Source organism: Sinohyriopsis cumingii, unplaced genomic scaffold (genome assembly GCF_028554795.1).
Source record: "Sinohyriopsis cumingii isolate HCF-2022 unplaced genomic scaffold, ASM2855479v2 utg003461l, whole genome shotgun sequence".
NCBI classification, from domain to species: Eukaryota; Metazoa; Mollusca; class Bivalvia; order Unionida; family Unionidae; genus Sinohyriopsis; species Sinohyriopsis cumingii.
Window position 1 is genome coordinate 1 of NW_028316493.1, and position 133,309 is coordinate 133,309.

The 133,309-nt window shown below is 35.1% G+C and overlaps 3 protein-coding genes and 1 pseudogene across 9 annotated transcripts; 2 read left to right on the forward strand and 2 right to left on the reverse strand.

The window, feature by feature from the left end:
- Positions 1-579: 579 nt before the first annotated feature.
- Positions 580-52,677, reverse strand: LOC149769615 (general transcription factor 3C polypeptide 5-like). Its single transcript, XM_089949811.1, has 7 exons — positions 52,459-52,677; positions 48,964-49,168; positions 42,118-42,384; positions 37,299-37,432; positions 14,344-14,551; positions 7,495-7,667; positions 580-810 (listed from the first exon to the last, which is right to left on the reverse strand). Exons 1-7 carry the CDS (start codon positions 52,609-52,611, stop codon positions 595-597), a joined length of 1,356 nt encoding a protein of 451 aa, XP_089805937.1. The 5' UTR covers positions 52,612-52,677; the 3' UTR covers positions 580-594.
- Positions 52,678-52,838: 161 nt separating this feature from the next.
- Positions 52,839-100,118, forward strand: LOC149769616 (putative RNA polymerase II subunit B1 CTD phosphatase RPAP2). 6 transcript variants are annotated; one of them, XM_089949808.1, is made up of 11 exons: positions 52,840-53,009; positions 55,865-55,941; positions 61,695-62,066; positions 65,008-65,106; positions 65,886-65,951; positions 68,395-68,522; positions 70,461-71,907; positions 73,577-73,680; positions 94,264-94,344; positions 99,026-99,094; positions 99,553-100,118. In XM_089949808.1, exons 3-11 carry the CDS (start codon positions 61,947-61,949, stop codon positions 99,704-99,706), a joined length of 2,268 nt encoding a protein of 755 aa, XP_089805934.1. In that variant the 5' UTR covers positions 52,840-53,009; positions 55,865-55,941; positions 61,695-61,946; the 3' UTR covers positions 99,707-100,118. The 6 variants fall into 6 exon arrangements, with proteins under 6 accessions (XP_089805936.1, XP_089805934.1, XP_089805932.1 ...); XM_089949810.1 differs by lacking the exon at positions 55,865-55,941 and having other exon boundaries at positions 52,839-52,922; XM_089949806.1 differs by lacking the exon at positions 55,865-55,941 and having other exon boundaries at positions 52,840-53,016.
- A 1,606-nt stretch (positions 100,119-101,724) lies between these two features.
- Positions 101,725-109,750, reverse strand: LOC149769617 (uncharacterized; annotated as a pseudogene). Its single transcript, XR_016419114.1, has 2 exons — positions 108,753-109,750; positions 101,725-107,857 (listed from the first exon to the last, which is right to left on the reverse strand). The product of XR_016419114.1 is annotated as an uncharacterized LOC149769617 (transcript).
- Positions 109,751-109,911: 161 nt separating this feature from the next.
- On the forward strand, positions 109,912-111,259 carry LOC149769618 (uncharacterized). The gene has a single exon (XM_089949812.1). It carries the CDS (start codon positions 110,525-110,527, stop codon positions 111,041-111,043), a length of 519 nt encoding a protein of 172 aa, XP_089805938.1. The 5' UTR covers positions 109,912-110,524; the 3' UTR covers positions 111,044-111,259.
- Positions 111,260-133,309: the final 22,050 nt, after the last annotated feature.

Below are 133,309 nucleotides of genomic sequence, written 5' to 3' on the forward strand. Positions count from 1 at the left end.
TCAATGTGATTGTAAAACGAGGATTCAGTCATTAAACAGCCCTGTTCCCTAATGCCACCCCCCCACCCCCCGGTTTTTTCGATGTCAAAGTGATTTTTTTTTCAATTGTTGGAGGTCCCTCAGTAACTCGCGCCTCGCTTACAGTGCAGTCTATGTTTGTGGACCCCGTTGTGCGCGAGTTATCAAGGGAGAGGTGTACATAATATCTGAAAATGCTTTCTGTCAAGTTTGGTGGCAGGCTGGCACCATTTACATAAATTTGTTAAGCCTTAATATCGTAATGCTTTCGGAGTGAGTTAAAACTGCTCCTGTTGTTTCTGAGAAGATGGAAATAGAAAATACTGATGGAATGCACAATGCATAATCATGGGAAGAATTATTAAACTGAGACATAAATTCTGTCAAATTTGAAACTGTGTCCTAGATTTGATGACTCAATGATTTTGGCCAAGTTCTTTGCTTAAATCAGTTTAGCAAGTAGTTCATATATGAAAAACTGGGAATCCATATATGACAAGCAGCAAATTAGAGTTTACGCACAGAAATCTGGATCCATAATTTCAAGATATCTATTTCCAATCAAATATTATCCACTCATGACTGAAAAATCAAAAAGTTATTGAAATGTGCAAATACAATTTCCTCACACAATGTGCTAACATTTTCTGATGGGTAAAAAAATCTAATACATACCTTTCCATTATTCTTCCTGATGAGTGCCTGAACTTCATCCAAGAGAACATTACGAGCCTGATAGTAAATCAATCGATAGGGTGGAAGCTTTCCTGGTTTAAACGTGTACAACAGCTCCTTTAAGGCAGAAAAAGTAAATGAAAATTATAAAAAATACAATAAACGATATGATTTGCACCCAACATGTAATACAATTTTTTCCAGGTAGCATGTGTTTGCCACAAAACGAGTGACATTTAAAAAGTAAATTTGTTAGTAAATTATGTTTCTCCTAGGCTAATTACCCAATCACAGTAATGTTAGGAAGATCCTTTGCTAGCTCTTGAATCCAGTAATAAAAAAACAATGAAAGTTTATCTTTCCCATCTATGTGCCTCATAAATTAAGAGAAAAAACTCTTCCCAACCATTATCCTTACCCCCCATCACTAAGCAGCTACAGATGTGTTTACCTGTTTTTCCTTTAGTGATAATCTTGATGAAACATAATTTAGTATTAAAAAAATCCTTCTCTTCTGAATACATTTCATACTGTGTTAGAAGAATAGGTAACAGGAGAAGAGAATGCTGAGCATCTTGACAGTCACCTAAGGTTTTTATTGTTTTTTCACAAAATAAAATCAACTGGAGAATCTAGTGAAAGTACTATTCTGGTTCTGTGGTAAGGTTGTGTTGACTTCAAATTGGTCTGTTGATGGACTTGGCTGCAGCCAGTGAACCTACCAGATTCAATTCTTGTCTCTGAACAGCTAAATCATATAGATAGAAGCCTGAGAAGGTTAACTGTGCATGCCAGATCATGTATATTGAAGCCTGAGAAGGTTAACTGTGCATGCCAGATCATGTAGATTGAAGCCTGAGAAGGTTAACTGTGCATACCAGGTCATGTAGACTGAAGCCTGACAAGGTTAACTGTGCATGCCAGATCATGTAGATAGAAGCCTGAGACAGTTAACTGTGCATGCCAGATCACGTAGATTGAAGCCTGAGAAGGTTAACCGTGCATACTAGATCATGCAGAAAGAAGCCTGCGAAGGTTAACTGTGCATGCCAGATCATGTAGATTGAAGCCTGAGAAGGTTAACTGTGCATGCCAGATCATGTAGATTGAAGCCTTAGACGGTTAACTGTGCATGCAAGATTATGTAAACAGAAGCCTGAGAAGGTTAACTGTGCATGCCAAATCATGTAGATTGAAGCCTGAGAAGGTTAACTGAGCATGCCAGATCATGGAGATTAAATCCTGAGAAGGTTAAATGTGCATGACAGATCATGTAGATTGAAGCCTGAGAAGGTTAACTGTGCATGCCAGGTCATGTAGACTGAAGCCTGACAAGGTTAACTGTGCATGCCAGATCATGTAGATTGAAGCCTGAGATGGTTAAATGTGCATGCCAGATCATGTAGCTAGAAGCCTGACAAGGTTAACTGTGCATGCCAGATCATGTAGACTGAAGCCTGAGACAGTTAACTGTACATGCTAGATCATGCAGATTGAAGCCTGACAAGGTTAACTGTGCATGCCAGGACATGTAGACTGAAGCCTGAGAAGGTTAACTGTGCATGCCAGATCATGTAGATTGAAGCTTGAGAAGGTTAACTGTGCATGCCAGATCATACAGACTGAAGCCTGAGCAGGTTAACTGTGCATGCCAAATCATGTAGATTGAAGCCTGAGAAGGTTAACTGTGCATGCCAGATCATGTAGATTGAAGCCTGAGAAGGTTAACTGTGCATGCCAGATCATGTAGATTGAAGCCTTAGACGGTTAACTGTGCATGCAAGATTATGTAAACAGAAGCCTGAGAAGGTTAACTGTGCATGCCAAATCATGTAGATTGAAGCCTGAGAAGGTTAACTGAGCATGCCAGATCATGGAGATTAAATCCTGAGAAGGTTAAATGTGCATGACAGATCATGTAGATTGAAGCCTGAGAAGGTTAACTGTGCATGCCAGGTCATGTAGACTGAAGCCTGACAAGGTTAACTGTGCATGCCAGATCATGTAGATTGAAGCCTGAGATGGTTAAATGTGCATGCCAGATCATGTAGCTAGAAGCCTGACAAGGTTAACTGTGCATGCCAGATCATGTAGACTGAAGCCTGAGACAGTTAACTGTACATGCTAGATCATGCAGATTGAAGCCTGACAAGGTTAACTGTGCATGCCAGGACATGTAGACTGAAGCCTGAGAAGGTTAACTGTGCATGCCAGATCATGTAGATTGAAGCTTGAGAAGGTTAACTGTGCATGCCAGATCATACAGACTGAAGCCTGAGCAGGTTAACTGTGCATGCCAAATCATGTAGATTGAAGCCTGAGAAGGTTAACTGTGCATGCCAGATCATGTAGATTGAAGCCTGAGCAGGTTAACTGTGCATGCCAGATCATGTAGATTGAAGCTTGAGATGGTTAAATGTGCATGCCAGATCATGTAGACTGAAGCCTGAGAAGGTTAACTGTGCATGCCAGGTCATGTAGACTAAAGCCTGACAAGGTTAACTGTGCATGCCAGATCATGTAGACTGAAGCCTGAGACAGTTAACTGTACATGCTAGATCATGTAGATTGAAGCCTGAGAAGGTTAACTGTGCATGCCAGATCATGTATATTGAAGCCTGAGAAGGTTAACTGTGCATGCCAGATCATGTAGATTGAAGCCTGAGCAGGTTAACTGTGCATGCCAGATCATGTAGATTGAAGCCTGAGAAGGTTAACTGTGCATACCAGGTCATGTAGACTAAAGCCTGAGAAGGTTAACTGTGCATGCCAGATCATGTAGATAGAAGCCTGAGACAGTTAACTGTGCATGCCAGATCATGTAGATTGAAACCTGAGAAGGTTAACTGTGCATGCCAGATCATGTAGATAGAAGCCTGAAAAGGTTAACTGTGCATGCAAGATTATGTAAACAGAAGCCTGAGAAGGTTAATTGTACATGCCAGATCATGTAGACTAAAGCCTGTGAAGGTTAACTGTGCATGCCAAATCATGTAGATTGAAGCCTGAGAAGGTTAACTGAGCATGCCAGATCATGTAGATTGAAGCCTGAGAAGGTTAACTGTGCATGCCAGGTCATGTAGATTGAAGCCTGACAAGGTTAACTGTGCATGCCAGATCATGTAGATTGAAGCCTGAGATGGTTAAATGTGCATGCCAGATCAAGTAGCTAGAAGCCTGACAAGGTTAACTGTGCATGATCTTAAGCGAATCAGTGTATTTTCTGCACAAGTGGCACGACATATAATGGCTCATAGCAGGACTTCCTCTAAAAAAAAGACAGCCAACTATTACAATCTGTTTAGACACTAGCTTATATGGTTCGAGAGTCCATCTTCAAAATGACCAGTGGCAAAGTTGGGTTAGCAGAATTGTCTCCACGTTTAGAAATGAATGCCATAGTAAATGTATTTCATTTCTGGAAGAATTTAACCAGGAAAGTGCCACTGTTGGTCTTGCCAGTATGAACTGCCAGTAAGTGCATTGGCCATTAGGCTGGATGGATGACCAAGCAACAGACTGGGCAGACAACTCAAATCTCAGCAGGATGGCTAGCTCAGTAACTGCCTGGTTTGTCCATCCAGTGAAATGGATGGATCAGCTAACCAGATCCCCATATAGCTCTGCATACCAATGTATAGTCAGCAAGTTTTGCCAAAGTGATGGACTTTCTGTCACTGACCATAAAATCTGGCCAGCTGGGAAGCTGGGCAACAGCCAGAATGGCACTATATGCCCTGGACTGTTGGCAATGCAATCATCCAAGTCCACAACAAAAATAGCCCATCTGCCCAGACTTACAAGTACTTGGACCATACTCGAAGATGGAGTTGGGGAGGGGGCTTACTTCCATTGGCCAACCAAGATAAGACAGGACATTCTCCTTGTAACTCCAAGCCACTACTGGAGGTTATATCACTTTACTTCACCTGATACTTGACCCATCTTTACCGACTATTTGGTGAAACCATGGAAAAAATTCCTAATGAACACTTTGAAAAGACACTTCGGTTAGAAGTCGATGGACACTTTGTGCTAGTGTAAAACATCTTGTGTATAGCTGACTTTGGCACACAAGATTGTGATAGTTTAATCTGAAATGATAAGGATGACAAATAAACCCATAAAACAACAATGGAAATAAATAGTCTGAAAGTGTTCATGTAGTTCCATTGAAAAGTTGTTCAACCCTCATTCTTGTCATTATATTTTGACAGTTTTCTTGTCTCTGGGTTTAACACCATTTTGCAGCATATGATTAGCTATACATGGTGTCCACTATATTTGGTGGTAGAAGAACCAGGGAAAACTCAGGGAAGAACCACTGATCCATGTGAGGCTACTGGCAAGCTTTCTCACATACCCATACTGGCCAAGCCAAGACTCAAACCCACATGGATAGTGGCGAGATGTCAGTGATCTATAATAGCTAGCAACTCAAACCAATTTTTTGCTGCCAATTTGTAATTTGTTACTAATGATTTTTCATTTTAAATCCATCAAAACCTCAGATCAAAAGGTAACTGAACATACATAAGGTAATACAACATATCACAAAACACACAATGTCTTTATATCTCAAATTTAGGCTGTCAGAATATTTGGTACATTGTGAGGTATTTGTTTTAAAAACATATAAGAAGGTACTCTGTTTACTCAAGTACTTCATATGAAAATGATAAAAATGTTTAGATTCCATTGATGGGTGACAAGCCCAGAAATGACTTTATTGATGGATGGTCAATAATCCACTAGGTTAACTGAGGTTATATTGTGAGATGTATTATATATGCAAATCATATCATTAAAGCAAAGAACTGGTAAACAACAATAGCCACCTAACAGTGGTCAGATGAAATAAAGGAAAGGGTTGCAAATAGTTTCTTCCCTTTGTATACATGGAATATAGACTAGAAAGTTAAATTTTCATCTTTCCATGATCACTTGATTCAAGAGATAGTGAATCATCTTCCAAACCCTCATTCTAGTCATTATATTCAAAACAGGTTTCTCGTCTCTAACCACAGGACAAAACATCTGGTTTGGTTTGGTTTGTGGGTTTAACATCTTTTTTCAGCACATGATAGGTTATACAACACAGCCAGCATATTTAATGGAGGAAGAACACAGAAAAAACCCTAAGAAGAATTAACAGAATCAACAACCCATGGGAAGCTACTGGCAAGCTTTCTCACATACACACGCAAGCAGAGACTTGAGCCCAGGTGAAGAGAGGTGAGATGTAAGTGATCTGTAATGGCAAGCACTTAAAACCACCCAGTCACCCATGGCCCCAATGAAAAATTTGGTCTTCTTGCCCTCTCTTGTTAACCACCATCAATTAATCAAAGTTGTCATTCTTCAATTTTATCTGACAACAAATTCTGGGTAACAGCTTCTATAGTAGGTACCAGATAATAATTTCTGGCTGGCAATTTGTTACTTTTTGCTACTGAATCCATTCAAACTTTAGGCTGACTGGTAAATAAGCATATTCCAAGGGTAATAAAAAATATAATTCAGTAAACATACAAAATGTCATGTTCCTCAAATTTAGGGTGGTTCTATTTAAGTATATCTGGTACTCAAGGAATGCAGTTTTTTAGTTGTATTTTTTTGTGCAAAACAGGGTACTCTGATTAAGTGTTCATGTAAAAATGATACTAATTTCTAACTTGAATCTATGAGTGACTAGTCCAAAATGGAAATTGTCTTCCTTGGTCCCAATTATGCTTTACTGTAATAGCTCTTAGTTAATCAATACAAAGTTTGGAAATTTCATTTAAAACTTAAAGGACACAAAATAATTGCTATAAGCTCCATAAATATATTTAAACATACAATTTACTTAATTTTGGTTCTTAATTACTTATTTACATTATTATCTTTCAAATAAAAAAAAGTACAGACTGCTTCAGGTAAAGCTATATATTACTGTGCCACAGTCATCTTGAATTCCTTCTTTTTCCTTGAATTTGTGACAATTTGTGTATGCAAAAACATCTGGAAAAACTGAAACAAGCCAAATGACACTGTTAACAATGTTTACAGCCTGATAGGGCAGGATCTGCAAGTCTTCACGATTTCCTAGAACATATTATGAGCAGTTCAAATGTATTCTTGTATTCTTGAAGAACCACAAAATCTTGTCATTAAATTATCTCAATTCATAATATTTTTTAGGGTGATACAATTTTAATTGTTTTCATTCTTTTATTTTTTAACTTATAATTCTATCATTATATAGCTCAACAACAACCAGCAAAGGAAAATAACTCTGACATTTGTTACTTACTTGCGTCAACCAGATCTGACAGTCCTAATAGAATTCTCATGCCTGAATGAAAATATTAACAACAGTGTCTTACATCATGAAGAAGGGAGAGTGAGTGTGTTTGGAACATCAATATTTTGATCTTCTAGCCCAGGAAAGAGTATGCATATAAAGCAGTACAAAAATCAGACACACTGTTATATTTGTAAAATAAAATTGTGCAAGTGGCATAAATATTTAGTTTGGTACAAAGAGAATCTTTCAGTGTTTTTAATGCAATTACATGGTGACATTTCTGAATAGTATATTAATCTTATATCATTCATTACCTTGCATATCAATATCGGCATTTAACTGATTTGTGGTGGGTTTATTTGTACTGCCCTTGGAATTATGAACTCTATACAACCCCCAATGCCTCATAACCAATGGAACCATTCAGCTGCACACAGCATGATACCAAGAATTAAACTCAAGTGCACTGAGCCATACAAGGAAAATGTTTTTAAATACTGGATTTTCCTTACTTTGTCAAAATCTGGATCATCCGGAAATTCAAGGACTGTATCATCTTGTGGATCTTGCTCAAGAGATGACAGATTGATCTTAGCAACTTGGGACTGGTTTCTCTGCACTTCATTCCATAAGGACGTACTCAGAACTCCTCTCTTTGTAGAAATGGACATCTTAATTAAGGAATCTGAAAGAAAAGCAAGTCAAATTGACTTTTTGATAAATCAACAAGCATACAATGATACAGATTATTTTACAAAGAATAACTTTCACCATATCCTAATGTACTAACTGAATGTCCATTTTAAAATAATGAACTCTTTTCAATTTATGGACTATTCATACTCTGTTGAAAAATGTATGACTGTCAAGAGGTGTAGAAATCAATACTCTGTACATTTAAGTTGTGTTCCAAGTACATCCATTACTTTCCAACTTTTCTACCAAATCTGATTTATTCATCATTACAAAGCTGAAGTCTCCTCCTGAAAACTAAGACATACATCAGAATGTCAATCCAATAAACACAAGCTTAACATCCAGATTCAACAAGTATTCCAATAAACAAGGAGTCCTGCCACAGAACAGAATAACAGCAGGTTGGTTTTTATCAGCATTTTCCACACTTTATTTCGCTATAACATTCTGAGGAAATGGATGCAAAGTGCTTTACCCAATGACATGCTGAGGCAGCTCACCTGGGCTATAATACTAATCTTCAGTGTCACATAATAGAAGGTTAGTGCTTAACTCATTCAGCCCTGGAGTTTTTTCGTTTTCTCCTAAAATGCGAGTAGGAAACACATTTTGGGGGCTATTCTGAATACATTCTAATACATCAACTTTCAACAGATTTTCCATTAGCCTAATGCCTAGTTGTATTAGAAACATCATTTTCCATTGGTTATTTTGCTCACGCATGAGCAGAAGGGTAAAAGTTGGATTCTTTTATAATGTTTTTTTGCTTAATGGACCCATAATTTTCGTAAGGAGACCACTCTTTATTCCAAATGCCCACCTTATCCTAGTTTTTGCAAAGGTTCACCTGTCTCAGGGCAGTTCAGACCAGTCTGCCTTAGATTTGATGCCAAAAGAACTAAAATCCGGACCAAAAAAACAGATTCCGGCCACAAGCGAATTTTGGGTGAAAAAAAAAGGGAAAAAAAATGTAGGTTTTTCCCCTCTGTATCTTGTAGTGCAACTAGAATGTCCAGAGTATTTGGAATCATTGTAGAGCTATATATGTCTGCTTTTTGTAACACCACCCACTTTGGTGTATCTTAAATGACCTTGATGCTGCAAAGCTTGGAAGTAGGGTACAGCCTCATCACGCCTACAGGCGGGATTGGGGCTGAATGAGTTAACCAAGTTTTTGGAAATTTCTCAGAAACTGTCAAAGAATGGCTACATACTGATGCACAAATGACGAAACAGATAAGTAACATTCAGATTTTGGTGATGTCACCAAATATCACCCATTAACCCATTCAGCCCCAAAGGTTTTTGTCGTTTTTGCCTGAAATGTGAGTAGGAAACACATTTTGGGGGCTATTTCTGAATACATGTACATCCTAATAAATCAACTTCCAACAGATTTTCCATTAGCCTAATGCCTACTTGTATTAGAAACATTGTTTTCCATTGGTTATTTTGCTCGCGCATGAGCAGAAGGTAAAAGTTGTGGGATTGGGGCTGAATGAGTTAACCAAATTTTTGGAAATCTGACATGGTTAAGTCTTCTGCAGCTTAAGAAATAATGAAAAAAATTGTATTATATTAAAATGTGAAGAATAAAAACTTATTGGCAAAATAACTTTTATATTTCTTTTTTCATTTCAATATTTTCCCAAGTGAAAATATAAGATTTTCCATCCTGCATTGCAACACTTGATTGTGTGCCTACATAAATTATACCTGCAGCAACAAAAACAAGCACTTTCTGAGCTAAATAAAACATAACATTTCAGACATCGAAATTAATTTTCTACTAAGATATATGAATCAATGCCATTCACAATGAACGTGGACAAGGAAAAAAGAGAAATCAATTTTTTTTATTTGTTATTTCCAGAGGAACTGTACTCGAACATTGCAAATGAAACCAATGCATATGCCCAAAAATACATATTGGTATCACCAAATAAAACATGGTATCCAACAACAACAGACATGATAAAAGCTCTGATTGGAGCTCGTGTTGTTATGGGAGTCATTCCAGCACCAGCCCAAGATATGTACTGGTATAAGGACAAACTTTTCCATCCTTCCTGCACTGAACTGAAATTTAGTCATACAAGATTCGAAAACCTACAGAAATATTTTCATGTGACTGACACCACCAACAATCCACCTCAAAGAACACCTCGGCATGACAAACTGGCCCATATTCATCCAATATTGGAGCATATTCACAACACATGCACTAGAGAATACAACCCACATCGTGAGGTGTCCATTGATGAAGCAATGATGGGATTTTCAGGATGACTGGGCTTTACGCGGTATATTCCTTTAAAACTGACCATCAAAGTATGGGTTTGAGTGGATCCCCGTAATGGATATGTTGGGGACTTTCAGGTTTATATCGGAAGGGCTGACAACAATCCAGAATTGTTTTCGATTTGATGGAACCTTTGTTTCATCTTGGATACTATGTCTACACCGACAGTTTGTTTTACATCTCCAGGCCTATTTCTTGAGCTTTGACAAAAAGGTATGTATGGCTGCGGAACAGTTCGATCAAATCGAAAGGGTCTTCCATCTGGATTACACAAAATAAAGCTGAAGGACAGGGTCAAAGCATAATCAAACGGAAAGGAGACATGAGAGTTACAGTTTGGCGTGACAACAAGAATATCACTATACTGTGTACCAACTGTGATGGCAAGGCCACATCTGTTAGCTGGAAGTAGAAAGATGGTTCAAATTAAGGATATTCCATGTCCACTCCCAGTTCAACTGTACAACATGTACATGAATAGAGTAGGCCATGTGGATCAAATGCGAGCAACTTACAACACTGGTAGAAAGTCCTTAAAATGGCGGTAGCATGTTTTTTTTCTCCATTTTTGACATTTCAATAGACAAGTCATATTTGCTAATGAAAGAATCGGGGAACCATACTATCATCACCAAAAACAACAGGGAAAGAGCTAGAACCCAGATGGAGTTTAGAATTAATCTTGCATATCAAATACCTGGAGGAATTGTAGGTAAAAGGAATAGAGAAGTAAAAGTTCAACCCCTGATTCAGCAAGGTCAACATTGGCCAGTGGTCATGCCAAAGAAAAAACCTGCAAAATGTGTTCACTGAACAAAGTTCGATCTGAACCAACAACTGGATGTGAACAATGCCAAGTAAATTTATGTGCAAAATGTTTCAATCCACATCACATATTAAATTTTCCTGGTTTATTTCAATGAAATTAAGGGCTGATGACATGATATTTCTAAAAATGTTGCACATAATTTTGTAAATAGTGTACAAATAAGTTGTGAAAGACTTTGACAAATAGGAAAAAAAAAATCACTGTGTAGACAAAATAATTTGGAATAATTGGTGAAAATTTTGTGGATTTTTACTGGATATAAGAAGAGAAATTAAGGTAAGAGTGAATGCATCTGCATGATGTTTACAAAATTTTCCAATCAGATAAAAACTCTCTGAGGCACAAGCAGCTAGACACACAGGTCTATGGCTAAATTAGTTAAGATAATCTAAACTTGACAAAATTTGATTTGCAAGTTGTGCAAAAAAATATGTGTTCAATAGATAGGAAAAAAGTATACATAAAATCGAATGAAAGCATTTTTGTTTTGAATTACGATTTTTCTTGGCAAGTCTTGCCATATTATTTCAAAAGAACAACATATAGATAAAATTGTTTTTGTATTATAATATAGATTGAAAGGGTCAATCATGCTGCATATAAGTACATTTAGATGAAAGTATTTTCTGAAAAATGTGTAAATAAAACATAAAAGTTAGAGGGGAGATTTGGACATGCTTTATATTCATTTATGGTTTTAGATGGGATTCATACAAACTAAATAAGTTCATTGAGGTGCCAGCATCTAGTATTTCTTCTGAGAGAATTTTCAGCCAAGCTGACAAGCTTTAAATAAAATGCAGTCTGTATGTACATAAGGAAAAGATATGGTGGACCATCTTTGCTAGCCAAAGTTCCAATATTTTAACTCTATCTATACCTTGGTAGATTGATCTGATATTTTGTGCTTTGGGTCTGTGAATTTCGATAGATGCGGTACAAGCCACTGCATCCAATCTAAATCAAGTTGTTCATATCTGAGCACTGCTCCTACACAATCTCTGGAATGTACTCATAAATAAGCAATATTCCACTGCTGGTCCATGTTTATACAAATACATCCTTTAACTCAAATACACCTGTAATAGCTTCTCTCTGGTAAGTAGTCTTACTTTCAACATTAAACTTACATGGTGTCTTTTTGAAGTCAATTGTCCCCACCATTTTTGGTCAATGTATAATACACCATTGTTACATTCAACTGGTTAGTTATCATAACATACTAAGGTAGACAACTCATGAAATCCAACAGATGTCACTATGACACTGCAAATAAATATTTGATCAATTTACCAAGGTGTAGAAGGGTTAAATACTGGAACCTTGGCTAGCAAAGATGGCTGTAGCCAAAAGTCCATGTAAGAAGCTCTTCTGATCTGACAATTGTGGTAATAAAACTGTACTCTACTAAGAAATGTATTACCTGTCTCAAGCTGTTTGAGACTTGTATATTTGATTATTATGATTGGTATTAGGTTGATGGAAATGTTCACAACTTTAGTATGACTCAAGGTGATATCAGCTACCAGTGATCCATAGTTATTTGTGTATTGTTTGACCTTATACTTAGTGTAATACTTGCTTATAAGTCGAGTCCAACTGCAGACTGCACAGATCCAGATCTGCTGTCGTATAATGTTCCAGCAAATCTGGGGCTGTACAGTTTGTTAAGAGTAATCACTAGAACAAAAACATACACCCAGGTCTGCAGATACATTATGATATGGCGTATCACAATCATTGTTGTTTGTAGTTTGACTCCACTTATAACCAAGTATATATGGTACATACAGCATGTATAATGATGACGGTAATCTTATTTAAAAATATGCTTCGCATTATAAAGCAAGTGACCAACTATTTCTATCAGCCTTAGATGCCCAGTTAACAAAGAATCCTTTCATATACAACATTAGATGGTTACAATCCAAAATGAGGCCGAGAACAAATAAAAACATAGAATATGCAAACTACCCAACATGGTAATCAAAAACTTCAGGAAGACTGGGTTTCTAACCTTTTCTAATGGACCTTTTTAAATTTCTTTATATTTATGTTGGTAAATTAATGTTTTTCAATGAAATGCTTTGGAAATTCAAATACATTTCAAAAGCCAATTAGCGTTTCCAAGCGTTTTTTCAGTACTCTTTGGACTGACCTCAAATTCAAGCAACTTTCTAGTACTCTTTGGAGCTGACCTGAATTCAAGCAGCTTTCTGTACTCTTTGGAGCTGACCTCAAATTCTAACACTTCTAAACACAACAATCTAAGTACCTTTCAAGGTTGAGAAAACTCTGACTTTTTCAAAAGCTTTAACTAAATACCTTGTGTCCACAAGGCTGCCAAATTAATGCATTAGTTGGAAGGTGATACTGGCTGATGCAGAAAACACAAATGAGAAAACCTCCAATGGCTGTATGGTTGGAGCACGAAAGTTTCTTTAGTTGCAATCAAGTAACGCACTTGACAATACATCTACACATCATATTTAATTAATCTGCAGTCTTTAGTTCCCCAAAAATGAAGCAAGTTTAAATGAAGGTAACTGCAATGTGAAATATACCTTATGGTGACTGATTTCACAAGTGGTGCATCTATATGCCAAGTATAAAACTGAGCTAATAGCAAACGTCAAGCATGAAATACAGGTCCCACCTAGCCAATTTTCACTAAATGGTGTATTACTGTCTGTCTATCTATCTATCTATCTATCTATCTATATATATATATATATATATATATATAATATATATATATATATATATATATATATATATATATATATATTTATACACACATACATACATACATATATATATATATCAGCATTACTGTGCAGAGGAAGTCAATTTTCTTCCTTCAATCAGTTATCTTGACCTTTGATGTTCTGCCCCCGAATCAGTACACTTCTTCATTGCCCCGTGTACAAGCCATTCATAAATTTGGTCCATTAATGTGATGCAGAAAAATATTTTGTGCCAAAGCTATTTTTATTTTTAGTCTTAGAAACCTTGACCCAAATCTTTTAACCATAAAATTGTTTGTCTTAATCCTTACCCCCAAGTACAACCTATCTGAAAAGTGGTGATTTTGAGTTATTGAGCAGAAATGAAATTGGTAACAGGTAGGCATATGGATTGACAGGCAGACAAAATCACAACATCATATGATCTGCCTTATGGTGGGCATATGAAATTAATAAAATCCCCCAAAATGCAACATCACATTTTATTTATGTTTCACTTGTTTAAAAAGGTTTTACAGCTGGAACATTGTCATAGGAAACATGCCAGGTAATAAAGGTTGCCTCCATCAGCTGCCTCCTTCCACATGCAGGAGGGATCATTATGCCGATTCTAAATCCCCAAAACCATATGGAGATCTTTAAGATGCATTTGCATGCCATGTTACATAACTCTGCAAGAGACAGTGTCAGAAAACTCTCACTGCACACCCACACCTTGATGTCAGATGGATAGAAAGACTGACAGAATTGCTTTGCAAGTAAGATAAAAAGTAGAACAAACCCTTACTTTGTTTGACACGATAGTCTATAGTTTGGTATATCTTAGCAGATGGGTCTTTGGATGGATCATATCCAATCTTCACCCATTGACACCTCCATGGTCCATCCAGGTAGTAATAGGCAACAATGGGCAAAATGTATTTCAGCCTATCGGGTCGGAAACTGACCCTCAATTTTAACATGACCTTCAACCAACATGGATGCTCTTTAAATAGCTGCAAGAAAAGGGAAACTATTCCAGAGTCAGTCAAAATAACAATTCGATATTTTTAATTTCCATTTACTTCTGTTCATTGACAAATCAGAGATAAGCTTTTACATGCAATGCATCAAAATGGAAGAATTCTATTTTTTAAAAATCAATTTTTCGCTTAGCTCCTCATCTGTAGCTCCTTATCATTCAACATTTACAAATGATACCTAACTATAAGCTTCTGATGTTGTGTTGCAGGGAATGTGACATCTTACCTACAAACTGTGTTATAATAAGGTAGATCTATGTTTATACAGGTGAGATAGGAATAGTTGGCATGTAGCAAAACAGTGGTCACCCAGTATAAAGTGCCTCAATATAATGTTGCCCCTTAAATAATAATAATAATATTAATAATAATAATAATGAGGACTTTGTATAGCGCCTAATCTTTAGAAGCTCTAAGCACTTTACAACATTAGACAATACCTATAAGATAAAAAACATATAATATTATTACAAAAACAAACACCATGAAATTAGAAAAACATTAAAAAATAAAAAACATGCTGACAATATTTCAGGTAGGAAACATTATTAGGTCTTTAAGTTTGTTCTTGCAGTCGAAATAAGTGAGTTTTGAGAGCCCTCTTGAATGTGATCACTGTGTCTTTGTGTCTAAGTTCAGTGGGCAATTCATTCCACGTTGCTGGGCCCTGGTATGCAAAAGAATGCTGTCCATATGACTTTGTTTTCATAGTGGGAATAATGAGTATACGATTGTCAGAAGAGGAGCGTAAGCTTCTTGCTGGTGAGTACACATGGGTGAGATCAGATAGGTATGTTGGACTAGAGTCCAACAGCGAAACGTAGCACAGAGAACAAATTTTGTGTTTGATTCTGGATCGAATGGATAGCCAGTGTAGGGTACAGAGCAATGGGGAGGTGTGCTTTGATCGTGGTACTCTAAGTATGATCCGAGCAGCTGTGTTTTGAACTTTTTGAAGTTTCTGGAGCAGATATTGAGATGAACCAGACAGAATTGAGTTACAATAGTCCAGTCTTGAAAGTACTAATGAACACACAAGTGTTTTAGTGGCATCAACTGAAAGATATTTCTGAATTGAGCTGATGCGTCTCAGCTCAAGATATGCAGCCTTGCATATGTTCATGACATGTTGGTGCATTGTGAGAGTAACACCTAGGTTTCGTACTGACTGTGTGAACTTAATGTTGGCATTGGTGATATTTATTGTTTGAGGTAAAGGATGTGAATGAAAAAGTCTTTGTGTTGTGACCAGAATGGCCTCAGTTTTATCATCATTCATCTGCAGCTTGTTACATGTCATCCATGATTTCACATCAGAAATGCACCTCTCTACATGGGATTGATCACTGATCCTTTTTAGGAGATATGTGTGTGTGTGTGTGTGATTTGGACTTTTAACATAAGCAGCAGAGGCGGCAAATAGACCACTTGCTAGAAGGTCTTTTTTTGAAAACTAAGGCTTCCTATAAAAACAAAAGTCAATAACGTCAAACTGTCATTTACACATCTGGACACTTATACGAGGTCACACCTCCTCTGCTGCTGTCTTTTTATCCAAAATTTTATCAAGGCCTATACGATATCGCGATCGAGGATCATGTAAATTTATTGTTATAAATCTGTGTGGGGTAATTTGTGCTTTTGAGAAGTTTATAACTTTAATTATGTCCATACCTCCTGAACACCAAGTCTGATAAATATTTCTTAAAGTATGTGTATCAACTCTGTTAAATACAATTAAAATATTGCAGTTATCTCTGATCACTTTTGGTATTTGTGTATATCGTTGAGTGACATAAATTGTATCAGTATTTTTATGTCTGCCTCAAGAAAATATTCTAGTCTGATTTGATGGCTTGTCCAGTATTACATCATCATATATAACTAATTTATTAATAAATCCATCTAGTTCATCAACACTCGGCGCTTCATCAATATAGGTTATAAAATTAATAATGTCATCGCCATCTTCATTTAACAATTTTGCATTTTCATTAAAATCTTTAAGTAAATCATAGCATCTCTGATCATCAACTGATGGTGCAACTAAATATAATTTATAACACTTTAACCATCTCATTATCAAATTAAGCAGTAATTGTGTCTTTCCACTTCCAGATGGACCTATTATAATCATTCTGATAGAATTCGGTAATGCTGAAATATGTTTTACTGGCTCTTGTTTTCGTGCTGCTGATAAATCAATTACATCTATATTATAAATATACATGAATCTATATTGTTTACATTGTTGAGTTAAAACTCCAACCACTGATTCAGTCACTGTTACAACAAACAACAAAAAAATAGCATATGGTGGAAGATGTGCAATATGTAACAGAATTTTTTTTTTGTTTTTAGCCAGAAATCAACTTAAACTGTTTTCTGTCTAGTAACGGGATCATACACTGACGGTGCAGACGATAGCTTTAATGTCTCATATCTTCTGCAATAAATATCTCTGATTTCAACATCAGTGGATTCAGAATAATCAAGTATATTTTCTTGTTTCATTCTCCATTCGCCCCATGATATAAAACGAATCCGTAGCATCTCTGACAGCAAACTTAGAAACTCTGTTTATCATCGATAATAGATTTAAAGAAAAATAAGCCAACATCGAAGATCTTAAATGAGTAAATTGTGGTCATATAACTCACAATTGCACCTACTTTAGTTCTGTCCGATAAGTTAGCATTAGTTCAACTTATAAACGTATTTTTTTCCGTTGTATCAGCAATTATAAAATCTAACTCAGCATTGTCTATAATCAATCTTGTACAATGTCGGTTATGATCATATGATCGTCCTTGGGTAAATTTACCGATTATTTTTTTGCCATGATCTGAAGCAATTTTATTTTCATAATCAGTTGTATAAGGATTTTCATCATCAGAATATATCTTTTGTTGTGGTAACCAAACTTATTTCTGCGGACGATATAATTACTTCACTTACTGACAAAAATATCAGTAATTTTATGTCGAGCATATATCGTAATAATACTGTTGGTGCCCACATTTTTTCTGAAAAATGTCTACCAAACCAAACATAACAAATAGGATGAAGACCTTTAGCAAGCTTGAATGACTCTATACAAGTGAATCAAGTCAGGTCAAAATCTGGCAATGGTCCATTTATCGATACTCTGGTCATTTCATGTGTCAGATGACCGAAATTTTTCTCTCTAGCAAAATGAGCCGCAACTGAAGGAAGAGTAAAAGAGTAAAACAATCATTGAGTAATTGTTCAGTATCATCGGTATATTTTAATGTAAGATTTTTCATGTTTGTATGAGGAGACTCTGTTCGATAAATCTCACCATTAGGCCATACAAATTGATCAAATTTACTTTTTTCTTCAATGCAGCTACTTCCATCTGGTCTAATCAATTCATCATCGTTTTCAGAACTCTGAAATAACTATAATGATACAGGATTGTTTTTACTTATTTCTTTAATAAAATAAAATATATCTCCTTGGTAAAATTTAACAGTTTGATTTCGTGGAAATATTGTTAATGTATTAGTTAGCGCATGCACAATATGATCAATAATATCAATCAAAGTTCCTTTTGATTTATATTTTGATTCGTACAAAATATCTCCGGTTATCGTTTTTACTGATATTGGAAATTTTAGGTTTTTTTCCTAGCTCAGCGACGTCTTTGATAGATGCTCCAATGTCTTCAACTATTTCTCCCAATCATTTATTTTACGTCTTTTATCTGTTAGACCATTTCCACGAGTCCAAACAGTAAAATGTTCCGTTACTCTTTTGGCTACACAAGTTATATTTTAAAATTTCATCGGTTTTAGATTATCAACGCTGGGTTTTTCATTTATCGGATAAATTCCATTAATAACTGCTGTTACAGGATATGCTCTTTCATAATACGGTTTGTCAATACCAGTCAACATTCCTGGTTTGGAATTTTTATTCAGTATGGCAATTTTTTCATCATGAAGGACAGGATCATATTTGTCACGGATGATCCAATTGTCTGTTTCTGCTAGTACAATAAATTTTACTTTAAAAAGATATTTTCAATTGTCGAGATAATTAATGATTGTTGCCACTCGTTTGTCGTTCATCATAGCATCGACACCATCGGTGATTTTGAATACTGACTATATGTGAGATGCGCCATCCTGGCGAAATTCCTTCTTGGCATCATGAATTTTATTAATCAAGGTTTTGTTCTTCAGATCAACTAGAGTTTTTATCATTAAGTCAGGGGATGTCCTATCAAGATTAAATTTATGTTTAGAAGGCTTGATCTTAGATAATCTCTCAAATTCATTCATATTATAATTAAGACAAATATTTAAATTGAAATATTATATATATATATATATATATATATATATATATATATATATATATATATACATACAGTAGTCCCCCTCTTGAACGGTCCCCCTGATCAGCGGCCACCCGCTCCTTATGGCCAGAATCCGTTGGCACCGATTATTTTGTGTTCAAAAGTACCCCTCGCGAAAGGCCACCCGGCTAACGCAACCAGCATATTAGTGCAATAATACAAAATTTACCCCTCACAAGTGGCCGCATTTTATTTTGATATGTATCCAGAACCAGTATTTTATTCATAACGTGTGTTAAGTAATCCGATTTCTGTTTCCCGATGTCAGGTTTTCATTACTGAAAGAAGTGTTGACTAAAGTAAATGTACCACTAAGGTTAATATTATATCATTTACGCCTCACAAGAAGCCACATTTATTCCATAAAGCCAAGAAAGACTCAAATTTTAATCCATACAAAAGGGTAAGTACATGTAATCCAATTAGCCATACTGCTGTGTTATCATAAGATGTCCGGTTTAGTCACTTCGATAATTGTTAAGATTACAATTATTGAACAGTAGTGACAGCTGAGAAGTGGCAGCAATGATTACAATACACAAGTCAGCAGGAAAATGGTTTGATAGCCTTTATGGCTTCCCTTAGTAAAATGTTCACTTTGATAATTAGTGGCTAATACTACTGACAATAATTGTCAAAATTACAAATCCTAATGGCCGCGAAGTCAAAACTGCGTGATGTTAATGATACATATCGAAGCCGTTTTGGCTTCTCTCACTTAGTGTAAAGAAATGTATAAAAACAATAGGGTACCAGACTGCGACTAACAAATCATGTGACAAGATCACTTCCTTTAAAAACACACGGCAATTTGTTTAGATGCATAAAAAATTGTTTTATCAGTATTGTAGTTGGCAACATGAATAACTTACTGCAGAAAGATCAACATGTCATCGAGGAAAAGAAAAGTTCTCAGTTTAGAAGAGAAAGTGAAAGTAATTCAACTGACCGAGAAAACTATAATGTCAGAAAGACACAGATAAGCAATATCGTAAAAGATAAGGAAACAATTCTGCAGAAGTGGGAAGGTGAAAAGGACGGAGAAAGGATGATTGTTTGAGCCAGGAGATGTTTGTATCCTGATTTGAATGACAAGAAAAAGCAACAATTTTGTCAGTTGAATTGGGATATGACGACTTTACCGCAAGTTATGGATGCACAGATTTTTCAAGTGCGACACAATATTAAGTGTTCTGTCCTTAGTGGAGAATCAGCTGATGTTAATAATGAAGTTGTCAAAGATTGGAACAAAAGACTAAATGATACGTGCAGGGGATATGACAGCAAGGATATTTTCAATTGTGACGAGACTGGTTTGCTTTTTAGACTGTTACCAACAGAGTGACAGATGATGTGATCTGTAACATAATTATAAAGACAGTTTTAAAACTATATCAATGGTTATTGATAACATTCTTTTGAAAATGATGAAACAGTTTGTTTTTCATTTATTTCACAACATGCATGTGATATTTTAATGAAAATATTAAATGTTTTAGAATTAAATGTACTTGTGACTTTCTTCATATGTATTTACTATTCACATTTGTCATCCCCCTCTAGAAAGGCCACCCTCATTATAAGGCCACTTCTCCGCTGCAGTAGGGGTGGCCTTATAAGAAGGGGACTACTGTATATAATGATTCAAACAAAAGACAAATGCAGATGGCTAATGATAGGTTCTACGACTCCTTGTAACAAAGCTTGTGTGAACGAATTCTGCGGACATTTGCAAAGCATTTGTAACGGAAGTCTAGGACCAAAACCGTGTTTGAAATGCAGTGTTGGAGTCAGAGGAAAAACACAGTTGTGTACACAATGTGGTGGTAAAGATACAGAGAAATAAAAAGATACTATGATAACAAAAATAATGACAGTGACAGGGTTATAAAATGTATAGAAGATTATCTAATAAGATTCTCAAAGTAATAGTTTAGACAATTACTATTTAAACAAATAAAATTATATATAAATGGAGTAAAAAGACTTTCAAGACAAGAATTTATTAGATATCCTATTATAAACGAATTACGAAGCACCTTGTGATGGTGTAATTAGGCACTGTCAACGAAAGAGACCAGTCGGTCATGTCATTAATACTGGTTATCTCATTTTCCATGCTGTGAAAAAAGATAACTCTTCCATAGGTTCATATTTGAATGTTATTACGGAGTAGTCGAAGACGGTCTTGTGATCGATCATATCAACGGTACAAAAATTTATGATAATTTATCTAATCTGACAGCTATCACATAAAGCCAGAATTCTGCATGTGGTAGGACTGGCAAACATTCAAAAATTGTGTGTGTGTGTGATTTGGATTTTTAACATGGCTTTTAACAATTTTTCAGTCATATCACTACAATGTCTGCAGTGTGGCAGTTTATAGTGATGTTTAGCTCTGGGGCATAATGCCGCAGACACGTAGCATGATGTCCCACTCAGTCACATTATCCTGACACCAGGCCAACCAGTCCTAACACTGACCTCTTAATTCTGAGTGCCAAGCAAGGCAGCTGTTAGTACCATTTTGTAAGTCTTTGGTATGACTCAGCCGGGGTTTGAACCGACGACCTCCCGCTTCTGAGGCAGACCCTTTAACCACTAGGCCACTGGAGCGGTTTCAAAAATTGCAAGATCAGTTGTATCTACAAATGTTGATACTGGTGAAGAGATAATATTTCAATAAATGAATGCAACTGCCAAATATTTTAATATTAATTCATGTGCGGTACAGTACATCAAAGGTAATGTAACCAAATCGGCATTTTCAGAAAAATATAAACAAAAAATTATTTTCCATTATTGTTAGAGATAACTGTCAAGCTAAGATATCTCTGGTAGAATAATTAAGTAGTTATCTCAATTATATTTACTAACTTTTTAAAAATTTTATTTAAAGTCTTTGTTACCGTATTCATCAATAAAATATGCCAACACTAAATTGTTATGTATTTACTGGAGACTGTGTCATTATTATTGTTCTGATGGCATTTTCAAGTACCTCCCCTCCTTGTTATCTATGAAAACCCTCACATGTTGGTACATTATATTATATACTTCTTCATTAATTGTAAAATCGTATAGATCTGACTTACAGATTTAAATTCAGAAATTCTCCATGTAGGTCAGTTATGTGTCCAGATTGGTCAGTAAGTTTGAAATTTATTCTTGACGATAACGGATTATGACAACGTAGTTAAACAGGATTGATTGGTTCTTGTACGATTAATTATCTAGGAGGTACTTGCAGAGTAAAAGTATATAAAATATATCCTTGTTGAGCTTGATTTGATTTTTCAAGATCTATTGGAAAGCTGCCATCAATTACATCACATGCAAGATTGACTACAATTGCTGAGGTTATATTAATGATTCCTGGTGAAATATGACAACCATCACCGTAAGGATTATTAATAGATTTGAGAATAGTTGGAGGAGGGGCTGTTTTTCTCCATGATTCGAGTAATTTTGGAAAGTTTTCGTTGATAAGATCGTTGAATGATTTCATCAGTTCATCAGTTCTAAATTCTGGTATTATAAACGTTGGTAATTGTTCTTCTCTGATCGCATAGTGTCTTAGAAACAACTGTTTAAGGGTTATTGTAATGGGTTTTCCATGGTAATCAACAAATTCACTGCCGAGGCGATTCATATTCCAAATGACAGTTTTGTTCATATAATCGAAATCTGATATAACCTGATTCAGATGTTGTATTGTTGTAAAAATCTGTTGTTTTATATCATCATTATAGTGTTGTGTAATGCCAGAAAATAAATTTTGTAATTGATTAAATGATCGTCTAAACTCAACGTTAATAGGATTGAAAAATGATTTGATAAATTGTTCATGGACAATCGGATTTAATTTATCATTATGTGTATATAAATCACCTATTATTTCAGGAAACTTACTCCTCTCATAATAGAAATAGAAATACATGTACTTCCACTGATATTTTCTCCGATATTCTAGTTCCGTTATGTATTTCTTTTCGTCGGTGGAAAATCAGCCTGTGCTGGTTCTTGTGGTCCATGATTTCAGGCCATCGTAAAACAAATCTGATTGATGATTGATAAATGTCTACAATGTAATCAGAAGAATATATCTCTATTGCAGACAATAATGTTGGTTCGTGGACTGTTATAGCTATTTTCGCTTCTCTTCCAGTTACTGATTTGATTCTCTGTTGAAATTCATCATTGATTTGTTCGACCTGATAACTCTATTTAGGAAAAGAAACAACTAAGCAATTGGGGGTTCCATCATCCTTATTTTTATTTACAAATACAAGTGAATTATTTGCCTGTAATCCACCAAATGATTTTCATCTGATATTTGGCCAACTATAATATACTTGTAATTGTGCTACTGTGATTTCTTTCACTGAAATTGCAGTTGGAAAGTTAACAGTGAATTCTAGATTAATTTAATTTACTGATATCATCGTTGCTTTTGTTGGAGTCATATTCGTTACGATTTGTTGTAGTAGCTCGCTTGGTGATGTCATTGTTATTTAAATCCTGATTTTCTAAATCAATCACTGTCATTGTTTCATTGTAATCATCTCCATGAACTCAAAATCTGATATTTTTCCATCACTAAGGCTCGTTGATAATAACGAAGATAATCTGGAGTATGCTAACGTCGCTGTATGTAATTTTACTATATAATCATGCAATTTTGCGTTTGTGCAAGTACATATTTTTTTGCAATGATACTGAGAACATAGGCAATCATTGTTGTAGCTGAAACACAAATTTTTATAACTACTGGTGCCATCATTGTTATTGTTGATAATAACATGCCGGTTCCAGCAATAACAGATGATGCTGAATAAAAAATTATATAAACAATAACTACATGTCTGCAATATTTGTTTAATTTTACTGTATACTGTTCGACGGTATCTTTTAATTTTGTTTGCCGTTCACGTGTTTGATTGTACCTAAATTTCTGAATGTCGATTGAACTGCTCCTTATATTTTACTTAGCAACCAATTGAGGTGTTTCAGCCACAAATTCCAAACAGCACCAAGATGTTGCAGTTAATTTTTTATCAGCGGCTTCCAGAATAAATGTTTCTTCATCTCCCTTATTTAATATGATAGACACAACTCCAGAAAACTTAACGGTTGAATGCCGCCAGGGATATGTAGCAAATATCTCAAATTTTGCAGCACTGAACACAGTCTATACACATCAGTGGCATCTGAGTATGTTTGAGAGTTTCATTTTGCTGTGACCATGTTGAGGATACTGTGTATACTATGTTGGTAATCTGCCGGTGGGGGATTTTAATCAGATTTATTTTTTAAACAGTCTCAGGAATCCCACTTATGACATATTCTAGTTTTTTTCTAATCGTTTCAATTATAATCTTAATATCAACGAGTTTTACGTCAACAGTCAACAAAGCACCAAAGAAATCATCTGCGATTTCATTAAGTTTTTGAAAGTTTCTACAAAGTCTTGTAAACACACTTACGTGAGTGTCATACTCAACTCGTAGCATGGATAATTTAGTATCTACTGTATTATAATTATTGTCTCCATATTTTTTTGTTGTGGCATCTTCATCAGATGTTGGATCGCTTAAAACAACTACTTTATTTCCGTTCATGCTAAGTTCACCTGTCATTGTGTCACCGGTGTTCTTCAAACGATTAGCAACGCTTTTTGCAATTTCATTTCTAATAGTTGTAAATGATATATTTGAGTCTCTGATTTTTCCGCCATCAGTAAATACTGGAATGTTATCCGTAGTAGCACCAAGAACTCTATGAACTATATCATTCCATTTGATGTTACTCGTTTTTAAAACACCGTATTTATCCTGAAAAATAACAACTTCATCTTGGTCAACTCCAGTAAGGTTCATAATATCAGCAAGTTCATCTTTGGTCGCGTAATTTGACAAATCAATGTCATCTGTTTTTCTTGCCCTTGATAGAAGGTCTTCCGTAAATATCAACCATTATACTTTAAGATCTGTTTAAAACGACGCAATTACTTGTATAATCATGCACAACTTTATGACGTACATTGGAAGACTTTGATATAGCGTCAAGTACATTAATTACTTCACGACCACATATTGGCAGATCTGTCATTGTTTGTGTTGGTAATATTGAATACCAGACTGGAGTTTTTATTGTGTTTATATATTTTTAAAAATCAACTGGTGGAAGAAGCCCATACAAATCGAAATAAAAGATTCCATGTGAATCAATTGCGTATGCCACCCAATGAATACCGGGCCCTGAATTATCATCAAGATTAATAATACCCGTTTCAAAATTGTTTGGTTGTTTTGGTAATTGGTCACACATAAAAACACCTCTACAAAATTTTATATTTAATTTTTTAGCAGCATCAAGTAAATCAAAATTTGCCATTGGATGAATTAACGAAGTGTTCCTGGAGGTCTCAGACCTTTCCCGTATCGATAATGGGTTCCCAGTCATCTTAGACCCCTTCCCTTTTTTTATATCCTTGTCCTGTTGCTTTCTTTAATGCCATTCCAGTGGCGGTTCCAACAGCACCTAACTCGGCTGCTTTTGCAACGGCAAAAGCAGCAGCGGCCATTAATGCTGGTATAGCTGCAAGAAGTGGAAATACAACAACAACTTTAACCATATCTTTAATAGTGCTTGGAGAAAGATGAAGTTGAACTCCTGTTTTTGATTCTAAGGCCTTATTAAAATGTTTAAGTTGAGTCTTTGTTAATGATAATTTGTTTGAACAGCCATTAGCAATCTGATCTTTTTTAGTGATATTTTTGTTCTGCATTTACTCGCAAGTTTTGATTGCAAATTTTTCTCATGAACGGAAGTCAGAGTGATTCTAAAGTGACTATATACCATTTTTATAATATGATGAGCGATTTAATTACATGTTTTCTACTGCAGTATCAATAACTCACATTCTTCCACCAGCACCTTCAAGTAACATTGCTTTGTCGCTGAGTATAACTGCAATTGCTCTGTAATTAGCACCACCAAGGGGGGTTATACGAGTTCAATAGTAAATATCAACAACAGATTGTCTAGATAAATCAAGATGTTCCAACGAAAAGTAATAGATCAGACACAGAGTTATAAAATCCCGCTGAGACATTTGTAGACCAGTACAGTGTGACCCCGCTATGGCACGCTCCATTATAACACAAATTCGGATATAAAATGGTCATGGTGTGGCTCCCGAAATTTCATATACAAGTATTTTTCTATACACAAAAGAAATTCTTTCTTAAAAGTACGAAAAACTGTAAAAACTTTATTATCATTTTGGGGAAGAGATCGCGTATGAATAATACAAGATGATCGTGGTGTGGCTCTTGAAATTTTGTATGTATTTTTCTTGTTCATGAAAAAGTAGTTTTTTCTTCTTAAAAGTAAGAAAAATAACGCATAAAAAGTTTATTCTGGGATCGCGTAAGTCTTCGCCAATGTCGCAGGCTTGGATGGTTTTTCCTTATTGGTGGCAAAACATAACATGTGGCAATTTTTTTGTTATTGGTGATGTTGCTGGCTGTTTAAACTTTTGTATACAACCATTGGTTTGCAGTGCAGAAGTTCAGAGGACCCATGGAAGGAAGCTGCAAATTGGATATAAAATGCACTGAAATTTATCTATTGTTACATAAACAAATTCTTTGTCCGTATTGACAAACCATCTAAACAGAGCATTGTTATATTATAATCCGCTTATCATGACATCTAGCATGGGTACTGTATGTTGTGAAGTATCCACTTTTTTGTTGTTGACATTTCTGTTAACGGAGATCAACTGGACGAGATATTATCTCGTAATCTTTCTTTCATCTGATTTTCAACCGCTCACTAGTAATTAATATATTTCCAAAGACTGACAATATTATGTGGATGGTGAGTAAAATTCCTCTTCTTTTCACTGAGAATTAAATCATTCAGAACACTCACATTTTCTTTAATAATCCCTGTCATCAAACCAGAACACCTGTGTCTCTATAGTCAGTTGATCCTTTGTTAATTTTCAAACACATGCGTGGAATGCAGCATAACGATGCTACCACAAATGTAAAAAAAAAATTAAAAATAAAAACTAGTTTACTTATTGGTTTATTCAATAGGCATCGAGGGACAGTAACTAGAGTAGTCCAAATGACAGCCAATTGCTTTTTAAAAATGTACCCAGCTAAAATAGTTTGCTGAAATTTCAAAGGAAAAAGATTACCTTTAAAGCCACTATTGTTATGAAAACATACTCAGCAAATGGAAGAAAAATCTGTCTCAATCATGTAATACAATTATTTGATGTTGCTGCCACAATAAGAAATGGGCATTTGTTTGGTTCTCCAAAGCTGTCCTTTAGCGGTGACTTCAATAGTGTATGCACACTTCATCAAAGAAAGCAGACGATAATCTTTCAATAAAAACAAAGAGCTTTTCATCAAAGGAAGTCAGTACCAAACTTAAATAAAAGTGATGGAATCTGATAGATTTTTGCATTTTCCAACATGTTTGGAACACGTTAACTGTGCCGTGAACGTTTTCTTTTTGTAGGGAAAAAGTTAATGCTTACGAACATTGCCAACGGCAGCTGAAAATGCAAACTAACTTTTACCGACTTGGGACATACTGAAAAGTAAATGTGCTTCATCATTGGTTACGTGATTGTGCTATATTTTTCCACTGAATTAAGACCAATATGCCCTGTGACAAAATTATTGAATATTTTAAAGCTGTGTGCATGCATGTTTTTGATGGAATCACTTTTATTATAGATTCAATGTATATGATGAGGTTCGCAGGTGAGTACACAGTGTTGATATTATTCATGCTATACATTAGACATGTATATATAAACAGTATTCATGTATATGTAGCAATTCGAGGTTCTCTAAATAAAGCAAACTATTATATATGTCTTCTCTGTTTTCACTACAGGTGTATTTCTCATTTAATATGCATCAATTTAAGATGGTAACTGTGCCGATGAAGCACGCAATTTTTTGGGGGGTACATGCATAATTTTCTTCAGCTAACTGACCTGGTTGCTTATAACACGGTTCGGTCTATAATGTGGTCAGGTTCTATGGCTCCCAACTACTGTGTTATAGCGGGGTCACATTGTATCTATATTTTGATCACGTCCCATAAATGTCATCAAACGATGATACCCACGTGTGTCATGATTGTGTTCAAAATTCGATAACATGTCTTCAGATGGTTCTTGATGTCCATTTATCCGTAAAGAAACTTCACTAACTGCTAGTGTGTCAAATATCATATGACTATCTTCTTGTGAATCTAGTCGATTAGTATATTGTAATGCGATAAATATATGCCTTGGCGCAGAAACTCCTTGTTGTGATGCTATCTGCCCTGTAAATAACCCAACAATATTACTTTGAACACTATCTGTTGTCATTGTCAACCATGATAACAATGATTTACCACCTGAATCCATAAAAGAAATTAATTTTTGTTCTTCAGCAACTGATGAAGTCATTACTGGCATCCATGATGAAAGTTTTTTAATCTTACCATACAATTGTGAGCAGCAGCACGATACCAGATTGCATGATTGTCATTGGCTTTTCTTACAAGTACAACTATATGTTTAGCTCCAAAAATAACCTTTCTAACATTTCTGCAAAATCCAAAGATCTGAGATAGTTGAATTGTGCATGAAAAAGCTTCTTCATCATTTAACATTGATCTACGTGTTGTGAATCCTAATTTGAAATGTTTGTTCATCAATGCAACTTCAGTTCCAGCTGCATTCAATGTTACGTTTACATATTCAGGTTGATTAGTTGTATCTTTAGCAAACATCATTGATGGGCCGGCTGATCTTGTATAATCATCTGAATAACTTGCTAAACCTATTATCGCTGTAGCAACATTGACGTCCTTCTGAACTGATTCAATATTGATAATCATGTATAGATTCATCATTGAGAACTGGTGCGTCTATATCGAATGCCAGATCGGATACATGTTTGAACATTTTATTATAATTGTTATCGTCTAACACGAAGACCACTTCCTGCTATTAAACTTGCTGTTATTTTTTTTTCTTTATCTAACAGGGGCACACCAGTCAACTCTGACATTTGCAGGCTTAGCTTCAGTGCTTGGTAATTTCACTGGCTGTGGTTTTCTTCATACTAACTGAGCTAGTCTATCCTTGGCTGGCGAAAAAGCTTTACCGGCACGATTACAAATAGCGCTGATGCCATTATCACGAATAGCCTCAATAGCCTTCATTCCTAATTGTTTTGCAATCGATACTGCTTTTGGAACCATCCTTCTGAATAACCCCATAACAGTATCACCAAGTCCATCTCCGTGAGTTTACTACTCTGACCATTACAGGTCCACATTGTGCATTGTGTATAATCATTTTTTTAATTACAAACTGATTAATTAATTGTTTAGTTCCTGTAATAATCATCAGCAATTTCACTGATGAGAGATCAATAAATGTTGCAATCCATAATACCTATAGTAAATAATCTTTGACAAATATCAGATATTTCATTCATAATTTCCGGTGAATTATTTCCAGCATGTTTTCCTCCAATCAGAACTTCTAATCTATCTACATCAGAAAGAACACTGTCAGGAAAAGTAATAAGACCGCTTCCTTGAGTAGATAAACCACTTCCTGTAGCACCAGAAGGATCGTCTGGATCATAAAATTCTTCTCATTTCTTTTCTACACTCTGTTTAAACTTAATATATTCTGGATCTTTTAATTTAATATCTGAATCTTTATCAGCAAAACAGGAATCCAATATTCAGGTGATAAGTTTGCAATATATTCAGATTTTAAATATTTTCTTTTATGATCATATTCATTAATGTCAATTAATTTATCCAGATTTTCAGCAAAGTACTAAAGAGCTTTATCAGTAAAAATGTCTTTAGGTTTTTGTTTAGGAAGGTGTAGTTTTGACTGTGACCGAGTAATAATTCGTGACCCAGGAGATTGTGGTCGTTTTTGTTGTCATTCTATTTGTTGCTGCGGTGGAGGAAGTTGACAGGAAGGTTCTTGCTCAGGAGGTTGTGGTTTAGTAGGTGATTCAGAAAGTGGAACCATCGATGGATCAATTTCCTTCTCTTGTTTTGCTCTTAATTGATCTACTTTTGCAGAGAACTTATTAAAATCTGAATCACCCGTATTAATACCACCCTTATTATGACAAATTTTAAAGATCGATTTGCAATATTCATCCTCATAAAGTGCATGATATTCTGGTAACATATCAAACAAATAATTAGAATTGTTGGCAGTATATTCAGCTAATTGATCATCATCCATATCTTTAATTTTTTCATAGGTTCCAGGCATAAATTTATCAATTAATTGGAAACATTTCTCTCTTGTTCTTTCTTTCATCGATTTTGTTCTTTCTTTCTTTCTTTCTTTCTTTCTTTCTTTCTTCGTTTTCATTCTTTTATTTATTGCTGCTTTTGCTCTTCATATTGATTATACACATCATTTACTGCATTGATGTAGTCTATATACGATATACTTTTTGTGTTGATTCAACCTTTTCCAGTTTTGATTTTATAAAACACATCAGCCCAGTGTTGTAGACTGGAAAAATATTTTTTTCTCATTTCATAGTATGTAACAACAAGAGCTGGAAATTCACCTGGATCAGTTTTATCGATTAATTTTATGGCATCTTCAGTAATTTTACTATGTAATTCTTTGACTATTTCTTCATCAATTTTTTTACCTTTACTAATAGGTTTTGCTAGTTGAGGCATTCGACCAGGAAGATCTCGTAAAAGTCTTGCTGTTTCTTCAGTTTTTTCAGCTTTTCTTTCAAGTTGAGGAAGAAGGGGTTTAGTTGTTTCAGTAACAGGTTTGAATAATTTTTCTGTACCTTCTGCATATTCAACTTGAGATTCTTGACTTTCTTGAAGTTTTTGTTTAAGAAGAATCACGAACAGGCAAAAACTTTTTGACTGCTTCCAACTTTTCTCTAGCTAATCTAGTTGTATAAGATTCCATAGCTGGTGCCATATTATTGACATATAAATAATGATCTAATTATAGCAGCAGAGGAGGCACGACCTCAAATAAGTGTCCAGACATGTAAACAACAGTGTGACGTTAGTGACTTTCGTTTTTGTAGGAAGCCTTAGTTTTCAAAAGTAGACCTTCCAGCAGATAAATCTTCACCCTTCCTTTTTCCTCTTTGTAGGAAGCCTTACTTTTCAAAAATGGACCTTCCAGCAAGTGGTCTGTTTGCCTCCTCTGCTGCTACATAACTTTAACAATTTTTCAGTCATATCACAATGATGTCTGCAGTGTGGCAGTTTATAGTGATCACTAGCACTGGGACATGATGCGACAGACAAGTAGCAATGATGTCCCATCCAGTCACATTATCCTGACACCAGGCCGACCAGTCTGAACACTAACCTCTTAATGCTGAGTGCCTAGCGAGGCAGCTGTTTGTAGCATTTTTGTAAGTCTTTAGTATGACTCCACCAAGGTTCAAACCCATGACATCCTGCATCTGAGGTGGACGCTCTAACCACAAGGTCACCAGAGCGGTCTTTTAGGAGATGAACATAGCAAGGTCAATGAAACTAGCTCAGTATAACATGGTACATTTGTATGGAGTCACTGAACAGTGAAATAATGAGTCATCACTCTATGCCATTGTTTTTGTTTTTGTCATCAGTTTGACACCTCTCTTTCCGCATATAATAGTCTATATATCAAAGTCAGTGTAGCTGGTTGAGGGAAATACCAACAAAACCCTGGGAAGAACCATTGAATCACTGGAAACTACTGGCAAGCTTTCTCACATACTCAAGCTGGCCAAGCCTGAGACATGAACCCACGTAGACAGAATCACGATGACCGTGATCTGTAAAGGTGAGCACATTAGATGACTAGGCCACCCAGGCCCACTCATTGTATACTACCAAAGCTCAGCTGAATAAATCAGCTAATGTACAAGAAGACTTTGAAAAATTTAAACACAGGATCTTAACATTGTTTACAAAAATACTGCTACGACCATAACCCTGGAAAAGTGATTTCTTCGTATATGTCTCCCCATTCATTGGTGCAATGAAATCTAAACCAGCTTAATCAAGGCCCCTAATGTCAAAGTTACCTTATCATTCATTTTTTTATTCATGACCTTCTAATTATCAAAATACAATCAATAAAATTCTTAATTTTGTTGCCCTTTTGGTTTGTGAATAAGAATAAGCTGAAAAAATAACATCTTTAAGCTGATTTCATCGTATAGGTGAAAATTATGAAAGCCAATGAAAAACTTTAACCAAACCCTAAAATAAAATTTTCTATGACTGACTTTGACTGCATGTTCAAAATGGTGAACTAGCACATCCCAGAATGAAATGCCTTAGGTGTATAACACTTTACACAGTGTTTGAAAAGTTCAATGAAAGGGTTTAGGAAAAAATGCAAACTTCCAACAACAACTTTTGGCAAATTTTCAAGAACCATGACCACATGGTAAAAGTGGTTAGAGAGTGTATCACTTAATAAAATGTTTCATAGTGTGTCATGCCAGGTATGATGAGAATGTATCAAGGGTTTAGGAAATATATTCAAATATAAAACTTTAATCAAATCTTTAACTTTTGACATCATCACTTCAGCTGCCTGAAAAGTGCTAGGTCTCACTTCTCATTAATATTAGCTCAAAAAAAGGTGTATGAAAGGTTACTGACTATATAGTACTCTAAATGAGATTTATGACTATGCAGTACTTTGAGATTACTTACTATATAGCACTTTGAGATTCCTGACTATACATTACTATAAATGTGATTACTGACTATAAAGTACTATAAATCAGATTATGATTATAAAGTACTGTTAATGAGATTACTGACTACTGTTATGTAAATCTAATTTAATTATTTGTTAGTTAGTTACATTTTAATTTTTTTTATTACATGATTATGTAATGTAATATTGGATGTCGGACTTGACCTTGTCCAAAATTGAGTTCATTTCTGCTTGATCCAAGTTGACTTTTTTTATTTTTGTTCATGTAAACAACTAATACATAGCTTAACTATTTCCTCTGTGAATGGGCTTAATATCAGGATCATTATGAATAGAAGAGATAAATATGTTTATTTGGATCAAAGTTTTGGATTTTCATAGTAAATTATACATAATCCAAGTTATTGTTTTGTAAACATCAGGATCATTATAGATGGTCATTTTGCCATTAGGTAATGTTTTTTTTAGAAAAAGCTAATTGTGACCAGAATCAAGTAGGGAACAATATAATCTTGTGATTGTGAGGACTTGGTCATTCATGCTTTAACATCTAGTACAGTAGTCCCCCTCTTATAAGGCCACCCCTAATGCAACAGGGAAGTGGCCTTATAATGAGGGTGGCCTTTCTAGAGGGGGATGACAAATGTGAATAGTAAATACATATGAAGAAAGTCACAAGTACATTTAATTCTAAAACATTTAATATTTTCATTAAAAAATCACATGCATGTTGTGAAATAAATGTAAAACAAACTGTGTCATCATTTTCAAAAGAGTGCTATGAATAACCATTGATATAGTTTTAAAACTGTCTTTATAATTATGTTACAGATCACATCATCTGTCACTTTATTGGTACCAGTCTAAAAAACAAACCAGTCTCGTCACAATTAAAAATATCCTTGTTGTCATATCTCCTGCATATATCGTTTAGACTTTTGTTCCAATCTTCGACAACTTCATTATTAACATCAGCTGATTCTCCACTAAGGACACAACACTTAATATTGTGTCGCACTTGAAATCTTTGCAACCATCTGTTACTTGCGGTAAAGTCGTCATATACCATTCAACTGACAAAATTGTTGCTTTTTCTTGTCATTCAAATCCGGATACAAATATCTCCTGGCTCAGACAATCTTCTTTTCCCCGTCCATTTCACCTTCCCACTTCTGCAGAAATGTTTCATTATCTTTCACGATATTGTTTATCTGAGTCTTCCCGACATTAGTTTTCTGCTAGGATCCTTGACACACCCCCTGTCAGTTGAATTACTTTTACTTTCTCTTCTAAACTGAGAATTTTTCTTTTCCTCGATGACATGTTGATCTTTTTGCAGTAAATTATTCATGTTGCCAACTATAATACTGATAAAACAATTTTTTATGCATCTAAACAAATTGCCGTGTGAATTTAAAAGAAGTGATCTCGTCACATGATTAGTTAGTCGCAGTCTGGTACCCTATTGTTTTTATACATTTCCTTACACTAAGTGAGAGAAGCCAAAACGGCTTCGATATGTACCATTAACATCACGCAGATTTGACCTCGCGGCCGTTAGGATTCGTAATTTTGACACTTATTGTCAGTAGTAATAGCCACTAATTATCAAAGTGAACAAGCTCAACATCTTACTAAGGGAAGCCATAAAGGCTATCAAACCATTTTCCTGCTGACTTGGGTATTATACATCGATACTGCCACTTCTCAGCTGTTACTACTGTTCAATAATTGTAATCTTAACAATTATCAGAGTGACTAAACCGGACATCTTATGATAACACAGCAGTAAGGCTAATTGGATTACATGTACTTACCCTTTTGTATGGATTAAAATTTGAGTCTTTCTCGGTTTTTATGGAATAAATTTGGCTTCTTGTGAGGCGTAAATGATATAATATTAACCTTAGTGGTACATGTACTTTACTCAACACTTCTTTCAGTAACGAAAACCTGACATCGGGAAACAGAAATTGGATTACTTAACACACGTTATGAATAAAATACTGGTTCTGGATACATATTCAAATAAAATGCGTCCGCTTGTGAGGGGTAAATTTTATAGTATTTCACTAATATGCTGACAGCTGGTCGCATTAGCCGGGTGGCCTTTCGCGAGGGGTACTTTTGAACACAAACTCATTGGTGCCAATGGATTCTGGCGGTAAGGAGCGAGTGGCCTCTGGTGAGGGGGGCCGTTCAAGAGGGGGACTACTGTACTTTCAAGTTGTTATAATGTTGTGTCCATCTAGGCTGAATTTTATTTTCTTCAAATTATTGAAATAAAGTGAAAATTTTCTCCGGAAATACAAAAGTGGTGATAAAATTCTTGAATAAAAAAAACTGGAATTTATACTGAATTCAAACCTGGAATTATATTACTGTGATTCAACAAAAGACTGTTGACACATCAACACTATGTAAGCTATAATAGACATGTCATTGCCTTCAGTTTTTGGATTTCTTCAGGCCTTGGTCTGAGTTTTATTCAGGACTTTAAATTACAAGGATTTGTGTCTGTAATTCTTAGATATATCTGGGATTCAATTCGCAATACCATAAGTTCTTTTTTCTCCTTTGTATTCTAGGGAAATAAATTAGTTGTTAAATTTCACAAACCTTGTTGTCTTTCACTCTTTTCTGTTACTTATTTTAAAAGCACAGACTCATAACACTATTAAATGAGATTACTGACTATGTAATACTCTGAGATTACTGACAATATAATACTCTGAGATTACTAACTATATAATACTCTGAGATTACTGACTATATAACACTCTGAAATTATTGACTATATAATACTCTGAGATTACTGACTATATAATAATCTAAGATTACTGACTATATAATACTCTGAGATTACTGTAGATTACTGACTATATAATACTCTGAGATTACTGACTATATAACACTCTGAGATTACTGAGTATATTGTACTAAAAATATTATTATATGCTGATTTTTTAATTCTCCATTAACCTTATACTGTCAGGATCATGCAATATTACACGATATTGAACTTGTGTGCAAATACACCCACTGCATTCACGTGCATAAAGGAACTACTTTCAATTGTAAACAAACAATGGATGCTGACGCCAGCACTTTTGATTTGTAAACAAATCATGTACACTTGCACAGTAGGCATTTTATGTTGTGGTTGTTTAAATTTGTTTCTGAATGAACAAAAACATATTTTGTGGACTGCCACATACCAGCTGTTTTGGCACACTGCACATTAACTTTCTGACACAATGTTTCGGATTTAGGCTAGCTATACAAAAGAGGCAAGAAAGGGGTCCTTACAAATAACATACAAGTGACAAGGCATATACTGTCTTCTTTAGCTGGTGATAAGAATGGCAAAAAATATACTTACAGTTTTACATCCTGAATTTCATTAAAATGTACTTTCTTAGTTCTGCAAATCCAAATTACATGAGCCATGTCATAGGTTCTCAATCTTGATTACATATTTTGAAACTGTACTGTAATTTCGAATATAAGTGCAATTACATCCTCCTTACTGCACTCAAAATGAAATAAGCATCAAATTCCATAGCGTCTTTTTGATAATTGCAATTGAAAGACTTCATATTTTTCCCATATTATGATTTCAAACATTCAATGACAGAAGCAGAAAAACATCTGCAGATGTCAACACGCTTCTCCTTCGCTTCTTCAATCCAATGTGGGGCCCCGAGTGGCCAAGTGGTCTAAAGCGCTCTCCGTTACGGATCACTGCCATCTCACCTCTGTCTGCATGGGTTCGAGTCTCAGATTCGGCTAATGTGGGTATGTGAGAAAGCTTGCCAGTAGCTTCTCATGGGTCGGTGGTTCTTTCCAGGGTTTTCCCAGGTTCTTCCTCCACCATTAAAACTGGCCGCCATGTATGGCCTATCGTGTGCTGAAAAATTGCATTAAACCCTACAACAACAATCAATCCAATGTATTTCATGTGGAAATGTCACATATAAATCCAGTCCATAATCATGAAATTTTGCAGAATCAAAAGAAATACCAAAATCTGTTCATTCCAGTTCAAATGGAAAAGTTGTTGCAATGGGCATTCATTCATATTATTACTCCAAATTTCAATTTTAACCTGGCACGCCATTTTCGAAAGTTATGTCAAGTGCGCAACTAAGTTCAAATTTATCTGGGCAGTTATGTGCGCAGTAATAATGTTGTTGTTGTGTAATGATGAATCTGCGCTGGTGTATTTAGTATGGAATACAGCATACATTCAGCTACTTTGTTTCTTGTAGTGTATTTTGTTAATATAATTAAGCAGAAGTTAGAATAAAAAAATGAGCATATAATGAAAAGGAGACTGCATTTGTATGGAAAAATATGAACTTGTTTTGTTGGATGAATAAACTGTACTCCCAAGGTCGTGCAGTATTTCTATTAGAAAAACTTGTTCATATTTTCCCATACAAATGCAGTAACCTATAATTACTGACTGACTACTCTGAACTTTTATATGAATTCCAGCATTTATCAAACAATACTTATTTTTCTTCAAGTAAGCAAAATTCTCAAGTTACCTGCTGTGTTTCTTCTACCCATTTGGGATCAATCATAAAGTAATTCAAATTTTCAGTGGCTTCATCCAAAGCTTTATCTGGAATTTCATTGCCGTAGTTCACAAATATTGTGTACACTGTCCTCCTCTGCCGAACTGAAAATGTTGAAGAAATATAACTTTTTTAATCATAATTATAGTACCTAAGTTATATGATAGAAAATGCATTAGGTACTCACTAAAGAAACTGTGTGTGTGTGTGTGTGTGTGTGTGTGTGTGTCTCTCTCTCTCTCTATATATATATATATGGGCCCCGAGTGGCCGAGTGGTCTAAAGCGCTCTCCGTTACGGATCACTGCCATCTCACCTCTGTCTGCGTGGGTTTGAGTCTTGGATTCGGCCAATGTTGGTATGTAAGAAAGCTTGCCAGTAGCTTCTCGTGGGTTGGTGGTTCTTTCCTGGGTTTTCCCATGTTCTTCCTCCACCATTAATACTGGCCGCCATGTATAGCCTATCGTGTGCTGAAAAATGGCGTTAAACCCCACAACAACAACAACATATATATATATATATATATATATATATATATATATATATATAACATTTTCCTCTCACTGCTTCAAGGTCACTACACAGCCTTTCTGGCATTTTGTAGAAAAATTGTCAGCAGACAGGTAAAGAATATTATATATTCAATCTTGAACAAAATGACTTTCTGAATATATTAAAATGGAAAGAATGAAAATGTTTGATTTGTAACTGAAGTGATAAAAATAGTTATCAAGCAGACAAAACTTTTGCATACAAGATGTTGCCACTGTTGTTTCTGCTTTGTGATTGTTTTATTATTCTGGTCAATATAAAAATGAGCCAGAAACCAATAGATTATAATTAGTAAGCAGTCAACTCGACAATATATGGATGGCAACATCAACATCTCATATGGGGGAACTCGGTTGCTAAGTGGTCTAAAACACTTGCCTTTACCAATCACTGCCATCTACCTCTGTCTATATGGGTTTGAGTCTCGGGCCGATGTGGATATGTGAGAAAACTGTCAGTAGCTTCCCTTAGGTTGGTGGTTATTACCAGGTTTCCTCTGGGTTCTTCCTCCACCAGTTATATTGGCTGTCATTTTTGGCTGAGAATGGCTTTAAACCCAAAATAAATACTTTCCATATGTTAAGTGATCAAATTAAAAAAAAATCTGACATTTTCGTCAGCAAGCATATTAAAATGCAATTTCTCCAATAATGTATACACAATTATATTAACATTAGGAAAATAAAGTTCACCACCGCCTTAAAAAAATGACAAAACTTCGTCCTTTCCATCTATCTACCATATAAACACATGGAAGAAACTCTTAAACTTTTCCTACACTCACCACTGCCAGGTGACTACCCATCAACTGGATATTTACTACTTTTTTTAAGTTGAGTGACACATCAAGTAAGATTCTTGCATTTCCAGGAAGGTGTGTTAGGGTTTAACAGTTATGTGATTGGGTAGGTATTCTCAGAGAAATGCTACTTACAAAAATAATTGCTTGCTTGTTTGAATACCTTCCAGTTACAGTAATGTAACCCTAATAGATAACAGGAGGATTTGCTGAAAGTCCTACCTCAACCCTGGATACTATGCAAAGGAAGAATGATGAGAGTCCCTATATATAGCATAATTTTCTCTTCTAAATTTACAGCAAATGTTTTTCGTAAATTATGTTAATCTGATAATTCTTACCTGAAGTTCTACTACATATAGTAAAAGGGAAGCAACTCTTACAAGTTAACTCCCTTTCTACCAGCTAGGTGGTTACTGTTGTAACTGGACGTACTAATTTTTACCTGAGTGAAATCTTACAGAATGCTTACATTGCAAGGACAGGCATTTTTTGCAATGCGATTAAGTAAATAGAGAAACATAATTTAGTAAAACTTTTGCTTTCTCTGTCAAATGAATTACCTGATCACATTAACATTAGGAGAATATGTAAAAGAAGGAAATGTTGAGCATCTTACCTCTGCCTATTTCACCCAATAGGTACATGACCATGCTAATGAAAGGATAAAATTCTCCTAATGTTAGTTCAGCACAACAAGAGATAATTTGTTTACACACGAGTCAGATTCTTGAGGGATTCCACACTTGATTACTGTCTCACCATCAACAGTTTCCAAGATGATTTCAGTGAAAGTGGCAAAATCATTTCTGGGTCAAAGGTTGTGCTTCATGAACAGAGAGTGGTCACTCTCTGTGTGGCTACCATGACCCCAACAAGATTAAGTTTTCTCCTTAGCAAGGTTCTGTCATGCAAACAGATGCTAGAGAAGACAGACTGAGCATGCCAGTCAGCTGACTCTGCTATGTCCAAGACTGATATATTATGTTCAACGCCAGGCTCATAGAAATCTCCCATATTCTGTGAACTGATATCTTCACTAATGTACCTGATTCTGTCTGGGCTCAGAGTACATTGAACTAATAACTCCTTTTAACTAAGTGGCCAGTGCTTGTGGGATTTTGTTTTGCATTCCTACCTTGAGTAGTTGGAATAGTCATTTATAGTTAACGTGGATATTGTTCATGTATCTCCAGTAACATCTGAGGGTATATACAAGTTCCTGCATCTTGTTTCTCTCAACAGACTGATCAAGGAGAAGGAACGAATATTGCTGAATGACCAGTAAAACCATCCTGTTCTTAAGAAACCTTTTGTGTCATTAGAACGAATGAACCATCAGAACAGAACTACATGAAGTTAAAATCTATTATTATCAAATGTATTTCATTCACTATGCATGCTGAATTCAATGTTATCATACAGTGCAAATCATGAATGATAGTTGCTTCAGTGGGGGGAGAACACAGCGGTTCAAACTCATCTGAGTTTGGCCATGTCAAAACCCAGGAGAGATTACATTTGGGAATAATGCTGGTGAGCTTAGCAAAACTGGACAACAGGTCAGAGATTAGCTTGCTAAAGCAAAAATCATCTCTTCTAATAAAATCTAAACATGTCTGAGATCATGGAACAGTATAACTTGATCTTGATAAAGGATAACTTCTTGTCTTCAAAAGAGAAAGTGGAAGAAGCCCACCCAGGGAATGGGTGTAGAGTGGTATGATTTCTTTTATGTGACACCAATCATTGACACACAATTTCCCCATGTAGGTCCTTAAAGTGGAGGATCTTAGATGTTGTGATCATCTCCACAGTCAAAGCTCCAAATTATATTTTAATCAGGACATCCCTAATGTGATGAAGGAGATTCTCAATACATGAATGAAATAATGATGTTCACTGCCTGAGCAAAGTAGAGGTCACAATTCCAAGCCAATTCAAAGAACAAGCATAACCCATGCTTAGGGATCGGGGGAGGGGGGCAGAAATGTCAAGAATTGGATGGCCCAAAAGGGCACAGACCAAATGGAAGGTTAATGGTGGGACAACTCTATATGAAGCAATTGTTTTCCCTTAATAATGAGTTTGCCAGGAATGTGTTGGACTTGAATATTATCTGATATTTGGAGTAACAATGAAAGTATTTCTTTACCATGAGACAAAATTGTTTGACATCATCATAAACAGGTTTCGGGTATGGAAGTAGATTAGTTTGGATTGGTTTTGTGTGTTTAACATCATTTTTCAACGCATGATACTCTTTATATGGTGGCCAGTGTATTTGTTGGAGGAAGACTCTGGGAAAACCCTGGAAAGAACAATAAACCAATGGCAAGCTAGTGTTATAAATATTTAATTATACTGTGTGCTTGACCTTTGTCTGCGACTGAAGGTAGAGCTTTTACCTACCTGACTACTGTTATATTTAGCCTACATGATTTCTGTACAGTTTTTTGGGGATGTTTACTAAAATGTGAGTTACAGGACTAACCTTGTTCATGACCATAGAATATTCTGGAAACATACTTGTTGATAATTTGAAGGAATTTTCCATTAGAAATGACCCACATCTTGGGAATCCCAGGGCATTCTGCTGCATATGTCAGGTGTCAGTTTGTATAATAAATAGAGGTTTTGTAAACAAAGTATTCATTCCTGTTGTTAGATCAGTCTGTGGAATCATTTTCAGCTGCGTTGAGACATAATTTAAGAGGAGTCATTTATCTAAATTATTCACTGGAATTGCAATTTACTCATTTACTTTTTGGACTTAAATACTGCTTATGTATTAATGAAGACTCATTCAAAGACATACTAGATTGTATCATTGTGGTAAATCAGCACATTCAAGATTACTGGTACATCAGCCACTAGGGGCCCCAGTGAAAATTGTATTAAACATCATCTTTAAAACCTTAATTGTCCTTGAAAATTTACCTGGCATCAAAATGAAAATTAAATATTTTGCTCACCAAATCTTTCAATTATGAAACCAATGAATAAATTATTTTCAAAATATCTCCCAAATTTAGGTTGAATCCAGACGTCAACTTACTCAGGGTATAGGTGCATACCTGTGTATGTGTCTGTACATGCTTTCTCAAGTGAAACATCCTCATAGAATTTCTTTAAGCAGTTCATGTTAAAATACTATAGAAATTAAAATAGTATGACCATAAGATTCTGAAGGGGAAAACCAAACGTTTTCTAGAAGCATAGGCAAAAGTGAAGATATTAAAATGTTGCGAATCTCGGATGTAAAGTGTATTTTCAGTTTTATAAGGATCAATGTTCTTAATTTCTCAAACTGAGATCTGTAAACTTCCATAGATAATGAGGGGAAAAAAATAGCGGTGGAACTCTATGCTTTTGAAAAAAGTTCTACCCATTTCTTGCTTTATATGATACAAATGCAGGAAAGACACATTTATTTACCTGTACCAATCAAATTATCAGGTCTATGCAAATCTGGAAAATATGCCCCCCTTTTTTTGGTGTGCTCCATATCTGGCCTGTAAAGGTAGTCAACCGGATTGTCTACTCTTGTGAAAACTGTTGGTGGTAGAAAAAAGGGAACATCACGACTCAAGAATTCTTGTCGATCTTCAAGCCCCTGGACAACTACCTTTGGGAGAAGATTTTCATACGTCCCCTTTTCACCCTCCTTTTTCTGAATTGGTAAATACTGGTAATCAACTAAGGCTGGAAAATATAAATGTCTGAGAATTAAATATAATTACAATTTTCAAAATAAATTTATTCAAGACCATCAAATAATGTATGAAAAAAAGCAGGACAAAATACCACACTAGTGAGACATAAGTGGGGCTCTTACTGCTCAGCAGGTAGATTCAAGTCAAAATCCAATCAAAAGATTTTTCATGAAATTTACTTAGAATTGATTAGATTTTTTAACATAATGTATTTGATTTCCCACCAATTTTAATAATAATATCATTATCAAGCAGCATTGTAGGAAAAAAGTGAAAATTTCAATTTCAATCTTTAAATTTTGCTGAAACTCTAAAGCAGTTTACAAAATATAATTTAAAGTTTATTCCAATTTTAGAATTGGCTGCTGTACTGCATGTCAAGTAAGCCTCATTAATAAAAAAAACTTGAAACACATGTAGGTGTTGCCTATAATAATCCATATTTACCATTCTTGGTCTGAATAGTTCAATTATTCAGTTGATGTTACAAATAAGTTTTCAACCTGGTTACTATAAAGAGGCACTTCATTCTATGAGAAATAAGACACCTGTGACACAGATTTAGCAAAACAATGGCCTGAGAAGCATTCCAACAAGTTTGATATAATCGGTTCTGCCATTCTCAAGAAGTCAACACAAATGGGTGTTCCATCTGGTTGCTGTGAAAGGCACGCACTGCAAGCTTGGTAGATCATACATGTATTTTATGAAACATTTCTACCAAGCATTATCAGAATTGCCTCATGTTCAAGATATTTCTACCATATTTTAAAAAATTAGCTTCTGGAGAAAGTGACAAAAATGGGACAAGAGCATGATAAATTAATTTCTTCAGCTGGAAAAAATTTCTTTTGCATAATAATGCATTATGCATCTTCCAACACTTTCTTTAAGCTCTAATGCATTTAAAAGTTATTAATGGGTAATAGACTGCAAATCAACATATTTGTACCTGAATACCTAAGTGTATAATGACATTGAGTCTGCAAAAAAGCACTAAATAAGTTAGTTTGTTGTGCACACCTGTGCTGGTAATAATAATAATAATAATAATAATAAGCCATAATAAATGAGATCAACATGTATTAATGAAGTGATGATATATCTCATTGACTAAAGACTGTTACTATGTTTTTAGCCACCTCAGATGCGGGAGGTTGAGGGTTTCGATCCCCAGCTGAGTGATACCAAAGACTTTTAAAAATGGTACTAAAAGCTGCCTCACTTGGCGCTCAGCATTAAGAGGTTGGACTGGTTTGGCCTCGTGTCAGGATAATGTCACTGGGTGGGACATCATGCTACATGTCTGTGGCATGATGCCCCAGTGCTAGACATCACTATAAACTGTCATACTGCAGACATCAAAGCGATATGACAGAATATTTTTAAAGCAGCGTTAAAAATCCAAATCACACACACACCATGTCTGAAACCATATATATATATATGGACAATAATAGTTACTAAGTAATAATACAATCCATGGAATGGGGCCCTGAGTGGCCGAGTGGTCTAAAGCACTCTCCATTACGGATCACTGCCATCTCACCTCTGTCTGCGTGGGTTCGAGTCCTGGCTTCAGCCAATGTGGGTATGTGAGAAAGCTTGTCAGCAGCTTTGGTGGTTCTTTCTGGGGGTTTTCCCGGGTTCTCCCTCCACCATTAATACTGGCCGCCATGTATAGCCTATCATTTGCTGAAAAATGGCATTAAATCCTACAACAACAACAACAACAATCCATGGAAGCAGGGATGGGACCTAAAATCTTTATCATGCATCAATCTGTCTTTTCATGTCCAAAAAGGTTATATGAAAGTAAAGAAACAGCCATTTTCCTCTACTTTAATATACAGTATCATGATCTTATATGACATACAAAAGTCACTGAGTAAAGACACATGACTGGGCACATGTTATAATTTGTGAATCAAACAATTTTTAAGAATTTTAATGAAAACAGATACACGTCGAAAGTAGAACCAAAAATAACACTTTATCATGTTCATTTAAATCAGAACACCTTATCATTTTTATTTAAAACATTTTATTGTGTTCATTTAAATCAAAACACCTTATCATGTTCATTTAAAACAAAACACTTTATTGTGTTAATTTAAATCAAAACAATTTATTGTGTTCATTTAAAACAAAACACCTTATCATGTTCATTTAAATCAAAACACCTAATCATGTTCATTTAAATCAAAACACCTTATCATTTTCATTTAAAACAAAACACTTTATCATGTTCATTTAAATCAAAACACCTTATCATTTTCATTTAAAACAAAACACTTTATCATGTTCATTTAAATCAAAACACCTTATCATGTTCATTTAAATCAAAACACCTAATCATGTTCATTTAAATCAAAACACTTTATCATATTCATTTAAATCAAAACACCTTATCATGTTCATTTAAATCAAAACATCTTATCATGTTCATTTAAATCAAAACACCTTATCATTTTCATTTAAAACAAAACACTTTATCATGTTCATTTAAATCAAAACACCTTATGTTCATTTAAAACAAAACACTTTATCATGTTCATTTAAATCAAAACACCTTATCATGTTCATTTAAATCAAAACACTTTATCATGTTCATTTAAAACAAAACACGTATCATATTCATTTAAAACAAAACACATTATCATGTTCATTTAGATCAAAACACCTTATCATGTTCATTTAAATCAAAACACCTTATCATATTCATTTAAATCAAAACACCTTATCATGTTCATTTAAATCAAAACACTTTATTGTGTTCATTTAAATCAAAACACCTAATCATGTTCATTTAAAACAAAACACTTTATCATGTTCATTTAAATCAAAACACCTAATTATGTTCATTTAAAACAAAACACTATTGCGTTCATTTAAAACAAAACACTTTATCATGTTCATTTAAATCAAAACACCTAATTATGTTCATTTAAAACAAAACACTGTATCACGTTCATTTAAATCAAAACACCTTATCATGTTCATTTAAATCAAAACACCTTATCATGTTCATTTAGAACAAAACACTTTATCATGTTCATTTAAATCAAAACACCTTATCATGTTCATTTAGAACAAAACACTTTATGATGTTCACTTAAATCAAAACACCTTATCATTTTCATTTAAATCAAAACACCTATCATTTTCATTTAAATCAAAACACCTTGTCATTTTCATTTAAAACAAAACACTTTATTGTGTTCATTTAAAACAAAACATATTATTGTGTTCATTTAAATCAAAACACCTTATCATGTTCATTTAAAACAAAACACTTTATTGTGTTCATTTAGATCATAACACCTTATCATGTTCATTTAAAACAAAACACTTTATTGTGTTCATTTAGATCATAACACTTTATCATGTTCATTTAAATCAAAATGAACATGATAAGGTGTGTGTGATTTAGATTTCTAACGTAGCTTTAACAATTTTCTAGTCATATCGCTATGATGTCTGCAGTGTGGCAGTTTAAACTGATGTCCAGCACTGGGGCATCATGCCGCAGACACTGCATAATGTCCCACCCAGTCACATTATCCTGACACCAGGCTGACCAGTCCTAACACTAACCTCTTAACGCCGAGCGCCAAGCAAGGCAGCTGTTAGTACCATTTTTATAAGTCTTTGGTATGACTCGGCCGGGGTTCAAACCCATGACCTCCTGCATCCGGGGCAGATGCTCTAACCACTATGCCACCGGAGCGGTCCCAAATGCTTACAAGGTTCATTTAAATCATAACACGTTATCATGTTCATTAAAATCAAAACAACTTATTATGTTCATTTAAATCAAAACACCTAATCATGTTCATTTAAATCAAAACACCTTATCATGTTCATTTAAATCAAAACACCTAATCTTGTTCATTTAAATTAAAACACCTAATTATGTTCATTTAAAACAAAACACTTTATAATGTTGATTTGAATCTAAGAACTATATCATGTTCAGTTCAATCAAAACACAGTCACACTTAATTCTGCAACTAAATGAATGCAATTTTACAATGACAGAGACCAGCTATAATCAGCACACTCTGCACTAAGGTCATAATAGGATGGTGTAAATTGTCATATGGCTAATAATAGGATGGTGTAAATTGTCATATGGCTAATAATAGGATGGTGTAAACTGTCATATGGCTAATAATAGGATGGTGTAAACTGTCATATGGCTAATAATAGGATGGTGTAAACTGTCATATGGCTAATAATAGGATGGTGTAAACTGTCATATGGCTAATAATAGGATGGTGTAAACTGTCATATGGCTAATAATAGGGTAGTGTAAATTGTCATTTGGCTAATAATAGGGTGGTATAAATTGTCATATGGCTAATAACAGGTGTAAATTGTCATATGGCTAATAACAGGATAGTGTAAATTTTCATATGGCTCATAATAGGAATGCAAATTTTCATACGGCTAACAATAGGGTAGTTTAAAATGTCATATGGCTAATAACAGAGTGGTGTAAATTGTCATATGGCTAATAATAGAGTGGTGTAAATTGTCACATGGCTAATAATAGCGCAATGTAAATTGTCATACAGCTAATAACAGGATAGTGTAAATTGTCACATGGTTCATAATAGGAGTGTAAATTGTCATATGGCTAATAACAGAATAGTGTAAATTGTCACATGACTCATAATAGCATAGTGTAAATTGTCATATGCACAGATATCAACCCTTTGAGATGAAAACCTGTATGCCAGACCAATAAAAACCTTACAAAGACCAAAACAAAACCTTACAAGAAAAAATGTATTCATACATTATATAAGATCAACAGTTTTGAAACAACAAATGCTATACACAAATTATTATGACACATATTTACATAATTATTTACATTTCTGAAACTTTATTTCATTCTTTTACTTATAACACTATCATCTTCCTGCATTGGCTAAGCAAACAAGCTTTTGATGGATGCTCCCTTCTTCATTTCAAAATTTCTTTCATGCAGTTTTGTCCCGAAATGTTCCTCCAGATCATATATGCTTGACACCACCACTTTAATGTCTTTACTGTATATTTTACAAAAAGCATGTAAAGATCCTAACTTGGATACATCTACAATGCCAGGGAAGACTTTAATCCAATCAGCCTGAAACTTGCCATGACCTCGGTCATTGTCTTCAAGCTTGCGTTTCTTTGAGTAAGGCTCAGCCATTTGACGGATGGAATATTTCAACTAGATGAGAGAAATAAAAAAAATAAATAATAATTTTTGTTAGATTTGACATGTGATAGAGGAAGATCTCCCCATTACAGATATGTTACGAATTTATATTTTTCCCTATAAATCTAAAGATATTATGCCAGGAGCTATCCAAAAACTGAAATCTAAAAATAACAAAATTGAGAAAGCAGCAGTCTGGAAGTATATACCTTGTAAGCTATTGACCGCTTCTATTACAAATGCGTGTCTGGTGTTTGAAAAATTATGAATATGCTATATGGTGTGCTGATTTCGGTCACAAACTTGATATAAATTGGCAGTGTTACATATTTTCAAGTCACTCAGTATGTGTACTACGTCCGTCATCATGGCAATGCACCTTCCTGTTTGCATTACCTATCTGACAAACTTAACTCAAAACTATAACAGCATGATAAAATGCCAGTGCTAATATCAATAAAGTATTTATTTTTAATTAGCATATTGTTAAAATTTTTAATAAATCGACTGTATCTCCACAAAGAAAAGTTGGACAAATTACGATTACTCCAACATGATTGCCACACTATGTCAAGTATGAAAATTGATGCAAACTTTATGCATTTGATAGTAATAAGTATAAATAATAAAATAATAATGTATAAAATAAGAAAACATACTTACCACACAGGTAGTTAGTCAATATTAAAAATCCAAGTGAGCGTCTAACCTCCAAGCGATAAACGAGAAGATCTATACACAATGGAGTTGAAACTCGTTTCATTATCAAAGGAAAAGCACGGTTTTGAGTATGATTTGATTGGTTGTTTTGTGCCACCATAGTATCAATGAATTCTCGTGCTAAAAAAAATTAAATTAAAATTTTTTTACAAATAAAAAGCAAACAGTTTTGCGGCCATACACTGACGAAAAAGGATTTTTTTTTACAAATTACAGGTACACTGTACAAGTTGACACTTATGCATATGGCTAATAATAGGGTAGTTTAAATTGTCAGATGGCTAATAATAGGGAACTGGATAGTAAATCAAAGCTATGAAAAGTTTATTTGGGTCCATGAAGTAGATGTAGTAGAACTAAGAAGCCATAGCTGAAACCAATGCACCAACATGAAGCTACTGCCAAAATTATAGCTTAATGGACAGGTGAGAATACTTGTTACTGTGAATTCACTTCACTATAATTGTTATCAATTTTCATCATTGTGGAAAAGAGGCCATTTTCAATGGAGCTTAAATTTGTGGAATGTGGAAGGATACTAATTTTCCCAGAGATGTCACTGTGTGTTGAGTCTTCAAATTCATATGTTATGACCAGAAAACAGGCATAACTTAACAAAGTTGCTGTATGTACCTTGGTACTTATAAGTTGTTTCAATAATTCCCACAACTTCAGCTTTGTATTGGAATTCTCCTGCAGTACTGGAGCTTTTCTTTTTCCGTCTGGTCACTTTCAAAAGAAGGCTAGTTGTGTTGCAGCGATGACCATAGACTGGTTTACAGTATGCATCTCTTGGTCGCCAATTGAGGGCCAGGCGTCTACTTGGATCATTATATATCTGCAAAAGATTTTAATTCATGTTGGGGATGTTATGAGTCAATGCTCTTAAAATAAGTAACAGAAAAGAGTGAAAGACAACAAACTTTGTAAAATTTAACACACATATTTATTTCCCTAGAATGCAAAGTGAAAATGAAATAAAACAAAAACTTACTATATTGCAAATTAAGTTCCAAAAGAATCCAAAAATTACAGACATGTCCTAGAATAAAATGCAGTAAAAGTCCAGAAAAAATTCAAAACTAAAGGCGATGAAATGTCTGTTATAGAATGTGGAGTGCTGATGTGTCAACAGACTTTTACTGAATCGAAGTAATATAATTCCAGGTTTGAATTCAGTATAAATTCCAGTGATTGTTTTTATCCAAGAATTTTATCAGAGCACTTTTGTATTTCCAGCAAAAACAGTCAATTAAATTTTATAATTTGATGAAGAAAAAAAATTCAGCCAACTGGTCACAACATAATAGTTTGAAAGTGCTAGATGTTACAGCACAAATGACCAGGTCATCACAATCACAAGATTACATAGTTCTCTACTTGACCTCAGGTTACAATTACCAGTTTCTAAAAATAAAGATTACCTAACGGAAAATAACCTTCTAGAATGATCCTGATGTTTACAAAATCGAAACCAAAACCTAAAAAATTCACTTAGGAAAGTTCTAAACTTTGACCCAAATCAACATATTTACCTATCTATTAATAATGATCCTAATATTAAGCCCATACATAGAGAGAACAATTTAGCTATGCATTAGTTAACATAAAATGAAATGAAATTTTTTTTCCTAAATTTCTCACCTTAAGACTGAGCAAAATCATTTACATTGAAAACTTATGCTTCAACTGTAGGTCATGTTTAAGCACAAATTAATGTTCAAATAAAGTGGTCAAGATAGCCGAAGTAATAGCAATATACAGCATCTGAAATGAGTACTTAAGCTAGCATCTGAAATGCAAACATATAAATATGAACAGGTAAAGAAATTAAGTCCACTCTGATATTAAAAGAGACAGACAAAACACAATCAGATCATTCTTGATTCAAATTTGATCTAGAATTTATTTTGAACTGATAAATAACAATGACAAGATACATTTAAAAAGAAAGAAATTTTTTAAGTAAATTGTGTTTCCCTGAGATAATTTATCCTTCACATTAACATTAGGATTATTAATCTACTACCTCAGAAATCCAGCCATACTAAAGGATGAAAATTAACTTTTTCTGTCTATCTCATATAGACAAAAGGCAAATACTCTTGCCCATTACCTTCCCTTGTCACCGCCAGGTGTGGCTACTTTTTTAGTTGAGCGATATACTAATGACGATACTCACATGGCAGGGTGGTTGGGAGGATTTTTATGTAATGTAATTGGATAAGTATTCTCAGAAAAATACAATTTACTTAAAAATTTGCTTTTTCATTCAAATACACTCCCCAGTGATGTTAAAATCAGGAGAATAGGTAATAGAAAGAGGGAATACTGAGCGACTGACCTCTACTGTGGGTGTCCTTCTATGGAATTATGCTGGATTCCCCATGTTGATGATAACCCATCCTCCTAACTACATAAGCAACATGGCCTAGTGTCACTTTATTGTGATGCCTACATATGGTTAACAAGATAATTACTGACATTTTCTTACCTACAAAATTTCACTGGTGAATCTAGTGATTCTGATCAGTTGTGTTGATTGTTTCAAATGGGACTGGTGGTCATCTGGTCTGCCACCATCGGACATACAAGATTCAAGGTTTGTCTCTGTGAAGCAAAATCTCAGATAAAAACTCAGGAAGTTTGACTGTGCATACCAGCCAATAGCTTTTAATATACCTATGATCGAAACATTACGTTTCAATGTTAGGCTCACAGAGATCACTCTAATCCCATAAGTGGTAATATTCATGAGGTCAATACAGCTTACGGTAAGTAATGGCAATATCCAGTGAGATCCTGTAAGACCACTAAGAATGTTGTAACCCATTTCAGCCATGAATCAAGGGGAGGGGCCCCGAGTGGCCGAGTGGTCTAAAGCGCTCTCCGTTACGGATCACTGCCATCTCACCTCTGTCTGCATGGGTTTGAGTCTAGGATTTTGCCAATGTGGGTATGTGAGAAAGCTTGCCAGTAGCTTCTCGTGGGTCGGTGGTTCTTCACGGGGGTTTCCCGGGTTCTTCCTCCACCATTAATACTGGCTGCCATACATAGCCTATCATGTGCTGAAAAATGATGTTAAACCTCACAACAACAACCATGAATCAAGGGCTTGGGGGTGATACAAATAGCTGCAAATTAACTAATTAACTAGTAACACCCAGTGGTGGCAGAAGGAAGTAATGGGCAAGAGTTATTGCCATTTGTCTATATGAAGATTTTCCTCTTTAAACAGGGCTTGTTTTGTGAGGTAGCAAGTTAATATCCATAACATTAATGTGATTGCGGAATGTATATGAAGCAGAAAATAAACCAGTCACTGCTCTGCTGATAACATTATGACCAAGAAATCTGAACTAATTGTAGCTGCTATAATGGTCGAGTGGTAAGTATAGCCACCTTACATGCAGATGAACCAAGTTCAAATCCCACAATATGTATATATTTTCTTCAATTTTGGACTACTCCGGTGGCCTAGTGGTTAGCGCATCTACCTTGGATGCAGGAGGTCGTGAGTTCGATCCCCTGCCCAATCTTACCAAAGACTACCAAAGACTTACAAAATGATGGTGCTAGACATCACTATAAACTGCTACACTGCACTGCAGACATCGTAACGATATGACTGAATTTTTTTTACAGCTACGTTAAAAATCCAAATCACACACACACACTCTAAAATTTTGCTTTTTTGTGCTGTCTTACCAATCTTTTGTCACGTGGCATTTATTTATGAGGCACGAACCATGGACGTAACTTCGGAAATAGCCAAATCTCGACACGTTTGTAAAAACAGTGGCTGGCAAAGAATCTGGTGAGTTTAAAAACATTTTGTAAGTATGAACAAATTAAGCAGATACAATTTAACAATTTCTATGACAAATTCAATCGTTTCAGGCAATATTAAAACATAAGCGTTTACAATTCGCGCTAAAGGCACGAACCATGGCAGGTCGATGATATATCCATTATTCACTCAATGCAAGCAAACATCCACTCTATGATAATTACTTACATATACTATACCTACCTCTCATACGATAATAAACAGAAATAACATAATACATCGAGCGTATCAATTATACAAATGTTAAAACGAAAATATATAACACAATAAAAGTCTACCTTGCCAACTGTTTTAACATTTCCTATTGTTTCTAAGGCTTTGTCTACATTTTTTATAACACCAGGATGCTCTACACAAACAAAATGTTTGTTGCCATTGTATGGAATATTTATTCTTTCTTCACGTTCTTTCCAAGCGATGTAATCATCCATTCCGTAATGTTTAGCCCAGTATTTTTTTTTTATTTTTTTTTTTATTTTCCGCAATAGCCGCAAATTTGTTTTAATTTCATTCCACTTAAACAAAAGACATTGGGTCAAAGATGTACACTTATGATTTCAATAATAAAATGTTATTAGTATTTATTTTAGTATAAAATATTAAATTCTAGAAAATCTTTTGGTCATTTAGAGGCGAAAATCGTTCTCTTCGTTTGAGACTATTTTCAAGATGGCTGCACCTATGAGCGACAGTTGTGTTTAGATGTGCCACCTCATAACAATAGTCCTACATGAAAGACATAGTACATGTTGATTTTGTTTCGCGTCAGGTCTTACATGCAGGTCTACTCATCACAATTGGTCATGTTTAATGTCCTTAAAGAATACTTGTATGTGGTAAACTTAAATTTCTACATTGTGTAGAATTTCTACTAGCCCATATATTACTATCATATATTACTATTTATTAGGTCTCCCTAAACACAGTAATGGACAGTAATTGAGACAAAAATAGAATATTGCGAAAGAAATTATAGTAATGTACATTAAATATTATAATTTTTATTGTACGGACTTGAATACTTAAATCATAAATAACAAATGTGGTTGTGAAATTGTTTTCTCATCCTTTTTTTCTGGTGAGGATTTCTCCTTCCTGAAGGTGTCTTTGGTATTGTGATTTTACCATTTGTCGACCTTACTATTAAATTATTTGTACCCTTTTCTTTGAGAAACTTTCTAAATATTGTTTCTCGTTCAGTTTCTGTTTCTTGACACCACAATAGAAACTCTGTGATGCATATAATTGGATGCCAGCTTGAAATTGACTCTTCCAATGAATGACTTTTAGCGTCTTGATACTGGGAACTGACAATCAATTGTAGTACGTCTATCAGATCGGATATATTGTTTTGCTTCCAGTTGGTTCCAATCTTCATGATATCATTCGCAGACTCTGCATTATTATTTGTCCAGTGGGCATCAACATTTTTTTACCCTCGCAGGATAGTTAATAATAATAATGAGGACTTTGTATAGCGCCTAATCTTTAGAAGCTCTAAGTGCTTTACAACATTAGACAACACCTATAAGATAAAAAACATATAATGATATGATTACAAAAACAAACACCATGAAACTAGAGAACATTAAAAAAAACATGCTGAGAATATTTAAGGTAGGAAACATTTTTAGGTCTTTAAGTTTGTTCTTGCAGTTGAAATAAGTGAGTTTTGAGAGCACTCTTGAATGGGATCAGTGTCTTTGTGTCTAAGTTCAGTGGGCAATTCATTCCATGTTGCTGGGCCCTGGTATGCAAAAGAACGCTGTCCATATGACTTTGTTTTCATAGTGGGAATAATAAGTATATGATTGGCAGAAGAGGAGCATAAGTATCTTGCTGGTGTGTACACATGGGTGAGGTCGGGTAGGTATGTTGGACTAGAGTCTCAGAGAACAAATTTTGTGTTTGATTCTGGATCAAATGGATAGCCAGTGTAGGGTACAGAGCAATGGGGAGGTGTGCTCTGATCGTGGTACTCAAAGTATGATCCGAGCAGCTGTGTTTTGAACTTTTTGAAGTTTCTGGAGCAGATGTTGAGGTGAACCAGACAGAGTTGAGTTACAATAGTCCAATCTTGAAAGTACTAATGAACACACAAGTGTTTTAGTGGCATCAACTGAAAGATATTTGTGAACTGAGCTGATGCGTCTCAGCTCAAGATATGCAGCCTTGCATATGTTAATGACATGTTGGTGCAATGTGAGAGTACTGTCCAGAGTAAGACCTAGGTTTTGTACTGATTGTATGAATTTAATGTTGGTGTTGCTGATATGTATTGTTTGAAGTAAAGGATGTGAATGAGGAAGTCTTTGTGTTGTGATCAGAATGGCCTCAGTTTTATCATCATTCATCTGCAGCTTGTTACATGTCATCCATGATTTCACATCAGAAATGCACCTCTTTACACCTTTGATGGTAGCATCAACTTCAGTTGGGTGGCTAGATTTGTATATTTGGGTGGCGTCAGCGTACAATTGGTGAGACACTGGATGATGATCTATGACACTTGAGAGTGACTGAGTGTACAGAATGAAGAGAACAGGTCCATGAACAGGCCCCTGTGGAACACCACAACATAGATCAACTGGGCTGGAGTGTATTCCATTTGCAGATACAATTTGTGTCCTGTTGACCAAGTAGGATATGAACCACAGTAAGGCTGTATCATGAATGCCAAATACATGCTGGAGACGGTGAAGTAATATATCATGGTCTATTGTGTCAAATGCTGCAGACAAATCAAGGAGGGTGAGGACTGTAATCTTTTCACTATCCAATGCAGAGAGAATGTCATTAACTACTTTTAGAAGAGTAGTTTCAGTACTGTGGCAAGGGCGATATGCAGATTGTACATTGCTAAAAAGACTGTTTGAATTTAGATGAGATACAAGCTGGGATAGAACAATCTTTTCTAAGATTTTTTATATGAATGGGAGATTAGAAACTGGGCAGTAGTTCTTTAAATCGTTATGGTCTAGTGTTGGTTTCTTCTGCAGAGGCTTTACAATGGCAGTTTTGAAAAATGATGGGAATTCCCTGGATGAGAGAGAGGTATTAATTTTAATAACATCAGTTAGTAAAGGCAATACTGGATCTAAGCACTCAAGCAGCAGTGATGATAGAATTTGATCAAGTTCACATGACTTTGGTGCATTCTTCATCAGGATTGTATGTATGAAATCCATAGAGACAGGTTCAAATGCTACTAATGGTTACCACTCAAATTCTGTATCCCAACTGTATGGTGACGACGAGTCAATTGAAATTGTGGTGTCAAGCTTATCTCTAATGGTTTGTACTTTGTCTCAGAAGAAATTTGCAAACATGTCCGGAAGGTTGACTGGAGAGAAGGTAGTTGGAAGTGGTGTAGATTTGTTCCTTAACATTAGCATGTTAGTAATCTCAAATTTAACACGGTGCATGTAAAACTGTTTTTTGGTTTGGCTGCAACCTTCTTATATAAGGAATATATGTCTACTGGAGCCTTCTCATTCTTATTCATCTTGATGCCAATTATTTACATTAAAAATCACTGTTTAAACATTGTTGGTAACAAGCACTATTGTTCATATATCAATTCAAGTCTGTAACAAATAGTACCGTTGATACCTCTATTCAATTCTATTAATGTTCATTGATCATTACATCTCACAGTATGTCGCTCAACAATAATTATGTTAGGTCATACATGACACTGCCTGCTCAAATTGCTGGATTCTGTGTGCAGCTAAAGTGGATATCAAAGACACGTGCAACAGGTGTGAATGCGGCATTTAATAAAAGCATACTATACTAGTTTTAGGTGTATATGCAATTGAAATGTTATAGCCATTAGTCCTACAAGAAATCATTTAACTATTTTTTTAATGAAAATTTTTGAAAAAACAAACACTTAAGTGGAGCCTTTTAAATGAAGCCAGAAATAAAATGATAAATTTATTAAGTTCCATAGTTACGCAGCTCTATGTTATTATTTGATAACATAGATTAGTATATATCATTCACAAGTGCCAACATATATATTTTGTTTTGTTATACATATTTGATTCCCACAGAAGATCACATGTGTGAATATAGAGCAAACGGATTTACCAGTTTTACGCCATTATAATTAATGAACACACATGCTTGAGGTCTTGAAAAAGGTCAAGACAGTTGACATACATACATACATAGAATTAAATGAGAGAGATGAAAGGATGATAAAGTCAGAGGGATAGTGATTCATGTGGTGTGGAATGTAAAATTGTAAATAACAATCGTGATGGAACAAAAGTAATAATCAATTTCTGCCCATAACTCTCCATTACAGCCCATTACTGTCCATTACTGTAAATTACTGTGTTTTGGGAGACCGCATATATTGGCACATTCTTTATTTAAACTCTCACCATTGATTGTGTGTATGGTCCAACTATTAATGGGGGGAGGGTCTGGGATTTTAAAAAATTGTTACGTTTTTCATTTTGTTGATAAAATGTGGCTTGTCTGGTATAAATATAAAAATTCAAGTTATTTTGAAAGCCAGAAATATTCTTTTTATCTTGACATGATGCCCCAGTTCTTGACATTACTATCAACTGCCACACTGCATACATCGTTGCGATATGATTGAAACATTGTTAAAAATCTAGATCACACACACACACACACACCTAATTCCACTCTCGAAAGTTTTACAGAAATTTCTCATTATTACATTTTTTTAAATCTCTTCTTTAGAAAAGATGTGTATGTTGGCAGACCTTTCAACTTTTTGGAAGCAAAGTAGGGAGACTAATAAAACAGGGAGATTGGGACATAACATCAGGAAGTTTTTCATGTCAAGTTTAAACCCCCATTTTCACTAAATATTGACCAATCGTCCATGTCTAATACACATGAAATTCTCAAAGGACATGCCATTTTTCCTTGTGATGCACATCATTTTCAGCAGGATGTACCCTTTTTTCATATTCTGTTCATCTGTGGCCAGACTGCACAATAGATAAATGTTGGTCTTAAGTAAACAAGCGATAAAGCCAGTATGACTAATTAACTGTTAATTTTAATTATCTTTTTGAAAAGGACTGGCCCTCTGACATAATTCAGAGAAACCATGTTCTTCAGTGTGTGTTATGTAAGCACCAGCAATTGACTGGCAAATAAACGATGCCCTATTTTGTTGTAACTAGCAATTTCTACATACATGGTTCAAAGCCACCATACATGTGACAATTCAAGCCGAACATCCAGGGCCCATCTAATTTTAGGTTGGGGCCCATCCTTAAGTGAGATGCCCATCAGGCTTGTCGAAAAAATATTAATTTGCTTGAGGAAACTTTGATCACGCTGATGTAATGTGTAAATATATTTTCATGATATTGACATTCCTGACATACTGCAATCTAAATCACAGGGGCTCATATCATTGCTTACAATTTAACTGTCAGTCATATATTTGGTATGTTATTTTATACTCTATGTATGACTGACAGTTAACTTGTAAGCAACGAATCCCTGTCATATAAACCAGATACTACTGTGACTACATGAAATTGAGATCCAATTTTAATCAAATTGAAGCATGGCATGTTATGCTGAAAATACAGTTTTCTACTCCAATACCTCTTGACTCAAGAAAACACAATTTTCAGTAATCTATGAGGAAAAAAAAGCAAAACAAACAACACCACTGTCAGCATATGCCTGTTACATGTAGCCTGTATAAATGGTAAACTGTCATGATTAGAACTGATGTAAAACTAACCTTGAGCAGTTTAAATAGCAGCAGTTAAAGACAAAGAGGTCTTGTAAACCACCATTTCACATATTACTTAGGTGGCGCTATACAGTTTCGCATTTTCCATAGGGTTAAGATTTTAAAGAAAAAGAATTTCCCCGGCTTTCCTCACTGGTTATACTGGCTATTTAAAAAAGACCTTATATATCTTAGGTATAATTAAAAGAACCTTTAATTCCCTTTATTTTGATGTATGATTGATGGGTGTACTATGGGTTATAGAGTATACAGCTTGGCCTTACTTCAAATGTGAACCTTTCAAAAAAGTGCTAGCTCTACTTGGTCATTTTCACTTCCTGAACTTCAGAGGTAAATTGTATAAAAAAGAGCTGATAACTTTTTTTACATTTTACATATTTGGTAATTCATTCATTGCACTTTCAGAAGCTGGTATTGTCTAGTCTGGCAAAATTCGTTTTCCCTATTTTAATAGCTGCTATGTATAGTGTACTTTAGACTAATTCAGGCTGATTTTTTAACACAAGGCAGCAGTCATTTTAGTTAGCAGTGTGCTTAAATCATGTAAAATTTCCAAAAGTACAATATCCAAAGAAATATCATCCACATTACATTACTGTAGCATATAGGTATGCCAACATTCTCTCCACTGTGCATGTTTTAAATGCAAACTACTTCACCTTACATACGTCACTCTCTCTAAAGTACAGTGCCCCGAGTGGTCTAAAGCGCTCTCCATTACGGATCACTGCTATCTCACCTCTTGTCTGCGTGGGTTTGAGTCTGGGATTCGGCCAATGTGGGTATGTGAGAAAGCTTGCTAGTAGCTTCTCATGGGTCGGTGGTTCTTTCCAGGGTTTTCCCGGGTTCTTCCTCCACCATTAATACTGGCCGCCATACATAGCCTATCGTGTGCTGAAAAATGGCGTTAAACCCCACAACAACAACAACAACAACTCTCTAAAGTACATATTAATTGGTGAGCACCCCCTTAATGGTCTGACAATAGCTAGTGAGATGTGTTTGAAGGCTGCAGTGGGTGAGCCCATTGTGCTAATTTGCATAGGTAGGATCAAGATAGGGTGCAACCCATGAAGAGATGCTACAGTCTTGTACAAATACAAAAGTTATTACATATTATTGCCTTGAATTAGGATGTCTAAGCCATATGCATTATATTTTTGACAAGTTTATGAACAGCAGCAACATTTCTTTGAAGTTGTATTTTACTGTGTGAAGAATGCCAGTGAAAAAAAGAAACAAAAATAGATAAGGGTGGTGGGGGGGGCTATTAATTCTTTGCACATACTGCAAATAACACACTGACATGTGTCAACATAGTTCTGACCAGGATTCACTCTGAGAATCTAATAGAGCAGTTTGAACACCAGGACCATCCAGTCCCAACTGAGTATAGTGATAAACATTAATGACATTTGCATCACCTTCAAACCCGTTTGAACTCTGTTGAAGTTATATTTGAATTATAGCTATTGCAACATTGTATGACAGTATCGAAAAAGGGGAAATTTTGGGCATATGGAACTTGGAGTCCGGGCTTGTGGAATTTCATTCAAGGTTTGTGAGTTTATTTAAGTCACCAGCCCATTGCCTCTTGTCTAAAAATATTTTTCTTTCAGAACTGCAACTATTTTTGCAAATTTTATATCCCACCCTATTTTCTTATTTTGAACTCAAAAGGGGTTTAACATTGTTTGTTAGATAACTTACGTATTCTGAATTAATTTTTTGAGGACACATAAGCTGCAGGGTATGTTCCTTCATTCCATTTATTTAATGATGATAATTAGTGCTTGTATATACAGTACAGTAATGCCAGGTGTTCACTCCTGTAAGTTTCTTTGGTTGGAATGGAGATGATACAGCATTCACAGTGATCATTTTGATTATTCTTGGGGTTGAAACTAATTGCTGAGAATTTTATGGTTTTTGATTTTTTGTTGTGCTTTATTTTCTAATTGTAGTATTGTTGTATGATTATAAAAAATAATCAATTGATGTTAATAATGTTTAACCATAACATTCTCTTTACAGAAGTCAAATATTCTTTGTAAGGTGATAATTATTTTGTTACAACACTATTCATGGGCAGTCAGTAAAAGAGAACATGGATTCTGTGGATTGCATAAGATATATCTACTTGTGTAGAATTGTTCCAGATATATTATGAATCTAAGGCAGGCATGGAATAACCCAAAAAATCGGGAGTTTTTTCTCCTGGTGTGAGAATTGACATTGATATGGTGTTGATAATGAATACATGTCAACTCTCATGCCAGGAGAGAAAAACTCCCAGAAATGGGGGTCATTCCATGCCTATCACCCGATCTCATTAATCTTCCAATTTTTGCAGAGAACTCCCAAGTTGTTATGTTATGCCTGTTAATTTTTATTTCTCCTAAAAAAGAAAAGACTCCTACATAAATAGATATATCTTATGCAATGCAAAGGCCATCTTCTATTTTATCACCAGTGATATTTTCGCTACAATATAATTATTATCACTCAAGAAAGAATTTTTTCTTAGAAAATAGAATGTTAAGTTTAAATATTGTTCGCATAAGTTAGTGAATTTTTTTACCTGTTCAGTAATACTAAAATAAAAAAAATAAACCACCAGAATAAAATTGTCAACAAATTAGTTTCAATCCTAAGAATGACCACCTTAAATGCTGTGTAATTTTATCTATGAGCAAAATAGCATCTCCCATTCCTACCAAAGAAACTTACATAGGTAAATACCTGGCATTACCATATATAGAAACATTAATTACTATCATTAAATTTAAAGAAATAATGAAATAAATTTTGAAGCCTATGTGCCCTCAAAAAATTGATTCAGAATAATGTGTTATTTAGTAACAAGTGTTAAATGCCTTGCAAGTTGACAATAAGAAAATAAGGTGGGATATAAAATGTGGGAAAAAATAGTTGTCACATGTACAGAAGCTTGGGACTGCAGATTTGATCTAAGTTGAATTCACACACACGTGTGTACGTTAGTTTCAACAAAATGGGGCATCAACTATTTGTCAGTCAATTACTGGCACTTACATACACACACTGTACAAGATGTTTTCTTTGAAGGATGCCAGAGGGGCAGTCCTTTCCACAATATACATATAACTGTAGTAATCCTACTTAGTCTCACCAGTTTTCTAGCTTGTTTGCTTAAGTCTAACCTTCAGCTATTGTGCTATTTGATCACAGCTGACCAGAATAAGAATGGGTAATGTAGTGGGGGGAAAATAAGGAACTTCACTGGTAGAAACTATGTATCCTTTGAAAATTTCATGCATACTGGACTCTGTCAATATTTAGTGAAAACAACATTTAAAAATGCAGCAAAAAACCTCCTGATTGTATGTCCCAACCTCCCTACTTCTTTTAATCCAATCTCCCTACTTGGCTTTTGAAAAGTTGACAGGTATCATAATGATTTATAAGGAATTTGGCTGTCTAATGAGTTACATGCACAATATAAAAATCTTTTAAAAAAGTATAATAATTAGTCACTTTAATTATTGTTGACACATAAGAAATTTCCTACTTTTATACACCTAAGTTGTATTTCTTTTCTTCTTTTTTTTTGCATCCTGATAAGATTTGATTTAATTTATTAAAGGCCATATTTGTATTTACTAGTTCATATATTTTTTTAAAAAGACTGCCATAATCAATCATTCACATTTTGGATTTTGTCATTTTGCAAATAGGGCATTACTGCTAATTTCTTCTCTTTGTTTTCAGCTTTAATTTGGAGCAGTAACCTATATAAAGAACAATTGCCAAAATCAGTTGTATTTTGACAGTGCATTCCTGTTTTTCACAACCTGCACTTGTTAGACTTCCACATAACTGTACAGCTGACATAGAGCCTAAAAAAGCCTGCTGCAGCTCACACTGCTGGTATCTTTCGGTCTGTGGAATTTGGATTTTTTGTCATCAAGATATCCTTACACTGATTCAAGGATAAGACTTCTTTTGCAGAGTATATAAGCTATGGATAAAGCAGAGATAGAAAGGCGTGCCAGGAAACAAGTTTTGTGCGAGGAAAAGGCATTCAGAATTGTGGAGAGACTTTTAGACAACCCTGTCACAGAGGAATTTTTAACAGATGTGGTAAAATGAAACACTATCAAATATTGATTGTCCAGACATAATCTCATTGAAACTTCCTGTGTGTAAATTTATAAGGTGGATCACTTTTATATCTTCCATGAACAGGGAACAAAGTGATTTTCTAACAGTGGGTCTTAATAATTTAGATTTCACTGTTAAGATTTTTTTCTAATTGTAATTCTGGGACATGTAATTGTAATTCCAGTATGTGTAGTTATAATTTTATAACATGTAATTACTAGATTAATACTAATTTTTAAAAACAAGTCATGCAGAGAAATCAACATCCAAAAATTGTTTGTTACATTTTCAAGTTCTACCATTATATCTTCATTAAACCCCTTCCTATGTTTAGAAAGTTCACTTATTTGTTCCACATGGATGGTAGCATCTCCCCTCCCAGTGTTTTACTTCAGGTTACAATCCTGCTGTTACAGAAGCTTTAAATGAAAGGAATAAAATATGTCCTATGTGCATAAGTATTTTTATGTTCTTATTATGTTGAATTCTAACCTTATTAAAAGATTACCAAATTTATATGTATAAGTGCAATGTATGCATTATGCTGAATGTTCCCCAGAATGCAGATTCTAGTTTATTCCAGAAGCTGTCATCCAAATTCCTGTTTATCCAATTTTATTTTTGTCACAGAGGAGATGTTTCTACAAAGAATTATTTAGTGTTATGTGAACTAAATGGTCTTCAGTAGTCATTTTCAATTTTTTAAAAATATTTACAAGAAAAAATTATATCAAAGAATCTACAAAACTAAAATTAATGAGATGAAATTAAAGAAGAAAAATAAAAAATTGAGTTTCTGATACAACTTTGCAGTTGTAATAAAGGATATACAAGAATTGAGATTGCTAAAACATTATGACCTTAAAACAGTTTTATTCAGAAAGGCTTTAAACTAAATCTCCATGTAATACGAAATTACATTTATAGAACTGACAATGCAAAAAATTATAATTAAAAAAAGAACAGAATTAAATAATGTATGTGTCAGTTGCTTTTAGCCAATCTGGTCATAAGGTCATGTGACCTTACAGTATGGTCCTACATCCAACATGCATTGTCTGGCATTGGTTACAAATTGCAATTTTTAAGTTAAAACCCACTCTGAACAATTTGATGAAGTGTGACAGAAATAACCCAGGTATATAGATACTTATCTGTCATCAAATATATGCATAGTTACACAAACATAAGGGGCCCCGAGTGGCCAAGTGGTCTAAGTGCTCTCCGTTACGGATCACTGCCATCTCACCTCTGTATGCGTGGAATCGAGTCTCGGATTCGGCCAAAGTGGGTATATGAGAAAGCTTGCCAGTAGCTTCTCGAGGGTCGGTGGTTCTTTCCGGGGATTTCCTGGGTTCTTCCTCCACCATTAATACTGGCCGCCATGTTTAGCCTATCGTGTGCTGAAAAATGGCATTAAACCCTACAACAATAACAACAACAACAACACAAGCATAAGCATAGTTTCACAAAAGAAAACAAGACTTGAAATGACTTTTCAAAAATTGCTGAATAAAATTTTACCGAATCTGACAGAAATTATCCTGGCATGAAAGGCTTTTAACTTTCGTCAAATAATGCCAATCCACCATCAGATATGACTGCCATGACAAAAGATAAAAGAATTTTATTCTCAAATACCTTGTTACAAAATTTGATTAAATTTGGGGGAAAGCATCCATACATGAAGACCTTTCAACTTTTTACAGATGCGCTGATCACTGTTAAATATGGCCACCATTGCTAAAAATAGATAAACCTTTTAATGACTTCTCAAAACATGCTTAGCCAAATTTGATCAAATTTGAGAGGAAGCAGTTTGACATCAAGACTTTTCACATTTATTTTGTTTATCTGCAATCAGATATAGTTGTCCTTATTAAAAATGGAAAAACCTTTCATTGGCATTATTTCAAAATGTTCTGAATAAAAATTTGAAAGGAGGCATGAAGTCATTTCACTATTACACAAATGATGCTTATCTCCCATCAGATAAAGACAATTAAAAAAACCCAGAAATAGTGACAATTTTAAAAATAATAAGTTTTATAATTAGCAGAATTGGAAGAAATTGACAAAAAGCATTTTCGAACCCAGGTTCTTTAGCCAACTTCAGCTGTAAGGTAGATGTCAGCCATTTGAGGAGTCTCAGGTCCACTTGGGTCTCTTGCAGTTTTCACACTAAGCTTGTGAATTTCCAAGTTCTAATCTCTATGTTTGGTAAAAGTTGGAGTTCCAGCTCATAAAATATGAGTCTAACTGAGGTCATTAGGAATTCCAAAAATAAATGTTTTAAATGATCTTGTATTGTAATTAAGGTTTTCTTACGCAGCAGCAACTTGTGCATCATTTCATATTATTGAAGTTAACAAAACTGACATGGCTGTTAAAATGTCAGTTTTAACCATTTAATTATTATCCTAAGCAAAGTACACAACCATCAGACATGAAGATTGGTAATAACATGTATCATATGTTCTCACTGATAAGTTGAATCCAACTGCAGACAACGTAGAAAATGATCTGCTGTCACATACAGTGTCAGCAGATTAGGATCTGTGTTGTTCTACTGATTGCTTCTAACAAACTGCATAAATCAGATCTGCAGGTGCATTAAATGATGGCATATCTAGGTCTGTGCATTTTGCAGTTGGACTTAAGTTATAAATGAGAATATATAGTAAAAATGTTATATATAAGATAGTTTTTTGTTTTGCTGACATTTTAACATAAAAGATTCAAGTCTGCTTATTTGGAAGTGAAGTTGCATGTATTCATGGGGTGTGATGATGTCCTTTTTCATCTATATTCTCCCTGGGGGTGGGAGGTTTGTATAGTTTTATTTAATTTCTCTTTACGTTACCCCTAACAAAGAAATGGTTTCCCTCTCCCAGTAGTTTGCTCTTATTGTATATTTCAGGCTCATTATATCACGCCTTCTCACTTTGCCGATGTTATTGAGGAGAGAGGCATTGCCAATCAGTGTGGATATCCTGTGTGTCCCAACCAGCTAGGAAGTGTTTGTATTTTTGTTTATCTTCTACTTAAAACCTTTCATTTGTAATAAAAATTTTTCATTTACTCAATAAAGGATCTTACATGAGTCCTTTTCATGTATACAATATGAAATAAGTTAAATAATTTCTATCTTTTATCATAATTGGCAATCACAAATGATGAAATTATTCACTGACAGGTTTTATAACCTTCACAAGTAGAAATAATACATGATCATGTTTGTAACATAATGAAAATAAATAATCTAGTTGTTCAAACCGCAGTGTAGTGAGCTCATTAAGCTGCATATAAGTGTAGTGAACTTGCATAAAACTAAATTTTGAGGCCTCAGACATTTTGCTGTTGCCATACATGATCTAATGGCTGTTTTTGTATATCATTAAATGTTTATGTGACAGAAATGTGATTGTAGTTGTTAACATAAATGACACAAGTTATATGATAAAGTAGTTTGTTATGTTACATCTCATGCCTTAGTTGGTATTCTGAGAAGATGAAGTAATGATTTTATCATCAGTATACATGAACATTAGTAATTCACTTGGAGTAATATCATTTTCAGTTTTAAACCTCCTTATACAGAAGTGAAATTACTTATACACATGGGATTTTATAAAGTTTGCAATTTATTGATTCAAGTACACCATCTCTTTGAAAATCAGTTCTTCATTGCTAAAATTATTCTCTGGATTATTCTCCTGTATGTGATGTGAAAGTTTAATTACCTTTTCTTTAAAGTATTGACGGAGATTTGAAAATGTTTTTTTGTTACATTTTTAGGTGCCAAAAAAGAAATTCCATATATCAACAAAAACCAACAAGGTCTATGACATCAGTCAGAGAAAGGTATATTATTGCATTGATGCCATTTTCTGAACAACCCAGAGTTATAATAAAGAATTAGCATTGAAGGTCTCATACATAATGTTTTCAGCTATAAATTCAAAATACAGTCAGACTAGTCCTAACAATCATCTTTACTCATCATCCACCTGTTCACACCAGCCATTCTAATTTCCCCCACAGAAAATTTCCTATATAAATGTCCTGTATGTAATTGTCACCTGCCTTATGTCAGTGGCCAGGTGTTTTCTAACAAAGCAGTGGTTTCTTCCTGCACAACAGCAGCGACAGCTCAGTCTTTGACAAGGAAGGTATTGTTTAGATAAATGAATATCATATGAATTGATGTGCAGACATTTATCTCGCTTTACTCACTGTACCCCTGTCATGCTAATAATAAAACTCGGATGTCACTGTGTGAAATTCAAAAGAGGCAGTTTTATCATTACGGTAGAAGGTCAAAGCAATTTGGTTGGAAAAGTAATTGTGTTATCACAGCAGAACTGGAAGTCACCTTTTGTGCCAGTGTCAGAGTTATAGTTAGATATCTGCATCTATTTGCATAGCTACCAACCCTCACAATTTTGGCTTGAATGTCACAACTTTTTCAGCGATTCACGGATTCATGCTGCAAGCCAAAAATTCATGAATTCTCCAATTCTCAATTATTTTAAAGCTTTAATAAATTAACCAATTTCCCATTAAGCACTAGTCGTGATATTGGCAGTTGCCAACACGGTCCGGTACTGCTGGTCTTAATATTAGTAGAACTACAGCCGATTGGTACAGTTGGTCCAGTAGCAAGCATTTTAGCCTGTCTTAATCTATATGTGTTAGAGTAGTTTTACAAATGCTTTTGAGAGAAACAGGGGCCTAACCGGAATTTTGCTCCGCGCATGCATCACCACACTTATTTGAGTTACCGTTTGACATCACATGTAAGATCTTGAAAATGGCTTCACCACCAAGGAAAAAGAAATGTATTGCTCAAAAAGTGAAGTTTAATTTGGAATATATAAAAAATTGGCCGTACATTCTGCCATTAAACATTGATATACATCATGCTTTTTGCACACTGTGCCACAAATTGTAGTATTGGGCATGGTGGCAGAGACAATGTGATGAAGCACTAGGGTTGCAAAAATCATGTAGAAGTTGGGAAAATTAAGAATTCACAGATTTCAGCTCTGGAATATTTTAAGCCATCAGCGGAAGAGCTGCAAGCTATCAACGCAGAAGCATTATTTGTGACTTTTCTTGTTGAACACGAGCTACCTTTATCAGCTGGAGACCATGCTAAACATTTGTTCCAACAAATGTTCCCAGACTGGAAGATCGCTTCCAAAATGTCTTTTATAAGAACTAAAAGTGCTGCAGCTCCTGTGCATTCCTCTCAGCAGCATTGACAGTGAATGAGTATTTTCTTTAGTGGGGAAAAATAAGAGAGACTTTAGGGCCTCCTTAGCTGCAGAAATTTGTCAGCAATTTTAATCACAAAGATCAACCAGCAGGCAAGAAGTCTGAATTGTTTAGAAAACAAATCTATGATCAAGCACTTGATGAAGTTCCAGTCTGCCACAGTATCATGTCTTGATAAATAACCACAAGAACAAGTGAAGTTTATGAATACCATAATAAATAAAAATACCGATATATTTCTGCATATATGTAGTGTTTTAGTTTTATATTGCGATCTTGATAAAGTGTAGTATTGACGGTCAGGGTGGATGGAGTTATTGTCATGGTATTTTTCACTAATTCATGTCCAAATTCACTAATTTTCATCCCTATTTTCACTTATTGCTAGCCTGGAAGGTTGGCAGCTATGTATTTGCCTGTGAATTAAAGCTATCTCTGAAGAAAAAGTTTATCTTTGAGGAGAGATTTGAGTTACATTGCTTTTCTTTAGGATCAGGGGTCATTCGGTATTCAAGATTTGTTTGTGAAGTCGGGTGAAGTTTCAGTTCATGGGTCACAAAGCATATCCTTATGTGGAGACTTTTGATTTCCTACTTATCTCAGTTTTTTGACATAAGCCAACTGTATTTTGATCTTGGCAAGTTGGGCAATTGACTTACACCAATTTTGTTTTTTAAAGCAAGAAGAAACAAAGATCTCTATAGATTTTAAGTCTGTAATGATTTCATTATTAGGATTAAGTGAGCAGAATACAGTAATCTTGTGTGAAACATAAATTTGGGAGTGAACAACATATACACATAATTGATGACTTTGCTGTTATATATCATCAAAACTTATTATTAATAGTAATATAATATGGGTGTTTCAATTTACACTATACAACCCACAAAAGTGGACCAATACCATTTTCCAAATTCCTTCATGTATTTAACACTGGAACTTGATATGCCAGTTTCTTTGAACTAGTTTTTAAAAATATTTAGCAGTTATTTTTAAGATGATGTCTTTTCTCTTTTTGTTACAGAATTTCTGCAGCAATAGGTGTTACCAAGCCTCAATAATTTTTGAGAAACAAATTTCCTCTTCTCCAGTTTGGTCAAGAGATGATGAGCCAAGAGTCAAGTTCAAGTTACTTCCCCTGGATGGGAGGGGGTTTGTTGCATATGAAGACCATTAATCTATTGATTGACCAGTTGTCTGATTAAACAGTTTTCTGTCGATCCAATAACACTGCTTTTTATGTCAAAAAGAAAGGTTTCGCTTGCATTGCTTACACCATGTCATTTTACTAACTCTTCAAGCATAATGATATCATTAAAACTTCATTACATTTGACCTCTCACCTTCACCATGGCATATGTTTATTTTTAAAATATGTTTTTCTTTTTCAGAAAATTTCCCAGCATTCAAAACAGGATTTGTAGCTGCATTATAAAAATAGTGTACATGCCCAGTGAAAAATATCTAGGAAGCTGAAATTGTATTATGTTGTACATTCTGTCCATCTCCCAAAAATTGTCCTGTGTTGTATTGTACATTCTATAAATCTCCCAAATGCAGCTGGGCAAACTCTTGTCTGGTGAAACATAGATATGGTTGGTCATCTGTTGGAATATCTGTTAATAACGGACAATTGACATGTGCCACCTATGGTGGAGGAGAATTAGATCATAAATATTAAACTTAAATAATTAAACGTTTATTTTTTAATGTGGGAAGTATTCCACTGCTCTAAAATAATTGTGATAGAGAGTCAAACAGATCATTATTTTAGTTTGTGTTATTCCTTGATGATTCACAAACAAGACCTTCAGTAGAATCATATAAAAATCATTTTCAGTTTTGATATGTAATTGTTTGACTTATTGTTTCTGGAATTCATAATGCTGTCAAGGTCAGTCTTTTAGTTACATCGATTGGCAAATAATTGGGTCACATAAGGCATATTTTTACTATACCTGACCATAGACTCCTTTTATACCTGAAACTCACTTGAAAATAGGATTTCTTGCCTGACAATCGATCCATCCTTCTATCCAACTATGTCAGCAACTTTTACCTGAAGGCTTCTTACGGTGTTAAGTTGGTACTAAATAAAAATAGTGCTTGTGTGACATCCATTTGCTATACTTTCTAATACAGGAAAGTCGTATCAATATGAAGTTTTCAAAAGAAGATTAATTATAATATTTAGTTGGTTATATATGGCACTATGGAAACCAGCAAGAAAAACTATTTGCTACTCCTCCTAAAGAGAAGTTATATCAACATGGGAATTTTTCCAGAAAGACTTCTCATTGAGTATTGTTGGTCATAATCAGGGTTCATACGGTCTTTGACAGTTTTGAAAAAATGAGGTAGCATTGTCATTTCCTCGAAAGTTTGGGAAAATCTAGCAGATTTCCTTAAGGTTTTTAAAAGTCTTTGAAAATTGAAATAAACCCAAACATTTTAATTTCTTTCCATAATCACCAAAAAATTGTCCAAGTTTGTTAGATTCCGATGTAGTAGAGTTTTCCTGGTTTCTTTCTTTTGATGACGCATTCAGTTTCATTTCATCATTAAACAATATTGTAGTATTTTGCACTCATTTTTTTCTCATTTAACATAACTTTTATATAAAATGTTAACGAAAATAGTCCTTGGAAATCTATGTTTGTGGTTTCTGAAAGTCTGGGAAAAGTCTTTGAATTTATCATTCAGAACCCAGTTAAATGAAAATGATGCTGATCCAGCATCAAATAGGACCACCAGGTTTTATGCTTTGAGTCTAACTATACAGCAATTTTGAACATTTTTTATTAGGTGCTGTGTTTTTTTCTCATAATTTTGAAATAGTTTCAATATTTAAAACTTAATATCTGTGATTTTCACAAATTTTCTGATATCCCAGTTATGGTTGTGTTCCAAATTTTATTTAATGAAAGAAGATTGAAACTGTTAATTCATTGTTCTGTAATTTAAAATGGAACTTGACATCATAAAATGTTTTATTGAGGTAAACATTATAATGTTACACTGGGAATTTAAAATCATTTTCAGCATACATTATGAAGGGCTAACTTAAAAAATATTTCATTAAATTGATAGGGGCCTAGTTGGTGATGTTATAATCTGCCCAGCCATAGAAGTGAAAGCAGAATATGAGAAGCTTAAGAAATTAGAAAAGTATGAAGAGGTTTTGTCTCGTAAGAAAGAACAGTTCATGCAGATACAGAGATCTGATGAAAAGGAGACTCACATTATACACAATGCTGAGTCCCAGAATAAGGAAGAGAAACCTAAGGAGCAAGGTCATGTAGAAGCTTTTACTAAGCATGCTGATGAAGCAGAGTTGATTGTTGAATCAGAATTGTCAGAAAGTGTTAAAAATCTGCATTTGAATGTGGAAACACGGGAGAAGATTCAGAGTTGTGTTGAAGTCAAATCTGAGAGGGAAATTGTAAAGGAGTCAGAAATCAAAAGTCTGACTGGTTTGTGTAGCAGTTCATTAAACCTGATGACTGAAATATATACTGGAAATGCAGATACCAGTCAAGAAAGTAAGGGTATGACTTCATCAGCTAGAAAGAGTAAGGTGTGTAAACCAAAGGCAAAGCTATCAGACAGTGTACAGCCAAGTGTCATGTCCAAGACTGAGTATTTAATGACTTTATTGGACAAAAAGAAACATTTATTGAGTAAAATGGTGCAGCTTAAGTCTTTGGATGTTAAACCAAAGTCTGAATCTGCTCAGACTGACAATACAAACAGTCTGGCCACAGTTTTCTTAAAACCTGATCAGACATGTCTGAAATCGAGTCTTAATCGTTCTGATAGTGGTGATGGTGAATTAGACTCGAACACCAGAATTTTGGTGCTTAAAGATAGTGACAAAGCTACAAGTATACAGTTGTCTCAGGCAGATCACCATGATAAAAAATCTGAAAATTATTTTGAAGCTCACCATGGAGACAAAAGTAAATTTGATCTTAATTATTGCTATGGAAACAAAAATGAACAAAATTCTGATGGTCCCCATTACAAGTTTGAGGAAGAGGATTCCCAAGAAAAGCCTTCTGTGGATGAACTGATTTGTAAAAATACTGGAACCAAACCACCACACAGTTTGGAAGCTGTAACAGACAGAGGTTCAGCAAAAGTTATTGAAACACAGCCAGTTCCACAATTACACAGTCCACAATCTACCCCAGCAAATCCAATCAGGGCCTCGCCTTTAACACTGATTTGCCAAAATATGTTTGAATGGTTAACAAAGGAGTCCATAGATTATCTAGGACTTATGGCAGAAAGTTCAAAAAATAAACTGCCTGAAGGATTCCATAAACAGTATGCTGCATTGGCAAAAAGACTAGATGCAGAAGAGAGGGACTTTGAGGATGTTCTTGGAGAGGAAACAATGGAGGAAAGGAATGATAAGGAAACAAAGCCATTGCCTGACATAAGAAAACTAAAAGAGGAGACCAGAACCTTTGAGCTGAAAGTTACAGAGTTTTACAGGGGTGCTAGTTCATCATCAAAGAAGAAAACAAAACAGGTACACGTTTTTTTATATACTGTATATTAGGCATCTTCTTGCGGTCAAATAATTTACATACCAGTGAAAATTTTAACAGTTGAAAAAAGTAAAAGAATCTATCAATACTTAAATTTAGATAATTAAAGAAAAAAGGCATGACATCACAAATGTAGTGTTCAGCAGTTAACCCTACTGGTAGGACTTCATTTAGCCCTAATGGCAGGACTTTAGTTAGCCCTAATGGCAGGACTTAAATTAGCCCTAATGGCAGATTATAGTAACAAAGCTAATGGTCTGGAGGTAGCTTGACACAAAAGCAAATCACGCAGTAGTATTTCTTTCACAGTAAAACTGATTGGTCTGTAAGAAGACATTTGTACAGAGATTTATTATGTCTTGATGCACATTTAATTTACTTAATGTTCTTAAAACCACAATCCACCAATACCCTCCTTATCAATATCATGACTTTCACAACAATGCTAATAGTATAGAGCTAACTTGATGTCAAATCACAGTAAAACTGATTGGTCTGTAACAAGACAGTTATACAAATGTTCTTACAAAGCCTTGATACATGGTTAATTTATTTGATGTTCTGCAAACCAGCCCACCACACCCCTACCCCCCTTGTCAACGTCATGACAATTTTTTCTTTATTTACAAAACATATATTTTCAGAAGTAAGTCATATTTCCTGTCAATAAAAATACCTGTTAAAAATTATAAAAATTTGGTTCACGTCTAACTCACATGTATCTCAACCTTCCTTATTGAAAATTGATTTGATATGCAAAGCACTCTGTTGAGGCACACAGGATTGTTGTTTACCTTAAAAATGCATATAAATTTTCTTATTGAATTCAGTCAGGCTATTTTCGGACTTGATTGGTGAAATAAATTGTCAGTTATAGACTATATCAATATTAGAACTCACTTCAATAAGCAATTTGCTTGCTTAATTATAATATGTATCATTGTCAATAAACAATGTTTGAGTTTTGATGGGCTTTAATCAATTGATTTAGTTATTGCAAGTAACATGACAACAGAGACTATAGAAATTAAAGTAATTATATCATTTGGAGCTAGTATTGTTCAAGCTTTTAATTAATAACAGTACATATATGCAATAAACAGAATGACTGAGATAAAGAAATACCAGAAATTTGCAGTCAGAATTATTTATTAGTGGAAGACAACACTGAAATATTATCATGAAAGTATTCCTTATTGAAATCAAAGATATAATGAATCCTACTGTATATAGACCACTACATATAAGCATTGAAGTTACCTGGTGCATTGATATACAATCCTGACAGTACAGGTATTAATATTCCAGACAAAATGTTTGGGGAAAATGATAATACTCCATTAGTACATGCATTATTGAGACTGACAGGTAAGGTAATTGTTTAAAGGTTGGATACTTGGGTCAATGAAAGAGTTATGGCCCTTTTGCTTATCACAGTTTGTTGGATTCATTAATTCATATTGTCTTTATTGATCTCAAGAACAGGAATGATTCATGAAACCTGTACCTAACCTAACCATGTAGAAACAAGTAATTTATATCAATCAATATCTGACAGAATGTTATCCTTGTACAAAAGTTGTATGGAATAGATATATTGGAAAAGACAATATTGCATAATTGTATGGCTTTCCTGTTTCTTTCTCACAGGGGGAGTTTGCAGAACATGAGGGAATTATTGTCCTTCCAACAGTTGATAACCATGACCAAATGCTCATCCGAAGAAAGATTGTGATGGACAGACTGAGCAAAGTGTAAGTTATTTGTTTTTTTGTATTTGCTTCTCAGTCATGTGACAGTGTAGCTGTCTGTAGTATTCTGGAACATAAAGTTCAGAGACTTTTTTCATGAAAATGTTCTAGTTTGTAGAAAATTGAAGAAACAGTTTTGAATATTAAAGTCCAGACTTAAGTGTTACTTAATGTCAAATTTGTTTCAATACAGACTGAGATATGGGTGTATATATCTTATTCATATGTTGGTATTTGTTAGCTATGAAACTATTTTTCAAAACTTTGTATAAGCATCAAGGTTTAAAATGTTGTCACAATATCTTAAAAGCAAGTAAGGAGCCTTTTTGTAACTCTGAGAATAAACTGCCTCAAAGATGTACAGTTTTTAACTTGAGAGTGATATTGCTTCCATTCTGATGTTTGTTTTGGGTGTGTGAGAGAGAGAGAGATAAAAAAAAATCCAGCATTGTCAGCAGGTTCATGTCTTAGAAAGATAATGTATGGTTTCGTTTCAAGGGTGACATTTAGAGAGATATAATGAAACTTGGACAGGGACCAGAAGCTGAAAATCTTGGAAGCAGTGTCTCTCACTACAGATAGCTTTATTGTCACCATCTTTTGTGAAAGCTGAGGACAAATTATCCACATTTCCATCTGTCCGTCCATCACACTTTGATTTCCATTCTGTTGGTTTTAAATCTGTTTGCAACTATGACATGCAGCTTTGTATGTTCATCATTGTACCTGACTGGGGTTCCTATTTTCAAGGTCCTGTCTACATGTTAAATTGCTTGTTTGCACATACATGTACTTTGGTTCGAAATACTTGATTGAATGTTTTGGGAAAATAGCCCAAGGGCTGCATAAACTAAGCATACTCAAATGTATCGAAGAATTAAAGCATAAACTTCCATGTCCGAATCATTGATTAATCTTATCTGGGATGTTGAGATGCCCTCCCCACCCAATCTTGAAGATGCAGAAACAGCACCAGAACATATGTATCCATGAATACGGTAGAATCATTTATTAGTCTTGTTTGTGATGTCAAGATGCTCTCCTCATATATGGCTCTTAATATACGTATTGCAAATAAAATGTATCTCAGGTGTTGTTAAGCTGGAAAATTTCTTACAGTTCCCCATCCTACTCAGTGCAACAATGGACATGTTACAACTCCTGTTTGTCAGTATGAAGATCATATTTATTTCTGTAATTTGCTGGTGGACGTACCTCAGCAAAGATTCATCAAGCAGCAGAGAGGGTGAACAGACCACTTAATCCGTCATGTATGTTTTTTAGACAAAACAAAATAGTGACCCTTCATAGAGGTCATTAACATTACCGCGTCATCGATTGACCCAGACAAACAAGGGATGTGGTCACCACCCTCTCTGCTGCTAATCTTGAGGATCTTTAAATTTTAAATAATACTCTATCTCTGTTGGTGGTTTTTCTATTTTTGGGTTTATTTTTATTCTTTTTCTGTAATACGCCATCAGACTTCTATATCGATCTCCGTGGCAATTTTTACAAATCTGATATAATCCTCTAACGCCGTTGTTACATCCAACACAGCGTCGTGAACCAGCATGAGGATTTTTTGATAAAATATAATTATGTCTCCTGCAATATTCTCCATGGCACCTTTTGTTGCATTTATCTGTTGTTCCTTGAATCAGCCACGCACAATTGTGCATTATGTTAATGATATCTGTTTAATTAAATTTACACCTCTCTCTGCTGCTATTCATCCAAATATTTTATCAAGACCTACATGATATCTTATTCTAGGATCGTGCAAATTTATTGTTATAAATCCATGCGGAGTAGCTTGCGCTCGTGAAAAGAAATTTCTGAATTTAATTATATCCATGTCACCGCTGCACCAAGTTTGATGAATATTTCGCAACGTATGTGTATCAACTCCATTAAACACAACTAAAATATTACAGTTATCTCTGATCACTTTTGGTATTTGTGTGTATCATTGAGTAACATAAATGACGTCAGTGTTTTTAAGTCTACCTCGAGAAAATATTCTAGCTGGGTTTGTTTGTTTATCCAGCATCACATCATCATATACAACCAAATTATTCATAAATCCGTCTATGGAATCTACTGATGGTGCTTCATCAATATCAGTTATAAACTTGATAACATCGTCATCCAGTAATCGCGCGTTTTCATTAAAATCCTTGAGCACATCATAGCATCGTTGATCATCAACTGACGGGGCCACCAAATACAATTTATCCCACTTTAACCATCTCATTATAAGATTAAGTAACAACTGTGTCTTTCCACTTCCAGATGGTCCTATTATTATCATTCTGATGGAATTCGGTAGCGGAGGATGATGCTTAACAGGTTCTCGTTTTCTTGTTGCTGAGAAATCAATTATATCTATGCTATATAAAATATCTATGGATTTATATTGTGTAAAGTGCAGGACGCATACCCCGACGGATACACTAACAACTATTACCACAAAAAATAATAAATCAGCAGTTACTGGTAAGTGTATGTGGTGTGGTACGAAAAAATACAAATTTATCTCTACTGACTTGTCAGTGCAGTCAGGTAAAAAACCAAAACCAAGGTCAAGTAAAAACAAAAGCAACGTGGAGGTGATATTGCAGCAAAATTAACAAAGTTACTGGGAACTCCGTGGGCTAAATATCCAGGAGAAAAACATCTACCAGGATATAATTATTGCGGTCCTGGTACTCGACTCGATATCAGGCTCGATAATCAAGATCAACCAAAACCAGGCGAGGAACCAATAAACGCTATTGATAAAGCATGTCATGCTCATGATGTTGCGTATAAAAGTAAAAATCTACAAGATAGGCATATTGCAGATGTGAAATTAATTCACGCGCTAGATTCTATAAAAAATAAAAATATAAAAGAAAAAATTAGCTAATTGGTTAGTAACATCTGCGATGAAAGGTAAATTAGCGCTTGGGCCTGGTAATATATAAAAATGGAATCGATTTATTATTCCCCAGTTGGATACTGGAAAGGTAAAGCAGCAGTTAGTAAACTTGCTGATGCAGCAGCGGTTAAACATTCTACTGCTAAAGCGTGGTTATCCAAACAGGCAATATGGCAAATTTACCTACCACCACCTAAGCAAATTCAATTTGCACATTTCGATGTTAGTGTTCCTAATGAAGTTCATCAAGCTGATATTCTGTTTTTACCACATGATACTGTGCGTAGAAAAACGTACAAATACGCGCTAACCGTTGTTGGTGTTGCAAGTAGATATAAAGATGCAGAACCGCTATCAACGAAGACAGCACTTGAAGTAGCCGATGCTTTTAAGCAAATTTATCAACGAGGACCATTACGATGGCCACAGCTGCTACAGGTTGATCCTGGCAAGGAATTTCTTGGTCCAGTATCATCGCTGATGAAACAACATAATACCAAAATACGACGAGGACATAATGCAATTCATCTTGATCAGGCAATTGATGAACGATTTAATCGAACACTCACTGAGCGGTTATTTGGATATCAATACGCAAAGGAATTTATTCAGGATACGAGATCGCGCGAATGGGTGGCAAGATTACCAAGTGCGATAGCTGCATTAAATAACGAGATCACTTGAACAACCAACATGAAACCTATTTATTCAATTACAAAAAAAAATATACCAATACAACGACGTGATTCAGCACAGCCATTGCTAGGTAATGTCACTGTAAGGTATTTATACGAGCCCGGTGAACTTGAAGGCGGTAAAAAAAGAGCAACTGATCCTATTTGGAGTGTTACCACACATAAGATATCCACCGTAACTAGATCCCCAGGTAGACCCACAATCTACAGACTAGATTCAACTGCGTCTCAACGTGGATTTGTACGTGAGCAATTACAAGTAATTCCCGAGGATACACAATTACCACCGTGATCACTTAACTAGCACCCTGACGTCGGTTACATTCAAGACAGGTCAGCATGATATTTTCTCGTGTATGACCGCGACTGTTATCTTTTCTATCTACGGTAAATTGTCTTGGATCATTTTTTAGATACTGCCATAACATTATACAATTACAACTTGCACAATGATTATTCTGTTGTTGTTTCAATGTGCTGATAAATTCAACGTCGAGATCAAAATCGCGTGTATAACCAGCTAGTTTTTTTCTTATTATATCACTCTGACAATCGTCAAGGCCTCGACATTTATTGAGGTCATCACTAATCACTGACGAGTTCATGACAATTTGTCTCAATTGAGATATTTTTCTAACTCAAGACACTGCAAGATAAACTAAGTTCAACCATTCGATGTGATCATAGATGATCCAAACAACTGTATCAGTAATAGTTAGTCCCTGAGATGAATGAATCATCATTGCGTATCCAAGCGTCCATGGGGATTTATCAGCACGTAGAGCATCTTCAATAGCGTTGATATCAACTGTGATAATATCATTTAATACTAAATTTTGTTTCTCGATCTGTCCCGGTATATTAATGTCAATATTTTGACGTCGCGTATCTGCTGTTGATAACATAACAGAACTGGCAATGTTGGATATTTTTCTTTATGCAACTGAAACAACTCTCGTTGAAGTGTATCATGAACTATCTTTCTACTTGCAACTATCAGATCATCTGGTCGCCACGTCTGCAGAAAGTCGCTCATGGGTGTTTCTGAAATTATTCCACGCATTACTTCACACTGAATTTTATTTGGTTGTAGTCTGATTAATTTTTTAAACTGTTTCAACATTGCATCAAGTGCTCTATGATCATCATTTATGTCTTCGTAATAATCGACAAAGTTTTTTAGCCATCCATGTGGAGATGGTCCAACTATGGGTGGTGGTTGACCATGATCGCCACAAATTATCACAGCAGTATTTCTTGTTAACAACCAATCTAGAAACGTTTTTAATGTTTCTAACGGCACCGTGCATATTTCATCCCAAATGATGATCCTTGGAATGTATTTCTCACCCATCCTTAAATATGTCCATGTATCACCCTTCCATCGGAAGAAGCTGTGATAAGTACATGATTGTACTCCTCGTGGTTTCATTTCTCGCGCGAGTCTGTGTGTAGGTGTCAGCATGATCATATCTGATTTTTGAAATAGTTCGATCGCTCGAGTGGTTTTACCAGAACATCCCGGTCCGTTTAGATAAACCATTTTATTTCTTGCTATTGTATCATATACCGATGGTAACAACGAAGTTGTCGATGATATATTTGATCGCTGGTTTTTATAATAATCATCTTTGATCGTAACATCTGCTGATTCTGAATAATCGAGTATATTTTCTTTCTTTATTCTCCATGAACCCCATGGTGCATTATCTTCCGTAAAATCATCCAACAACGTTGCATATTTATTATTGATATAGAACGAATCCGTTGCAACCCTAACTGCGGTATCAGGGAATTTATTTATCATAGATAGCAAGTTTATGCTCACATAGGCCAACATCGATGATCTTAAATGCGTATACTGAGGCAATTCTCCATCCATATAGCTTACAATCATACCTAATCATGTTTCATTTGATAAATAAACATCCTCACAGTTTATAAATATATTTCTTGCTGCTGCATCATCAACTATAAAATCGTATTTGGTATCATCCAGTATTAATCGTGCATGATGTTGTTTATGATCATATGCTCCACCTTGAGTAAACTTTCCTATTATTTTTCTTCCAAGATCTTTTGCTGTTTTATCGCTATTATTGAGTTTAATCTCGAGGATTCTAGGGATATCATCGGGGGAAGCATCAGGACATTTTTCTCTAAGTTCCTTAATGACCTCATCAAGACTGATATTTTCCCTCGGTGGTAACCAAACCTCAGTTTGTTTCTTATCTGATATAATTGCCTCACTAACCACCAACGATACCAATATCACACAGTCGAGCATATATCATAATAAAACTATTGGTGCCCAGCGTTTTTCTGAGAAATGTCTACCAAACCAAACATAACATATCGTATGAAGATCCATAGCAAACTCAAATGATTCAACACAAGCAAATACAGTTAGATCAAAATTTGGCAATGGTCCATTTATTGATACTCGCGTCATTTCATGTGTTGGATGACCGAACCTTGCAAAATAATTAGAACAATCTCCGTATCCGAGAAAACTTCCTGGATAACATGCAACCATATCAACAGATATCATATTGTTGTAATTATATTTGGTGTTCCACAATCCGCCGTGGCCATACTCGACACAACTTAATTGTATATCCAAAAGAAATTCATTTTGGGTTGGTTTCCACGAGTTTTTTCTCTAGCAACATGAGCTGCAACAGATGGAACAGTAAAGCGGTTGCTGAGCAACTCATCAATGTTTTCTGAATATTTTTGAGCAAGATTTTTCATTTCGTCATGAAGGGATTCTTTGTGATGTATTTCACCGTTAGGTCGCACAAATTGATCATATTTTTCATCATCTGAGCTCTTAAATAACCACACTGACACAGGATCATTTTTACTTATTTTGTTAATAAAATCAAACATGTTATCATCATAAAATTTAACAGTTAGATTTCGTGGAAATATTGTTACTGCGCTAGTCCATACATGCGCGTTATGATCAATGATATTTATTGGAGTTCCTTTTGATTTATACTTTGATTCATACAAAATCTCTCCTGTTATCGTCGCTACGGTTATTGGGAATTTTAATTGTTTTCCTATGTCAGTGATATCTTTGATAGATGCCCCGGTATCTTTAACTGTTTCGCCCCACTTGTTTATTATTTTATGTCTTTTATCTGTTAAACCGTTTCCACGGGCCACGTTTGTAAAATGTTCTATTACTCGTTCAGCTACACATTGGCGCCAGTTTATCAATGTTAGGTTTTTCATTTATCACATAGATTCCATAAATAACTGCTGTTACAGGATACGCTCGTTCATAATATGGTTTGTCAATACCGGTCAATAGACCTGGTTTGGAATTTCTACTTAGTATGACAGTTTTTTTATTACTGTGGACGGGATCATATTTGTCACGGATAATCCAGTTATCTGTTTCTGCAAGTATGACAAATTTTATTCTGAAAAGATAACTTCTATCATCGAGCTGTTTAATAATAGCTGCTGCTCTTTTGTCATTCATCGTAGCATCAACACATTTGGCCTTGACCTTGTCATTGCGAATAATCTTGAACGTTGACCAAACATGAGATGCACCATCTGCGTAAAATTCTTTCTTGGCGTCATGAATTTTATTGATCAAACTTTTATTTTTCCGATCAACCAGATCTCGTATTAGCACGTCAGGAGATATCCTGTCAAGGTTGAATTTACTTATTTTCCAGGGCTTTATTCGGGATAATCTCTCAAACTCATCCATATTATATTTCAGACAAGTATTTAAATAAAAAAGTATTATATATATACAATGTCTCAATGCAAATGGTTGATGATCGGATCATTAACTCATTGTAATAAACCCTGCAGAAAGGAATTCTGTGGACAACACGTGCAAAATGTTCACTGTGGAAGCTTAGGACCAATACCATGTCTGCAATGTGGTGCTGGAGTACGAGGAAAAACACAGTTGTGTGCGTGTTGTGGTGGTAAACGATACAGAGAGCTTAAAAGATATTATGACAAAAAAAATAATGTCAATAACAACGCTATAAAATCCGTGGAGGATTATCGAAGTTTTCAGACAAATTATGATTTAAACAAATGATATTATTGTATAATGGAGCAAAATATGAACCATGAGTTTATAAAGCATCCTACAGTAACAAACTACGAATCAAATATTGATGGTGTGATCAGAAATTGTCAGAAAAAAGTACCAGTTGGTTATATTAATAATCATGGTTATCTATTGTTTACTGCTGGGAAGAAAAATTATCTCTATCGTCGATTTTTGTATGAATGTCGCAAGGGGTTGATCAAAGATGGTCTAGTGATTGATCATATTGACGGGAATCCTCAAAATAATAGTTTATCCAATCTTCAAACTGTTACACATATCGATAACTCTACCCCGAGTTTGGCTGGTAAATATGACAGAACAATTGTAAGGATGGCGGTAAAATCCACAAACATAGAAACTGGCGAAGAAATTATATTTCAATCAATGTATTCAGCTGCGAAATACTTTGATATTAACTCGCATGTGGTAAATTACATAGCAGAAAATATAACCAAATCCACTCTTTCCAGTAAATATAAACAGAAAATCATGTTCCAGTATTGTTAATGAGATAAACTATCATCACTACCTCGAATTATATTTATTAACTATTTTTTAATTATTTATTTTTTTTGTCAGAAATTCCCACTCGTATACTACTTACCTGAAGAAGGGGGATAACTCCGTTGAGCATACTCATGTAATTGAGTTACTTCCCTTTGACCTTGTTCACGATCGTAAGCGGAAAATTGCTATAATACATCTATTTCAAATTTGCGATGTATTTTTAACCATCTACATCGTAATTAATACTCGTAGAAAGATATTTATGGTTTCTAATTTACAAACAGAAAAAATAACTGCAGTTACATTGTATAATAGTAGATCCATTGCAGAGATACATTTATCATTTTGATGATGCGGAAAAACCACAGAAATATTCCCCAATTATGGGTTTTTCTGGGTTCCTCCACTATATATACTGGCCTTATACGCTGTGTTTTTGCCTCTAAACTTGCTAGTCTGCGGTGGCAGACTAGGAGTTATGGGGTTTAATGTTGTGTTTTGCCTCTAAACTTGCTAGTGTGTGGTGGCAGACTAGAAGTTATGGGGTTTAATGTTGTCTTTTGCCTCTAAACTTCTAGTGTGCGGTAGCAGACTAGGAGTTATGGGGTTGTACCATCTTTATATGTATCCTTGAACTTGCTAGGCTGCGGTGGCAGACTAGGAGTTATGGGATTTATATGTATCCTCTAAACTTACTTGAATGCGATGGCAATCTAGTAGTTTATATGGGGATTTAATGCCCTTGAACTCGTAGAATGTGGTGGCAAGCTACGAGTTCTGGGTTGTGCTGTCCTTAATTAAGATTATATGTTCTGTGTATCCTCTAAACTCGTAGAATGCGGTGGCAAGCTACGAGTTTAATGGGGATTATATATATTGTGCTGTCTTCACCAAATACACCCTCTTGGGCCTCTAGACCATTGTTTGACGGGTTAGGGGCTCTCATAGGGGGTAGTGTTTCGTGTGCCCATTGAACTTCGGTAGAATGCGGTGGCAAGCTACGAGTTCTGGGTTGTAAATATGTAAATACTATATGTTGTGCTGTGCCTGTTGAACTTGCTAAAAGACTCGAATAGAGGTTCATAGGGGATATATTTTTTTCTTTTAATTATATATATACTACATAATGATGTTGTTGTAGGGTTTAACGCCATTTTTCAGCACGATAGGCTATACATGGTGGCCAGTATTAATGGTGGAGGAAGAAAACACCGGAAAGAACCACCAACCCACGAGAAGCTACTGGCAAGCTTTCTCACATGACCACATTGGTTGAATCTTAGACTCGAACCACCGCAGACAGAGGTGAGATGGCAGTGATCCGTAACGAAGAGCGCTTTAGACCACTCGGCCACTCGGGGCCCACTAAATAATGAACCATGAAAATATCAATGATGTAATTGTTGCTATTAAAAAATTAGAAAAAGACAGTATTAATATGTCTGATGAACTAAATCCTGAAAAGATTATATCTGATTTTGAAATCTTACAAGAACGTAAAAATGATGGTGGTTTTACACTGTCGTCGGAATACAAGTTCATAAAACGAATTCAGGCAGCGATGATCCAGTCACTAGCTGCAGTAAAAGATGATCAGGTCAAGGACTTCGTTCCTCTCTCTGCCGCAGTAGAAAAAATTAGATCAGAGTTATCCCATGAATACGAGGCAAATAAAACAATTACTACTCTTATAAGACAATTAAAGAAGATCATGTTGGATCATGAAATGACCGAACAAGTGTAATATTTTTATTTATTCTGAAATACTTTTTATTTATTCTGAAATATTTTATTTTTTGCAAAAACTGATCGATTTTGTTAATTTTGAGTAACCATTTACTATTCAAAATTAACAAACTGATCGATTTGTATCATTTTAAGTACCCATTTACTAGTCAAAATTAACAAACTGATTGATTTGCACAATTTTAAGTACCAATCACCATATCAATTTAAGATATTTCTGATAAAACAAAATATTTCTGATAAAATAAAAAAATATTTCAGAATAATAATAAAATATCTCTGATAAAATAAAAAAATATTTCAGAATAATAATAAAAAAAATTTTGTAGTATTTTTTGCAAAACTGATCGATTTGCATGATTTTGAGTACCTAAATACCCATCAGAATTAACAAACTGATCGATTTGCATGATTTTGAGTACGCATTTACTAGTCAAAATTAACAAACTGATTTGCATGATTTTGAGTACCAATCACCATATCAATTTAAGATATTTCTGATAAAATAAAAAAATATTTCAGATTATAATAACTATTTCAGATTACTTGCAAAACTGATCAGTTTGCATGATTTTGAGTACCTAAATACCCATCACAATTAACAAACTAATTGATTTGCATGATTTTGAGTACCAATCATCATATCAATTTCAGAATAAAAAAAATAATTCACAATAATAGGATATTTTTTGGTAGTATTTTTTGCAAAACTGATTGATTTGCATGATTTTGAGTACCTAAATACCCATCAGAATTAGCAAACTGATCGATTTGCATGATTTTGAGTACCTAAATACCCATCAGAATTAACAAACTGATCGATTTACATGATTTTAAATACCAACCACCATATCAATTTCAGAATAAATACAATATTTTTGATAAAATAAAATATTTCTGATAAAATAAAATATCTCTGATAAAATAATAAAATATTTCTGATAAAATAGAAGATATTTCAGAATAATAATAAAATATTTCTGATAAAATAAAATATTTTAGAATAAATACAATATTTCTGAAAAATCTACGATAAAGATCTACGACAGAAATCTTAGGATTTCACATACAGATTGACAGTCAGTTCCTCCCCACGCAGGTCAATTAATCGTCCTATGTGGTCAGTTAGTTTAAAATTTATTTGTGTTAACATATCATTATGACACCGCAGATAAACAGGATTAGTTGGTTCTTGCACGATCAAAACCCCAGGGGGAACTTGTGGTGTGAACATGTATAAAATGTATCCTTGTTGAGCCTGATTTGATCTTCCAAGATCTATTTGATAGCTACCATCGATCACATCACAAACTAGATTAACCGCGATCATTGAGGTTATATTAACGATTCCTGGAGATAAATGTCTACCGTTGCTGTGTGGATCATTATTATGTCTAAGAACAAGTGGAGGTGGGGCTATTTTTCTCCATGCATCGAGTATTTCAGGAAAGTTTTTCGTGATAAGATCATTGATAGATTTTTTTAATTCGCATGTGGAAAATCCTGGCAATATGAACGTTGGTATATCCGCGTCAGTTATCTTATAATGATCAGTAAATAATCTTTTAACTGTTTTACGAGGTTCAGCATTATAAGTAACACTACCACCAGTAAATGCAGACTGTCTTGGAGTGTTGATAGTAAGTGATAGAGTAATAATTTTATTAATATAATTAAGATCTGATATAACATGGTTTAAATGTTGTATTGTTTCAATAATCTGTTGTCTTGTATTTTCTGAATAAAGATGTGTTATATCAAGAAATAAATTTCGTAGATTACCGAATACACGTTCATACTCGGACTTAATTGTATTGGAAAATAAACCAGTAAATCTTTCATTGACAAACGCTTTTTTATTACTAACATAGTACATATTATCTTCTACCATCATAGGAAGTTGTGTGCCATCAGGTGCAGTAAATACAGCTCTAGCATCACCTATATAGTAATTTGTTAGAGTCCATGGGTGTTCGCTTTGATAGTCTGGAGTTATTATAAACTTTGTTTTATCTGTGATAAAATCATTTAATTTCGGTTCTGGTGGTCCTTCATGCACTAGAGGGGGGACATCCGACCAACCTAGTACGGATCTTATCGTGGACTGATAAATATCAACGGCATAATCAGGTGAATGTATCTCAACCGTAGAAGATAGCGTCGGTTCATGAACGTTAATTGATATTTTTGATTCTTTTCCGGTTATTGATTTTATTCTATATTGAAATTCCTCATTGATCTGTTCGATCTCATAACTACCAGTTGGTATTCCAGCAACAATCCAGTCAGGTGTTCCATCGGGTTTGTTTTTATTAGCAAATACAAGCGAATTATTTGCTTGTGTACCATTAAATGATTTCAATCTGATATTTGGCCAACTATGGTATACTTGTAATTGCGCTAGTGCAATTTCATTTGTGTGAATTGCAGTTGGAAAATTGATACTAAATTCAGGATTAATCGAGCTTACTGAGATCATCGTGGTCTTGTGCGGGGTTGTGTTTGTCACAATCTGCTGGAGTAATTCCGTCATTATTAATACTCGTACCTTTAACAGCACTGTTATATATTTTAATCATTTCTGAAAACTCGAAATCAGATATAATTCCATCACTGAGACTCGCTGATAGCAACGAAGAGAACTTCGAGTATGCGACCGTCGCTGTATGTAATTTTATCATGTAATCGGATAACTTTTCATTCGTGCAAGTACATACTTGTTTTGCAATGATATTGAACACACCTGCAGTCGTTGTTGTAGCTGAAATACAAATAGTTACAGCTACTGGTGCCATCATTGTTATTGTTGATAATATCACACCGGTTCCAGCAACAACAGCGGATACTGAATAAACGATTATGTCAACGATAACTAGTCATCGTCGATATTTTTTTACTTTTACCGTGTATTGTTCGACTCAATCTTTTAACGCTGCCTGCCATTCACGTGCTTGATTATACCTGTATTGAGATGCATAGTCGATTGAGGTACTCATTATATTTTATGCAGTAACCAAATGAGGTATTTCAGCTATAAATTCCAAACACCACCAGTAAGATGTTGCAGTTAATTTCTTATCAGCTGCTTCCAGAATAAATATTTCTTCGGTTCCGCTATTTAATATAACAGATACAACCCCGGAAAACTTATCAGTTGAATGGCGCCATGGATACGTTGTAAATATTTCAAATTTTGCAGCACTAAACACAGACAGCCTGTACATGCCAGTGACTGTTGCGGTATATTTTATAGTTTTATTTTGCTGCGACCAGGTTGTGAATCCCAATGATACTGTGTATACGATGTTGGTAATATGCCTGGGAGTTATTCTGGTTGGAATTTTAATCAAATTGGTTTTATTAACAATCTCAGGAATCCCCGCTATGATGTTTTGCTTTGTTTGTTTGATCGTGTCTAGGTTAGTTTTGATATCAACGAGTTCTACGTCTGCGACCAACGGATTACCAAAAAATTCCTCTGTGGTTTCATTAATTTTTCTAAAATTTCTGCGAAGATTTGTGAACGTGTTTACGTGAACGTCATACTCAGCCCGCAACATGGATAGTTTGCCATCTACGGTGTTGTAGTTGACGTCGACGTATTTTTTTGTTGTTGCGTCTTCGTCGGATGTTGGATCTCTTAAAACTACTATCTTAGTCCCGTTCATGCTGAGTTCACCCGTCATTGTGTCACTGGTATTTTTCACGCGATTAGCAACACTTGCTGTAATTTGATTTCTGATGGTTGTAAACGATATACTTGAATCCCTGATTTTTCCGCTGTCAGTAAACACATGGATATTATCCGTGACCGCACCGAGTACTCGTCGAACTATATCATTCCATTTGATAGTGCTGGTTTTTAGTTTACCATATCGATCTTGAAAAATAACAACCTCATCTGGGTCAACTCCAGCCAGGTTCATGATATCAGCAAGTTCATCTTTAGTCGCGTACTTTGACAGATCCATGTCATCGGATTATTTCTTAACGCGTGAAGATCTTCTTCCGTAAATATCAACCATTATATTTTAAGATCTAAGATCTGTTTAAAACGAATTGGTTGCTTGTATAATCATGCACGACTTTATGTGGCGGTTTGGATGATTTTGATATAGCATTAAGTACATTAATTGCCTCACGGCCACATAATGGCAGATCTGTCATTGTTTGTGTGGGTGGCGTTGAATACCAAACTTGCGTGTGAAGTGGTGCAACATACTTGATAAACTCAAGCGGTGGAGCTAACCCGTATGAATCAAAATAAACGATTCCACATGGATCAACTGCATATGATACCCAACGAGTACCAGGTCCTAAATTCGAGTCAAGATTAATAATACCTGTTTCGAGTTTGTTTGGTTGTTTTGGTAATTGATCTCGCATAAAAATACCTCTAAAGGCTTTTATTTTTAATCATTTAGCAGCATCAAGTAAATCAAAATTTGATGCTGGAGCATCTAACGAAGTGATCCTCGAAGCCTTAGACCTCTTCCCCAACGAGATTCCGGTAATCTTAGGCCGCGTCCCTTTTTTTTGTACCCCTTTCCTGTTGCTTTCTTTAGAGCCATTCCAGCAGCTGTTCCAACAGCACCCAGTGCAGCTGCTTTTGTTACGGCTGGAGCGGCAGCAGCTATTAACGCTGGAATAGCCGCGAGAAGTGGAAAAATACCACCGGTTTTAATTGAGTCCTTAATCGCACCCGCAGAGAGATTAAGTTTGACGCCTGTTTTTGATTGTTTAGCGTCATTGAAATGTTTAAGTTGACGTTCTGATAATGATAGTTTATTTTGACTACCCATGATCTGATCTCGCTTTAGTGATATTTTCATTCCGCAGTTTTTTGCTGAATTTGATTGAAGGTTTTTAATCTGACCAGGAGTCAGACTGACACTAACGTGATGATATGGCATTTTATGATAAATACTTGCCACGCTTCAAATAATGATTAAAGATTTTCCACTGGTGCATCAACGACTCTCATTCGACCACTACCACCTTCAAGTAACATGGCTTTATTGCTGAGTATAACCGCGATTGCTCTGTAGGTGCCGCAAATAAGAGGTGGACCAACTATATCAGGAGGAGGGTTAGTAACACAAGCTCGAAAGTGTACATCAATGACAGATTGTTTGGACAAATCAAGATGTTCCAGTGAAAAATAATAAATCGGATAGATTTGTAAAATCTGTGATATTTGCAAACCGGTATCCACATTTTGATCACGTCCCATCAATGACATCAAACGATGATATGCATGCGCTACGTGATTTTGATCAAAATTTAACATTTTATCTTCAGCTGGTTCTTGATGTTCATTTATCCGCAAGGAAACTTCATTAACTCCAAGGTCGTCAAATATCATGTGTGAACGTTCTTGATTATTCGTCCGAGCATTATCTTGCAGCGCAATAAAAATATGTCGCGGCGCAGAAACACCTTGCTGTGATGCTATATTCCATGTAAATAAACCATTAACAGAACTTTGAGTAGCATCTGTGGTTACTGTTAACCGTGATAGCAATGATTTACTGCCTTGATCCGTAAAAGAGAGTAATTTTTGTTCTTCAGCAATAGATGGAATCATTACTGGCATCCACAATGAAAGCTTAGTTATATTTACTTTACCATCAGCAACACCAGCACCTCACCAGATTGCATCATTATCATCACCTTTTCTTACGAGCACAACTGTGTGTTTAGCTCCAAAGATGACCTTTCTAACATTTCTGCAAAATCCAAAGATGTGAGACCATGGAATTGCACATGAAAAATTTCTATCATTTCATGACAACGCTGCTCGGCGTGTTGCAAATCCTCAGTTGTATCTCATATTAACACTTTTTATAATATCAAATTCACCTGCTGGTCTAACTTCATGTTCAAAATCATCTGGTTGTGGATCAACTGAAATATTTTGTGGTGCTCGTAACTTAATATACTGAACATGATCAGCGTAGTCAGTAATATCCTTAGCAAACATCATTGTTGGACCAGCTGATCTTGTGTAATCATCAGAATATCTCGCTAGACCAATTATTGTTGTAGCAACATCAACATCATTCTGAATTGATTCAATATTTTTTCATCAATCATGTATGTGGCGCTATTAAACAGTGCCATAATCCCGTTGTTGACAAAACCAACACGCAAATTGACACCATATGGCGTATTAGCTACAACATTCGTTACAAGTCTACCTTCTACTTCAATAAACACCTCAGGGGGCAAGAAATGTCTACTTGTATCATGAACCTGTAATTCGATTCTCCCCCGCTGATTTGGTTGTCTTGCGTCATAGGAATAAAATTGATAATCATGTACCGATTCATTTTTGATGACCGGTTCATCCATGTCAAATGCTGAGTTGGACATATGTTTAAACATTTTATTATAATTACCATTTTTCCAAATGGTGATCTAAATTATCATTGTCGACGAAGACCGCCCTCTGCTATTAAATTTGCTGTTATATTTCTTTCTGCTTCTTCAGATAATTCCGCTAGTTTTTGATTTGCAGCCTGATTTATTATTTTACTTACGTCTGCGGGCATAATTTCAGTACTTGCCAGTTTTACTAGTTGTCGTTTTCGTCGCATTAATCATGCTAGTCTATCTTTGATCGCCGAGAACACCTTACCAGCAACATTGACAATTGCACCAGGAGCTTTTTCACGAACAACATCGATAGATTTCATTGATAATTGTTTTGCAACAGGTGCTACTTTTGGAGCTATTCTTGTGAATAATCCCTGTACAACATCACCAAGTCCTTCTCCGTAAATAGCTCTGTAGATTGGCAATCGTGAGTTTACCGCTCTGACCTGTATGGATTTACGATGATTATTGTGTACTATCATCTTATTTTATTTACCATTTATCTAACAACTAATCACTGTAATCATCAACAAGTTCATCGATAAGTTCTCGGTAAACTCCGATATCCATAATACCGCCTTGAAATAATCGCCGACAAATATCAGCTGCTTGTTTAATTATTTCTGGTGAATTATTTCCGGCACGTTTTCCTCCTATGAGAACTTCTAACCATGACACATCATTGAGGATATTATCAGGACAAACAAGATTATTTCCCAGACCACTTCCCATTGCTCCTTCTTCTGTTGTTTTCTTAAATAGTCTTAAGGGTGATCTTTTTTCTGTTGTTTTCTTAAATAGTCTTCAGGGTGATACTTCTTCTTCCTCACTTATTGTTCTGAGAGATTGTGATACTTTTGATTCTTTTTGTGCAAGATACATGTCTATTTTTCTGCGATAATCATTATATACCTCATCATTAGAATAAACTCTATCTTTATTGAAATATATACGATATATCCATTTATGCCAGATTTCAGGATTACTAATATGAGCAGGACTATATTCAGGTTTTAAAAACCTTTCTTTTTTATCTTTACTTTCTGCTGCAAGTTTTGATAATGTATCAGTATCACTAATTTCTCTTATGAATCTGATGCCCATATTGGTAAATTTATTGCTCAGCGTAATCATTTCCCTTTCATCATCTTCCTCTTCTTCTGGTTTTATTATTTCACGATCTTTCATATCACCTATCTCAATACGAAGTTCTCTAATACCTTCAAGTATTTCCTCACCAATGGATTGAGGCTGAGCCGCAGCTATATCAGTTGGAAGATCTCGTAAAACATCCTTTGTTTTCTTGGTTCTTCTTGCTATTTTTTCAGTCTGCGCTGCAGTTTGTTCTAATACTGGAAAAATACCCTTTTTCCTCTTCTTATCTTCCTCGGCAATATCTCCCCATATAGTTTTTTCAACAGCCGCTGCAACTTTCTTAGTAGCTGCAGTGATGGGTTTAAACAGTTTTTTAGTGTCCTCTTCGTACTCAACTTGGGCTTGTTGTTGCACTTGTAAGTTTTCTCTGAATGAGTCTCTGACAGGAAGAAATTTTTTGATTGCTTCTAATCGTTCTCAAGCTATTCTTGCAGTATGAGATTCCGGATGTACCATTATTTTAATATAACATAATGATTTAATTATAGCAGCAGAGAGAGGTGTAAATTTAATTAAACAGATATCATTAATATAATGCACAATTGTGCATGGCTGATTCAAGGAACAACAGATAAATGCAACAAAAGGTGCCATGGAGAATATTGCAGGAGATTTGTAAAAATTGCCACGGAGATCGATATAGAAGTCTGATGGCGTATTACAGGAAAAAAAAAAAAATAAACCCAAAAATAGAAAAACCACCAACAGAGATAGAGTATTATTTAAAATTTAAAGATCCTCAAGATTAGCAGCAGAGAGGGTGGTGACCGCATCCCTTGTTTGTCTGGGTCAATCGATGATGCGGTAATGTTAATGACCTCTATGAAGGGTCACTATTTTTTTTTGTCTAAAAAACGTACGTGACGGATTAAGTGGTCTGTTCACCCTCTCTGCTGCTCATCAGTTAATGCCATTTTTGAGCAATTAATAGAATACACAACCAGAGATCTCGGAAACACTTAATTACGCGTATTTGGATGCCAGTTTTTGATCTGGGATGCAGAAAATCACTGAGGCAGGAGTCCTCCGTACGCATGTACACTGTAATAGGTGTGTGGCAAAATTCAAAGACTTGCCAGTCCTGGTTCAGCCACCTGCTTTGTGGGAAAATGTGCTATCAGTTAGCTGTGCTGATATTTACAATGACAGTATTCAGTGACTGAAAGACCCCTTGATGTACATACATGTTGCCATTAGAAGAGTACATCAAAAAGAACATGATGTAATAGCTGGGCAGCAAGTTCAAAGGCTTTGACTGGCAGCCGGGTGGGAAAAATGTACTGATATTTACAGTGATTGAATTCAGAATCAGAAACACCCAGAGATGTACATGTGGTCATTTATAAAATGACATCAAATAAACAACTTTAGCTTTCGTTATTGTTTTCATTTCCGAATGTATCGGAATAAGTAGTGCACAAGAATCAAGACATGTTGAGCCTTAGACAAAATGCCATTTGTAAATTTGGATAAGTATTTTGGGGCAAACTTACAAAGATTGTAACGAGATTCAGAAGATTGCTAAAGCTGGTAGAATTGATAGTTCGGATAGGACACTAGCTACGTGTAAAAAAGTGTGTGATGCCTAGCTTAGTGTTTGGAATAAGTCCTTACTTGGATTGGCAAAATTCAGTAGCACTCTGATGGACGAACGAGAGCTATTTAAGAGGTACATTGACTGACCATACTTTTTTTTTAATGCCCCTCACCTTAGCCCAGTTAGTTCTAGTGTTGTAACAAACTGTATTCATCAATAGATCAGTAGCTAGGCCTAGTTTTGATATCATTTACACTGACAGACAAACTCTTGCCCATTCACAAGCATATGTTTTGATAGCTGATTGACCATTAACCCTTTTCTGAGTAAGGTAGCAACTATCAATTTCCTGCATGATATCCTTTGATGATAAAACATACAAGCATGTGTTTTAAGATCAGAATCGGTGATCTGGATACATATTAACTGCCTCTTGTACACTATTTCATCATAAAATTAGTTTGAAACTGCAAGTGAACCAGTAGGCTTTATGGGAAATAATGGTGGACTTCGCTAAGTCTGGGATGTACCATTTTATTAGATTGTCCGTTTTCGTAAATCATCGGGCAAATATTTTCAGAAAAATATACAAATCATTGATAACAAAGCCAAGCTATTATTTTATTAAAGATTTAACTTTAAACTGCAAATTATGTAGGTCAGAAATGTATAGGACAATGCTATGTTGTGGAATTCACGAGATGCGCTTTAAGGTCTAAGCTATTTTCTGACTTGACATGTATTTGCGAAAATACGGGAAAAAAACAGCAAATCAGATACTATTTAACCATTGCCTAAAATTACTACAAGGACCTAGACAAATAAATAAACCATAAATTTGCAATCCTGTCATTGGACTGTTGTAATGAAGCTATATTAAAGTGAGTGATTACATTACGAAAACCTCTCCGTCCAAAAATAGATGCACTCAAGTCTGTGTTGATTCTGTAGGAAAAAAGGGACTGCAACTTTTGATGGTGGGGCTCCTATTTTTACCAAACTGGGAGTCCTGGACTCCTAGTTTTAAAATCCTAGCGAGACCTCTGACAAGGAAATCAATATATACCCCTGGAAAGAACTATCAACTCATGGGAAACTGCTGGCAAGCTTTCTCACATAGTCCACATGGAGACTCAGACCCATGCAGAGTTTTGATGTCAGTGATCTGTAATGTGAGTACCTTAGACCACTTTGCCACCCATGTCCCCACCCCCCAAAAGGTAATAAAGCAAGAGATGACTTGACAAATGTCAGCCACATGGCTAAAGAGAGCTATTAAATCAGTGTGCTCTGATCTCTCACATAATGAGGTACAACTAATGAAGATTTCAGTTCACAAAATATGAGTAGCTTCCATTTGTGTGACATGGCCTTGCACAGAGTTAACTGAATCATGTTAGGCTAGTGGTAGCTGCACATACAGCAACTACAACCTTAGACCCAGGCATGAATTTGTCACTTTTAATACTAAACAGGTATGTTATAAAGTACATTATTTAATTCATTTTTCATAATTAGTGATTTGCTTATTTCATTTCTTCTATCATTTCAGAATACCAGAACTGTTGCCACCATTAAAGATAACACTACAAGATGTTTTCACAGAGCTGAAAGAACTTATTGCAACATTCAGGTACTAAGAAGGTGAAAATATATAAAAGCTAGTGAAATTTCTTCTTTTGATTTAGTATGCATAGAAACTACTCATTAGTACTGCAATATTACAAAAGTATATGTAATTATTTATATGTATAAATGTATATGTATATTAAAAATCCTAAAATGACCATGTTTGATGGACATGACAGACGAATGAACTCAAGTGACCATTTGCTTACTTGACATATCAGACATTGGATGTAAGGTGTGTTTAATTATCCTATGCATTTGTTTTGGTCATTATTATTTCCAGTTGTTTAAATTTATAGGCACAAAGTACGAGACAAAAAGAAGGTGTGAAACTTTATCTCCTGGATTTAAACAAAGTTTATAACGACATCATTGCCCATACACTATGTACTATGAAGAGGTATGAAACTTTATCTCCTGGATTTAGACAAAGTCTATAACGACATCATTGCCCATACAGTATGTACTATGAAGATGTGTGAAACTTTGTCTCCTGGATTTAAACATACCTATACAGTGGCCGAGTGGTCTAAAGCGCTCTTCGTTACGGATCACTGCCATCTCACCTCTGTCTGAGGCGGTTCGAGTCTCAGATTCAGCCAGTGTGGGTATGTGAGAAAGCTTGCCAGTAGCTTCTCGTGGGTCGGTGGTTCTTTCCGGGGTTTTCCCGGGTTCTTCCTCCACCATTAATACTGGCCGCCATGTATAGCCTATCATGTGCTGAAAAATGGCGTTAAACCCCACAACAACAACAACAACAACCTATACAGTGTGTGCTGTAGATACATCTCATACCATGTGCTTTTTGACTGTACTTACTGTAATAATGTTATTTGCAAATTGATTATAAATAGTAATTACATCTTTTATGTCCCTGTTTTTATCTTATCTTTAACCCTTTACAGCACAATGACACATCATCCCCAAGCACTTCGCTGCAAAATTATACTTTTAACTGAATTCCATGACAAACCTGTTTAAGACACCAAAATACTGCAGGATGAAACAATTAACATCTGTATCTCTCATTCATACAGCTGTCAGAGTGAAATTATTTTTACATAAATAATTCTCAATCATACGATTGTCAAAATGATCCTTTTTACATCCATAATTTTCGTACAAGTGGCTGTCAAAAGGAACCTATTTGAACCTATTAACTCAATCGTATAGCTGTCAGAATAAAACTGGAAAGTAAATAGGAAGTAAATCCATCCTTTCTTTGCACAATTAAAAAAACTGTTCAATTCAGCATACACTTGTTAAAAAGACATAGTCATTTGAAAAGTTATGTTACAGTTGAAAGATATTCTTGATAATATAGACTTAGAAAAGCCTTTCTTTGGACAGCTACATTAATTGTTACCATCGTTTCACGAAACATAGATAGATGTAAGTAAATTAGAATTTCCTAATGAACCTTTTTGCTAAAATTACCAGATAGACATGTTTGCTGCCTAATTTCTGTTACTTCATCTTGTTGATATGATAAAAATAAAACATCAATCTGTCAAAAATAGGGATGTTTATATTGTTATTTAAATCTTATTATGTGTATTATTTTCATAATGGTAGTTTTGTAAGGGTTATTTAATTAATAACAACTTTAAGTCCTAATTTTCCCCAATGATTGTAGTTCTTTTAAAGATGAGTCTTTCTTGTTTAGCACTTTCATCCATTCATAATGTTTGAAGGTTAAATTGTACTGTTGAATACAATATGCATTAGAGAGAAAGCAATTAGGTTTGCTTGGCCATTTTCCTGAACTCATTTCTCTGTCAGATCACGTAATGTTCACACAAGTAAACATGTGAGCTCTGGTGAAATGCCAAGCTGACCTAATTGCAAGCTCACTAATGTGTATTGGTGTTTTATGTAATAGAATACTTTGTAGAATTGGGCTTTCTTACTGTTACTATCAGTCTTGGAAATGCTATTTTGTGGATTGATTCATTTATTTATTATAATCATTTGTTGCAATTACGGTGCTCGAGCATTCATTTAAGACAATTTGAATTTATAGCTGTATTGGATTTACTGTGATCTCATTTAAATACATTTAGGGATTTATATCATAGTGATATCTTATGTACTGTTGACACATCAGTACATTATTGACTATCATTCAGAATACCATTGGAACTCATTCGAATTACTCAAAAACCATTGGAATTGAGAGAACATTTTGGATTTTAGGATTTCATTAACCACAATGTAAGTGATCTTTAATTCTATAACTTTGTATTTTATGGAAATAAAAACATTTTGGTTTTGTTCTTTCTTGTTACTTATTTTGAGAACATAGAGTTTTAACAATGTATCAAAACCTTTAGTTGCTAATTTTAATATCCAGCAGTACAGAATATTGAAGTCATTTAGGTATTTAGGTAGAAACAAGAAAAATCCCATCACTACATTGGATGACAAAAATTGATCCTCTTCCACAATTTTAAAACTGGTCTCAGTTTCAGTAGGTAAAATTCTGGTCTTTTGTTATAAGACTTAGGTTGATCATCCTTGGTTATTACAATCTATTCCATGTGTCTGGATCAAAATAACAGTATATTCCACTTCTTTGGATCATATAGTATATTCCACTTGTCTGGATCAAATAATAGTATATTCCACTTGTCTGGATAATAAAAAAACAGTATATTATACTTGTATGGATCAAAATAACAGTATATTCCACTTTTCTGGATCAAAATAACATAATATATTCCACTTGTCTGGATCAAAATAACACATTACCCCAGCATGTGTATAAGATTGATTATGCTTCTTTTCCACTCATGCTACAATATATACTTGCCAAGTCAAGTCCAAAAATATACAATATAGATTCTGATCTGCCATCACATAATATGCTGGCAGATTAGGGTCTGTGATTACTAATTACTCCTAAGAAATTGCATAGATCCAGATCTGCTGCACACATAAGACAACAGATATTGGTCTGTGCACTCAACTTATAAGTAAGTGTATATGATATTTTTAAAAAATGCACAATTCATCAGCTTTATTTAAACCACAATTTAAGTGGAATATAGTGTTAAAAGTGTGTTTAAAGAAAATCAAACGATTCTACTCCACTTAAATACAGGGATGGTCCTGGCTTTTAAAAAGCTGTCGCCAAAAAAATCGCCAACCTCAATATTTTGTCGCCAATTTTCAAAAAGTGTCGCCAAAAAAAGTAGTGTACATTTTTCCAAGTGTTAATTTAGTCTATTAATGTAACAGGCAATGAAAATTACAAAAGATGGATTAGTTAATACTTTAATTACAACAAGCATTAACAAAATGTTACAAAGTGTTACATGAAGATCCGTCGCGATTTTAGGGCTGCCCACTTGTTGAATGCAGTTTCAAAGTCTAATTTTTCACATCTGTACATGCTGATTCTTATTAAATTCTCGAGAGATGAGATGCAGAGCTTATTTCTGATGTCAATTTTTATGAGGTTCATCTTACTGAATCCACATTCACAGTCCTCAGTGCTGACAGGTGACACCAGTAGTCTCTCAGCAGCCACCCACCCACCCCTTATGGCTAGCTTCACAAAGCTTGTAGCAAATTGCTTCCTAAATCCCAAGAATGATCACTGAATGCTGTATAAATTCACAGGGATCATCCTGGGCTTCGCCAATGTTGCAAATTGCGATTTTTTTTCCTTATTGGCGACAAAAATATCAAGGCGGGGCCCAAGTGGGCTAAAGCGATCTCTGTTATGGATCACTGCCATCTCACCTCTGTCTGTGTGGGTTAGAGTCTCGGAATCAGCCAATGTGGGTATGTGAGAAAGCTTGCCAGTAGCTTCTCGTGGGTCGGTGGTTCTTTCCGGGGTTTTCCCTGGTTCTTCCTCCACCATTAATACTGGCCGCCATGGATAGCCTATTGTGTGCTGAAAAATGGCATTAAAACCTACAACAACAACATATCAACCCTATATTAGGTGGAATTTGGGCAATCTTAGCAAGACAAATGAGAAAAATTTGGTTTAATCAATCTTAACTTGGAATGGTACAAGGCATGGCTGACCTGGGAAAAAGATGAAAGCTCGTTTCAAAGAATTTTTTAAACGTGTAATTTTGTCATAATTTTGACAAATCCTGTTATTGATTTGGTTGTCATGCCAACCAAATGTCATCCCTTGTATGCTGAAATAAAAAGATTACCATTACTCGTTAAGTATTCACAACAAATTACCGACTGTATATCCTCACTTATGAGCCAAGTCCAGATTACCTACTGTATATGCTCACTTATGAGTTGAGTCCAACTGCAAACAACATAGACCCTGGTCTGATATCATATAATGCGCTGGCATATCAGGGTCTGTCTTGTTTGTTCTACAGATTACTCCTAAGAAACTGCAGAGACCCAGATCCACTGGCATATTATGTGCCAACAGATATGGGTCTGTGCAGTTTGCAGTTGGACTTCTTATATATACAGTACTGTCCAGAAAATTATTTTGTTTTGTACCAAATACAACCCATATCAGATGCCATCTGACTGACTTGAACAACTTCTGTGCAAATGAGGCAGTTCAACCTGCAAATTGATTAACAGAGCAATAGATACAATCATATGAAGAAAAATAATGCTGACTTGACAAAAGTTGGTTAACAAATTTATTACATGTTAACCTTCCTGCAAGTTCTCTATTTTCATTCTATTTTCAGCTTAACAAGTAAAAATATTCTCTATAAACCTGCAGAATGGATGCTGGTGTGTCTAATTCTTCTAAAGATGTAAGTTGTATATCTCTCTCTCTCATATATATATATATATATGTGTGTGTGTGTTATTTCAAACTATCATTCTTTCCTTTCCTTCATCCCATCATTGCATAGTTAAATGTGTACATACATGTAGACTGGTACAGATATATCTATATATCTATCTACCTGCTTATCTATGTCACTCTATCAGTATAGGGTATAAATCTGTTTGCCATATGTGCACAGATGAATTTTCAGTACCCAGTGTTTGATCACCATTAGGATTTTGATTATGTCCCTTGAAATAAAGCTTAGAGGGTCATTGCTATCCTAAATGGTGGCCCTGTCCTACAGAAGGATCATTGTTCATTGAGTTTTTAAATTTGTCATTGCAACCACAAAATTATTGAAAATTGGTGCACCACTAAAAATGGTGAATTCACAATATTGTCTTCAAAATTCTTCGACTTTCTTTTTATTTATTTTAGGTTATCAAAGAAAATGAAGGCTCTTGAAGATTCCTTCCAAAGTGTTTCTTCAGAGAAGTACTTCACCATTCTTCTGAAGGGGATTGGAGAAAGCCCATTTACCCTGGATCATTATGTTGTGGACATGTTACATCAGAGAAAGCAAAGTTACTGAAATGAATTTTTTAAAAATTACATGAGTTGGATTTATCTCAGTGGTTTGCATCTACAGACACACAAATGTATCAGCAGCCACATAAATATATCTGCAGCCACACAAGTGAATGAGAACTAATGGCATATTTTTCTTGTTATAGATCTTGGAACTGGACTTTACAATGAGAAGTTGAGGTGGGGGTAAGAGAAACATCACCATCAGGAGTTTTAACCCTCAACTGCAAGTTCAGAAATGATCCCATTAGATAACGCTTATATGGACAGTAACAAATCAGAAAGCAGAATTTTCATTCTCTTTATCTGGCTTTACATGCCACACAGAATTTATAGATCAAGCTTTAAGAATGTTTTGTTTATCAGTTTAAGGATGTTTGGTTTTATCAAATAAATGTATACTGCATGACTCGAGAGATGAGCATTATGTTATGTCACCAGTGTATCACCACTCCGGTGGCTAAGTGGTTAGAGCATCTGCCTCAGATGCAAGAGATTGCGGGTTATAGCCCAGACCAAGTCATACCAAAGACTTATAAATTAAAATGGTACGAGCAGCTGCCACACTTTTAGATCAGCATTAAGAGGTTAGTTTTAGGACTGGTCAGCCTGGTGTCATGATAACGTGACTGGGTAGAATATGATACTACATGTTTGCAGCATGATGCCCAAGTGCTAGACATCACTGTAAGCTGCCACACTGCAGACATTTTAGCAATATGACCGAAATTTGTTTAAAGCTATGTTAAAAATCCAAATCAAACACACTTACACCCAAGTGCATCATGAAATAAACAAAGAGGGTGATTGAAAGTAAAAATGGTGGTGTTGTGATTTCTGTCTCTTATTAAATAACACAAAAGAAAAAATGTTTCCATTGTTAGAATAATCCACATAACAAACCTATGAAAGAAAACAATACGGTCAGTTTAGGATCTATGGAAATCATTATCAATTTACAACATCTTGTAAATCTGCAGCAGAGGTTGTTTGTTTATTTTCTTCTTAGACTTTTTCCATTGCCATGGACATTTGGGGATGATATACACATCTATAGAGATACAGAGGCAAAAACAAGGTCATGGTGCGTTTTAGTGAATTTTTTTTTTTATTAACCCCGTAATAGGTTGACCAATGGGTCGGGGAACCATCCCAGGGTCACCTTACAATCAAACATTTCTGGTTATCAGATAATCTAGGGATAATAAATATAATCTACAGAGAAAGTAAAAAAGAAAACACACACACACACACACACACGCATATACACAGGCATATGGCACACAATCTAGGTGACATGGCCTTTGTGATATTACAATATTTTGTTCCTGTTTACCATCAAGTCAGAGACAAGTTAAATGTTCATTGTTGAGGTCCATTTTTGAAGAAATTGGTCCTCTTTTTTATTTACCTTAGCAATGTATTTTTCAATGTTCTTATGCATTGCAACTATTTGCTTAAAAGCAAAAATATAAGGATTTTTCATATTGAATCTGCAAGTATAAATATAATATTTTGCCAAAATAAGCAGAAAATTACCCAAACTGTCCAGTTGTTCACTTCCTAAAAATATTTCTTTTTTGGACAGATGTACAGTATTTGGGCAAAAAGATGCAAAAACTTCAATAAAACGGTACCAAAACTGTGAAGTAATACTGCAGTCATAAAAGAGATGCTCAATACTTTCAGTTTCACTCTTACAGAAAGTACATTTGTTGTCATCAAATATGTTAATTCTTTTAAGAAAATCATTAGTAGCGATTATTCTATGGATTAATTTAAAGTTAAAAGAGATCAACTTGGTATCCTTGGTACAGCATTTTGCCTGGCTATATATATCAGACCACTCCTCACTACTTATATTTTTATTAAATACTTGCATCCAAGTTTCTTGCTTCGCAGTGTGTTGCCTTTTAGTTTCCTGTAAAAGATCTTTGTAAACAAACTTGAGTGAATCTTGTTTTCGCAAGTTCGTTATTTTATCCTCCTGCTTATCAAAATTATTATGTACTAGGTGGTTTTTTATGGCATCTTTCCATGCTTTAGGAATTCTGGATATTAAGGAGAAGTATTTCAAGAAATCATCGCTTCCAGTTTTTTGTTTTATTATCTCAAAAGGTATTAAATTACCGTGATCATCTACTAGATCGTTCAGAATTTCAAAACCAGCTTCTGTCCAGGATTTGTATTGATAAATCATTTTAGGGGGGACAAAATTTAAAATACTCATGGATAGATACTTGTTAGGACTTTGCGGTTCTTCTTTCCATTTAGATACTGCCAAAATTACATCTTTCCAAAAACTGTTTTTAATGAACTTATTAAATTCTTTTTATTTCCTTCTCCCTAAATTCCAAATATCCTTTTTATTTCTGAGTCTTGTTGTATTGACTAAGTTCTGCCACGTTCCATCTTCCTTTTCCAGCAATCTTTTAACCCATCTTATCTTAATATACCTAATGAATGAAAATATGTGTATCATATTTAGTCCTCCCTTGTTTTCTGGGGAAACTAGTATATCACGTTTTATTCTCTCTACTTTTCCACCCCATACAAATTTAAATAACGTGCGATTTAGTTCTGCTTCAGCTTTTGCTGATGGGTTAGGAAGTGCTGAAAAAAGATGTATGGATATGGGCAGAACAAGAGTCTTTACAACAATTACTTTACCAACTATTGACAGATGTCTTTGACTCCAGCTTGCCAGTATTCGTTTTGCCTTTGTTAGTTTCTTCATATAATTAATTTCCACCATCTGTTGTAAATCTGGAGAAAATTCTATGCCAAGGAGTGTAAAGTTAGAAGAGGACCAAATTAGGCCCATTTCGGGACATATTCTTTCATTAGAAAAATTCCTGTTTCCAATCCAAATAGCTTTTGTTTTTGTTATGTTACATTTAAGTCCCGATAATAGAGAGAAACCTTGCAAGATATTCATAGTTGCTTCAAGAGAAAAACTAGATCCATCAAGAAGAATAAAAGTGTCATCGGCATACTGACCCAATTTATATTCACTGGCGTCAAAGATTACTCCCTGTACATCCACGTTTTGCTTTAAAGTTATAGCTAAAATCTCAACCCCAATGATAAACAAATAATTTGCAAGGGGATCTCCTTGACGACATCCTCTTTCAAGTCTAAAAAAAGATATGTCCTTTATTTATGACACAACTATTAGAGTCATTACAAAACAGTTTAAACCACTTACAAATGGAATCACCAAAATTAAAAGATTGTAGAGCTTCTTCCACAAAGATCCAGTTAATTGAGTCAAAGGCTTTTTCGAAATCTATTAACAATAATAAACCATATCTGTTTTCATTCTCAAGTTGGTCCATGATATCATATAATAGTCTGGTGTTTTCTCCAATGAATCTACCCTTCATATATCCTTTCTGAGTATTGCTGATTATTGATGGAAGAACCTTTTTAATCCTAGCTGCAATTGCTCCCGAAGCAGTCTTATAATCAGTATTTAAAAGTGATATAGGTCTCCAGTTTTTAAAATATCTTCTGTCATTTTCCTCCTTTGGTAGACGTGATGACTCCTTGAGTTTGAAAATCTGAAAGTTTTCCTACAGTATATCTGTAATTTATTGATCTACATATAAATCCCCCCAGAGACTTCCAAAAGAATTTATAGAACTCTACAGTGAATCCATCCGAGCCAGGACTTTTTCCATTTTCCATCCGTTTTAGAGACATACTGAATTCATTAATTGTAAGCAGACCCTCGCATGATTCTCTTTCCTCTCGACTAAGTTTATTATTGTGATTAAAAAATCTATTTCGAGTTTCTTGAGTAGCCTCGTCTTCAAGCTGAGCAATTCTACTTTTGAACAATTCCATATAAAACTGTTTTTGTGCTTCTAAAATATCTATTTGGTCAGATATATTTGTCCCATCATCTAAAATAATTTCCTTTATTGTCTTATTAACATAGTTTCTTTTTTCAAGATTTAAAAAGTACTTTGTGCTTTTTTCCCCAAATTCGTACCATCTAGCTTTAGGTCTTAATATAACACCTTCTGTGTATTTTTTCCTAGATTCCTCTAATTCTGCTTTTTTTCTCTCTAAATTTTCCAGAATTTCCCCATTTATGTTATTTGACAGTCCCCCCTGAATTTCTATTATTTCCTGCTCAATTTTCTTTAATTTTTCCCGTTTCTCTTTTGATTTCCTAATAGAATAACATATAGTTTCAGATCTTATTTTCATTTTTCAAAATTTCAAAGAACATTTGGTTGTTACAGGAAAGAGAAACTTGGAGAGAGTCATCTTTATTTCCTCCTACATAATATTCATTTACAGTGTCAGTTATACACTTTTTGACCAAATCAGTATACTCAATGTTCCTCAACAGTTGGGTATTAAATTTCCAATATCCTTTTCCCCTTGGAAATGTTGAAAACACCACACTCAAAACAATAGCTGAATGATCAGTCTTGTACCCTGGTAAGATACATGCATCAGCTGTATTCATATGAATGTCATCCGATACAAGAAAGTAATCTAGTCTACTTTGTTTCAAGGGAGATTTTTGCCTCCAAGTATACATCTTTAAGTCTTGGTTGGAATTTCGCCAGGGATCAATTAATTCCAATTCGTTTTTCAGGTCTTGAATCGCTGCCCTAGACTGTTGGTGTTTGTCATGTAAAATATTATAAGTATCCAAATCTAAGTCTTGAACAGTATTCGAGTCTCTGCACATTATAATTGATGAGTTCTCAAAAAATAAAGTCTCCTCCTTTAACTTTCTAAAAAAGCTAGGATTATCATCATTATAACCATACAAATTCACGAGGGTTATTCTGTTGCCATTAATTGTAATATCTAAAATAATAAATCTCCCTTGACTGTCACATCTTTCTCTATGAATTATAAATTCAAAAGTATTTCTAAAAAATATTGCAACCCCAGCACTCTTACTAGAGCAGTGGCTAAATATACATTTGTATCCCCATTCAGGTGCCCACTATATTTCATCGTTCTTTGTACTATGAGTTTCTTGCAAGCATATTATAGATACATTCTTTTGTTTTACCCAGTGGAAGATATCCCTTCGTTTTAAGACTGAACCTTGCAGGCCTCTAACATTAATAGATATAATTTTTATGTTATTATCCATGAAAACAGCAGAAATTTTACACATACATATTCTTGTACAGGAATGTATGAAGTAATTATCACCTTGAGTTTATCATATGCATGGCTTTCACACTCACACTCACACAGAATACAAACATCCATGATAAAATCATCCATGGTGTTACAGTAAAGGCTGTAGCTTTGGCTGCGTTTAACATTGATACAGTATACTAAGGACAACAAGTGAAACAACTCCATTTGCGATAACTCTTATGCACCTCTGACAGACCTTTCTGGAGCTAAGACAGTTTTGTAAACCAAACGGCACAGATTAAAAAGAATATAAATTACAACTTAATGAATGAAAGAAGGGGTAAAAGGGAAGAAAAAGAAAGGGTGAAAGAGCGCATACATGGAAGTGGTGGGTGATTGAATGTATGAGCAAAAAATGTGAGACTGAGAGATTTATCGTGGAAGAGTAATGTTGAGAAAAGTGAGTAAACAACTGAGTAAATGTGTATATGAGAGTATAAGAGTGAAAGATGATTTATAAACTAGTGAGAGAATTTATTAGGGAGAGATATAACAGTGGACCAGCAAATAAACAAACATATTAATTAAAGATAAAATTGGTGAGGGAAAGAAATGTCTTATAAACAAAATATTAAAACAAGTTAGAGTAGAAAAAGGAGTATAAAAACGAAAGTTCACATTCCTATTCGGTCAATTTCATAAGTTCACAGAACTGCATATTACACTTATAATCTAATTTTCTCATCAATTTCATCATAGATGTCAAATCTTATCCTTTTTCCTGATTTGGTTTTACCATACACAGATCCATTGAAGTACCATGCACTGTCAATTTCTTGATGCCTAGATAATTTATTGATAAGTTCAGTATTCAGTCTGGTTTCAGGTTGGTTATCAGTATTTAAACATCTTATATGTGACAGTATCTTTTGTAACTACGAAGAAACTGCAGTTAGACATCACCAAGAAGTTTACTACAGGAAATAAAATATATCTTATATAGCCGTCTGAGTTTACAATTATATGTAAAAGTTAGGTCATAATTATTTGCTTCAGATTTTTTTTAAATTAAAACAAAATGCATCTCTTCATATACATCACACTTGGAACCAGGTTCAGTATTTGGTCAATGCCAAATAGATCATTGGGTCATGTGTTTCTGATGGCTGAGCAACATGACACATGGCACAACAGAGGTACATGTTTTCTTTTTTAACAACTCATCAAGTTAAATTTACATGACAAGACTCTAAAGCATGGCAGGAGAGACTGAAGTCTTAAAGACCACAGTGATGCATCAAGAATTTGGATAATGTCAAACCATGAAAAGTTACAACTGATATGTGCGGATGATACCTTGTGATGCTGCTTATTTATGAAACACACAAAGAAAACAAGCAAAATAAATGTTGGTTTGTGGAAAAAACCCATTCGTACATCTATCCATGGATAAATGGAGCTTTTCACCACCATGAGCAGTTTTCACTTGTATTAAGGATCACACAAAGTTCTATTATTTGGTAAAACTTGAATCTAATGTGGATAATTTTTTATAACGATTTTGTTATGTTCCTTAATTTAAATTCACATATTTTCAACTTTTTGGTTGTCATCTTCTCGGTTCTCAGTGGATAATAAAGCATTCGCAGTAGCTGGCATTTCTGTTACCTCACTGTGAACACCTTCTGCCTCAGGCTTGTTCAGTTGTTCTCTAGACTTGCCTTCCAATTTGTTGTTGTTGTTGTTGTAGGGTTTAACACCATTTTTCAGCACAAGATAGGCTGTTCATGGCGGCCAGTATTAATGGTGGAGGAAGAACCCGGGAAAACCCTGGAAAGAACCACCAACCCGCAAGAAGCTACTGGCAAGCTTTCTCACATACCAACATTGGCTGAATCCGAGACTCGAGCCAACGCAAACAGAAGTGAGATGGCAATGATCCGTAACAGAGAGCGCTTTAGACCACTCAGCCACTCGGGGCCCCTCCAATTTGTTTGCCTTGTGATCATTTTGCAGATGCTTTTCAATATTTTCAGACTTTTTCTCAGCTTGTCCTTCTGGATCATTTTCTAAATTGGTCACTCCATCAGTGCTTTTATCTTGATATGAAATCAGGGTTGTGGTGCCATCGTATGTCTGGAGGTAGATGGATTCTGTTGATGCGGGTTGTATTGAAATGGATGATCTTTTTCTCTCCATGTTCTCCACTTTTTCTGCATTCTCCTCTTTGTCATCTGAATCTTCATCCTTATCTTCCTTTACTGCATCAGAGTTTGTATACTTGTACAAAATTTCAGGGTCTGACTCAATGTCTTCTGTAAGCTTTTTAAGTTCTTTATATGTCTTGTTTATTGATGCTTTGTCTATGGCAACTAATAGGTTTTGCCTGGGACAAAAATAGTTTGAAATAAACCCTCTCTTGAAACCTTCAAAAATGCATTTCAAGAGCAGTAAAAACCATTCTGAAGGGCTGTTAAGCTTATTTACATTTTTCCTGAAAGCAGTATGTATCACAGCATCCTCTGTTAATGCTTCCAAGTCTAATACTCTTTCATTACGAATAATACTTATTAGTGAAACTATATTGTTAAAATTCATTGATTTGCTCATTGAAACTTGATGTTCAAAATCCTTTCTTGCAAAAGTGTCATGTTTACTTCTCATGAAATTGGACATGAACAGCCTCTAATTTTTGTGTCTGAACCATCGAGCTCTGTGCTGGGATCCAAAAACACTATCTCTTTTCCCATCTCTAAATCATCAATAATTGCTGACCTCAGCTCTTTCTGGTGCTCTAGGTAGAGACTAAAACAAGGTAGAGGAGCACATATCCTAAATTTTGTAGGTAACTTTGACACAACAAAGCAAGGAATGACGCTGATAGACAAGGTAATAATGTTGTCACCCCGCTCTACTCTGGGGGTTGTCCTCAGCATGGTAGATATTACTATGCTGCCATCCTTGGCATTTCTTCCTTCCAGCTTCTCAATATTCAATCTTTTGATTGGTATACATGGACAGACTTCACACAAATCTGCAAAATTAAAGAATGGTGGGGATAAAGTGTGTCCAATAAATTATCAGCAACAGCACAATCTGGCAATTGATGAATCAGCCAATGCCTGCATTTTTTTATTTGTAGATAACCATAGCTCTTTTTATTTGCCTTAGTAGAGGGAAATGTATAATTTAATTATTAAAACAACAAAAATTTAAACATTAGTAAAATATTGTAGGCAGAATATACTTAGGAAACTTACTTTATTACTCTATCATAACATGCCATCCTTCTCTTTACTAGTAAAAATGATAGTACAAAATAGTAATTTTGTAAACACCATTTTATTTCACCTTTAGTTTAAGATTCATTGGAAGACAAAATATTTTGTTCTTAAATGAGGCTGGCAATGCAAAACTGAACATAAAAATATGATCCTATTGTGACATGCAGTGTTTTCTGATTTCAGCAAATAAAATAGCCTCTTACATTTGCAAATGTGTTAGCAATGAAATTGCATTTTTAAATTTTTCTTATATTTCAGTGTGTATTCATTTTCTAAACTGAAGTTAATTTCTCAATATGTTCCTGAGCACTGATTGAATTACAGTACTACAGCCAATATGGGTAGAGCACAGATGCATGCTTTGAATGCATACTGGTTAGAGACCAATTCTCGCCGCGTACAAATTCTCGCCATAGTAATAATAACTTGTGACCGCACACGAAGTTTTGGTTCCTGTTTAGAAAATAAGAAGAATGATTTAATCTCACAAGTCCGAGCGAAAATAAGCATTAGGTAAGTCCATTAAGTAAAGAAAATAACCAAAATCCCCACTTTAGCCCCTTACGCCTCCATTTACTGACATGGGGAGTCATGTGGTACAATTAGCATACATAGGTCAACAAGAACTACATCATAAAACAATACCTTGATGTAGGCTCCCGCTTTTATAGCAGATGTTGTAAAGGAGAATTACAACATTTCCACAATAAAGCATCCTCAATTAAGCGTTTTCCTTTTTCCACACTTCTGCAAAAGCACAACAAATAGCATGGCCGCAGCATTCATATCTAGTTTATTATCAGATCGTGTTAACACAATTCCACTTTCATTCACGGCATCTCCAGACTCCATATTTTACTTGCAAAGAAAAGTCAAGGGGCAATAGCCAGGGAGCATTGATTATTATATTTCTCCCTAAATGGGGGAAACAACTCTTTTAGAAAATATTACACTGAAACACAAATGTTACCCTTCTAATGCACCATTACTATCAACATGAAAGCAGCTATCATTTATTCCAGGCCTTAATAAAAAATCTCTAAACTAGTAAAATTAAATACTTACTATTTTGGGACAATTAAAAAATAACCAACCTCCTAATTGGCATTTAATATGTTTTATTTATCTTTCTTTTGGTTATCAAACATGTATATGAAACAGCTATTTAAAAAAAAGTCAGCTGACATTTTTGTGCATAATAATGCTTCATTCTCACAATTTTAATAATTCATGAGAAAGAGAAATGATGATTTTTTCCTCAAATAAATCAACACAAGCAATATAAAAACTTAAAAATAACATATTTCTGATGAATGTTACCTACAGCGGTAAAGACAAGAAATAAATGACTTAATTTATTTTTAGTAATGCCAAAGAGGTACAGAACTGAAAAACTTCAATTGGCTGTGTCATCTGTAAAGCAGAAAAGGCTCACAATTTCAAAAGCATCTAGGGAATTCCAAGTCCCTTGAAAAACTGTAGAATACCATGTCAAGGGGAAGGTACAAGAAAAGGCCCCTGGTAGATGTCCAGTGTTAACAACAAATGAAGAATTGTCCATGGTCAATTATATGAAGTATTCGGCACAACAATGTTTTCCACTGACCAGAAAAATTACCAGGCAATATGTAATTACCATCATGAAGCATAATGGGCGCCATTCTCTATTTAACATGAATAAAGGTCACAGCGACAATAGTTCCGAAAAAATTTTAAGAGACATCCTGAACTATCAGAGAAACATGCTGAGCCACAGGACCGAGGCAGGAACAGGATGTCAAACATGCATGTGATGAATCAATACTTCATTCTTCTTGAAGGCACGCTACATAGATTAGGATTAGACAACAAACCAGATCAGATTTTCAACTGCGATGAAACAGGATTTAGTGGAAAAGAAAAAAGTAGTCAGAAAGTTATTGGTATCAGAGGCCAACACAGTTACCAATAATCTATCACAACATCCGGTCACATCACTGTGCATTTATGTATATCTGCAAGTGGAAAAATTCTTCCATCCTTTCTGATTTTTGAAAGATGTTTACCCCATTTGGCTTATAAGGAAGGTGTTCCAGGTTCATGGTTATTTGGATACTCTCCTAATGGGTATATGGATGGAACACTCTTAACTCATTGGCTTAAGGAAATTTTTTTACGTCATTGTGGATCAGCAAGACCTGTGCTACTTATCATGGACAACCATGATAGCCACATAAGCCTAGATGTCATCAAGCTTGCACGAGATAATCATATTGAATTATTGGGGTTGCCACCACACACAACCCACATTCTACAACAATTGGATGTGCAAATCATTGGTCCACTGAAAGCAACATTCACCTCAGTTGCAGTTAACCTTGGCTACATCAACAGGAATCAAATATTAAATAAAGCCAAGTTTCCAACAGTGCTGTCCTATGCCCTTGATCAGTTTACCACTTATCAGGTCAAAGAAGCCTTTAGAAAAACTGGTATACACCCATGCATGGAATCCTGATGCTATTGACAAGACACAGCTTGTCAATAGCCATTTGAAAATGGTGATTTGTCAGCCAGTTCCATCATGTGAACCATCCACATCAGCAAAACCATCATCTGATGAAGAATTACAGGCATCAAAATCAGTATGTCCAGCCTGTGGTAGTTACATTGGAGTAAATCCTTTGGTAGCAGAAGGCCTTATACCTCAACAATTATCTAACATCTTCCCAGCAGTACCTGTTAAACCACAAGTTAGAAGAGCAAAACTGGTGTTACATTCAAGAGTACTAACATGTGATGATTTTTACAGAAAGTTAGAGGAAAAGGCGACAGAGGATAAGAAAAGGCAAGAACTGAAAGAAGGACGTATGAAGGACAAATTAGAGAATAAAGCACAGTTGAAAGAGAATAAAGAGATGATTAAATCAAGAAAATGTTTGGAAGGAAAAAAATGAAATCTAGCTTTGATTTTAATATATGTGATGTGTGTAAGTATTCTGATCCACCAGTGGAAAAGTCTGATGATGAAAATGTTGAAGATGAGGCTTAATGAATATATTCTGGGTTCAGTGTGGCAAGTGTCCACAGTTGTATCACCAGTCCTGTGTTGGAATATATGCCCATGAAGAGGGTAACCTTGGCAAAGATGACACAGAATTCATCTGCATTCTCTACCTGAACAATGAAGAATAGTTATATTAGTGTTAATAAATAAATCATTAATAAAAAATGTTATGCTACAATAATGAAAATTTATAACAATTTCTTTAATGTTGTGTGGATTTTATATTTTTTCCCTAAATAATATGTCACAGAATTCATCAGCATCCTGTGCTCAAACAATTAAAAATAGTTTGATTAGTGACAATAACAGAATCAGTAATCAATTATTTTTGATACAATGATGATAAATTATAATAATTGGTTTACTGGTGTTTTGTTATTATACATTTTCTCCAAAATATTATGAAAATATTAAAATAATTTTATTCGACTCATATTTTTAATTGTGTATTTACTTTCGTGGTTTCCTTGTCAATATTTTTTATAATTATTTATAATTACACAGCCAGCTAATTGCACAAAACTGGTGTCAAAAATGGTACAACTACTTACCTCATTCGCCGTGAAATGATAACAGACGAATTCTCTGCAGAAAAGAACTCGTGTTACATATGCAATTATACATGAAATTAAATATCATTGACTCTTTAAATTTCATTATTTCGAGATATTTAGTAAAACTGCAGAGAATTAGACATTAATGTAACCTTTACATGTCACACAATGTTAACCACAAATCCCGTTTTTTTCAACCGGTGAATAAGTTAAATTTACGTGCATTCCTATCACAATTCGTAACTGGTAAAGAATATTAATTTGAATTACAAAGCAGCACAAATTAAAAATCATTTAATCAGAAATAACGATATTTTCTTTAAATGAAAGAGAAAATATAATCTAATAACCATGTGTGAGTAGATCATTAATTTTCAACATGTGGCAACACTTGGTACTGACTCTCCCATATAGTTCAATTCAAACACCGTTTTAATTAACGGTCCCCACGTAACTGTTCATGTTGCTGATTTCACATTTACCATGAGGAAAAATATTGTTAAAGGCCCTGCTTTTATGTATTCTACTGCCAAGGAGCAAGTTCATGTCGGTAGTGGATGATTAAAAAAAAAAGTGGCGAGAATTGGCCTCCAACCAGCAGAGTTCCAGATTGGGATTACTTTGTCGTCATGATATTACAAGCTGCATCATCATTTGATTAGTGTATCACAAAATCAATGATAGGAAGATTGACCTTTTGAATAAAGTATGTTACTTTTCTATCATTAAAAACTGAGGCAGCCTGTCAAGCAGATGACACTTTTGCACCATTTATAAATATACATTGACATCTATTCTACAAGATATGAAATAACTTGAAATTTTTGGAAGCATGAAAGTTTCACAAATTTACAAGAATCAGATTAAGTTATACAAATTTTTAATGTAAGAACTATGATTAGGATATGATGCATTCAGCATTGTATATTCACAAAGAATGTTGCTAATATGCCATATAGACTACATTAACAAAGTTTAAATACTAGTAATTGGGAACAAAATTTAATTTACAGAATATGAATCAGCTAAATATCACTGTTCTACTGAGGTATGATACAGATTTTATTGGGATTTAGACGATTTCATTTTAAGAAAGATATGAAAATTATCTATACCTCTATTGAACCAGGCAAGCACCCCATCAGGCCTGAAGAATCCATTTTTGTCAATACGGTTGTCATCCACCTCAGGCCTGATATTTCACTGCTGTTCTAGAATTGCCAGCTCACTTCGGGCAAGACTGGGATCAGTACGTACAAGGCAGCGATGCTGATGCAAATCACTGATTGATAGCTGATGGAGCTGAGAAAATATAATCTTCATTTTAATTTTTGACACCAAAACAAAAGAAGAAAATGAATTCCTTTTATGCCCTAAAAGCCTATAACAATAATTAGTACATTTTTTAATACATTGAATTACAAGTAAACAGGAATAAGGTTGATACTTTGGAAGAATATCAACAGAGGATGCAAAGTAATGGCATTTAACAAAGTTGTAACTTAGGTTAATATGCATGAAACATGCGAAAAGAAATGAAATTATGTTGTGTTTTTTTGTTTGATATAATGTTTTGTTGCATGGATTGTTTTGAAAGGTATTTTGAATATGTTATTTTGTATATCTTGTGATGCCGCTGTTTGGTACAAGACAGAAATGTCTTATATTTGGTAACACATAAGAGAAGGTTTTATAATCATACAAAGAAGTATAGTAGATAGCATAAGTTAAGATGAAGTATGAGTATGAAAAATATAACTGTAGAGCAGTACTAAAATCAGTTATGGTTGTTAAACGTTTAAAAGTCTTGGTTTATCAACTAAATGTAATAGATCCAAATGTTCATACTCTTCTTCCATTTTTCAGAATGCTTATTTCAGTAGCAGTAATACCAAAGATATACTTTAGATGAATTATAATACTCTGTGTGCAAGCATCTGATGTTATTTATTTGATAATTTGTACAACAAAAATTTATTGGATAGTCCAATTAGCAAGTATCTAAATGCATGAACAAGCATAAATTTTACATATAAAAACAGTATTGATCCATCTTTCTAACCTCCTGTTTCCTCATGCTTTAATGATGGTTTCCATAATTTTAAAAGATGTTTAATTTATTGAGATTGTTGACTTGGAAAGGGAACATCTGTTAATATAAATATTGGATTCACCATCTGAATACTATCCATCCCATGGGTTATAAGACTATATATGAACTTGTTTGATAAATATATTTATTGTATTTGGTCACTAACTTCATTGTATCTGGTCACTTCTGTTGTTACTGGTGTGGGTCAGGAATACATTCTCAATAACTGGTTTGTTAGGCTGAACTTGCTTTAAAGTATTACAAAGTCTGGAGTTTCTTCAAATACATTACATGATCATAATACCTTATGAGAACCACTCCTTCCTCACAAATCCAGCTTTCACAGCTAAAACTTTGTAGCGAAAAGGTAAAGTTATATGGCCACCTTCCAGAGAATTGCTTTGCATGTTGGGTTTGCTTAATGCAGCAGTGGATATCTTAGTCCTATGGTGGTTTTTTATGCATCCATTACAATTGATTCTATTGTACAAATGGAGACCAAGACTTTGCCCATTGGTTCACGATCTGCACAATAAAAGGTTCCATCTCAAAGAACATGTTAGGGATACCTCCGCATGTACTACAGCCTCTGGAAATCACATCTGTACAGATGCAATCACAGGACTGGGAGCTGCGCCTCCATGCATCATTCCGAGAATCCAGTGAGTGTTATCGCCTCATGATTGTCATTTACATATCAGAGTTCTTGAGATGAAAGCCATCTTAAAATGCTTTCCACTGGTGGCAGGAGAGGGATTTATTCTGTTTGACATTTCCATTTCCATTGTAGTGACTTATCTCAAACGGCAATGTGGAACCAAGTCCCAACACCGCTACATTCTTGTCTGAGATTTTCTAAAATGCTGCTTTCAACAACAAATCCATGTTCAAGTTTTATGTTCCAGGCCGCTAAATGTATTATTGAATCTGATTTCCTAGAAGATTCAATACAAACAGAATGGTCTCTTCATCCCTCTGTTTTCACTCAACAGGTGCTTGATGGGATCGACCAATGGTGGACCTGTTTGCCTCATGGTGGAATACCAACTCTCTACCATTGTCTCACCAGTCCCAGATCGAAAGGTCTGGGCAGTTGACACAGTGATACTGGTTCACGTATCATATAAGACCTGCTTCCTAACTGCATTAGCAAACAGCGATCAGAATCAACGAAATACAGTCATTGAACCCAAACTATATGCAGTTCTGACAAGATGGGCCAGTTTCCCTTATGACAGCCCCTGTTTTCAATGCCAAGAACAGGGTCCCATTAATGGGGAATCAGACTTTTGTAATGAAATTCCTGTCTGCTCTTAAATTTTTCTACATGACCCAATGCGAGCTCTAAAATGGTTTTTCAGAAGGATCTGGCCATTGCATTGTGGGAGATAACACCTCTTCTTATCCTCAGAGAAGGAAAGGATGAAATATCAGCACAGACACTTTTGTCCTGACTAAAGTAGGTTATTCATTCTGCATATCAGAAAATAAGCCCCAACCAAATGAATATGCTTCACATCTCGGTTCAAAAAGTTAAGGCAGTTGCCATGAATATTGCATTTTAGCGAAAATGTTCTCTATGTCTCACTGTCCATGCCGTGGGATAGAGATCTGAGTCCACTTCTCCAGTATTTTTTAATGGAGATCTTTAATCCTGAAAGGCTCCACTCAATCAGGTGAAACCATCCCAGATCGTTTGAGACAACTGTCCTAACTTTTTGAGATGAAATACTGAAAGTTGCCTCTAACTCTCTGGTAGGGAAATGACAGTGCATTTCAAACATGTATATTCAGAAAATGACGCTGTTCATATGTTTTTCTCTACAGATAGCTTGCATCAAAGATGTTACACACACACACACACACACACACACACACACAATACATGTATATGTTTGAGCATAAGCATTCAGAAAGTTAAAGTTAATGAATTTTAAATATGTGTTTCCATAGGTTTACTATCGGAGCTAAATAGAGTAACTTGTTTCTAATGTTATCTGGTCTAACAGGTCTAATTAAGTGCACTATGCACTCAACATGATCACATGACAATGTCCATATGCAAAGAAACTTTGCCCAGTCCTTTCCAGTTTGTTGAACATACAACCTCCATGGGACACTGATTTCATAAGCTTTTTTGGTTACCATCTAGATGATTTCTGTTGCAGTCTGCAAAGAACACAATGGAACTAAAACTTTTTAAAATGAGAAAAGAAACAAAATGGGTGTAAATTTCAATACTATGGCAAAAGGAAACAATTTTTTAAAATTAGTATACACTTTTTTGGTTCTCTCTTATCATTCAGACCTAAGTACAAAAAGTGTCTATTCTTCGGCTTGGTCATCTTTTACAAACAAAAATGCACAGAGCAATATTATATCCATCTAACATAATATGCCTGTGCAGTGAAGAATAAGCTTGTTTGCATAATTGTTCTAGACTGCTGTCTAGTGATGATACAAAAGCTACACCTACCTTAAGCAAAGTTTAAACACAGGTGTCGTTATTTGGATAATTAGTTTTTCAAAGAGTATTATCAATATATTACTCATACTCAGATATTTGGTGTCATTTCCAGTTTCATCAGGACACTATTTGTACATATAATCTAGAGTATGGTTGGGTAACTTGAAAACTAAACCATCTAGTTATTATTGTACCATTAAATGGTACTCAAGAATACAGATGTCAATAGCCCTTTCTAATTAAATCAATCTCACAATGCACTAGTGACATCTTTGGACTGCATTAAATAAGGAAATAAACTGACACCAATCGGCTGACAATTCTCAGTGATACAAAATTTAGCACACTTTGTGTAACTTGATGTAGCTTTTTAGGACTTGTCCAAAATAACAATGACCAACAGAATGTCTGTAGTATACACAATTTATTCTTGCACCATTATCAGTTGTTGAGCATCAGTTTATCCCAAAAAATTCTCTTTCTCCTGATGGGTCAGGATCATCAATGTTCTGCTGTATAGGATGATTTTCATTTCATTATTTCCACCTTTGTAAACCGCCGCTAATGAAGTCCATATTTCCAATCAGGAATTCATTATTATTGCATCGTATGTATTGGTTGCAAATAGCAAAGCACGTGGGACATTTTGATTAAAATCAGATGCTTAATTGAATCTTACATAATATGAATATGTACATATAGAATATGCACCCTTAAACACATACACATAGATACAAACATACAAGCAAATAAATATATATGCATCTGTACTTACCCATGTACATTAATACAGTGAAATCTCCCTGGACCATGCATTGTTGGGACAATATGGGTGGTGTAGATACTACGCTTTAACTATAGAGAAACAGTATTACAGGTGGACCAACCTTCTGGCAATATTTGATTAATGGCCCATTCCATTATTCCCAATAAAATAATGATTCATTTGAGGTATCTTTCCTGGATGAACAATGCTATTTGAAAATTAAATTCTGAAATTGAAAAGAATCCACTGCTTCACAAAAAACAAATAATCTTGCTTTTCATTGTACCAAATACAAAAATATAACAAAACCAAATGTAAGTAACTTGGACAGTAAATTCAGGATGACAGTATTAACCCAGTTGGTGGAATGTAGCCATACTTGTGAAGCAAATTAGACTTTGGCTTCGGTTTTGTGGAGTTTTACACTATTTTTCAATACATGATAGGCTGTATATGGTGGCCAGTATATCTGATTGAGGGAGAACCCAGGAAGTATCACTGACCCACGGGAAGCAACTGGTAAGGGTTATGTGCTCACGTTGGTCGAACAGAGACTCAAACTCACCCGGACAGAGATGAGATGTGTGAATTTTTTGCAGAAGTGAGCTCCTTAGTCCACTTGACCACCCAGGAGCCCCTGAAGCAAATGAGAAACATGATGCATAATATATGACTATCAGCTTTGTAGCATTGATGAAAGAAATCTATCTAGTATATACTTTTCAGAACAATCCATTGTACATAACACTTCCACTGCATATACACCAATCCATGACATTGCTATAATAATCATGTTAGCAGAAATGTTGTAGAAGATGTACTTTCAGATCTCAGCATTAACTGGTGGTGGAGTGTTTAGGTTGGCAGTTGCAGAGGGAGTTGGGGTTGGAAGCTGACAAGATCCACCCTAGGCTACTTGAGGAAGACTCTCACATGTTATACATTATAGCATTATTGATCAGACCTCTTAACCAATATGATTCATGCTTCATATTTTTTAATATTGTGAAAACAGACAAATTTTTGCTCTAATCATAAAATTAGGACAAAAAATGTCTCGGTGGCCTAAGTGGTTAGAGCATCCACCTCAGATGCGGGAGGTTTCGGGTTCAAACAACAGCCAAGTCATACCTAAGACTTAAAAAATATGGTACTTGCGGATGCCTTGCTTGGTACTCAGCGTTAAGATATGTTAGAACTGGTAGGACCGGTGTCAGGATAATTTGGGTGGGACATGATGTTACATATCTGTGGCATGATGTCTCAGTGCTAGTCATCACCATAAACTGCAACATTGCAGACATTGTGGTGATATGGCTGAAAATTTGTAAAGGCTACATTAAAAATCCAAATCGCACACACAAACACACACTATTAAGCTATGTGGATAAAATGTTTGACAGATAGGTTGTAAAATAATTGCATAATAATCTTACAATCAACAACATAATTCATTGTAGGCAGTCTCGTTTCAACCTGAAGATTTGGATGTTTTACACTAGTGTGGATTGTATAATACTTATTTTTAAGCAAGTCGACCCAGACAAATAAATTAGACTGATATATTGTGATATTACTTGGACCATTGCCAATATGTGGGAGAAAGGTTTAATTTTTAAAATAAGGAGTACTGGAATTGTTATTATATCTGAATGGTTTAAAAATACATTTTAAATAGGATGCCAAATATTGTAATGGAAGGTTGCGCTTCAGACCAACATCATGTCAAGACTGGTGTGCCACAGGGATATATACTTAGACCTTTATTATTTTTAATTTATAATAATGATAATGTCATTGACATTTAGTCCAATATAATAAGATCATTTACTGATGATACTCCCCTATTCATAATTGCTGAAGACCCAACCCTGGTTGCCGGTGTTCTGAAACAAAGACCTACATAACATCAATGTGTGTGGGTTGATCAGTGATTGTTCGTTTTATTCAAACAGACCTGAATGAAATATCAGAATGAATATATATATATATATATATATATATATATATATATATATATATATATATATATATATAAACTGACAACGAACAGTGCAAAACTAGTATCTAGCTAGCATGAGCACTTTCTACTCTTTAGTGAGTCTTTTTCAAAGGCAAATACAAAACATAGACAAGACAAATAAATAAAAGAGAAGCACGGTTATGTTTGCAAAACTTTACATGGCTGTTTCTACAGGAATTCAACCTTTTAACTTTATTATGTTTCAACTAGTTTATTTCAGCTTGTTGCTGATACTGGAAAATATTTGTATTGACCTTGAAATTGATGAGCCATAACAACATGTTATTTTATGTAAATTTATGTAATCACAATTTATATCCCAGATATTTCATTGTTATAGTAGTCATAGGCTATCAAGTAAATCTAGAGAATTATTCAAAAGAAAATGTGTCAGCTGCAAAAGATAATTTTATTTGTGCATGATCGTCTTTTTCTAGTCTTCTTGGTTTAAACCGCTTGGTGTCAATGTTCTAAGGCAGCATATCCAGTAAGATTCCTTTTCTTTCCTGGTTTGGAGACACCAGTTGGGGTTGTGAGCAATTGCAATAAGTGCTATATCACTGAAAGTGTGGCCAGGGGAGGAGAAGTGTTCTGTAACTGGGCTTCTGTACAGTTCTTTTTCATCCAGTCACATCTATGAAGGCTGATCCTTTTGTGTAGCTTTTCAGTTTCTCCGACATACTAAAGGCTACAGATCTTATATGTGATGAGATAAATGACATTCTCTGTTTTGCACGTTTTGTTTGGACCATGTCTTTATTCTTCTCTAGTCACTGTGCTAGAACATGTCCTGGTCTATATCATATGTTGACAGGTTTTGCACCTTTTATCGCCACATGGGCCAGATTGACTAGGATGGTTTTGATTAGTGATTGGCGTTAGCTTCGCCCTGACTAGGATGTCTTTCAGCTTTTTTGGTCTCCAGGAGGCGACTACAGGTTTGTTATTTAGGATTAAGTTTAGTGTGTCCAAAGATTCCACGATGGGCCGGTGTTTCCCGATGATTTTACCCACTTTGCGGTTGTCTGGATGGTAGGTCAGGATAAATGGTATCCTATCAGCCTTTTCCTTCTTTCCATTTTTCAGTAGGTCATTGCGGTTTGTTTGTTTAGCCCTTTGGGTTGCCTCCGTACTCATGTATTTGTCGTAGACTCAGTAAATTAAATATTTAGATAGCTCTTCAGACCTTTTAAGGAATGTTTCATCGTCAGAGAAGCATGGGAAATTAGAACTGTAGACAATCCACCCACATACTTCCTAGTCCAACTCCTGCAACTTGTCCTAGAACTCAATAATTTTTAATTTAATGAAGAAAACTACCTCCAAATTAATGGAACCGCAACGGGTACAAAAATGGCCCCTTCATATGCTAACATTTCTATAGGAAAACTGGAGGGTCAACTTTTAGCATCGGTTGAGCTTACACCATACCAGTGGGTACGCTTTATCAGTGATATAGAAATGAAGTGGCAACATGGAAGAGAAAGTCTGGATGATTTCATATCATAGGCAAACAACTTCCATCCCTCAATAAAATTCACGGCATAAGTCTCCAATTCAAACAATGTCTTCCTGGGCACAACAACCAGACTGGTAGAAAACAAACTCCATACAGACATCAACTTGAAACCAACCAACAAACACCAGTATCTCCTCCCAAGCAGCTGTCATCCTAAACACTGCATTAGAAACATCACATATAGCCAGGTACTGAGGATACGCAGAATTTGCTCTGACAATGAGACATTCCTAAAAAGGTCTGAAGAACTATCTAAACATTTAATTTACCAAGTCTACAACAAAGACCTGATTACGGAGGCAACCCAAAGGGCTAAACAAACAAACCGCGATGACCTACTAAAATATGGAAAGAAGGACAAGGTTGATAGGATACCATTTATTCTGACCTACCATCCAGACAACCGCAAAGTAGGAAAAAATCATTGGGAAACACTGACCCATCGTGGAATTGTCGTACGCACTAAAGTTAATCCTAAATAACAAACCTGTAGTCACCTACTGGGGTAACAGGTCAGAAAGGACCCGTACGGAAAAGGTCCGTTCCAGAAAGGCCAGTAAGGGTCAGAAATGACCTGGATGGAAAAGGCTCAGGTTACAAAGGGCCGTTTAAAAGATTGATCAATAATATTAAGAAGAAGACAGCTTTTCTACAATACCCATATATATTTATTTCTAAGTCAATGACAGTTTTAAGTATATTGCTAAAACAATGAGCTGTAAAAATATGAAGCACTGGTTAGTGAGGATTAGGACCTAGACACAAATAAAGCAAGGACAGCAAACTGCAGGCATTTACCAATTACGCAGATTGTAGTACCGATGTTCGGAAAGAATCGGCATTCGCATTGTACTTTTCACACTTCCTTTACCCATTTCTGTCTCAGATTTATTTAATATGTTAGGCAACTTTGATAATCACAATTAAGACGCAAATACAAGTCTCTACAATCACAACTCTTTCCCATGCATCCAGTCTCAACAGAGCTTGATGTGTCATACGATCTTAACAGTTTTTGTAACGATTACTGAGACACTCTGACTGAGCTACTCCAGGCAATTATCTGTAAACTTCCTACGGGACGAGAAAACATCTACTCCCATAAGGTATATGCGCATGATCAGCAACAAATAATAAGATAATTGCAATATGTAATACCTGTATAAACGGCAAAGTCTTTACTGGTGATCACTGATTAAGGTGCTTAGGGATTTATTTGTATGCTAACTTTCTTACAATATATTTATTATAATTTTAGCATTGTTTTACTAAATTACCTGCTGTGTACAATTTATATCAACGACACACAATTAAGTTTTTGGTAGTTATTGTATCATCTTGTTTCATTATAATCTGTTTTCCATTCCGGTCTATCAATTTATTACGAGCTATCAAAAGAAAAAGATAAGCAATCCGTATAATGACGTATGTTCACTGTATTCATTGTGCTCGGGAAGTTAGGCCACGACAGCATGCAACTGCTTGTGACGTGTGTGGGTTTTGGCAACATCGCACGTACAACACTGGTAAGTACACTTTTAAAATATATTCATAACTTTTCATATTAATAAGACTATGCTTGAGCTATAAAGGTAATATACACTATTGCCACCAATATCAACCATATTTAATAACATATATTCGTTTTACCCTTACAATTGGTTACAGTCAGCCATATTATGTGAAACAATCGTAATGCTTAAAACACACGCTTATGCACTAACTTTATATATATATATATATATATATATATATATATATATATATATATATATATATATATATATAATTTACATGTGTGAAAACCTTCATATTCACTTCTATGTGGCATAACCATTCAATTTGAAATTGGGGAGCACGAGCAAGCATGTTTATTTTTCTTACGTACTCGACAAGTTCTTGAAGTCACAAGTATCACAATGAAACATATATAGACGGCGGTGCAGGCCACTGAAAATAAAATTATCAACGAGACTTTTGTCCATTGCTAACTTTTATAACACATGGCAACAAAAAAAAATTAAGAAACAGTTCTTTATTTAAGATAATTCTCTGCTAATGATGGCAATATTTAGTTTCATGGGTTCCATTAAATTTCGTATGAATGTTTTTGCCTTTGCATGTTTTAATTGTACATCCTACAGATTCTGAATCGAAAACATTTACCCAAGAAGATTATATAATAAATTATTTATTCTAGGAATTTCCTTGCTGGCATACAGGGATGCTGTAAATAACAGAGTGGAAATCAGTTTTACATGCAAGCCATGCAGAGAATTGAATCAGGTATGATATAAAGCAACTAAAATATAAGAAATCAGTTTTACCACGTATGACCATGGCAGTTATAGGTGAAGACAAAGACGAGATGGTTAACCCACTTTGTTGTATATATAAACAAGTAAAAATATTGTTAAATAATTTCTCATAATATTCACAGCGGTTATCCAGAAATGGTGCTGACAAGTCGTAACACTATTTTGTTCAAGATGAGCGTTTATTTGAGGCAAGTTTGCGTCTCATAAATATACCTTAACCATTTACAACAGGTTCCTGTGACCATAGCTGATCAGAAGAAGACCAAGACGAGCCAGTAGACATGCTTTTTTGTGGGGGAGTTAAGTGTAAGTGCTTAAACTTCATAAGGCGACACGAGGAATTTTAAGGACACTTTTAATAAGGTAGACAACTGTAAAATCGTGTTCGTGGCATATTTATATTGTATATATAAACAAGTAAAAATATGGTTGATTAATTTCTCATAAAATTCACGGCGGTTATCCAGAAATGGTGCTGACATCTTTAACCTAAAAGTGTCCTGATTTGGCTATTGGGGGGTGGGGGTAAAGAGCACTGATACATCTAGCGACAACCATCGACCAACCCTAAGCGAGTAGCAAGTTTTCTCACATGCAAAGTTTCAAACTGTCTGATATTGGGAATCGAACCTGCGGCGGGAAGCTGGATGAATTGGTAAGGCGGTGAATAAAACCACTCGGTCATCAACTGCCTTAATATGTATATTCCATAAGTCATAAGTTGCCGTTATACATATGATGAAAATAAAAAATAAAAAATTATCTGGTGCGAAGAGAAATAGAAAATGGAATGGATTTTATTGTTTGATTTATTTCATAGATCCCTAATATTGGCAAGTTGTCGAATGATATTCCTGTGGCCGAGTCAACGGAAATTGAAATGGATCAATATGGTGCGAGTACGATTGTCCAGATTACCGATACAGATACTTAATTTGATATCAGTGACATAAACATTGGTCCAGTGAATCTTATTGAAGAAGAGTACGTATATGCAAGTAATACTAGTACTATTTGCAAAGAATATGAGAAACGTTATTGTAAACTTGATTTTGAAGTCCTTGGTAATCATATACAAACATGAAACATGTGCAACCGCTATACTGCCTTAAAACATAAATGTATCAATTTTGTATGATTGCTTGCATAAAATGGTTTATTTCAGGTCACTGTACGATGTTTTGACAGAGACGATGGTCGATTTTCTTTACGAATCTGTATTCCGATGGCAACGTATATCCACCTCCTCTTTTCGTTCTTGTAATGTTTCAAAATCAGAAATAATATTTTGGGATTTTGTTCATCAGATATATTAATGTCGTCTTTTTCTAATTTTTTAATAGCAGCAATAATATGATAGATATTTTCGTAATTCATTATATACTAAATATACGTTCAAAAGAAAACATTTTACACACTTATGTGAATACGTAGGGTGCCCATATGATATCCTAGCAAGTCCAGAAGGGTGTGGGTTTTTTACACTAAAGACGGCACAATCCTATCTGAACCTCTATGGTGCCCATATGACATCCTAGCAGACTCAGGGGCACACGAAACACAACCCCCTATGTGAGCCCCTAACCTGTCAAACAACATTCTAGCAGGCTCTAGAGGGCTTCTTTAGTGGAGGAAGACACAGTACATAAATCTTAATTCTAAGGAGGAGGACGACACAACACCCTATGTGAGCAACTAACCTGTCAAACAACAGTCTAGCAGGCTCAAGAGGGTGTGTTTCCCAAGGACGGCACAACACATAAATCTTAATTCTAAGTAGGACGGCACAATTTTCTATGTAAACATCTGGGGTGCCCATATGACATCATAGCAAGTCCAGAAGGATACAGTAAACCTTAATTCTAAGGACGGCACAGTACATATAGCAGCATATTTACAGCATTGTATTTACAATATTTACAGTAGGGACATATGGCATATACAATATTTACAATAGGGATGGTACAACATACACGGGAGCCATTCTCTACATTCAACAGACTTTTGCACGCCCTCCGAAGAAATCAACCTTGCGTGTGGTGCAAAATGAGCACCCACAACGTAGTGACATGATGGGAGGGTATGTTTTTCCTGTTGAGTTTCGAGGAGGAGGCTGGGCCCCCAATTATATATATAAAATTGCGAAATATTCGCAACCATCGACAATATCCGCCTCGGGGACTCGATCGCCAGATCTCCAGTATCACAGTTATACGCGCTAGCAATTGATCTACAGAGACATCTGACAGATATATGTTTCAGAAATTATTATAAAATTACCTATGTTGAATACAACTTGAATTTATTTCTGAATACAGAAAGTACGCTATTCTACTTAACAAGTCAGATTTAAAAAGTTAGTTATTTTCTGGATATACCTGAAGATAATTCAGGAAATGGTGTGACTGCTCGCTCTTTGGTGTTTCTTAATCGCAGAAAAAATATAGATTAACCAGGAAACTGGACGAATTGAATAAACCGAATATGTTGCTTCTGAAAATAATTACACCTACCTGTACTGACAGTCCTTGATAAAAAATCTACGGGAAGTAATGTTACAACGGAGTTAACTGTTAGGGCTTGAAATAGAACTTCCCTGAAATCTGATACCGTTTGTTGTAAGTTGTTGTTGTTGTTGTTGTTGGGTTTAACGCCATTTTTCAGCACACGATAGGCTATACATGGCGGCCAGTATTAATGGTGGAGGAATAACCCGGAAAAACCCCGGGAAGAACCACTGACCCTTGAGAAGCTACTGGCAAGCTTTCTCACATACCCACATTGGCTGAATTTTAGACTCGAACCGCCGCAGACATAGGTGAGATGGTAGTGATCCGTAATGAAGAGCGCTTTAGACCACTCGGCCACTCGGGGCCCCCTTTGTTGTAAGAGACAGGCTGATTGTTAGATAGACCGTAGTTAGGCTGATTGTTAGATAGACCGTAGTTATTTACTTCAGTGTTTAATTTCGGTTTGCTGAATTAACATTACAATATTTCAGATTTGATTTTTTGCAACTGACTTTAGAAATACATGACAAGAGAAAATTAACTGCAAAAAATATTTATTTACAAGTCAATATTATTGTGCAATCTATCAACCGCGTTACATATCCCAGCAGAGTTATCTCCGTTATCCGCATCTAAACATAAGAAAATAAAATCAAATTTTCATACTTGTTTGAAAACGCTGATTTGGATATTTTATCTGCTACATATTGAACCCCCCGTGGATTAATACCGAAATACTTATCAGCTGCGGTCATTGACTGAAATATTATTTCGTTAGCGGTCTCTGTATTTAAATTGTAAAGCTTTGATAGCTCTCTTTCCAATAGTCTTAAACCGACCAGTACACACCCCCCCCCGTGCAGAATTCTCACTCTGTGTGATAGCATGAAGGTTCTGTAAAGAATTATTTTTTTTGATCGGTGACAAGACCGTATTTGATCACCCCGTGAAACGTCTCGTACACAAACCTGTAACAGTAATACCTTTTTCTCCCAGCGCAAAACGCTAGATAACTAGTATTATCAACAGTACCAACTGTTTTTTTAGTTAACAGTTTCTGATTGTACCATCACGAGATGCTTCATAATTCTTCATGATAGGATGTCTGACAAATTCTTTATGCTCCATTTTCTATATAATATTATTTGTCAAAATTATAATTTATCTTCAAATCTGGCTATATAGTCTTCAGGAGTTCTTATAACCTTATCAATGACAGGGTTCTTATTGTTTTTATGATAATAACGTTTTAGTTCTCTATATCTTTTGCCACCACATTGTATACACAACTGCATTTTCCCTCAGACTCCAATACCACACCGTAAACACGGTTGTGGACCAAGAATCTCTCGTCTTATACTTTGCAAATGTTGACTGCAGAATTCATTTACGCAGAATTTGTTACAAGGAATTGAAGACCCTACCATCCACCACTTGCACTGATTTTTTATTTGAGTCATTATATAAATAATATTTTTTATTTAAATACTTGTCTGAAATATAATATGGAAGAGTTTGAGAGATTATCTACAATTCAGCCTTTGGAAACTTCGTATCCTGAAACCAGATTTGATCTTGACAGACTAACTCCCAACCCATATAGGCAAGTTTTGGGTGATCGGGTAATAATCTGATTTTTTATATGAGGATGCTAAAAAATAATTTCGTGATGATGGGGCATCTCACACGTGGTCGACTTTCTGTATGGGGGACATAAATTATGTCCTTTCTAAAATTTACTATGATCGAGAGAAAAAGATTCTTGGTTATCTCGACAATCAAAGATATTTTATCAGAGTAAAGTTTATTGAGCCAAAGAATCCGGGTGCGGCATGGATCCCAGAGTGTATTATTCGTGACGAACATGGTCCTGTCAGTGTTGATGATAAATTTCTTTTGTTAAGTAAAAATTTCGGGTGGGGAATGCTAGCTAGAATTGGCAGAGAATATAGCGCTCAATTAGGTGAAAGATACGCGATTGTTTATGGAATTTATCGGCTAAATGATAACGAACTTTTTAAATAAGATTTAACAGTTCGAGCTGTTTAGGAGCATCTGTAGATTGTGGGTTTACGTGTTCTAGTCAAATTCAGTTATCCAATCTTCTTTTTTTTACTTGATCATTAAACTAGCATCAATATTACACTGATTTCCTATTTGAGTCATCATATATATAATATATTTTATTTGCCAAAATTATAATATGGAAGAGTTTGAGAAATTATCTACAATCCGGCCTTGGAAAATGTTCAGATTTGATCTTGACAGAATAACTCCTGACTTGCGGAGGCGAGCTCTGACTGATCCAACGAATAATTTGATTAATATTATTCGGAATGCTAAAAAAAGAATTTCGTGATGATGGGGCATCTCACACGTGGTCGACATTCAAAGTTATACGCGATGACAAAAGTGTCGACGAAGTCATTGACGCTACAATGAACGATACGCAGGCGGAAACGATTATCGATTATATCAGCGATCAGAAATATTTTTTTCCGAATAAAGTTTATTGTATTATCAGAAGAAACAGATTATGATGAGTGGATTATCCGTGACAAACGTGACACTGTCCTTGCTAATGGAAAAACCGCTGTGTTAAGTACAACTTCCAAGCAAGGAAAGCTGACTGGTACTGATAGATCATATTACGTTCGAGCGTATCCTATCACCGTGGTTGTTTATGGAATTTATCAGCTAAATGATAACCACAACATTAATGATCTTGCACCAATGAGATTTTCCAAGCTGAATTGTGTAGCCAAACGAGTAATCGAACATTTTACAAACGCGATGCGTGGAAACGGGTTAACAGATTTACGACGCGAGCGAATAAACAATTGGGCCGAATCGGTGAAGGATACCGGAGCTACAATAAATGATGTCTGATGTCGCCGAGTTAGGAAATAAATGAAAATTTCCAACATTAGTAAAAACGTTAACCGAAGAGATTTTATACTAATCAAAGAATAAGTCGAAGGGAGCTCCAATTGAAATTATTGATCCTAATGCTCACGCGCGGACCAGCGCAGTCACAATATTTCCACGAGATCGAACCGTAAGATTTTACCAAGGAGGTATGTTTGATTTTATTCACGAAATAAGTAAAAACAATCCTGTGTCAGTATGGCTATTTAAAAGTTCAGATGATGAAAAATATGATCAATTTGTACGACCTAACGGCGAAATATATCGTAAAGAATCTCTTCATAAAGAAATGAAAAATCTTGCGCAGAAATTTTCATCAGAGAATCTTGAGCAATTACTAAATAATTGTTTTACAGTTCCGTCAGTTGCAGCTCACTTTGCTAGAGAGGAAAATTCGTGGAAGCCAACAATATTTGAATTTCTCGAAGGCGTACATTTAAGTTGCTGTGAATACGGACACGGTGGATTGTGGAATACCAAGTATGACAACAACGACGTTACCTCGATTGATATGGTCGCGTGTTATCCGGGAAGTTTTCTTGGATTGGGGGAGTGTTCTGTGTATTTTAAAAGATTTGGACATCCCACAAACGAGATGGCAAGAGTATCGATAAATGGACCCCTACCTGATTTTGATCTAACCGGATTCGCTCGTATTGCATCATTCGAGTTTGCTAAGGGTCCTCATCCAATCTGTTATGTTTGGTTTGGTAGGCACTTTTCAGAAAAACGCTGGGCACCAATACTTTTATTACGAATTATGCTTGATTGCAAAATATTAATATCGTTGATTGTAAGTGAGTCAATTATATCATATCGGAAGTAGACCGAAGTTTGGTTACCACCACCTGATGATCATAAAATCGCAAAAGATCTTGATAGAAGAATAATCGGTAAATTTACTCAAGGTGGACCATATGATCATACACGACATTATGAACAATGAATTCTAGATGATGCTGAATATGATTTTATAATCACTGATGCAACGAAGAGAAATATATTTATAAGTCGAGAAAACGCTAACTTATCTGACGGAAGACGGTTAGGTACAATTGTTGGTTATATTGATAGCAAGTCGCCTCAGTTAAGATCTTCAATGTTCGCTTATGTTTCTATAAATTTATTATCGATGATAAATATATTCTCTGACACTGGAGTCAGGGTTGCTACGGATTCATTTTATATCGAAAAAATATGCAGAATTACTGACTCGTTTTACAAGTACTGATGCATCATGGGAGGAATGGAGAATAAAACAAGAAATATCATGTAATTATTCTGAATCCGCAGATGTTGAGATCAAGTTTATGTATTACAGAATCAGATATCTGAATTATCGTCTGCGGCATTTATGTACGATCCAGTATCCAGAAACATGACTGTTTATCTAAACGGACCGGGAAGTTCTGGTAAGACGACTCGAGTGATCGAATTTTTTCGACAGAATTCGGAGGATATGGTTGTTTTAACAGCTACACACAGACTTATGAGAGAAATGAAACGAGGAGTGCAATCATGTACTTATCATAGCTTTTTTCGATGCAAGGGTGACACATGGACTCCTGACCGAATGGGAGCGAAATATATTCCAAAAATTATTATTTGGGATGAAGTGTGCACAATATCTAAAGATATCTTAAAAAGGTTTCACGCTTGGTTGTTATTGAAAAATACAGCTGTGATAATGTGCGCCGATCACGGTCAACCACCACCGTTTGTTGGACCATCTCCACATAATTGGCTAAAGAATTTTTTAGATTATTACGAGGAGATAACTGATGATCACAGATCTCTTGATGCAGAATTAAGGGAATTTTAAAAAAAATAATCAGACTACAACCGAATAAAATTCAATGTGAATTAATGCGTAAAATAATTTCAGAAAATTCAATGAACGACTTTCTACAAGTGTGGAGACCAAATGATTTGATAGTGGCAAGTAGAAAGAAAGTTCGAGGTACACTGCAACAGCGGTTATTTGAAGAGCATAAAGAAAAATTTTCAGATCTACGTGTACAATTGTGTTATAGACCAGCTGATACACGACGACAAAATATCGACGTTGATGTACCAGGACAGACTGAGAAACAGAATCTCGTATTAAATGATGTTGTCGCAGTTGATATTAGTGTTGTTGAGGATGCGCTGAGTACGGATAAATCCCCGTGGACGTTTTAGGATACGCAATGACAATTCACTCATCTCAGGGGTTAACCATCTCTGATACGTGAGTTTGGATTGTAGATGATCGTATCGAATGGTCAAACTTAGTTTATTTGGCATTGTCTCGAGTCAGAAGAATATCTCAGCTACGGAGAATTGTCATAGACGTTACAGAAATTATTGATGATGTCCTCGATAAATGTCGAGGCCTTGACGAATGTCAATGTGATATAGTAAGAAAAAAATTAGCCGGTTATAAACAAGGTGACAAAAAACAGACTTTTGATCTCGATGTTGAATTTATCATAGCGCTAAAACATCAGCAGAATAATCACTGTGCGAGCTGGAATTGTGTAATGTTGTGGCAGTACTCGAGTAATAATCCAAGAGAATTTACCGTAGATAGATAGATAGTAGTCGTGGCCATACACGAGAAAATGTGATGCTAGCCTGTCTTGAGTATAATCGATGTAGGGGTGCTATTAAGTGATTGCGGTGGTAATTGTGTGTCTTCAGGAATTATTTGTAATTGTTCACGTGTAAATCCGCGTTGAGGAGCAGTTGAATCTAGTCTGTAGATTGCAGGCCTACCCGTGGATGTAACCACACTGGAAATTTTGTGTTGTAATACTCCATACAGGATCAGTTGCTCTTTTTTTACTACTTGAAGTTCACCAGGTTCATATTAATATCTTACAGTTACATTACCCAGCACTGGCTGCGCTGAAAAATCACTTCGTTGTACTGGTATATGCGCGCTTGTAATTGCAACAATAGGTTTCATGTTGATTGTTCGAGTAATTTCATTTTTTAATGCAACTATCACATTTGGTAATCTTGCAACCCACTCGCGAGATCTATTATTTTGAATTATTTCCTTCGAGTACTGATATCCGAATAAGCGCTCAGCAAGTGTTCGATTAAATCGCTCAACAATTGCCTGATCGTGGTGAATTGCAGTATGTCCTCGTCGGATTTTGACGTTATGTTGCTTCATCAGCGATGATACTACACCTTGATATTCTCTGTCATGATCAACCTGTAACAGCTGTGGCCATTATAGACCACCACGTCTATAAATTCGTTCAAACGCAGAAGCTACTTCAGTCGCTGTCTTTGTTGATAACGCCTCTGCTTCCTAGCATCTACTTGCAACATCAACCACAGTTAACGCGTATTTGTACGTTACTCGAGGTCTTCCAATTTTGATAGTATCAAATGGTAAAAATAGAATATCAGCCTGATGAACTTCATTAGGGACGCTGACATCAAAATGTGCGTACTGTATTGTTTTAGGCGGTGGTAGATACATTTGCCATATTGCCTGTGGGGCTAACCATTTTTCAGCAGAAACACGTTCGACACCTGCCGCCGAAGCGAGTTTACTATTCACTGCTCTACCACTCCAGTATCCTTTTGGGGAATAATAAATCGACTCCATTATTTCAATAATCGGATGAATAACTACCAGCTTAGGAAACTCCGTTTCCCAATACAAGCTTACCCTTCATTGCAGATCTCACCAAACAATTAGTTAATGATTCTTTGAAAGATTTGGGGTTTTTTATGGAATTAAGCGCGTGAATTAATTTCACATCTGCGATATGCCTATGCTGCAGATCTTTACTTTTATAAGCTACATCATGAGCATGACACGCTTTATCAATAGCATTTATTTGATACTCACCAGGTTTTGGTTGCTCTTGGTTATTAAGTCTGATATCAAGTCGAGTTCCAGGGCCACATTAATTATATCCTGGGAGGTGTTTTTATCTTGGGTTCTTTGCCCACGGAGTTCCTGGTAGTTTGGTTAACTAGGCGGCAATATCACCTCCTTTTTATATATTGTTTGGGTTAGAAAGAAACTTAAATGTCTTTGTACCGCATCGTTCACACTTACCTTTAACTGCTGATCTCTTATTTTTTTGTTGTAATAGTTGTCAGTGTATTTGTTGGGGTACGCGTCCTGCATTTCACACAATATAAATCCATATTATTTATTATAGTTCTACAACATGAATGTAATTGATTTCTTAGCGACAAGAAAACAAGAGCCGGTTAAATATCAGGCAGCGTTACCAAATTCTTTCTAAATGATCATAATTGGACCGTCCGGGTCTGGTAAGACGCAACTGCTACTTAATTTAATAATGAGGTGGCTCAAATGGGATAAGTTGTATTTGGTAGCTCCGTCTGTAGATGATCAGAGATGCTATGATGTACTTAAGGATTTTAATGAAAATGCAAAATTATTGGATGAGCGCGGTGATGATGTTATCGAGTTTATTACTGACATTAATGAAGCGCCATCTGTAGATGACTTTGATGGATTTATTAATAATTTAGTTGTTTACGATGATGTAATGCTGGATAAGCAATCAAATCCAGCTAGAATATTTTCTAGAGGCATACAAGCACAGACGTGATTTATGTTACTCAGCGATACACACAAATGCCTAAAGTAATTAGGGATAATTGTAATATTTTAGCTGTGTTTAATGGAGTTGATACACATACTCTACGCAATATTCATCAGACTTAGTGTAGCGGTGATATGGATATAATTAAGTTCAAAAATTTATTTAGTCAGGCGCATTTATACCCGCATGGTTTTATGACTTACATAACCCACTGTCACGATATCGAATCGGTCTTGATAAAAATTTTAATTAATAGTAGCAGAGAGGGCGAAGTCTCCTACTCGGCACTCGATTATTGTAAATCCATTCTCTTTACGATTTTCAAGAAGGACGTTCATTTCGAACCCTTTTTTACGTTTTCCAGGAAGGCTTATTATTTGAAATAGAGAGTGA

Excerpts from the sequence above, each read along its gene's own strand:
- LOC149769615 (XM_089949811.1), bottom strand. The coding sequence starts at position 52,611 with ATGGATGATTACATCGCTTGGAAAGAACGTGAAGAAAGAATAAATATT. Across the intron at positions 49,169-52,458 it reads ATGTTAAAACAGTTGGCAAG|ATATATAATGATCCAAGTAG; the intron begins GTAGACTTTTAT and ends AATCTTTTGCAG. Across the intron at positions 7,668-14,343 it reads AGACTATCGTGTCAAACAAA|ATTCCTTAATTAAGATGTCC; the intron begins GTAAGGGTTTGT and ends CTTTTCTTTCAG.
- LOC149769618 (XM_089949812.1), top strand. The coding sequence starts at position 110,525 with ATGCCCTTGATCAGTTTACCACTTATCAGGTCAAAGAAGCCTTTAGAA.
- LOC149769616 (XM_089949810.1), top strand. The coding sequence starts at position 61,947 with ATGGATAAAGCAGAGATAGAAAGGCGTGCCAGGAAACAAGTTTTGTGC. Across the intron at positions 65,952-68,394 it reads ATGACATCAGTCAGAGAAAG|AATTTCTGCAGCAATAGGTG; the intron begins GTATATTATTGC and ends TTTTTGTTACAG. Across the intron at positions 68,523-70,460 it reads CTTCCCCTGGATGGGAGGGG|GGGCCTAGTTGGTGATGTTA; the intron begins GTTTGTTGCATA and ends TTAAATTGATAG.